The 144179-nt window shown below is 42.4% G+C and overlaps 1 protein-coding gene across 1 annotated transcript; it reads right to left on the bottom strand.

Moving 5' to 3' along the window:
• Positions 1-540: 540 nt before the first annotated feature.
• IQCA1 (IQ motif containing with AAA domain 1) lies at positions 541-98628 on the bottom strand. Its single transcript, XM_065637584.1, has 19 exons — positions 98597-98628; positions 97887-98211; positions 94375-94488; positions 92312-92500; positions 91527-91598; positions 80029-80216; positions 56581-56668; positions 48996-49112; positions 44176-44251; positions 37903-38009; positions 37596-37691; positions 30872-30933; positions 28029-28111; positions 25006-25113; positions 21466-21665; positions 12827-12913; positions 8619-8796; positions 5056-5294; positions 541-648 (listed from the first exon to the last, which is right to left on the bottom strand). Exons 1-19 carry the CDS (start codon positions 98626-98628, stop codon positions 541-543), a joined length of 2469 nt encoding a protein of 822 aa, XP_065493656.1.
• Positions 98629-144179: the final 45551 nt, after the last annotated feature.

Genomic DNA, 144179 nt, shown 5'->3' on the forward strand with positions numbered 1-144179 from the left:
AAATATTCAACTTGTGGTAGATTACATTAAGTGTCTTACAATCCATCCCAATTAAAAAGCAGTCTTTATAGCTGTAATAGTTTTATTGAGAACTGTAACACATTAGACTTACAGATATATAAAGCAGTTAGTTTTATAAAGCATATAGGATATTAAAGTAATGAAAGACATTAATGTGACATCAATTTTTAAGGAGAGTTACTTGCTGAAATAAATGAGTATAGCCTAAAAGTTGATGGCATGTTACAGTCCTGAGTAATGAACCTCTCTGCCCCCTAAAAGCTTGTAGAATAAATAATGCTTGAGCAAGTCAGTGGTCATTAACTCTTCATCCTCTGAGAGCTACATGTCACACTGACGAGTCATCTGTGTGGGGGGTTTTTTAACTTTAAAAAATTTATTCAGAAAGGAATTCTCTTTCATGGAATAGCTATAACTTGGGGGTGCATTATTCTGATGTGTTTCCTTTCCTAATGTCTCCACCTTTTCAGTGGAGTAGAGCTGTGACTGATATTGCCAGATGCAAAATTCTCGAGGAAGTTATTTTTTCTTTTTATTTCCTTCTTTTGATTTTCCCTTTCCTTCTTTCTCCTTGTCTGCCAGTGCTCTGATTCGTGCTCTACCCAGTGGTGTCTTGTCATACCAAGCCTGCAGAATCAAAAAAGCACGTTTTTGTTTTATTAAAATTGAAAACTAAAACAATAAAGAGAGAGAACACTTAAACTTTTTACTAGTACAATGGAGCATTCCTTAAAAAAACCCCAAACCTCTTAAAGTCCTGGCTGGCTTGTGGAGAAGCAGAAATTAAATCCTCAGATCTCCTGAGTACATTATTATACCAAGGAGCATAGCAATTGCTTGCTTGAAGTGTGTCTCATTAACAGGAATACTTAGCTGGGCCATTTGTGTTGCTATAGTTATGGAAATGTTAGAACTTCTATGATCAACCCTATTTCCGAGGTATATAGTTCTTGTCAAAACTCCCTCTGGTCTGAAACTTGGCAACAGACAAAGCATGTATTTCTCATGGCCCTGCAAATCAGTCCAGACAGTTTTTATTTCAATGAGAGAGCTTAAGAAGCAAAACAAACCCTGAACATTAAAAACCTGTTTATTGCTTTCAGATGCCTGTTCACAGTCCTGTGACTTGTAAATGATTTTGGTGTAGTCTCTCTGCAAATTTGCCAAGCTCCTGGACTGTAATGTCAACAAGGCAGTTCTAGGCCATGTGAAAATAATGTAAAATGAAGGAGAAGGTAGTGCTTTAAAGTTAGTAGTGTGTAGGAATTAGTCTTCCCCTTATGTACTTACAGGAACCTTTATCAACAAAGCCCTGCCTACACCAGAGATTAAAATGCTGCCAGGTGCTGACATGACTGATAAAATGCCTTCCCTCTTGACCGTATTCATCCCTGCCCTAGCAGTGAATGTCTTTCCTCTGACCACAGACCACTATTTTATGCCACAACTGCGTCTCCTCTGCCCTTCACTTAGGTAGCCTGTCAACTTTCCTACCGATGTGGCATCCTGTTAAGTCTGCCTTTTCCATATGATTCATCCATAATGCTGCCTCCAGCTTGAGCCTGGTAAGGCTACCCCTGGGAATTTGCCTTGTCCTGTTTCCCCCATATGTGACAGGCAGCAGCAAGAGACTTAGCTGAGAGAAGAGGTATTTTGGAAGTGTATAGGGAAGAAAAACCCCTGATGTTCCTCTCTTGGCCTCAGATGGTCCTTCTTGGTGTCACGCTTCTTAAAGGTTTCCTCTGGGCTGATGACAGGTACCCTATTTGGATCTCTTGTCTTGCAGATTAAATACTGTCAGCAGGTCAATGAAGTCTGACAGCTGTCAAACATCCAGCTGGCTGCTGAGCAGCCCTAACATTGTGATCTCTGCTCTAATTGCCCAAATTAGCTGAGCATTCCTCCTCCAAGAAGCCTGACTCCACTTATTAAAACATCATGCAACCTCTCATGCATCGACATCTAGATGGTGTCATGGGAGGTGTCTGGGAGGAACCTCTGGGCTCTTGGAGAAGTAGCCTGGGCAACTGTATTTTGCTGTCCTGAAAATGGTCTCAGGCCAAGCTACTCCTTTATTGGGGAGAACAGACGTAGCTGGGACAACATGGGGCAGGGAGAAGCCTGGAGATGGCTCTTAATGGTCCTTTCACATGAGTGGAATATAAAAGACAAGATGGTGGTTGTGACTGTGGGAGGAATTTATTCCCCAGCAGTATCTAGTGACGGAGCAATGTCTCTCACCTTCCATGTGTGACAGGCCACGAGGCCATAGAAATCCTATTTTCCCCCATGTCTGCTGTCCTCAGTATGCTGTTCTCCAGACCTTCAGTGGGAAATGGAGAGAATAACTAACTCCTGCCAAAGGCTTGCTGGGAGTTTGGCAGGATGGAAAGTGCTGTTTGGTGGGTGCAGGCTGGGAGGTCATCTCGTTGCTTATTCTGAGTTGCTGGTAGTGGACTCTGCATGCAGCAAGAGGAGCTGATTGACTTACGTTGTCTTCTCTTGTTCCCTTCCCATTTCTTTGTGCACACGTTTCCACGCAGTAAATTACCTGCCTGTTTGCATGGGATGATGTCTACTTTTGACTCTTTAGCTAGCGGAGCTCCTGTATTGGATTAACAAAGCTGACTCCTCAGACATGGTTACAATAAACGTAGATTTACCACTAATGCACTAGCATCTGAACTGGGGATCTAAGTTACTGACGGTAAGTGACTGATCAGAGTTGAAAATCTTTGCTTGCTAGAGGAATTATGTTTGCAGTTCTTCTGAATGGATTTTCTTACGTCTTGTAAATATTTTGTAGCAGCCGCTGCCAGACAGAACCAGTGTGCTAGCTGGACTGCCCTTTGCTCCTCTAGGACTACCATTACTTTTGTGTAAGGATTTCTATCAATTGCACTGGTGAAATAATTTATAATTTCAAAAATGTGGATGTATAATTGGGGCAGAAATTTGAGTAAATTGAATGAAGAAATCATATTATTGCAAATCTTGCATTATTTATATTCATTTTGGAACACTGGCAGAATATAAATGTCAAACAGGGAGATTCATGCTTCTAGTGAATAGAAATCAAAGATTCATCACAGTGCTAATCTTCACTTTGAATACTGCATTTCAGCTGCCCCACTTCAAAAAGGACAAAGCAACAGAAACGGTTCAGTGATGGCAATGATTAGAGGCTCACGAAGAGGGGCTTCTGTGCAAGAAGAGATGAAGATACTGGAGTTAATTAATGCATGAGGCCATTTTGACAATCCTCTTCCCCTGTGCTGTGTTACAGGTGCTGGGGCAAGGTTCCATGACATTTAAGGGGAACAAATTTAAAACAGATAAAAGGAAATACTTTCTTAAGGGCTATAATTAATACAAGGAAATGATTGCCATGGGATGCTGAGGACAGTATCATTTTAGCCATGCTCACAATGAAGTGCTGCCTGCGTACTTTGTGCTGTACCAAACAGGCACATTTATAGTAAGTGGAATAATATTTTCAAGTTACCCTCACACTAAATACTAGCTCTCATGTTTCAGGGTACAAATGGATTACTATTTGGAGCCGGGAATGAGGTTGGTGTTTTTTTTTCCTTGCTGCAACACTGAACTATTAGCCTTTCTCTGAGGAAAGATATTGGTTTAGATAGGAAGCATGAGGAAAAAAAGAGTAATTTGCCAAATATCACAAATGCTGCCTATGCTGAGTAGAGCCAAATGGCTCTAGATGGAAATTGGAAAGTATTCAACAGGGTTGGGAGAAATATGCACTATCATTAGGTTAGCAGTGGAAGAAGACTTGGATAAAGTTTTTAGAAACTGCATCCTGTTTATTATGTGAGGCACTGTGGGGATTCAAAGAGCAGTACGAAAAGGACACCTTTCAGCTGGGAGAACTTGGATGGTTTATAAGTGGGTCTGAGTGGAAGTTGGAGGGGCATGCGACTGAGAAAGCTCTTCTGGGGTCTCTTGACTTCAGTATGGAAGTCCTCTATTCCATTTGGAGCCCCTGGTCTGGTTTGCCTGCAACTCCTTAGTACACGGCAGAGTTTCCCTGTTGGGTGGCCAAGGGTTTTACTAGTGTTTAGTAGACTTGAAGTGCCTTAGCTGAGCGTTGTGACATTTTTCTGGGGTGCTAGTGCTGCTACGTTGTAGTGTTGCACTCAACTAGCTAGTTCGAGGTCCAGTTCAGCTGTCCCTAAGCTACGCTGAAGTCACTACAGTAAATAAATTATAGACCTGTACTTAAGCCTAACTGTTCCCATCAACAGTAAAACCAAAAGCAATATAGTGAAAGCAGAATTAACCACTACATAAAGATAATCCTAGTCTAGGGAAATAAAGAGTAATTATTACTGAGCTACATGTGGAAAAAGTAGTTGCTTGCAGGGAGACGCATGTATATTTGAGGTATATGTAATGCGCCTCAAATGCACTAGGGTTTTGCCTTCACAATTTTATGGTCCCTGGGGTTGGGGTGAGGGATGGAGTTGGAAGCAGAAACTAATGTTTTTAAAACCAGAAATGAAGAAAATTCTTGTTTGAAATAATTTTAAATAAGGACTTAAAACCACATCTCCATGTGGTGCACCCTGCAGACCCCACATGTCCAAGTTTGCTGCCTTCTCAAGCAAATATAGCCAGGCTGGCCAAACACACTGGCTCTGAAAGAAAGAGGACTGATGCACTTTACTAATGACACTTGCATCATTTATCTGTGCATGTGAAGGCCGCTCTGCTCAACATAAGCTGGGTGCAGGCAGTAGGTTCAGCAAAGCAGTGTGCCAGGCGTGTTGCCCGTGTAGGGTTGCTGCCTGTAATAATGACCGTTTGCCTGGCAAATGGCGGGCCTGGGCTGGCAAACATCCCAAAATGGGAGAGATGGGTGTTGGGTGCTGTTGAGCCACACATTACCCTTCAAATAATGATGTGCCAACCCATCAGCAGAGTTAGCGGGTCTCTAGATCAAATGTGCCCAAATAAGGATGTGGCAAGGGATGATGAAAGACAGCCAGTTAACATAGCTCTTAGTGTCACCTTAAATGATTCTTCCTCTTCTTTGTACACTGGGTCCTGTCTGGCCAGAGGAGTCACAAACTCCTCAGTCCTCAGTGGCTTTCTGGTCATCTGCAGGAGACGTAGCTCGGTCAGGACATCTTGCACCACCTGGACGATGTGTCCCTGGGTGAAACCATCAGACAGGTTTGCTAGGCAGCTTATGCTCAACAAATGGGTGATCACTCCACCATTCTGCAGGATGATGTGTTTCCATAACACTGTTCATCAGGAAAAACAAAACAAACAAACAAAAACCAACAAAAAACAGAGAATGCCAAAGACATGCATTAACGACAGCAGGAGAAATATTTTTGCACTTTGAAACTGAAACAGGAAAATATGGGATATCAGTCAGGAAAGCCAAGATTCAAATTTCTCTTGTTTGCTGTTCCTTTCATCTACATATTTGTAGCATAGAGGCCTTTAGGCACATCTGTTCTTAAACTATTAGTTTTAATTTGTTGGCTACCAGTCAGTACTTTTTCAGAAAGTCATTATGGGCACATAATGTGAGGTGGATATGTGTGTAAAAATGGAAAGAGGTACTTAAGTATGCCTGTGTGCATACACAGAAAGAGAATCTGTCCAGAATGTTCCCATTTGGGTGTGCGGAGTTAAGTACCTATATTAACAGCCCGTTTTTATTTCTGCGACCCTGATCACAGGTTGCTCCTGCTGAACTGAGGGCTGCTATGGGGACTCAATGTCTGGTTTGGAAGCCAAAGGCTTCCAGCTATGCAGGCACATGTTGCAAAGGCCAGGTGTAAATTTCTGTGATTGGCATTTTGCTCGCTAGTTAAATGGTGAACCTGTTTCTATCTTTGAGCTGTGAACTTCTGTGACATGAAGGGTTTTTTTTTTTAATGTTTGAAGTGACTGAGGTTTTGCTTCCAAAAAGACAATTTAATAGGACAATAAATGTTTTTGTAAAGTAACAGTCTGTCTCGGAGGAACTTAGTAAAACTTTAATGCCATCTCACCATGCTTTCCTTTAAAGCCTTATGAAAACATCTGGAAAAAATAAGTATTACGCACAGAGATTAAAAAGGCTCTTGAATGAGACAATTTGTGATCTGAGTATTGTGTGTTTGAATGCTTGTATGTAGTACAAAAATGTTGGGTGGACAGTTAATGGTACTGGATGTTGGGGCAGTCATGTAATAGAAAAAACCTGCTTTATTCTCCCTTCGATTGCAATGTCGATACTAGGGACTTGTGCCCATAACTATTGACAGCTTTGTACTACGTTTTTCACTCTGGCAAATTGTGATCTTCCACTTGAATTATATCTGTGCTCAATAATTATTGGCTGAATCACTAATTCATAAAAGAGGAATTGATGCACACAACAGTAGAGCGCTACTTCTACACAGCCATATATTGTGTGCTGCAGCTTCTGTTGCAGGTAGGATCATGCATAATGTGAGGTACTGACTTGCTGGGTGATTAATAGCAAGAAACCAGTATATGACCACGAATTTTCCAGTTTAGTGATTTCCTTTGCATGTTTACTGCTTCCATTGTGCATGGATGGGAATGTTCTAGTTTGTAACAAAAGGGCTGTAGCAGACAGGTAGCTGCGCACTGTGGCTATGAATATTTGTTATGTCATGGCTTTTTTGTCAAAACAAGTTTCTTTAGTTCTCAAATTGGGTGTCAGGCCCTGAAAACTGTCAAGATTGGAAGGTGAGTTCTCTGTACAGTAAAGATCATATTTCCATTGAACTTCAGGGAAGGTCAGAGCTAAAGAACAAGCCAAACACTGTCTTAAATGTGACAATGTCAAAGAAGTAAAGCTGCAAGCCTAATTTGCTTTAAAATGTCAAGAGTTAACCTTTTTGGGCATTTGTAAATTTGCAATTGAAATCCCTTTAGTTGAGCCTGGTGTCTGGTGTGTTGTTTGTCTGTGGTGGTGTTTGTTGTTTTTTTTTTAATTAGTGGTGAGAATCCCAGAATGTGACAACTCAATCCCCAGAAGTGAATGCAGCTAAATTCAGCAGCCATCACCTCCTTTCTCTAGGTCTTATTCATGTCCCTTATCTGTTAGTGATTTATCAGAGCTGTAACATAACGTGAAACACATGTTTGCTTGCTTAGACACCATTCCCCATCCGCACTATGAAAATTATTGAACGTGGGGGAGATTTACAATGTGCTGGGTAGTCAAAACCTGTCTTGAGCTTGCCCAAATGTGCATCATCACAGGACCTTGGCTGCCTCCATGCAAAGCAGTATAAACTGGACTTCACAATACAGTTGTGTGATTTTTGTAATAAAGTGACTATGTGGAACAATATTGTAGTCAGGGTACAATCGTGTAGCAAGATCTCTGAACTGAATGTGGTTTCCTTTACTATTGTATCCTTCTGGGATTTGATCCATCAGAGATTAGTGGTATGATTGGATTCTTCAAATGAAGGATTTTCCTTGATATGGTGATCAATAGGGATATTCATGCTAGGAGCCATTGGTAGAAGAAACACACCCTTTTGAGAGTCCTCTAACTTTGAGTGTTTGGTATCATTCTGAATAGCCCAAACCCTTTTTTCCACATTATCTTTAGACTGAACCTAAACAGTCCTTCTTATGAGGCACTGCATCAAGCTCCTGAGTACCCAGAAAAGTTTACTAAACCATATGATATTTGTGATTAAACCACAGGCAAAAAAAGACCACATCTGGGAACAAAAGCCCTTCTACCAGCCACTTCTGAAGGATGTGGACAAACTACCATTTTTTTCTTGTACTAACAGATTCACATCACTAAGCTTGATCTGGAGCATTTCTTCCTAATCAACACTGAGCTATTGCAGACTTCGAGGCGATTCAAATCTGAAAACAAACTTGTGTGCCCAAAAGTTTGTTGTTTATCCTACCCATGCAAGTTAGTCTAATAAAAGTTAGGTTTTCTGTTACAAGCTTTGATTCCAAGAATATGGGGTCCTTAATGAATTAGCCAGACTTTGGGGGGGGAGCCTATCCATACCACCAGTTGATAGATTAGACATGCAAAATCATGGATGCTTCTACAATTTCTCATGAACTGTATGTACAAAAATGGGATTTGATAGTGACAAAACTCAGTCCTTCAGACATGGTTCTGTTTATGGAGATGTCTGAAGTGTATTGTGTAGAGTATGGAAACCAGATAGGAATAACAAATTCAGAATCCTTGTGTAAAAAGAAAAGCTTAAAATAGAAAGTGTGTATTGAAATAGGATCTTATCCTTCCTACAGTCAAAAACCAGCTTGCAACAAACTCAGTGCATGATAAACAACTCATGAAGAAATGCTAATCACCGCAGAACAGTATTTTTTTTAAACCCTTCTCCCAACTTCCACTTTTATTATCTGATTTTTGGGATAGCCTGTCTCAGTATTACCTAACCTTTCAGGAACTGAAAATTTAGGCCGTGCAGAAATTAACTGAAAATTCAGACCTGGGGTACAAATTTTGAGGTTAAAGTCAGTTCTGAGGATAACCAGACAATATGCATGGATTTTAAACAGCAGTAATCAGGAGGATCACTTGAAATACTTGCCTAATCTTGAACTGTAGTCAGGCCTAGGAATCAGAATAATTTTTTGGTAGACTTGGCAGAAAGGTTTAAGATTAGCATCGAAGGGACGGGTGGTGGTTCCCACTAGCAGCACTCTGTCCTGTGCTTTCACAGCCTGAAGGAATTTGGGGAGCATCTTTTCCAGGCGTTTTGGGTTCATCTTCAGCATATACATGTGAAAACGAGGAAGAAAGAGTTTTTATTGAATGCTGATAGTACAATCAATGAGGTGAAGCTATATGTAGACACACTATAAACAACAGGATTTTGCGCTTTTTAAAGTAGTCTAGTTGTATTTAGAATAAGCAGACTAGATGGTCAAACTAAGTAGAAGCCCTCTTGTCTTCTGAAAGTCAGGTAAATGCTTGATTTCTGCTTATGTATTTGTGGGTTTGTGCTAGTGCCTTTCCTTATTGAATTTGCTGGCCCTGCTATCGAAAAGCAGGGAGGAAACAACTAATTTAAAAAAGGAAATTCTTATTTCTAGTTCAAGGAGAAATATTGCTTGGACCTGTGTACCTGATGAACCTTAACAGATAAGAAAAATTGCCAGGGTATGTCCCCTGGTGTGGAATCCTCCCAGCTCTTGGAAGTTATGATCTACCAACTCCTACCCATGGTTTAAATGTGAAAAATTACACTCCCTAATTGCTGTGATTTCTAGCTTGCTGAGGCTCTAACCTAAGAAAAAAAGCTCTTTGAATTCAGGATCCATTTCTTTGCAGTAAATTTAGTATTTGACTTTAGAACAAATATTTAACCGCTATTTACAAAGCAGATGAGTATTGAGCAAAATCTGTTATTGGATAGTTATATTCAAGTTAATATTGGTTGGAGAAGCTTAATCAAATCACTGTTTATTAACTCTACTGTTAATAAAGCTGTAAGTGAATGACTGGGTTAGGATAGTGTATCGGAGAACTCCAACGACTTGGAAGCCTCTTTTTCAGAAATGATTGAGACTTAACATTCAAGTCACCAGCACTCACTTGAAAACTTGACTCTCTAGATAATTTTTTTTTTTTTTTTTTTTTTTACTATATAGTAAGCAGTTCCCTGAGAAACTTGAGCTTCAATTTCAAATCAGCCTGCCTTAATGTCAATAAGGAAGAAACTATGTCCTGTGAACCTTCTCAGCTGAAAGGCAATAATAAACACCTGTGAATCTACATTGCAAATACAATCTTTGTGATCCAGTTTTTCTGTTGTCTGCAGTAGCAGATAGCTGAAAGAAAGGAGACAAAGCTCTGTTATTTGGAGTGAAAGCTACAGAGGAGGGGAAATTGGGAAATCAATAAGAAATCCCTAAAGTCTTGGGATAGAGTCATACAGTTATTTTCTAGCTTAAACTTGTCTTAATTATAACACATGTGGTTTTTTATTCTCATGGTCATACTATGCATCTTCCTACCTTTGCTAATTGCTTAATCACGATAATGAGCTGAGCATGTCTTGGCAGCAGGGCTCAGGTCTCACTATGGAGCATGGACATATTGCTTGCTGGGCTGATACATGCAGCTCATGTTTCTGCTCTTGGATGAACTACTCCTATCACCATCGCTCAGTGCCAACTGCCGTCTTTTTGTCTCCTCCTTGTTGTGCCTATGCACCCAGTGTTCCCAGGGGAGCAGGATGGCAGCACTCGCTCCCAGAGAACGTGCCTTGTAAGCACAGTAGGTCTGCCTTGGAGCAAAGGAGAAGTCTTGGCTCTTCTCTTGCTCCAAAAGAAAGGCTGTCCCTCTGTCCATGGCCAAACAGCATGTTAGCTGTCTGAGGGCACAACTTCAAATCACAAGCTCTTATCCAAGCTTCGGTGTTCCCTTGTTGGGAAGCTTTTGGTAATGAACTTCTCTGATGATTGAACAAGCTGCTGTTAGATATCTACCTCAGAAATTTTACCCATCTTTGCTCTGCCAGGGAGATCTGGTTATAGCAATGACTAAAATGTGGATCAGCTTTGGTTTTAGCACATCTTATTCCGGCTAAATTACCCTCCATGATTTATATATCTGTTGCTACTCGTAGGTGTCAGGCTTTCCTCCTCTTTGTGTATTGGAAGGCAGCACAAATGTTCTTTAGGATGATTTGGGACATTAATATTGCTAGAAAAGTATTTTAGGTTTGGAGGTGAGGAGGCAGAGGAATCCCATCTCATTGAAATGACCAATAAAGCTAATAGTTGCTTCAACTGAGACTTGGTGTTTTATGGGCTTGCAGTATGTGTCTTCTGCTGGAAAATCTGACCCTAGCAGGAGATGCAGAGAATTTTTAAAACAATTATCTGACTCCTATTTCATCTCTTACTTGTGAAAATAAGTCTGAATTTATCACCAGCATTTAGAACATAATTCTTTTGGGTGACAAATTATATTCAAGGATTCCCACTGATCTAGAATTGGTTACAACAAGTGTTTGTTGCTCAGCTTGTAGGAATCTTAATTTTTAAATTACTGGATTGGTACCAGAGACCAAGCTAAACACCACGCTCTCATGTTAAGCCAGACTGGCATTTATGTGTCAGCAGCTCCTGTTATGCTTGTGAAACTAATGTGTGTTCAGAGCACACACATTTTGGGGATAGGTCCTGAAAGCTAGTAATATCTCCTCCGCTTTGAAAGAAATGTGTCAGTAGCAAGAAGGGCTGTTGAAGAGGCAAGCTGTGATTTCAGCCATCATGTAGACCTGAGCTGGAGAAAAGTGGGAGGTGAATTGCAAAGATGACTCCTATTTCTTTAACTATGAATGCCTGAACTTCTTGCACATCATCCTTGGCGACTGGGGTACCGTAACATTTTTGATATTTGACTGTTTTGCATCTTTTAGTGAGGATTGGAGAGAGACTACTTTTCTAGTGTGTATTTGAAGAATTTAAGGCTTCTTGCACCTGGCTCTCAGTAATGGTGCAAGAAATGTCATGCTGGGATGAGTAAAGTGACTTCCACTCGCTTTGGCTTCTTCTGAGGGCTGAACTTAGCTCACCTTCTCCAAAACCCATCTTTCTTTAAGTGCTCCTAAGGAAGGCTGCCCAGACTGCCAGTTACCACTGCCTGTCCCTCCTGTTTCATGCTCTCTGGCTCCAAATGTTGCTCATGCTGTGAAGTGCAGGACATGAGTGGTTTCAAGCTTGGAGCCAACCACTGCCACTCAGAACGCGAGAGACCTTTTGTTAAATACCTGCAGGTCTATGGATGCAATAGCAGGAGTAGAGGTGATACCCTTGAGATTGTGGGCATGGGGAGAAATTTTCCCTTATTGATGGCTATCAAAGCAGACAAAGATGATTGTTACTCCAGGCAATCTTTGGCTCCTAGTCTTACTTTTAATCCCCATCTGCACTTGCTGTCAAGGTTTAAGCTCAAGAGAAAGGTCACTTTTTGGTGTGGGGACCACTAGATGACATGGATCACTGCACACCCATCAGCTCGTACAGCCCTCATAGAAGTAACAGACTCATCCCAGGTGATGCTTCATTGGTCTTCCAAAATACAGGCTTGTGTCCATCCTACAGTCTAAATGTACAGGACTCACTTTAAGAATAAAGGTTTAATTTTTCACATGGAGCTCTAAAAGTAAAATATTTTGTAAGCAGCGTGAATCTAATCAGGACTTCGGGTGAATTGCTCTCTGCTGTGGTGGTTGAGTTGCTGTGCCTACTGGGCAGTGTTTTAATTTTCTTTCTAGTGGGGAAGCTACACAAGAGAGGAGGGAATAGAAGCAATGGCAATAGGACTCCTGGGAGCCCCAAGAAAATAATCTGTAAACATAACTATTTAACATAGGTTCTTTGTTTTCACAGTGGAAATTTATCCCTGTTAGTTTGTTCATTTTGGCTCCATCCAATTGCTCAAATTAACAGAGCTGAACAATTTAAACTCAACTTTTAGTTTCTTGCCTCATATTTTGAAATTCTCCACTATTCTCTTCTACTTTTCAGTGCACTGAGCAGCGACTGGACTATTTTTAAATAAAGCAAGTATAGGTGTAGGAGAGAAATGTGACCTCTTGGGGGCTCTTAAGGAGTCACAAGACTCTCTTAGGAAAACAAAAAATGTGAGACAAGCTATTATAAAACAAGCTTTGGCAGATATGGTCATACTGGTATGTGCTAAGCTGAGAAATACACTTGTTCCTTTGTGTCGGTTGTAAAGTGACAGGAGACATTATCTGCACTGAAAAAAAGAGCAACTCACCTCGTCGTCAGTCTTCCGCCCTCCTTTAGAAAATATTTTTTCTGTCTCCCCAATCCACACAACTGAAGGCTGCAATTGCTTAGCCACCTAAGAGAAAGTGGGGGAGAGGAGGCAAGAACTTGATTAAAATGGCTACAGTTTCATACCTGGGTACCTATAATTATGCTTTTGGATCCATATTTCAGCAGTTAAAACCAGCCTGGTTTATTTTTTTCCAGAAATGTTCAGCACTTATGGATAGTGTTGGACCTGCTCAGCAGCCTTGGCAAATGAAACAATTTCTAGTTTGGAATCTAACATTAAGAACCCAACCCAAATTGGATAATTTTTGATTGCTGCGCTTATCTTTCATTTCTCAACCCAAATTCGCTTGCAGTTCTGTGAAAAGCAGCCTGGACTTCGAGTTCAATGGCAAAAAAGACCAGCAGCAGCTTTAGGCTGGCTTCCCCAGCCCAGAGCATCCTTCTCTGGCTTTCTGAGGGCAATACCCATGGGGAGACAGGCAACACAAGGCTATCACGTGAGAAGCAAGGGTACTCATCTTAAGCAAAATAGGCTGGTATGCAATCTTCTGGATTACAAACTAGCATTTTATCTGTGGTTAGTCCAAGATTTAAAACAGAACCTGCTAAATTTGAAAAGGGAGGTCAATACAAACGGGCTTTCTGGCTCCAGAGTCAGAGGCACTATACCTCTGGTTCACAGCAGGATGGCAGCAATGCTACAGGCTTTTTCACATCTTGCGCTCTCCCCATTGCTATAGAAACGCCAGTGGTTTAGAGATTCTTCTGCCAAATTTTAATCACTTTCCAGTGGCTCTCGGAGCCGTGCTAGTTTGCTCAGCAACAAAAGTGATGGCTTGAGGAGTCCACGGGTAATAAGAGAGAGAGAACATTCTTCTGTCCTGCTTTCTGCCAACCCCCAGTTGAAACTGCCGTTTCCAGGAAAGAAGCTAACAAAATCGATAGGTTGTATACATCATAAGCTCAGTGTCTGATCGACAGCCAGTGCAGGAAGAATTAAGTCATGAACATCTTTCTTCAAAGCACCACAGTTCATTTTTATGGATGCATTTCAAAAGCACCAAGTGTATGTGTGTGTCTCTACGATAAAAATGGATTGAAGAGAGGGGAAAACAATTGTAGATGAAGGCTGTTAAACTTGTTTGCTGTGCTGCTGATGGGGTGAAGTGGAAACGATGCCATCTCTGGCATGTGACACTTTATTTGCAGTAACTCATCAGTCTTAGAATACGTTGAGTGGTACCTCCAAGTTCTGAACAGTACCACTGAGGAAAACTGAGCTTTTTCCTTTGTTGGAAGGCAAGAACTCAAATGTTCAGCATTAAAAATAAGGATTTTAAAATAAAAATATATCATGAAAGATGATACAAAAGTTCTGCAGAAACTGGCATGTGGACCTAGGCAGTTATGTGAATGTTTATCTGCATGTACAACTTCAGAGGTAACTTCTCAGTCCAGCAGTGTATAGAGCACACAAGCTGGAAAGAAATGACAGATCAAAATTGTACAGCTATAATATCTGCCAGATATTATCTGATTGTATTTTTATCAGATATTAAGGCCAGATTATTTTTTTCTCTCCTATTTATCTATTTTTCAGAGGTATGTTTGGTGTATTTCCAAGCCTGCACAGACCCTGCAAGGTACATCTGAGAGGGCAAGCTTGTGAATGTCATTGAACAGAGCTGTGCAGCAGCCTTAGACTCAGGTATTTTCTGCTGAATATCCTGCTCGTCAAGGGCTCAGACACCTGCAGGAAATGCAAATCAGTCCCAGTGATTTGCACTTTGCAGGCGAACTTGGTTAGCTCCCAGATGTCTGTAAACAGGCTTGGAAACAAGTGGTGAAAGAAGTGTAATGTGGTAGCACGGTCATACAGCAGAGATGGGATAACTGGCATTCTTTGTAAAATTAAGGCTCAGAAAGGAAAATATAGGTTGTAGTTTAAGTCACTAAAAGAAACCTACAGCTTCTTCAAGAACTGCATCTGCACTTCGTGCACCCACTATGAAATCTAATGTGACATGAGGGAGCTCTGACTCCGAGACCCTTCCTGAACTCGGCACCGCTAGTGACTGGATTATCAGCTGGGGCTTTCTGATATTTCTAAAGATGATTTTTACCTTCTGAAACGTAAGATAACTACCTGCTTTGTGCATGGCTAGATAGGACATGAGGTGGGAGATGAGGCAGTGGGAGATTTTTCCCCTCGAAGCCTGCATTTCCCCCAAGTGACGGCTGGGCTGGTGGCACGCTGTCTGCTCAGGTTTACAGACTCTGCGCACACAGGACCACCCCGACGGACTCTGCGGGATCTGCTGTTGTGTTGTGGTGCTTTCTCCCCGCTTTGCTGGTGTTTACGACCCTGTTAACGTCTCAGGCGCTGACCAGGGGTACTTCTCTACTAATGCACACGCTAATGTTAATGCAAGGAGATGCTGTGCCTTTGCTTCCTAAGGAGAACAGTCCCCTTCTGGTATTTTTGCTTTGCAAGGTAACGCAGCTGTATGAAGTCTGGGGAGCCACGGAGCTGTTCTGCAGTATATTCTCCACACTTGTGTGTCTGATGCGGTGTGATGTGATGGGGAATAAGGGATAGGGGGAGGTTATGGAGGCTATACAAGCTGCTGGCAACGACTGAACTCTGCTTGTGTACTTCAAAGGGAACCGTGTTGTCCCTTCAGCGGGGCCACTGCAGCTGGGAATGTGTCAGGTCTTCCCCATTTGGCTCAGAGATGGCTTCTGTGCTTAGCAGCCCTCTAAAACAGAGCCTCAAGTTTTTAATCGGACTATACTTTTCATTTAGACTCTTAAGGAAGAATGCTCCCTGTTGTCACATCTGTTGTCTCTTTTGTCCACTTCATTTCCCTACTGGGTAAGTGGAAATATGGTGAATAACCTCAGTTCTGGCTCTTTTTCAAAGAGATACTTGCCTGTGCTTTCTGTTTTATGGCAATGATCTAAATGTATAAAGTGGCCTGCATGTATTTTTCTGGTTTTGACACACATCAACATGACGAAATTCAACACACTGTATTTGGGGCTGTCTGTTTCTTTTCTTTTTCTTTTCTTTTTTTTTTTTTAAGACAGATCAGACACCCAGAATCCATTGGCATCTAATTTAAATTGTTGGCAGATACGTAGCAGACTGTATATCCCCTGTGAAAGTGCTTCATTTGAATTATCCATGGACAGTTTGAATCCATGGATAATTAAATGCACTGTACATAATTAATTTGTAATTGAAATTTTATTAGCTTTGCATTCAACAATTTGTTGGAGCTGCCAGCAGATGGCTCCTTAACCCTTCTAATACCACATGGAGCCAGCAGCTGCCTGTGCTGGAAATCCCTCTCTCATGGGTCCCAGAGGCTTGATTTGCTCTTCAGGAAAGTCACTATGAAAAAAAGGCTCCTTGTCTTGCTGTCTATCAACGTTTATCAAAGATCAAACAGCATTTTTTGAAAGCTTTGAGTTAAACTTTCCAAACTGGAGACCCAGAGTTTAACAGTTAAATCGCTACACTTGAAAATACAGAAACTTGATTCTTGCAGGGGAGCCGTGCACAAGGCTCCTTCAAACTTTTAGGCTTTGACAGAATTTAAAAGGCTTGAGACTAAGATTTTTCTGGAACCTCAATTCATTGCTGAAAATTACTCAATCCCCCGTAGTTTAGATTCACAGAAACGCTCTAAAGCAGCAAGATGCTGAAACCTGTAATTAGATCTTATCTGTGGGAGCCTCACCAGGGAAATATTCCTGTACTACAGTGACGATGCCACTGTATTCTGGTTTGTTAGAGAGAAAGTAACTATAAATACTGTCCTCCAACAGGATGAGTTTTGGTTTTGGACATTAGAACAACGTAGCATAAGGCTGCTTTGCCACAGAAATAACACTATATTTGAGCACTGGTGATATTTAACACTTCAAGGGTCAAGGCTTCTAGCAGGCTGAACTGTGCTTAGAGAAAATAATTACACTGGGATGCCTGGAAGAAAAGCTGACTCTACTGTTCCCAAATTTCAGCTGTAATGGACAAGTCTGGTATGGCATGGACATGCTAAATACAGAGACTTCTGTCAGTGTACCAGGGTAAATTGTGCCAGCCAGAAAAATGACAATACAGTGGTGGTTATAAATAAAGGGACCTGATTCGGTGGAGAAAAATTAATGACGGACTTCAAAATTATGTTGCCTCTAAATGCTGGGATTATATAATTTAATCTTAAACTCCATAGGATTCCTTTTTTGGTATAACACTTAGATAGTCACCTCTGACTTGCTAAGTAGCATAACCAAACAGTCTGATAAGTCCCTTAACAATGATGGCGTTGAAATGTTCCAGCAGCTTGTTGCTCTGCGAAACTTCTTGCTCAGTAGAGGTGGCTGCACTGCGCACACTGAGCTGTTGTTACGCACACACGACCCCTCTGCTGGCATTTCCTCCTGGCCACCTCTTCCCCAACCTTTTAGCCTGGTCAGTGCTGCACTAATAATATTTTTCGCACGTGTGGCTTTTTGTACAATGTGCTTTCTGTGTGCTGCTGTGGCCCTGGTAAAGGACCCGAGAGGGGCTGTCTTCCTCTGGTAGTGATTAACCTGATGGCTGCCTTATGGCTGCTAATGGAAGGCCAGTGCTTGTCACTTTTATAGCCTCCGAGTTAAGCCTCATCAACTACCTGCATTTTTACACTTCTGTGTCACAAAGCCATGCATTCTACCTCTTCTCCTCAGTCCTTTCTGGATCTGTTTTTGTTTCTATGCATTCTCCACTATCCTTTGCATCTTTTATATGAGCTGTGGCACTGCAGCAGTGTTTTGTGCCCTCATGGGAACATGGGAGAGCCAAGCCCTCGGTCGGTACAAGCTGGCAAAGAGCTCCACTGAGTTCAGGCTGGCTCAATCCATGGAAAATGTGGCTTAACTGAAATATCCTGGCATGTTCTGGTTCACGCTTGAAGGACGAGTTTTGTTTTGGGGACTACTGGGAAGTGCTTCTATATTAGAGACAGATCCTCTCTTTCCACTCCAAAGCAGAGCTGACCTGGCAGGCTTTGCTGTGTCTTTGTGGAGAACACAAAGTGCTCAGGCTTGGTGTTTGCAGCCTCTTTCAATAGTTTTCCCATTCAATATTAATCTTCCTTACATTTCCTTTGGATAGGCAGTTTGAAATGTTGGTGTTTTCCTGTTCTGGTATGAGAAGTCGTTTCCTCTGTATGACATTTAAAGTGCCTGCTTTGAGTAACACACAAGCCTCTCTTTTGGATCAGGGCTGGTATGTCTCTTTCAAGTCTCCTCCCTGAAATAAGGGAGGGGAAAAAAAGAATTTGGCTGTTGCATCTGAAACAAATTAAAGTTTCATTTTTTCCAATGCTATTCGCTTGTTTAGGGTGTCTCCCATGAAACAACTTCCAGCAGACAACACTCAGCTATGGACAGAAAGTTTCCTAACGGTTATTTTATGCTCTCCAGAGTTTCCAATCCTTACAGAAATTCCGTTGTTTGCAGCTGTTGTAAGTAATCAAAAGTGCAAGGTTACCTCACCTTTATCACAGAGCACCATTAATTCTTACTTACTAAATCTTGGTGTTTAACAATGGTTACATGGATCATGAGATAAGAGAAAAAGAACTGTCACGTTTCCTGTCATTCACTTACTACTCCAAGTGGAAGGTCTGTATTCTGCTTGACTAACTCTATGTAAAGGCACTTCTGGAAAGCTGCAGTAAAAACTGTGATTATTAAATACTGCATCTCAGTTGCAGGATACTATTTGCTTTCATGACTTGTCTGTTATTATGTGCCACTGTATGTTGCAGTCTTAGAATAAACCAAGTGTTAAGCCCAGACTCTTTTTTTACCATGGTGAAAAATAAACTTTTTTAGGGGCAAATACCAGTGTTCAGTTCTCTCTTGTCAAGGAATTTGTTTTCAACGTGTGTTGCCCTTGCATTTGCTTCAGCTTGGGTAATGGTAGATTCCTGCAAATCAGGATATAAAAGATTCCTTATCCTTTGATTCCTCGTCAGACTTTCCCCCTAACATATAAACAATTTCCCTTGCTGCAACTTGTGTCTGTTGTCTCTTGTCCTATTGCTGTGCACCTCTGGGAAAAGTCTGTGTCTGCTCTCTGTATTATCCCATGAAGCCCCTGAAAACAGCAGTTAGATCTTCCTCTCACTCCAGCCTTCTCTTAAGCTGAAACAACTGAATTTGTTCACTGGACCTGCTTGCTTGTCAATGCCCATCTTGCAACAGGATAGCCCAATACTAGACACAGTGTCCAGTTGTGGTCTCATTAAGTGCCAAGTAGAGGGGAATAATTAAAAGCTTTAAGTGGCTGGCTATACTTTTTCTGATACAGGCTAGTATGTGGCTGAATCTTCGCACGGACACGCCGTTGACTCATGTTCACCCTGGTCCTTTCCTGCAAAGCTGCTGTCTAGTCAGTGGGCTACAGCCTGGACCTCTCTGTGCTGTTGCATGGAGTTATTCCACCCCAGGCGCAGGACCATGATGCTGGATGGGATCATTGGGTGTTGTAGAGAAGCAGCAACCGATGGCAGGACAAATGGAGTGGGTGGCTGTGGCAGGAACTTCAGAGTTTGTAGAGACAGGGAAAATGAGACGCATTCGGCACTGTCGAGACCAAAGAAAGAGAGATTGTAACGGCAGAGGTGAGAGTCTGTGTGGATGGGGAATTGCTTCCAGCATGGCTCTGAGAACCTACAGAATCTAAGTCAAAATCATCAGCAGATTGGACAAATTGGTGACTTGGCCACGGGGACAAAAGGTGGCAGAGACAGAGGTGAAATAACTGAAGGAATTGAGAAAGGAAATCAAACACAGTTGATCTGAATGATGCTAAGACGAGGCCGGTGATCTGTCAATATGAGTTTGCAGAGAAATGAGCAGGCAGATAAAGTATCCCTTGGAAAGAGACACTGTGTGCTATTCGCTCTGTTATTAGGGGACCAGAGTTTGAAGCAGTACTGCTGTTGCAGTTGGAGCAAGTCACCTTTTGATAAGCAAGTGCCTGGACAGCCCTTATTCCATGTGATGGTGAGCAACTGCCATACTCGTAACTCATGGAGGTTCACCCAAGTGTCATCACTTTTTTTGTAAGAGCTACAATAGAGAAGTAAGCTTGGACTGCTCCCTGTAATTCTGGAGGAGGTGTTGGATAATGTTTCCACTTGTTTTTAAATATAGGTGGAAAAATGTAAAGTTTTTTTATATACCTATATCTAGAGTTACGTACCTATACACATACTGCGTATATATACTCATCTAATGTGTACAGATAGGCACACATTTTATGTCTTTTCCGGTTATTGTATATGTTACGTGCGTATACCAAAAACCTTGATATCTTCAGCTGGAACGTTCTATAGGAGTGCAAAAGCTGCCCTTCTTTCTCCTGCGTTTAAAGGCCTTGTGCTCTAGCAGGCACTGGATGATGGAAAGGCTGGTGTGTGCTGTGCCTGCAGCCAGACACATGCTTTGCTATTGATGAGGGCAGAGAAACTAAGTGGAGAAGGGTGAAATGTGCCGAGCGGAGGGAGTATGAGCTCAGTCTAATGGAGTCTCAGGGAGTGCTAGACCTAGTGTCGGTGTCACAGCATCAAAGGCGCGTGATCACAGCACTGTGGCTTTTCCTTAGGCGCTGGTCTGACCAGCAAGAAATGGGGTCTTTGGGGACGGCTTTGCTTTTAACTGCAAAACCTGTCTTTTCTGGGGATGGAGGCACCTGTCATGGAACCTGCTGTAATACTGGATTTAATAAAATACACCTGATAAATACCAGGGAAGGCCAATTAGAATTCAGTCTTTTAGTAGGCCTCTGGCACTGGAAAAATATTGTATTTGGCTTTTTCTAGTGTATGTGCTGTGTTTTTTCTTTCTAAGTGTATTTCGTCTGGAAATGTTTACCAGCTTCCTTCCTCAGCAGAAATGCTGAGGACTTAAAATGTGGAAGAAATCCTGCCAGGATAGTGTCTTTTTTTTTTCTAAAGAGGATTTGGGATATGTTCTTCACAGTTCATATGCCTTCTTTCATTTCCAGACTTCTCATACATTTCTGCTAATGTAATCCTGAACTAGGATTCCCTCTTTTGAAAAACTTGCTGATAGGTAAACAGAGAGCTGCATAGGGGAGAGCTGTTTTACAGCAACAGTCCCAGAGAGGAAATTTTTGACCACCCCCCGTGTAGTATTTGATTAAACGCTGCGTGGCAAGCATTCCTGACTGATGCACATATAAACAGAACAGAATTTTCTCTCTCTGTGATGCTTTTCATATTCAAAGTAACACAAAGCTTGCACAAATGTTAATGTAAAAAATATGGCTACTATGAGTGATTTCTCAAGGGGCATTATATCCTTTACAGTGGTGCACACACTGGCTGTCAACAAGTGGTTTTGAAAACTCGAAAGCAGGGAGGGAATTCCAAATTGGGTTGGCAGTCCTTTGGACTTTGGGCAGCTTTTCCCTCATATGATTGGTGTGTATGTTCCTTGGTACGGAGGACATACAACTCAATTCTCTATTTGTTCCACAAAAGATGCGATGAACTGAACCAGCCTGGTGGGGAAATGCACAAATCATAGTACCTTGAGAACCATGTGAAGCATCATTAGTAGGCCACTCTTGCCTGGATATTTCCCAGTGATGTTGGAAGCAGATAAGTTGAAGAGGTTGGCTCCTGTTTCTGTGCAGATGGCATGGACCAACATTTTCTTTCCAACACCACTGGGTCCAGCAAGTAACAAGGCTTTCACCAAAGGAGCCTTTTCATGGACTGTTTGAGAACCTGTAAAAAGTCATAAGGCACTATTATTGCTTTCATTTAAGTCTGTCATAAAGGTAATGGAATGATTCTTCTTTTTTTTTCTTCACTGTAAATAATTTATAGCTTGAATTCATGGTTTCCTTAATATGGTACAAGCGTTCTTGAGTTCAATTCTGTATAACCAGAGCTGTGACCGTAGCACATTTAACATCCTTGTTTGTAGCAAAACTCAGTCATCTTTATTTGTACCTTCTGATGGGCAGACTTTGGCTCTAAACCTATGTTAGCTAAAAGAAAGGTAGCTAATTGGTAAATTTGTGAGGATGGACACAGCATAAGAGCACTGAAATGGAACTTCTGCTGGTGCCTAAGTGGACAGACAAGCCTGGTGTTCTGCACAGGGACGCCTGCCTTCTCTCCGCTGTCAGGCAGAGGTAGAGTTAAGGATGTACCCCTGGCTTTAAGCTTTGCATTTGTGGTCAGAGCAGGTCCTCGCTTTCTGCAACAGGACAAGGGCTCATGTTGCATGTAGGGCTAACAGAATTCCTTCTGCTGTCTGAAATGACACTTTCCAGCTTCCCCAGAAAACAAACTAATGGGACTATCTGTTGGAGCCATGTTTGTCAGTGATTTTGAAACCAGATATTACCATGTGTTTTGTTTTATCTCCTTTTAACTTCTGCCTGCACTTCCCTTTTTGGGTAATTTTTCCTCTCAAATGTTGCTGCTGCTCGATGAGCACTGGAGACTCTGACTGTGGTCACTTACGCTAGTTCTGCTCCAAAATCTTTCGCTACTGATATCCCTTCTATGCATGCCTGCCAAGTGTGGTGTTAGCACGTGTAGAGGAGCTCATGTTATTCCTCAGTCTGGAACATGGCAGCTGCACGTTGCAGAGCAGGTATGATCTATCTGTCAGGAGGAGGGGGATCTTTTTCTGTTGCCTTCATTTTATTCAGGTGAGCAAATGCAAGGGTTGCTATGTTTCGCTTGCTCTGCCAGCACCACTGACTGCTCAGTATTTCTAAGTCTGTCTCTATGGCTGCTCCACGTAAATTCGTTCTGGGCTGTAAGAAATATGCTCCATCACCTGGGAAAGCCCAGCACAAACATCTGCATTGTGAAAACAGGACCACAGAGAGAGTTTTAGTTGGTTGATGGTGATAGAACTTGTCTTCCCTGCAGCTCTATTGCTGTATGAATTGAGTACAGGTGAAACTCCAGAGATGGAAGTAGCAGGAAATGTCAAATGCTTTATATGGTAGTCCAGTAACAACACTACCTTGATACCTAAAAATATCCTGTGCCAGTTGTGGTGGTTTTTACAAAGCCAGATTGAAATCTGTGTGAGCATTCACTACATCTGAAGTTCTTTGAGACAAGTGTCTGTCAGACTATGGGACTCACGGAGAGACCAGCCCCAAAAGTGAGGGGCTGTGGAGGGAGCCCATGGCTTAGCCTGGAAAAGTTCTGGGGATCAAAGGGGGCAGCTAGATAAGCATGGTATTTAAAACCAAATCAAATAAGGCTGCCTGTGTCCTAATGGTTTAATGTCCCAAATAAATGACAATGAACAGAGTGTTAAGATGAAAGCCATTATTTCGGCACTGTGCAGGATGTAGTGAAGTTGTCAGCCACCCAGGCTTTATTAATGTTTGGTCGTTCCATACCAATCTATTACTATTACACATGGATTTATTATGAGGGGAGCAGCAGACTCCTCTGCAGTTAAAGATGAAGTATATCTTCTAGTATTATTTTTCCTTTCAGCTGCTTACAATTTCCTCAATGGCATTTAAGCTGGACCTTTCCTCACCATCAGGTGACTATTTTGAGAAAAACTTTCACTTCTACACATACACAATTATATAACGATTAATTAGTTCTGAGATCAATTAGGTAAAATGTCATCCCTAACATATCACCCAAAAGGTGAAACCATCCCTGTGCCTTTTTTTGGCTTATGCAAGAATTTTTTTTAAAACTCTGAGGCATTTTTCAAACTGCTATTGCAAATATGTTCTGTTTGTTTAACTAGTCCACATTCTCTTCTCCTTAGATTTTTAGCTAATTGTATAAATGGCAGAAAATTTATGGGTTCTCTTCTTGCCTTGGGGGTGTCTTGGGGCTTGATTTCACCAGACTAGATGGTGTTAAGACATAACCTTGGAGGAGTTATATGTGAAACACCACACTGTGGTCAGTGCAGACAGAGGTAACTGCTCAGCTGATTGTGGTCAAACTTGCAGCCAGCGCTTGAGTTTACCCCAAACCAGCTGAGGGCGTTTTAGATGGGAAAAGCTATTTAGGCTGAAGGCAGGGGTGCTGCTAGCACCCTGTTTGTTAACCTGACTCTTCAGATGGAGCTGTAGGGTAGAAGGAGCTGTTTTCCTGAAACCCAAATGAGGCAGACTCGTGCACTACTGCACCAAGCTTTCTACAACACATAGAGCCCACTTTTGGGACAGGAGGAGCTGGGAAGTACCTCAGGAGAGCCCAAGGCATGTATGCACAGAATAGCCTGAGCACTGGTCTTTCTGGAGGGTGTGCAAAGAGGATGGAAAAGCAGCTCTGTGTCGTCTCTGCTCCATTTGCCAGCATGGAAGGTAGGGAGACATCAGCTCTTTTGCCTTATAAAGGGGATCAGCAGGCAATGACACAGCCTGAGGGAGGACATGCCTAGTTAAAATCTCCCCGAAATCCAATCGGGAATGGAAAAGGATGCAAGAGAAATATGAGTAGAGGCCCTTGAGACATGCACTTCTTGCAATCACTAGAGTTTGGCTCAGTGCCATTCCCAAGTAAAATATGGGGTAGATTTCATGTTAAAAGCAAACAGCCTGACCCAGGAAAGCCTTGTTAGATATTGGCTAGGTCTGGCATTAAAACTGCAAGGGCATTTAAAAAGCATTCTCTCTTCTCTCTGATGTACAAAATGTATTCAGACTAATTCCTTAAACGATTGTATTGTTTAGTACTGAGTAACATTAGCCAGCTTGTAAAAGGTAAATTGCAACCTTAGCCCTTCCCTTAACTTGATTAATTTTGATCACTGGAGCTTGTTTTAGCTATTATCTTTCCCCAGTGATTTCCTTTTATGTGCTGCCATTCACTAACTGTTAACATGCAAACAGAGATGGTATGGAAATGCGATACCTGACAATTGCATGTGCAAGCTCCTTTATGCACTATTAAAATGATACGGTCTTCACTCAGAAGGCTTAATTGAAAAACAATTATACTGCAAAATGCTTTAGATTACGATTAATCAAGCCCTGTCAAAGCCAGTAAAAATGCATGTTACTGACAGGAAGCAAAGCCATTGTATTCTGCCCTCTAGTAATTTCTGCTGTGCTCTTACCTAATGGCAATATTCCGTACAGCGCTATTAGCTGTCTGACATGTGCAAGAGAGGGCATTGGCTCCACACCTGCCTGAAGAAGTGCGGTCCCCACGTAGTTGTACTCGCCTGTAGGGAGGAAGCGTGGGCTTAATAAATGTGACACTGCATTGTTATAAAATGCATAACTCAAGTAATGAAAAACTACCAATATAATGTGTTGTCAGCAAACCCAGGACTGTCAAGGGACAGGGACTCACGCAGGGCGATACTGTTGTGGAATGTGGCCCTGAGAAATTTGAAAGGTGAACTGCAAAGGCAAACGAAGTTAAACACACTCCGGACTTTCCCTTCTAGACTGTGGAAGGTGTTCAGCGGTAACCACGTGTTCCAGTAACCTTTCAAAGAAACTTCGTGGAGAAGAATCATTAGTAGCACCTTAAATCACACTGCTGGCAAAGGATTTCTAGATTTGGGATTTTGCAGGGCTGCAATACCAGTGAACCACACTCTATCAAAAGGGTTTCAAAAAAGGAGAAAAGAGACTTTAACAAGCATTTCCCCTGGCTGCATCACACCTCAGCTGCTTGCTATGTTAGACATTTAAGCATGTCACCTAATTTGGCGAGGCTCTTTGCTTTGCAGTTCACCTTTTTGCTTCAAAAAAACCCTCCACAAAACAACCTAAGAAAACTACAAATCCCCAACATGAACTCAAATGGTCTAATTATCTAGTCTTGCCTCAGCTCTTGTTACAGAGCCATAATCACACTCCTTGCCCTGTCAAAGTCCATATGGAAGACACATTAGAGAACCAAGACTCAGAAGGATGGGCCACAAGCAGGAAAACTAGTTGTGGCAATGTAGTCAATGATTATTTTTTAGCATAAAATACGTGTCAGAGTGAATATTATTGAAAAACAATTGTATATTATTTTATGGGAGATAAAAAAGGAAAGTGCAAGATCTCCCTGAAGCAGAGGGGTAAATGAGCAATGGTTGAAAGAGACAGTGGAGTTGTGATTTGGGGGCAAAAAGGCAGACAAGCCCTGGTGCAACTGCCCCCCTCCTTTCTAAAGAATAAAATTCATTTCAGGTTTTATCTTTTATTTAAGGAGAAATCAGAAGAACTGGATAGGAATTAATCTTCACAGATTTAATTAGAAGGCATCAAAGGGTTTAATTGCAACTGAACATAAATCACAGAGGATATTCTCTGACTAATTTAGATAAGGTCACCAAGAAAATTAGTTCGGTGATGTCGGTTTGTCATAGAGGGGGGACATCTTGGTGCCTTTGCTCACTGTGTAGCACAATTTCGCTCTTTGTCCTTTCCCCAGGACCTGGGAGGGAGTGACCTTCCTTAGACTTCAGCCCTGTAGAAGCGGAGTAGACGAGGACTTATTGTTCTGCATGCTTTGACTGTGAACCTTAAAGACAGGGGTTTTTTGGTATTTGTTGGGGGGGGAGGGGGAAAGAAGTTAGTTCCAAATCCTAGGCCAATTTTAAATGCCCTCCGTATCTTGTTCTGGCACCTCGAGAGGAATGACTGAGTTTTGAGTGAGAAAATGCTGGATTTGCCAGTCTGAGCCACCTCTTTACTGCCTGGTCTTCATGGACCAGCATCTCTGCTGTGACACGTGGGGGACCTGGCATGGCTGTAGGCAGCCAGGTGAATATCACCAGACTCTGCACTTTTGTCCCCAACATCATCTGCTGCTGGGAAGTCAATGTTCACAGTGTAATTTGGAGCAGCCCTTGTGTTGCTCTATGCTGCAGAGGAGCCAAGGCTTCAAACCTCAGGGTCAAGGCAGGATGGCCCAAAGCAATCTCAGCCTGCTTCCAAGTTGGAAGTTACCAGCTGTTAATTATTATCTACTGGCTAAGATGTGCTTTCAAAACATCTGTGGTAGGGAATGTTTGTTGGACAAAAGTGACCTTGATGGTACTGGTTGGGTGAAGGACGGAATAATGAAAATATTCCATTACTTTACTTTGTGATCTTTAATAAGCATAAAATGGGTGGAATACTTGTTAATTCATCCTTCAACAGGGTAGGTAAAGACTCTGAAGGCAGTAATTGCTGCTTCTAAGAGTTTATATAAACATGGCATTTAGAGATGATTGTATGACAACGCAGATTTTCCTGGTGCAGATACATACTATACTAACAGCCAGTGGCATTGTGACTTCTGCATGTCTGCAAATCCAAATAACGGTGGCCTTTAAAATAACTTCGGTTGCTTTTTGTTGTTGTTTGTTTGTTTGCTTGTTTTTTGTTGTTTGGTGTTTTTTTAAAAAAAAATTAAAAATTTTTTTTTCTTTCCCTTCCTGCCAAGGTTGCTGTGATTTTACTGTACATCACCAAATGCTTTTGGAGATGGTGTCAGATACCAGTGCAGCCTGCAAGTGCATTGTTTGTTTTTATTGTTCTCTGTACAGCATGGGCAAGCATGTCTTGCTACAGGTAACAGAAACTGGGTAAGAGGACTATGAAATGCAGAACTGGGCAGAAACACATCCTACTCAAATCGAGGGCCAGACATGCCTCAAAGCACTGCTCAAAGTTCAGGGCCAGTCAGAGAGGTGGAGGTAAAAGGGTGAGTCTTCTCTCCTGAATGGACAAATGCTGAAGTTATGATTTTTGCTGTTCTCTGGGAAATATTCTGGATGGATTATGACTCCCAGTCTGATAGATTTGCACTGTCTTGCCAATGCCTGGTCAGTGCTCCTTAAAGGATGCTCCACCTCAGAGTGGCTCGTGGCATCCAAAACCATTCAAGGCTTCCAGGTGTTGGTGCTTGGAGCCAAGCACGAGCTCTACAAACAGGCCCTGATTTCAGCAGCAGAAGTGAAAGGAATTAAGCACCCTGCAGAAACAGACTTGATTTGCATACATGGCTTTAGATATTAAAGTTGGAAAGTCCTGAAAGTGCAATTACTCTTGAAGTAATTCTTGGCTGGAAATAGGGGTCACTGAACATTGAACAGTTGGAGGTTTGGTTAGACTAAAAACCATATTGGCTGTAAAATGTGTACTTTACCAACATAATCGGAGAGATTCACGGTCTTGGCTTTTATTAGTAATCCTTCTTCCACTAGCTCTCTGTACAGAGAATCGATGGTCCTATGGGCAAGAGACATCACTCAGAAATTCTAGGGAACTGTAAGTAAAAGTTCAGTCCTTCAATAATTGGACTAGCTTGAGAATTATGCTTCCTCAGCTTTATAAATGTATTATTTAGATCAGAAGGTGACTAGCTCCATAAATATGAAATCAATAAGTACAGTTTCCTGTGTTACGGCAAGGAATCCCTTTTACTACTTCACACACCACATGGCTCCCTCTCACACCAATTCCATTACCCATTTCCAGGTGATGCAAGATCAGTTATGACTTGTGTAATAGACTCATTCATTAATATCAATTACTGGGAAATTATTTTTAAATTATATAATAATAGCAATCCTAACACTACTATGCCTATTCACTTAGCTATCCAATTAGCAGTAATTCATTAATTCTTCCTGGAATTTAGTCTGTTTTGCAATAGACAGCCTCATCTTCTCAGGAACGTACTGGGAATGACTCCATCAGAGCAACCGGTGGTCCTTGTACTGCAGGGTTAGGGTGATGCTGGCCAAAGGAGGATTGGGGGAAAAACATACAGTGGAAACAGTAGCGTAACTTCCCCAGGGGAACCATTTCTTCCTATCTCCGTTAGTGGTTGGAAATAGCTCCCAGTAATTGAGGATTTAATCTGCTTATATTTGTATCCAGTTTTCTACTGGTGTGGGAATGTTTTCCTTAGTCTCTCTTTCAGAAGTCTGTCTAAATACTAATTTCAATGATACTTTTGACACTAGGTTCTACAGATTGATACTGCGTCAAGAATTACATAAAAGGAATATGCCTGTTGGAAATATTTCTTATATTGTTAGTGTAAACAATATTGATTTGAACCTTTCTAGGTATTTTGCTGTTTATGCATTTTTTACATCCTTTCCCTTCAATATCTGAGCTCTTTTTGTCTTTGTCGCCTATCTTAATTGGGACATTCTGGTATTGCTACAATAAAAATATTTAATAGTAAGTCTCAGCTGGCTAATAAAACCATATATGTAATTTGAAGTCTACAGCCCTTTTCCATTTCAGCTGGGGAGTTTTATGTTTATGCAGTGTTAGTGGCACAACTGATATAGGAGTAGTAATAAGGAAATACAAAACTTAACACACCTTCAACAACATTGATTTTTGCCACTCTGACTCTTGCTTTTATTCTCGGTGATTTTATGTTGGAGTATGCATCATAAAACAAGCAGAAGGTAGAACGGGACTAACCTGACAGTTCTGCTGGGAGCATGACTTCTACTTTTCCTGTCTTATTATTTTTACTGTGCAAGCTTAATGATGCATGCCCTGAGTCTCCTCCAAGTAAGTGTGATGTGATCAGTCTCTGACTAAAGCCCCCTGTGCCCCCTCCACCACGTCAGAAATGAGACGAACCTGAGCTTTTCTTGGTTATTTCTGAAACGCTTCCCCATTCCCTGCTCAGCAGGGAAGAGCAAAGCATTAGAGCCAAAAATGCCATATAAACTCTGATTAAAAGCCAGCTACTAAAAAGCTTGTGTTCTTAAATGGTCGTATGTTAAGTTTGTTTATAAGAAGCAGGTACGTGCAAGAGTAATTTTAAAAGCACAGAATATATGCATAATTGTTAGCTTGGCACTCTTCTTGTAAGAGAGGTCATGCTCTGTTATAATCCATGACGCATGTATTTTTAAATATTTGCTTGGAGAGTTTTTCTTATTTTAAAGCAGGTAAAGAGATCATTGATTGTGTAGGGCTAGCACCCAAATGATCTAGTCCAGGTCTTGCTGTGCATGTCTTGTACAAACAGATTTGTGGGGTGAATCCTGTGTGCTTCCCCCTGCAGCGATTGAGTGTGCTTGTCTTCATGCTGTTCTCCAGCCCTGCTCTCCCGAGCCCTGCCCTGCACCGGTCCCAGTGGCAATATCTCCGCGTAGGTGTCTGTGTTATGTGTACGGCTGAAAATGGCCAGATTATCAGTGAATGCATAACGAGCTCACTGAAAATGGAACGTCAAAGGAAGAAATCCTCTCAAATCCTACAAATAAAATAAGGGTGCTTAAAAGAGCAAGGGTACACAAGAAATCGCCAGGTCTGCTGGAACTCTTATTGATAAACAAGGCTGATTTATGACACGTACATTATACCACAGACATGAAGGGTGATTTATGGAGTACAGGGGCTGGTCTGCAGCCTCCCTTATCAGGTTTCAGCTGGGATGGAAAATCTGACAGTCAACAGAACTGCCGGGTGCTTCTGCACCCACAGAGAGGATGGGAAAGAGGCAAATGGGGTCAATATCCTGCCTAAATGTTACATGTGCCAAGCTTTACGTACTGGAATTAACCTGAGTGAACTTAATGGAGACTGGCCCCAGTGGTGTGTGTTGCAGAATGGTGATCTTAATTTGTATGTATTGTTGAAGATGGGGGGGAAAAACAAGGTCTGTGTTGTGTAGCTTTAAAGTAGTTTTGTTGCTCTGCTACTTCTGATGTTGCAAAGCCATCATCTGGGGAGGAGCAGTGGCAAGTTTGTGGTGTTCACTGGGAATGCAAAAAAGGGTTTAGCTAAAATGTACATGCTTCAAGTTTGTAGATTTTTTTTTTTTTTTATCATCTAGGCTTTTTATGGATATTTATAGCTGTTAATAAAGAGATTTTGTTGTAGAGCACCTGATGCTGGTAAGCGTAGCAATGTCGAGATTCTTCTTGTGTGATTAAAAGCTAAAAGGGTTGGCGGCAAAGAGGATGCAGCCTCTCATTGCCTGAATCTTGGGTAAACAGATGCTCTCTTTACCTGTCAGGAGTTAAATCTTGCTCCAGCTCAGGTATCTTTTTCCTCCCAGTTGTTGCTTTTTTCTGAGGACCACAAAAACAGGAAGGAATTACTGACTTTAGTACAGAGATATATATATATATATATTTTTTTTTTTAATGTATAGAAGCAAAGTGAGGGCCAGAACAGCAAATGTTTCAGTGTTTGAATGTGGCTCTTGTTACCGAAGGGAAAAAGCACATCCTTGAATGTGCTGAGGGAAGAAGTCATGTCCCCATTTATTATATAAAAATGTGGTAGATGTTCCCATTCATAAGTGCCTCACCAAGGCACGGGAGAGGTGAAGCAGCCCTGGGCTGAGGAGCTGTGTCCAACCCATGAATCACATGCAGATCCTGTGGCAGGTGCTCTTGAACTTGACTTTGCATGAAGTAACCTGGTGGGTGTTGCTCCCTTCTAGAATATAGCTGTTCATGTTGTTTTTACATTGGGGTAAAATATATAAGCAGCTTCCCTAAGGTCACACCAGGGTGCTTATAGCTGGACCAGGACCTGAAATCAACTCTCCTGAGTATCTGGCTAGCCTCCTAACCATCAGACATCCTTTCTGCCTTCTCTTTCCTCATGCCTCAGGGAAGAAGCTTGAAGAGGTCAGAAAAACACGACCCGCTCTTCTCTTGATATTTTCACCACTTTCACTATGGGAAGATTTTATGTCTTATGAGACCAGTTTCTTTACCTACTGCAAAAAGCCTATGGAAAACATCAATAAGAAAGATGTGAATCAGTATATGTCAAGCTCCTCTGTTAATTATAGCTCAGAAGCCATAAATATGGTTAGGGATAATTAGCAGTGGAGAGGACATCGTTAATCCAGGTTAGTGCCCACCACTGGTGCCTATACGTAAATTCCGCAAAGCACTTCAGAATTACTTCAGTGGAACTATCTACACAGCAGCGTTTAAGTACCCTGGGACTTCAATGGCTTACATTTAGGCATATGCTTAAATGTTTAGTTGATCAAGACAGGTTATTCTTTCCAAAAGTTTACGTTCTCTTTCCTGGGAATACAGTAATTTACTTTATTTTTTTAATAGTGAATACTTCTGCAGAGCTCTAGAGGCTGTGTTGTTGAGATTAAAAAAATCCTATCCAATTAGCTGGAAAATGCTGTTTTTTCCTAGAATTGGATCAGCAGTATTCACAAATACATCAATTTTAAGTTCTCAGGGACAGTTGCAATGTAAATAACCTATAGTTCAATCACTGTTTACAAAGCAAGAAAGATAATCTAGTTGAAAATGCAAACTAAACTCAGAGCTATATGGATAAGCTAACTAGGAAAAGGTGACACATTTAAGTTTTGGGATAGAATAACGCAAATAACTCTGTTTCTGCAGAACTACACCTCAGGTTTCTTTACATAAATAAGCTTGGCAGCAAATGCTCATTAGAATGTGCCAGTGGGGTTTTATTTTAAAGAAAAGGAATGGGAAGAACAAAGCATATGCCATGCTGTTTTAACAACTGAGGAAATATTGAGACTGTCAGTGGTTTATTTCTGGTGTTCCTCCAGCTTTGCCTCTTTAACCTTTCTTCTAACAAGCTAGAAATTGCATATCATGGGGTCTGACTGGGAAGAAAAGCTCATTTCCACCTATGTAAAGACGCTAAGCATATGCTGAATTTATTGGCCAACTGGTATTGTCCTCAAGGCAGCTTCACCAATAAAATAACTCAAGAGCAAAACAAAAATGAACTATGCGGGGGGAAAATGTGTTTTCCTAATTAACATCAGCATTTATGGGAAATTTGGCAAACACTGAGATATGCGATAAGGGGAAATATGAAATGTAGACAATGGCTTTTCTCCAAAATGTCTTACTGGGAACTGCTTTTATTTAGAAAATGATAATGTTTAATGAATGTGAACATGCTCATCATTTATAACGGATATCTCCTTGTTTCTATCTCTGAAATGTCAGTCTAGCTTCTGTGTAGCCATCCATTTACTTGGTTATTTTCTGCTTTGATAAGTCACATGTAGTGAACTGCATTAGTTATTAGTTGGCAGATGACAGTAGACTGTCTTCCATGCTCAGTGTGCTGTCTCGTCTTACTGTGTGGGCTCATAAAATGTTTTGAGTAGCTCAGAGGTTGCTACAAGCAAACGCAGACCTGATTTCAGACCAGGTTCCAGATCAGAGATTCTCTGGCAGCAGAAGGGAGAGGGCAGCCAAAATGTCTCACTGAGGGAACTGTTCCATGTTGGAACTGCAGGATCTGTGTCACCCTCTGGCTGTGATCATACAAGTCCTGCTGCCACTGGCTGTCTGCAGCTACTGCCACCAAGTATGTGGAACAGCAATGAGAGGAAAGTACTCCTGTGGTTTAAGGGGCATGACAGTGTATAAGCAGCAGTCTACGCAGTGTTTGAGTGGATTCCTTGCATCATGTGTGATGCTTGGGTGGGAGATGGAGCAAGTGCAGATTTGTGTGCATCTGCTCTGGACTGAGAAGTCTTTTCTGGGAATGTCAAGATATAGAGAGCAGCTTCCGATACTTGCACTGAAAAAGCCCTTAGACAAAGATGTTCCCACTGATTAATAAGTTCTTGCCTAAATGAGGGGCTCTGATCTATAATCCCTGTTGGATTTAGCTACAGCATCCAAAGAGGTTACAGCCCCCACAGCTGGCTGAGAGCTCTGGGTGTTAATCACCATCAGCTCCAGAAAATCCAACAGGGATTGTCAGTCACTGTCCTCAAGTCCAGCCTTTTCTCAATTCTGACCCAGCCTGTCTTCTGGCCTTATACACTATGGTTTTGCTCTTATCAAGTCTCCCAGCTGAAGTCAATATTCCTGTTATAGCCGTTGCTGTAGTTAACCTCTTGTGGTTTTCTTTGCTTCTGCTCAGCTGCATCAAAAGGGATATTCAAAGCTGCACTGAGATGCTAGCAAGGCCTATCTCAGAAGCAATTTTTACACACTTAGGTTCTCATGTCTCCTTTTTTCTGAATTCTAGCCATGCCTTTGTCTATGTGTGGGTGTGTTGACTTTCAATGGGTTGCTTTACCTGCAGTTAGATCCAAAACTAATCCTTGGGGGAGCAGAGCAGGAAAAGCAGCACAATGGGCTTGATAAAAAGCACCCTGATAAGCACTTAAATGTAACTTTCAGGTCAGTAACTGCAGAGAGCTGATCCGTCAGCTCTTATGTGGGGCGGAAAGGCAGTTTAAAGAAGCTAGGTCTGTTGTGGTTTACTTGGCTTCAGATTCCCAAGAGAAACACCTTTGGTTGCTAAGCTCTCTGGGTACCATGGTTAGGTACGTGACACCCATCTACAAGAAATGCTTGTAAAGCTGGTGGCTTGTGTTGAGCCACCCAAATCAGAAGCTTGGGCTGTCAGCAGAAAGGAGTGGACTCGAAGAAAAACATTTCACTAAACATTTATGCTGGCACAAGGATGCCACAAACTTTCTAGAAAACACTTTGGGAAAAGCTTGCTCTTCCTCTTTTACTTCAGGTGCTTTATAACAGGCTCTGCTAGGCTGCATGAGGACTTGGACTTTCTGATATCTTTTTACCAGCCTTTATAGACAACAATGCCATATCTCTCACTAGGAGGCAATCTTGCTGTCTTTACCTACGTGCTTAACAATCCCAGCTTGCTGATCCACGGCTGGGCAGATGACAAGCTGCCACCGCGCATAGTGAAGAAAAACGCAATTTGCAGCAGAGCCGAACCACATTCTTTTGTTTCTGTTGTGTCCTCATTCCCTCTCTTGTTACAGTCATCAGATCGAGAACAACTGGAGCCCAGCACAGCATCTCTGAACGAGGACACTTGTGCTCTATACCCTGTCAATGCTGGACCATAAGGACAAATAACAGTGGGAGAGTCTGTGGGGTGAGATGCTTCCAACACAGATAGAGGCATGTGACATCTGTGCCTCAAATGATAGTGGCGTGGCTTGTTGCATATTAGGTGCAATCTAATCAGTTTAGCTATTTCCAGACCAGCCTAATGGTCTGGACGCCCATTTGTAATGAGAAAAGCAATTTGTCCTTCCACCCACAAGGATTCTTCCACAAAAGTGGCAAATAGGGTTTTTATCTCGGAGGCAGTAAGAGCAATTTTTGATAGGGTTAAGTGTCAGCTTTTAGTATTAAGTGGTATTTTAAGGTTTGGGAGGAAGTGACAAAGTTCAGCCTAGAAAGCATGGTATATGGAAATAAAGGAGTGCCCTACACATATGCTTGGAGCTCTTAAATTTTGTTTAAGACCTGAGCCATCTGAAACACTGACTGGGAAGGAGCAATTACCTTGCTTATCCTTTCCCTTTGCAGTCCAATTCCCAAATGTCCTCAATGAATTCCCCACGGGAGGGACTTCCAAACAGGACTTGAAATACAAATTATTTCCTATGGGTCAGGCAGACCTTTTTTTTTTTTTTTTTTTTAATATGGACTTAACAGAAGTTTGGTGTGGGTGTTTGTGTGTGGTGTTGTGATTTGTTGGTTTGTTTCTGGATTTTGAGGGGTTTTTTTGTTGATTTGTTTTGGTTTGGGGGTTTCTGTGTGTGTTTTTTGTTTGTTTCTGGGTTTTTTGTTTGTTCGTTTGTTTTTTGGTTTTGAGTTGTAAACTACTTATCCTAAGCTGTGCTTGAAAAGGCAGATGACATCTACCCCTGGGTAGTGACTATTCCTGACAACAAAAAAAGCCCTAGTTCTACTGTGGTATCTTCTTGCAAAGAAAGTAAAAGAAATCCCTTCTTAAAACAGAGGAGGCCAAATGTGGCATTGTGAGTTGTGGCAAGTGCCCCTAGACAGAAAATTCCACTTGTAAGATTTCACTTAAAGTAATTACCCTTGCTGCCCATTCCCCACTGACAGAGTGTGTATTCTCTGAAGAATGTTGAATCCTCCTGAGAATGATTTTCTTTGCAGAATATCACTCTTGGGAGAAAAAAAAAAATATTTACATTGTGCTCCAGATGTGTTCACGGGTACAATGAGAATCCAAACCTACCATTATTTCGCATTTTACAGCTCAGAGGGCGGATGTATGGGACCCAGGATGTGGTAACACAAGCCTTGAAAAACTAGAGGAGTTTCGCTGAATAACAAATCAATAAGCTGCTTCCAAAACTTTCCCAACCACTTTATCCTTCTTGTACAAGATCGGGTTCCTTGTGTGCACAGGCCTGCACACACTGTATTGGTTTACAGTCTGAGATATTATGCAAATACTAATTAGAAAAAGCCTGTGCCAATGCTGATTGCACATTTCAAAAAGCTTTGCACAGGGAAAGATGGTTTTTTACTAAAACTGGATATTTCCTTCTGTTCCCTATTTCTCAAATAGAACTGTGGTTCTATTTTTTTACTTTTTTTTTTTTCCCCACGAGAAAAATCTTTAGGGAACGTGTATTATTTAATTAGTACTTCTTGCCCACTTCTCCCCTCCCTCATTCTCTCAGGCTACTGGCACGACTTGGGAAAACAAAACCTAAATAACCTCCCACACCCAAACCCATTCCAGCACTATATTGAAGGAAAAAAGCCCAACCCTAACATAAAGCTTTACAATTCCAATGTGACATTTGGGATCAGTTTTGACCAGCTGACCTGAATGCATCTGCCCATGACAACTTTGGGAAGATTGTTGCAATATTTGCTGTGTATCCGAAGCCTCCCTATTTTTGAAACAGACTTAGCAATCCAACTGGTATCAGTCTTGCATTAGTAAATCACCCCTGCACCTTTGTCAGGTGAAAGAGCAATTTTTAAAGATAATTTGAGTAGAAGGACTTCAATAGCAAGTATTTGCATGCTAAAGGGATTATAGAAATGAAATATAACATGAGATTAGAGTTGGCTATTTGCCCTCAGGATTTTAAGTGGATTTGCTGATTGAATGGTAGGGTCTGTAAGGTTTGAGTTATTTTGCACTGACATGATCTATAGTTTAAATGCTTGGGTAAGAAATTTGGAGGACCGTGAGCTGTGGAATTCTGCATATGGTAATGGTCTGAAACTAGATATGAACATGTGTGCTGTGTTTCAGTGGGTAACACACATTAAAATAATGTACTTGTTTAACCTACTTTATATGCTTAAATAAACTTTACTGTTGAAGGGTTTGGGAAGTCACAATTAAGTAGTACCACAGTTAAACAACGTGTACCCGACTGTATGTGATCTGTGTTTTTACAGAGAAATGAAAGGTTATAGCAAGACATTCAAAGTGATTTCTTTTTTGGTGTGTGTATGGTTTTCGAAACATGTTAATCAGTCCTCATTTAGAAGGAAAACAGCAAGCAGCTGGAAAACTTACTGGCACAAAGATCCATGCTTTCCTTGGAAAACTGTATTAATCGAACCTGTCACCTTAAAGAGAGGGACTCCCTGGATTTTCCTGTTTGACTGGATCAGAGGATTTCAACAGGGTGTGTATCCCTCTCGAAAATCTCATCTATCTTGTAATGATATATCTCTGGAAAAGTTCTACTTGTCCTAAGCAATATTTGTAAAGGTTAAGGAATAATAATAGCTAAAGGAAGAGCCCTGAAAAAAGTCATAGGTGAATAGATTTTTAAACACCTTCTGACTTGAGATTCAGTAATTGTTTAGGGTGGACATTTTGATATTGGTATCTATGGGACTGGGGTTTGCACTGAATACGAATGTATCTGGGCAGAGAACTGATATTTACTTTGAATTTTCACGCTTGCTGCTCTTACCTTTTCACTTTTTTTCCCTTTTTTCTGTTTGCCACTCCTCTCTCCATCCACAGCCAGTCTGAGATTCTCCAGTTCCTGTTGCATCACTTTGTCAACCTGTCCAGACACACAGTTGAATTTTTCTAAGCATTCTGTTCTGCCACTGCACCTCAGACAAACGTGCAGCTAAACAAGTGTTAAAGCAAAGAACAGATAGTAGGGACTCTGGAAGGAGGTGAGGTCTATGCCAGGGCCAGTTCTTACAGCTGTAGAGAAATATACACAGGCGACGCACATTATTAGTGTCCTCTTACTATTGTCAGCACACCTGCACTCTGATCTCCTCCTCCACATCTTTCCGATTGTCTTCTTTGATCAGCTCCGGGTCATGATCCTGGAGAAAATCCCATTGCTCATCTCTGTTCTGCCAGATGTCTGTTATCCAAAAGAAAGAAGAAAGGGGAAAAAAGTTACAGAAGCCATTGGTTTCTCCAACTGCTTCTGGAGGCAAAAAACCAAGTAGTTGTAGGCAGCTTTTATTAAATTATTAGCTGTATGAAAGTAGCAGGCTCCAGGGACCCTCACCAAGTTTAGAGCCCTGTTGTGCTAGGATCTGTAAATCTTGAGGTTAACTTTTTTTTTTTTTTTGCCTTGAGCTGCAAATGGGTATCAGATTTCAGGAGATTAATGGGAAATGGAGGTTGTAATTTTCTGGTTGTAAAGCTTGAATGCCTGGGGTGTTGTTCACCTTCAAGAGCAGGCAGTACAGTATCAGCCAAGCCACCTCGTGCCCGATGTTGGCATTCTTTTCCTCTCTACTTCACAGCATCATACTTAAATCTTTACCATGAAGAAGTCACAAAGATGACTCCTGTCCTGAGCAGTGTGCTCTCTACGCATGTCTCTTCACTGGTGTAATACAGGCTTGAGGACCAAAAGAAGGCGTTCAATTTAAAGCAGAAAGTTTTCCTTGTTATCTCCTGCTCAGTTATCTAATGCTAAATTGAAGCTGCTGCAGCCTCGTGAATTACTAATTCACGTGAGGCTGAAATATTGGCCAGGAGCACTGGAATATGCACAAAAGCCTGCATGGAGAACATGGAAATGGGAATGGGAGGGGACAGTGGATCTGACAGAGCGCTAACCTGTACCCAACCCACAAGTGACAAATGGCCACACAGAGTTCTAGCTCTGTTTGGGGAGTTTTAAGTTTGATGCAGTAATTGATAGGCAGCTGGAGTATTTTCCAAAAAGAGACAAGGCCCATGTGATACAACACCTTTATTTCTTAGTGCTGTGCAAAGGCTGGGCAATAAGGAGACCCACCTCCAGGAAGAAAATAAGCTTGTGCAAACTGATGATTATCATAAGCAGAGGTTTTTAATGTAAAGTAGCTAATGATCCTGAAGTACAGCTCTTTATTTTTGAGACAAACTGCAATTTGTTCTTTAGAAAGAAAACTAAATGACGTCTGGCAAGCTCGGTGCATATCTGAGTTCTCTGCTATTAGCAAAGGTACAATTTTTTTTTTTTTTTAGTGGAAATGCCTCTCTTCTTTCAACATTTTTGAGCTCATTTGAAGGAGGACAATTAATATCTTTCATTTCCTTGCATTTTAAGCCTCACAGTATCTTTATAAATGACAGCTGATCTCCAGTAGTATGTGCTAATTCAATTTCCAGATGATTTAAAATGACAGCTTTCTACTTTCAGACAGGCTACTTTATGAATCTGTTTTGTACAGGGTGCTCTTTCCTGTACCCATTGCCATTTCTAAGGCACTATAAATTCAGGAAGGTTTTCACAGCACCCATAGGAGATCATTCATGTTTTAGTCCAGTTAATATAATACTGGTTGCTATTTCCATTCCCTGTGAATGTTCACAGTCCAACTACGTGCAAAGTATTTGTGGCTTTCCATATAGGGAACAGTTTTTGCAGGTGAGTAGTCTTAATTTCATAACTGAAAATGGTAGAGAGAGAGAAGGACAGTGGATTTTTTGGTAAGGAGGAAAGAACTCCAAGGCAAAGACATTAATTTATTTAAATTACTTATAAGTCATCAGATGGCATGATGGATGTCACATAATATTTCAAGAGGGAAAGCAGATTTGCCCTAGTTAAAAGGTACCTCCTCCAGGGTTACCAGCCTGGAATTTCAGCCTTGAGGAAAGGGGATATTACATGGGAGTTATGTGAATTTTTAAACACTTTCCTGACTGGGTCAACAGGTTGCAAGTGCTATGTTTTCACAGGAGTACTAGGTTTTAGATATTTATTTTTCATAGAGGGATCCATAGATTTTTATTGCGTGGGGGGTTTTTTTTAATAATTGTTTATTGTCATTTTGTAAATTGATTAGTGGTTAATATCCACTGCAGGCAAACCAGTGACAGTCACTGCAGCTTAGGCAGCTGCCTTTGATATTACCTGGCAATGAGTTATCCAAGTGCTATATTAGCCATCTAGGTTAGAGGTCCCTAATTTTAGAAGAGATCAATAACTGATAGGTGTTAGATGCTATGTTGTTCTTTTATAGATCAACACAATGTTTCAAAGTTATTTTTAAAGGAAGGTCAGGAGGCCAAGGATGTTATGTTTTCGCTGGCTGGTCAAAAGTGTCTGGTATTTTGTTACGGACAGGGTCATCCAGCTACAGGAGCTATTTTTGCGTGTGTGTGTATACAGTGCAATTTATATCACCTCTTTTAAAACAGTGCATGCTTATTTTTGGATTATTTTATATGCATACCTCTCTAGCTCAGGACTCAAGACAGCCCAGTCCACTAACATGACTGCCAACATCACCATCGCAGCAGTGACTAGTAGGTCATTCCGATATCCCTGAATTTCAGAGAACAGCTTGTAACTAATAATTGAAATATAATTATCTGAAGCATGAAGCCTTCCTTAAAATGACCTCCTGGCAAAAGGATTTGAATCTTCTGGTGTCTGGTTAAAGATACCTAACACCACACCTTAAATCTTCGTCTATGGGGTATTTAAGATGAATTCAAATATCATCTGCAACACTAAGCAAGTCAAATATCAATTGGCCATCTGTATCACGGGGAAATAGCACGTTGCTGCCTCGTAGCACAGGGTACTGCAAAAATAAAACCCAGGAAGATGGAAATAATGATTCAGGCTGCTTCCATTTGCTCCACATAAACTCTTGGTACTCTTCAGTAAAAGTAGATGTCAGATGGAAACTGGTTGTTTCCAACAACAGTTTATAAAACAAGTATTTAGATAGAGCTTGGCAAATGTAATTTAGGAACTAGCAAAACTGCCAAATATGGTTTTAAGAGAATAAAAGTCTTCACGACTTCCAGTGAAGTTTAGGTAGTAGGTCTAGCTTGATAGAGGAGGGGGAAAAAATTGAAGTGGAAATATCTGTAACTGAAATACTTGGGTTCTCTGAAAACAGACCTACATCTTTCTGCATACTTAAGTAACCAGTTTCAGGGAAGTGTTGAGGATAGATGTGTGTGAGACAAAACAAAAATATTGTTTGGTCAGCTATCATTTAGGTAAACTTTAGTCACACTCGTAAGGGTCCTTCAATGATTCCATTGTGGGTATCTGATAGAAACCTTTCTTAACCAAGCTCCCTTACTTCACTGATGTTTTCAAGGTTTATGCACTAATAAATCTGAACTTCTGTGCAAATTGTGATAGTAATTGAGCTTTTCTTACATGAGAATAGAAAGCTGTTTCCAGTATCGAAATACCAAACTCAAACCTTTTTTTTTCTAAACAATTCTGCTACTGAAATGAAAGCAGGCTGAAATTAAAAATGCAAGAAACTGCTTACATTGATCTTGTCAGAAGTTGTTTTAGATCTTATTTTAGAGGCCTTGAAAACAGTAACCTTATCTATGGCCAGATTAAAAGTAAAATTATTCTGAACAACCACCAGATAGTATTTTGACGGAGTGTGTCCTGCAATAAAAAGCACTAAGTGCTTGTGAATGAGGCAGGGGATTGTGCTGCATGGAGGAATTAACAGCTGTTTACTAAAAATAAATATGGTGTCGAATAGACTTGGTTCACTGGCTGGGGGGGGGAACCACTGAAGTTTAATAGAGCAGCTATAGACTCTTATTGTGCATAAGACAGAACTGCAGCTATCTGTGAAGCTTGCGAGAACTCTTTCCACTCTGAGGATTTCTGGTTGTGCTCTGTGCAGAAAATGGTTCCTTTTTATGTGCTTTTAGAGCCAGGGGAGTGTCTGTCAGCTCCGGCAGGGGTGAGCTGGAGATGAGCATCTGTGTTTAACTCTGAATGCCAGGCTGGAGTCTTTATCTGCCACAAAAGGATGCGATCTGTGCCTGACCTACCTGAGCACATGGTTGCAGTGTCCCTGCAAGTGCTGCCAGTGCCTAATGGGAAGATGGTGGTGTTCACACTGACTGGCTTCAGGCATCCAGTTCAGGTGCCTGAGTAGGAACATAAGCTCCACAGACAGTTAATAGGCTGCTGAGTTGCCCTTGGGAGGCCTTGTGAGATATAGAGGAACACAACACCCCCAATTAGGTGCTCATCTTCATGTAAAAAGTTAGCATGAGTAACCCCAAAAAGTTAATGTACTCGCAGAGCTCAAAGCAGGTTTCTTGTTAGGAGTTGCAATACTGGTGTCCAGATACAGTTTGGGTCACAAACGTCTCCCTCATCTGCTCTCATAAACCCCCCGACTTGTTATTACATGAGAGCGCTGCAAAGTTTAGGAGTTTCTATTCCTATTACACTACCCTATTGACCTCTGTGCTGTTTTTATCCCTAATGCTGGCATCCACTGCCATGGTGGGAAGCCTTCTTTAAAGCCTCTGCCTGAGGTTTCAACCAAATGTTCTTTTCTACAACCTGGAGGATGGTTAATTTGCACAAATGTTTGTGAATTTGCAGTTCAGCATTGTATTGAAGACTTAAACTGTGAAGCCTCAGCAGGGGATGCAAGCAGCCCTGTGGGAGCACTGGAAAGCAGTTACTGCATCACCTGCTCATTAGCAGAGCACTAGATGAGCACACTGCCAAGCCTGTGTCGCAATGTGAAACCCCCCTGTCCCATTATCGTTGCTTTGCCTCTACACTGCTCCTTTATTTTTCTTGGGACTTGCTAGATGGGAAACATTGGCCTTGCTATTTCTGGTCTCCAGTTGCAAGGTGCCATTTCATCCTGAGTGCATAGAAAAGCACAAGAAGTATTCTTGGCCAGTTGGGGAAAGTAGCATAGATGAATTTGATCCTTATCTAAAGCTCCTGCTGACTTCAATGGGGTTACGGTGTAGTGTTCAAGAGTAGAGTCTGGGACTAAAGAACACCCCTTTAGCCATAAAACTGTTCTATGACTCATAAAGTCTAAGAATATCCTAATTGATACAAATTGGCGGTCGGGCAAAACTGTACTGATGTATATTTAGCACGTAAGTGTATACTTATTTTTCTCTGGCCAACCCAAATCAGGCAGAAAATTTGATGCTAGTAATTAGCAGGAGGGAATAATGGAGATTTTTTCATGTGAGAAATTTTAGTAAGTCACTAACTCTGCAGAGTGGGGAGCAGAAAAGATATTTTTAATAATTGTTTGAGAATAGCATCTGCGTTGAAACACAGCAAAAATAACCCCCGGAAGCATTGATCGGGCACACTTTTGTGACAGAGGACTTCGATTTGGCTTTTCTGACCTCTGGAGTCCTATCGTGCTGTTCACTCACAGGTCATGGGACAGATGCTCCTTTCCATGCCTGACAAGTGCACGGCTTCTGTGCTCACTGCCAGGCCCAGCACAAGCAATTGATAACTCACTCATGTATCTAGGATGCCCACCGAATACAAGTGGTTAGGAGAAAGACAAAGACATAGAGTGCAGAGGAGAGAGAAGAAGAGATCTGGAGAAAAGCAAGATGTCTTTTTGTGGAAAACTTTTTTTTTTTTTAACTGAAAACACTCCATTTCTGGATGCTTTTCTCAAAGTGTGTGTGTGTAGGGAAACAAACACACCATCCACTCCCTCAGCTGGAAGTTCAAGGTATGTTTGCTAAGCTGCATATAGCATGAAGCAAGTATATTGACTGTCCAGCAGCATTTCTCATGTCTCTGCTTGAAAAGATGATCTTTCTATTAATACGTGTAATCAAAAGTAATTTAACTAGCTTTAGGCTGTAGGTGAACGAATCCATGCACACTTCCCATGAATGAGGGGAAGACAGTTACAGGAGCATGAAAACATTGATGTTGAAGCCTGATCTCTACAGTACAGTGCTTTTGAATTATTTGCTATTCAGATGTCACTTTGTCTTGAGAAAATCCAAGAAAGTCCCTGCACGTACATTAAAGCACTATGGTTCTAACTTGGCCGCTTTCATTCATGTAGAAACATACCTTCCTGTATGACAAGCTCAATGACTTTTGAGAGACTCCTAAGACGACATGAGGTATTGAAAGACTCACTTCCTAAATATAATTTTACCTAACGTCCTCATTTCTATAACATTCCATAGTTTGGGCAGCTGCCCAGCTTGACCTTATAGAAATGGCATTCAGATGAAGCTGAATTAGCAGAACATTCCAGCTGTAATTGTTATCTTTTTCTACTGACCTTTGTATCGACTGCTTCCCTCCTCCATTATCGAAAGGAAATTACTGGGACCCATTTTCCAGCCTTCTTCCTCTTCCTAGATTGGGGAGGGGATGTTGTGTGAAAAGGAAAAAAAATATCAGAATATTAATATACAGCAACTTTGCAAGTATGGAAGTGTCATAATTTTAATTGGATTTTTAAAGATTTGTTTTAATTTGAGGAATAAGACTGCATTGTTTGTCAAGTAAAATCTTTCTGGCAGGCTCTAAGGAAGTTTTATCACCTGGAGTTGAAGAGAAGGCGTGTTGGTTCATCATTTGAACTATGGAAGTGGCAAGAATTAAACTTAGGCTTTCTTGAACATGTAATATAGGTAGGAGACTTGCAATCCATACATGACCTTGCTATTTTTTTCAGTTACTCTTATAGTGTGGTTGCTCCCCCACTCTCAAAAGGAATTCCCAACTTGTGGGTAATTCCAAGATATTGAAACCTCATTTTAATCTGTAATCAGGAGAATAATGATCTTGGTGTAACTTGCAAACCAAAATATTTTGTTTCAGCTTTATCAAAACATTTAGACATTTTCTTGTCTAAAGTAAATGACATTGACATGTTCCTGAAATAGTTGAATTTCATTGAACCAGTATTTCTGATGGAAAAAACTTGTCCGAAAATGATGGAAGTTTCTTCATCTTGCATCAGTCAGAAGTCCTCAATCGAAATGCTACTAAGGTAATAGTTATTTGCGGGAAACTAGATCACCCTTTGGGGAGGAGGTGAATGTGGATTTCTGAGACAGTACAAGTTGAATCAGGCTTTGCTGACCGATGTGTTGTCTGTGAGCCACTGGTTATCGGTAAGATATCAAGTGCAGCTCTTGGAATAACTTAAAATGAAACAACCCCCCTAAATATGCCTCCGTAATTAGGTGCCGTTGCACGGCTGCTATCAGCAGATACAGTTTCAGCCAGGTCATGAGAACTATGGAGTATCTGTTTTAAAATGTTATTACAGTAATTAAAGTTTGGGCCCAGAAGGACACGCAAAATGTAAACACATTTATCACTTTTACCCTACGCTCTGTAGATATATTTGAAAGATTCAGGAGTTTCTTCACTAAACATCAAGAACCGTTTTGGTAAAGCATAACCAAGTGTTTGAGGATTTGATACCCAGAGCTCAAATTCCTAGTTTCTCTAATGTCTTCTCAATTTTTGCAGTGTGGCATTTTGAGATTCATCCTTGGTTCTTTTGTAGTAGGCAGAATATATTTCTTTTAACTCTCTCCCAAAACATTTTACAGAAAATGATTAAATTATGTTCTAGAAGGAAAATACTGATAATTGCAAAATATTTAAAAATGGAAAAAGAAAATAGCCCAAACCCACCCCGCGCTAGAACAGCCTAAAATTGGGCTATTCATTTTTACCCTCTTAATAGCATAGGACACATTAATGTTTCTTTTATTGTTACGAATAAGCCAACAAATCATTTTAATTACTAGCTTCAATGATTTTTATACACCAATGTAAATAATATTGTTGTGTCAGTTTCATTGATTTTAATCAAAACCACTGTGTATCTAAAGGACAGCTGCAGAATCCTGTTCTGTATTCCCCCTTGCCGCTAATTAACAGTGTGAGAGTCAATGTAATATAAAGAATTTCTTTTCCTTGGAAGTCAGTTGATGTATTTTTCTGTGTTCAGCTGATTGATTCCATGCTTGTTCCACGTTAAGTGCGCTAAGGTACCTTGAACCAGCAACATACATTTCAACCTAAGCAGAAATATGGAAATAACAGTTTGAATATATTTCTGAAGTTTTCTAAAGCCTATCCCACGCTAGATGATTCTCATTCAACAGCAGGGAAAATTTTGAACTTGCTCACTTGCGTGCTTTTGCTATGGAGCTTTTGCTAATGGGCAATTTGCTAAGGACAAAATGTGTCTCGCTGTTAAATGTTTCTGGATGAAACTTGCGGGTGAGCAGCCTTGCTCCCGTCTGGTGAGACAGGTTGTAGCACATTGCTGGGAGAAGCAGCCCAGACTGGTCTAACGTGTTCTGCTATTAAAATGAGGGATCATACAGTGCTAAAGACTTTTTTTTTTTCCTTAGGAGCCCAATGGGAAATCAAATCAACACCTTACAGAGAAAAGAAAATGAAGTTACTTTGATATCAAATATGCCTTTATAAAAGATTGCTATCCGGCTTCTCAGAAATATTTAAATCTCCTTCTGGGATCAAACTCTTGTTTTCTTTAAGAACTGAAGTTAGGAGCAGGGCTTTTTTCTGCCTGCATCGCTATGACTTATAGCCTATACTTATTTTAATAAGAGTCCTGCTGTTAGAACTTTTCCAAATACTTCTCAGCTGGTCTTAGATACTATTTTTTTTTTCCCCTGTCAGTATTATAACCTTGGAGAGAATATTTCCTTTGTTCTTTCTCAATGAACCATAGAGAACCTGATATAATGGCTCAGAATTTTACTTGACAGGACTTGCGATGGCTGAAGAGATGAGAACGGCTTAAAGTTATAAAGCGCCAGAGCTCTATATTGTTATTTCACCCCATTTCAAAACAACCTTGCTGAGACTCTGAGGGGATTGAGATTGATATTTGGTATTGTTGGTTCTTATCTAGTGACATGCAAAAACAACAAGGAATCAAATTTATCCTGAGAAAGCCAGGTTTTTAAGCAGATGAGTGACTTGCCATCCAGTTTCAAAAGCCTGGGTTGGGTTTGGTGTTTTTAGTGTGCTTGAACATCATCATCTTACTTTGACTTAGACTGGAGTGTCTGCAACAACCTTTTCTGTGCTTGTGTGAGACCAGAGACACCACGGGGCTTTGTTCTGGGCCAGCTGAGCTGGGAAGGAGTGAGGACAAGGGCAAAGCCATTAGAGGACACCCTTGTGAATCCTCCCCAAAAGAACTGGTCTGCCAGAGATGCTACAGGGTCCTATGACTGTGAATGACAATGTTCTTTAAAGACTCTCATTCTAAAAGCTTTTCTAAGCAATTGCCTTTGTACATGTGTTTTCATTTGATCTTTCCCATGGACTTCTTCAGCGCCTGTGCCGATTTAAGGGGTCACGGCATGAAGTGATCCCACAGAGCTGAACTCAGCACTAACACAAGTCACCAGAAGTCTTACGGACAACAAACAACTTGGTATCATTATTATCTGGCTTAGTTCTGCAGGCATTACACTCTCCTTTCTCCTCTGCTCCCCCAGGCTGGGTCTGCTCTGCCACTAAGATACAATGAAGTGGTACCACCTTCCACTGCTTTTGCAATATGATCCCTTCACTAACACTGTGATAAGGTGACAGTGCACCCTGTGACAGTGTCACCCTGATGGCAAATGACCATGTGAAGACACATGTGATCAGAATTTTAAAAAAATTCCCTGTTTTTACAGGAGCAGTTGCCACCTTCCCTAGTTGACAATGCAAGGTCAGGCTTAAAGAGCTTGGAAAACACCTTTATTTCTGCTGCTCCTTCAGCCTGCTGTGCATCTTCATTTACAAAAGGAGAAAAGAGACCCCCAAAGGCCCCAAACTTTGTTTTGTATGACCAAAACAGTGTTTTCATCCGGCAAAGATGCGACCCAAGTTACAAGCACTATCCAAGTTTACACTTGGATATCTACCTCCCAATTAGATAGGCTGATGCTTCCTGAATTCCTGTAGTTTAAGTTCCTGTCTAGGTATTATAAGAGCTTTGGCCAGATTAATGGATGTTGTCCAAGAAAAGCATCTTTTCTGCTATATGGTTATTCTAGGGTTAGGACTTAAAACTAATTTGTGTAAAACTTGCAGCGAAGGGTAAGCTTTGCCCCCAAAAACTCACCCTTCTCCTCCACATTCTTGGAGAGAGATTAATGACCCTTATTAAAAAAAAAATATTGTTTCAGCTTTCTTTCAAAGCATGGTTGGGGTTGTTCATACTATAAAGTAAATGAGAAACAAAAGTCGCTGCTTCAGCAAAAGCCTGCAATTTTTGTTGCATAGCTCTCTTTTGAAGATACCTTCTGGTCACCGCACTGTTTTACAGGTGTTTTCCTCAGTGGAGTTGCTCCTGAAATAATTTGGAAGCATTCCTTCTGTGAAACCAGCCCTTACCATATCAAAGATTTCAAGGAGAATATCTCATTAAGTGGTGCCCTTTGTGACTTGAAGCAAAAAAGCGTTCATATCCTAAGAATGTGACCTGAAAACGCATGACTGCTATTTACTGGCTTATAAAATACTGGCTTGCTGTACGAAAGACGCAACTGGCCAATATGGAACTGTACTTCTAAATGAGTTTGAAACCCTCACAAGCGTTGAGTTGGGTATCTGAGACCGAGGTTCTTGTTTCCCAGCTGTGCAATGGGGTGACAGTAACTAACTTTCCCGTGCTACTCCACATTACAAGTGGCAATGCTTGGTTAGATAGCTGGGTGCTGTTTTGTTACCTCCACAAAAAAAGGCATCCATGCTTTGAAAAGCATATGCACTCTGTCTTAACAACAGTGCCAGAGCCCTCAAGTGTATCTTTCCCCTCATCCGTGTCTGTTAGTCTGTCCACCTTCACCAGCTTTTCCTGCTGAGCTGAGTCCTGGCCGTGCAAACAGCCATTCCCAAATGGTAAAATTCGGTTTCCCAGAACCATCAAGGTGATGGAAAGGCTGAGAAGGACTGGCCTCAGGTAGTTTCCCTGTCTTTGGAGTGCAAACCTGAAACTTTGGTGACCAGTCTACTGTAAACTTATAGCCTCTTGCCCACACATGGCTGAAAAGGCTGGACTTTGTTTCCACAAACTCCTGTTTTTACGCCGGGAAGTCTTACTTTCTTTCCACGTTTCTCTTTTTCTTTCTTTTTTTCTTTCGATTCGTTTTCTTTTTTCCCTTTTTGGTCTTTTTTCTGCAAAGCCATCTCCCTCTGGGCAGCCAGTTCCTCAGCGATCTGGAAGAGACAGAAAGGAAAGTGAAGAGCTCGTCAAAGATTTTCACATACAAGGTGTTAGACATGTGATTGTAAGATTTATGAACCGGTGTGTATTTTGACTCTCTTGCTTTCAGCTTTCTAATACCAGGGCACCCCAATATCCAATACATTGCTTGGTAACCCCCTAGGAACTCCAGAGTGGCTGACCATTACAGAGAAGTCCTTTTAATTTATGCTGAGGGTACTCCCACCTGCAAACTTCAGTGCAGGTGCCAACTATCCCAATATATCATTGGAAAAAAGGTTCTTTCTGCGTCCCAAACTGTCAGGGCTTTCATGGGATAAGACCAATTCCTGAAACCACCCAGAAGCACAATATCCTAATGACATACAACTTAAAGTTCCCTCTGGACTTGGACTCAGATTATGAATTTGTCTTAGCGTTTCTAAGGCAGATTGATTTTTACAGAGAGAGATTTTTGAGAGATTGCCCTGAGGCATGTCTAATTTCAATATGTGGCTAAAGACTGAAATTGTTCTAGTGGGTGAAGGAGATTTAATAGAGATATTGTGACAAACTCTGACAGATACACATGGATAGCTCAGCTTCTTTATCCCTGCAGCTGATAACTGGGTACAGCTACTTCAATTTGCATAACTTTAGTTCCTGGCCATTTATACTTTATTATCTGAAAAAGGCAGAGAGTGAAATTCGCTTTTTCTACCATTCTCTTGTTCCCAGGCACCTTTCATTGTGTTCTCTTGTCCCTGAGAGGAATTCTAAGATCACTTGCCGCTAAGTGTAAATCAGAAAAATCTGTGGCCATTTAAGTTTACTAATGGACCATTAATATTGGTGGTACCATGAAAGTGTAGAAAATGAAACAGTTCCAATTGTAAGACAAGTTTCCTGTCACAGTAAAAATATTTGTTTTCTAAAGAATACCTTTTAATGCATTGAAGACTGGACAGTGGAAGGGGACAATGACAAGGGCTATGCTTTGCAGCCAGTGAAATTTCATTAGTGGATTTCCTCAAGCATTTCAGTATCTTACATTTAATTAAATATGGTAATTGAAACCCCAAGCACCATTCAGTCATATCTTGCGGTGATAAGCAGTGAAGCATTTCATTCCCTAGGATAGATTAACAGACTGACGAGAGTTCAAAATAGGTTTTTAGTGTCCCAGCAGGCCTGTTGTATCCAAAACCAACAGAGCTACTCAAAGAGTACCCTTTAGTGCCAGTGTTCTGCCCGAAATCCAGCCTTGTCACCTCCACCCTCTGCTGTGACTGCCTACCAAAGGGTAACCATAACCATCTTGGGGGTGGGTTTATCCAGCAGGATGCCTGTAAGCACACACACGATTGACAAAAGGTTTTAATTTTAAGCAGTGTTTTTGAGTTGCACTGGTGATATTTTAAGTATATCTAGACTCTGATTGGAATTATTAGCTTTCTTGTTTTTATACAGTTGAAATATACTGAAGGGGTTATTTAGAGTTTCTGTTCTCATGGACCTGCAATAATGAGACTGAATTGTTGAACTGTCCTTATCCTTTTGTCTTGCCTTCATCCATTTCGTAAGGTGGCAAGAATAAAAAGTTTGTGTTTACTGTTTTCAGAACAGCAGTATGAGTTATGGCACTAAGTCTTGAACTAACTGCTCTTACAGGGAACAGAAAAACGGTGCTTGCAGTCAGCACTGACCGAAATGCACAGTATCACAAGAAGCCATGTCTAGAAATGTGCACAGTGGCTGTGGACAGAGGTGGTGTGCATCCACGTAACACCTGCACAGTCTGTCCTGGATGCCTCAGCGACATAGATGTAGTCTGAGATGCCAAGTAGTTTTGGTGAAATGCTCCAAAACCACACAGCTGGCAATGCTGTCAGCATGCGGAGCCTGACTTTTCTGAAGTGGCTCTCTGCTTTCCAAAAGGGAATGTTACAGCAAATATAATTTTTCCTTTTCCATTACAGATACACCCTCTCCTCTATAGTCCTTCGGTCCAACTTCTCCAGCTCTGTTTTCACCTCTGCTCTAAGCAGCTTCATAATTGCAGAGGACTGGGAGCTGGGGTGAAGCTAGCTGTGTATCTAAACTTGAATGGCTTGTACTCTTCTATACAGAACAATTTCCCTTCCAGCTACAAGAAGATGCCTGAAGAATCTGACAAAAGAGGAGGAAAGAAAGGGAAGGGCAACCAAAGGTTAGTTTGAGATATTAAGCAATTCACCCATATTATAATACAGTTTTTTCCCCTGAAGAAAACTTCATAGTGGATATAAAACCAGATGTCATCTTAAATTATTTTAGATTGCCCTTTTCTTTGCTAGGTTGCCTCTTTTTGAAATGATGCTGAAAGCACTTAGAAAACTCTTAATATTGAGGAAGAGAATGTGCACCAGTAAAAGCAGATGAATTTTGGCCTCCTTTTTTTTCCCCTAGTCTCACTGTAGGACTCCTGTTGTGCTAGCGATGACTCTTCTCAATAACATTTTCTTCCAAAGCTGAAAAGACATTTTCCTCTAAACCGATATCCCACAAAAGTAAAACTGACTCTTCTTATTCATACATCAGTTTGAGTGCGTTTCCAAACTCCTGCAGTCCAAATCCTCTTTTTTTTGGGGGGAGAGGGGCACTAAAACAGAGTGCAGTCTGTGAATGGAAAAGCATGATGCTGGTTTATATGAGCCAAGTATATGAAAACCCTCAGCTGCCAGCAGGACTCACTTATGTTCTGGCATCCTCAGCCATACAAAGGTTGGCGTTGGCTCAGGCAAGCTGGTATGTGAGCTAAATATTCTTCCTCGAGAAAAAGCCCTTCCCTCATCCCTTGAAAAAGACCATAGCTTTTAGTGTTGTGGGCAGAAATGAAAAGCAGGGATTGAGTTTGGGAATTCTGGATCTCCAGCAGTGGCAGGTGAAAGCTCTAAAGCCATTTTGAATAGTAACACTCGATATACACATAGTCTACCATTCCTGGAGAGAAAAATTGTTCTCTTTGCATATTAACTCTTCAGGAAGAAGCTATTTTGGAATTTAAGAAATGTTTTGTCTTCAAGAAAACGGGAGTGTTTGAGATGCGAAGAGATGCCATCCCTGTGTCCCAGAGCAGTGTGCCAAACATGGGACTGCCTGTTTTTTATCACTTGTATGTAACACGCGGTATGTTGTAAATGTGCTTCCCCCTGTCCCCCTGGCTTGAGGACACGTTATTACAACTCTTTCTATAGGCTGATTATGCCCATAAGGTGATATTATTTTTTTATCAGTTGGAGATGCTATTTTCATCATGGTGGGCCTGGGACTCTGTCCTTTCTAGCCAGGTGAGGGTCAGCATTCTGGACTCATTTCCTCGCAGGCAAATCCTTTTGTTTAGCTTTTAATAATGTAGCGTTCTCCTGGCAAGGCATTTCTGAGCATCGTTTGCTTTCAGGTGTGCACCTGCAAGCAAAGCTTAAACTGTTAAAAACAACCCCAGTGATCTGTTTCTTGCATGAATTAATTCAAAATGTTGGGTGGGATTTCACAGCTTTATGGTATCTTGCAAAATCTTATGGTTTGGCTTTAAGACGTAGTTACACATTTCAGTCCACGATTGATACACACCCTAAGTTTGTGGGGGTTTTTTATCCACCTGGCAGATGTTGCCCAAATGTAGTTTAGCTCATCAATTAAATTCCCTCACTCTTCTGTTCATTTTCTGGCAAACACTTCAAAATTTCAGCCTCCATTGAATGTGTTTTGAAAAATCTGTTAGCTTTGCTTGATGTGTGTGTGTCGGGGGGGGTGTGGGGCATGTTTTGTGTGGATTGTTTTCTTTCATTTTGGTGGGTTTTTTTGTTTTGTTTTTTTGGGGGAAGGTGGGTGGTAGAGGTGAAAAGGTGTTGTTGATACTGGCTGGCTGTAGGCATACAAGCTAGACTACTGATTTCAGCCAACAGAGATGATGATCATAGGCAATGGAGAGCTGCTGGACCAGGAGTCTGAATGGCTTCATTGCAGTGAATCGCTGTTTGGAGGTGAACGCATCTGCCTGTTGTGTAGCTTAACAGAGACTGAATAACTATTCTGTCCTCCTGCATGGTTAACTTGAAATAATAAAAAAAATTTAAGATTTTTGAGGTGCCCAGCTCCAGCTGATGCCACTGTGTGTTTAGCACTTACGAAAATCCAGCCTTCTAATTTCTAAAAGGAGCATCCAGAATAGTGTGGAACAGTGGAAATAAAGGTGAGCATAACTGTGGGCATCTACTTCTATTACTGAAAAGGACAACCGGTATATTTGAAAAATGCTGGATACAAAAAAGTACAGTCCCACAGAGCCTCTTAAGTCCTTCTCTGACACTTCAAAGCTACTTGTGACACATTCATTTGGTAAAAGTGAGATACTATGTTTGGGGGGGTGTGTGAATATAGCAGTATTTGATTTCCTAATAGCATTTTACTTGTCCCTACCTGAGAAATAGTCAGAGTTACTAATTAAATATTAACTTACTACTGAAGATCTTGTGTACTGCCACTTACAATCAAAATGATTACGGGGATTCATGGGGATCTTTAGCCGTTGGTAATAATGAATACTAATTAGCAGCATAGTATTGCCTGGAGTGCCAAGCGAGGATCAGTATGTGTTTGCACAGCAGCTCACACGTACATTTCCTCATCCCTTCTCTAGATGCTGCTGGGTCAGATACTGTGATTACCGTAATGTGGAAATGACTTTGTCCTCCAGGCAGCAATTGAATTTACAACCAAAATCTTCATAAGTAAGCATCTTTTTTTCTGATAAGTTATTTAATATTGGAAATAAGGGGGAGTTGAGAAAGGGGGGATATGCCTACTAAATGGCAACTCTCTTGGCTTATTTTCATGGTGATGAGACTTAATGAACTACAGGAAAAGATCATAGTTTTGTTGGCAGCAGTATAAGGGCAAAGCTAAAAATTGTCACATCTGATGATTATCTTCGGAGCAAAACATAAAAGCCATTAGGGTTAGACATCTGGAACAGATGCAGGGAGATTACACTGTCTCCGAATCTTAAATTTCTCTTGAAAGTATGTAAAGCAGAGAAAAGCTGCTTTTCAGTCAAGACAGTACACGTTTTTCTGACTAAACCACCGATTACTTTGCATTGGGATCTCTTCGGCATGTCTTTTTGAAAGGTATTTGTAAAACGTCATGAAAGCAGTTTGTGCAGAAGGCCAGCTACATTACAAAGTCAAGTAAGGTCAGAGTTGTCAAAGGATAAAGAAATATAGAATGTATAATAATGCAGCAATGGTTCGTGAAGTGATTAATTTGTATTTTATTTTCCCCAAAGTGTCTTTACCAAGTCTTATAAAATGCTCACTTTTTAAATACAGTTCGGTCTTGATTTTTCATGGAGTTTAACTTGGGAGTAACCAACCCATTCACAGAAGCTAATATATACAAGAGGTGAAATCTTGTCTAATCCGAAGTCAAGGACAAAACTCCCATTAACTTCAATGGGGCCAGGATTTCATTTACTATGTTGCCCAGTAGACCAGCGTGGAACAAAACCAGTTGCCTTAGGGATTTTTAATATGCAGCTGACTCAGTTGAACAAAAAATGTTTTACTTGTCTGACATTCAGGTAAAATCATGACCGTACTGCACTTTCTTTTGCCAACTGCTTTCTGGACATTTGTTAAGGTTATGTGACATTCTGCTCTTGGTTGTGCTGGTGAAAAAGGGACGAATAAATGGGCCTGAAAATCTTTGAAAATGAGAGAGTTGCTAGTGAAAATTTGGAGAAATATATGTAGATATTTTTATTTTATGCAGGGAAAACAGGCAGTAAAACAATCTCTCTAGACTTTCGTCTTCCTTTATCTTATGCAAAGAGAAAGCAGATGCCCAGGAAAGACAGTAAAACAGCTGAAGGCAGGAATTCAAAGCTGGGAGTATGGCAGGAAGAATATATTACTCCAGAATCTAACACCATATCCAGTTTTGGTCAGTATAATTTCTGGTAATATTTTCTTGGTGAATTGTGTTTATCCTTGCTGATAGCAAGTCTAATTATTATACTGTTCCCTAAAGCCTTCTCCAGCAATAATTCACGCTTGCCGGGTGGCTCTGCTGCTGCTTGGAGCAGCCAACAAAGCCTTCTTGACTCTGGCATGTGTTTCTACTTTAGAAGCCGAAAACTTAACCAACAGGTCTCCTTCAGTCTGGCTGGGACTGAACAATAGAGTGGCTTAGACACAAGGGCCAGCAGGGTTGACCTTAGCACACTCTAAACTTGGCTAAAACCAGAAGCATGCCCTGAGCTCAGTTTTAGCGAGGCATGGAGAGCCGTTTGTAGCCGTTTTCTTGCTTATTTTTGTAAGCAAAGTAACTAATGGTTAGAGTACTGTGCTTTACGCTGGACTAGTCTGTCTTTACATCCACTCAAACCATAAAGACTGCCCCAGGCTTTTCCCCATGATTATCAGGAAGGACTGAATCCAAAATATTGTTTTACCACACCTGTTTTATAACAGATGATCCATTGCAGGCAGCTGATGAACACAGCAGTCTGTCTCAACAGGGGAGCTTTAGTTTTGACCATTTAATTTTCCTAGCCCACGAGTAGCCACCACGCCTGGTTCACTCGGGGGCCAAATCCTGCTCCCGTGTGCAGGGTTTCCTGTTTATAACTTCCCTCAGAAGACTCATCATCCTGCTAAGATCATTGTGGTGGGTGGAAATGGCTATGAGTGCCAACCACTGTCTCAACTGGTCTTAATCACTTTCTCTGTGTGACACCCAGATGATCAGAGGAAGAGATGATCAGTCACTTCTATTAGCCAGAGAACTCAGAAGAGGGGTTTTATCTGGCAGAACAACTGAGTTCACTACAGCAATGTCTAACATAAACTAAGATACTTCCTTCACCTGAATGTTCAAGCTTGCTAATGACCCTTGGCAGTAAATCAAGGCTTAGGCCTGACTGCATAAGGAACTCTTCTATGCTTAAAGCATTAACAATTATCGCTAGACGTTGCTGATACTGAATGCAAACATACAGGAACCAATTTCAGCCTCTGGGGTAGTTTTAGAGGCTGTTTTCAAAGCAAGGCTCTTTAAACTGTTTAATATCTATTTCTACTAGTAGCTAGCACCAGTCTAACTAAATGGATTTTGCAACGGGAGAGCAACTGTTTGTAGCTGAGCCCCTTCCTCATAGCTCCCCCAGACATTTATCTGTGTGTAACCTGCAAGCCTGAGCACCTTCTGCCATGAGTAAGTGCCTGCACATCTTGAAACGGAACAAATTTTGGTACGTGAGTTTTGTGGTTTACCCTGGAAGAAAACAATCCTTTCACTTACGGCAAAAAGCTCTTTAACAGTAAGGCTCCTGGAGTGCTAGAGGCCATGTTTATGAAAAATTAATTAAACAAACAGATGTTTTGTGCAAATTCCTTCCCCAGTTCCATTAACCTTTTGCATTGGAGGAGTTGACAGTACCTGCTCTGCAGTTTTTTGAGAATCAAACACAGTTATTGAACCTCCTGCCTCTTCACTAGGATAGTCAGGAAACTTGCCTACGATATGCCTGTGTGAGAAACAGAAGATAGAAAACTAATTAAAATCCATGATTTTTTGAAATCTGGTTGACAAAGATGTTAGATGATGGGGAAGCATATCCTCCTTTACCTCCTATTCAAAAGCAGAAAGCTGGATCACTTCCTTTGACTGTGGCTTTTTGTCCAGGAAATTAATTAAAACGGTTACCAGCCTATGTCTCTTGTCCAATGGCCCATCAAACATTGAAAGTCTTTAAGGAATTTTTTTCTTAAGACTGCACATCACTTCAAGAGATTTTAAGTTGGAGTACATATGTTTATAGATCTGCTCTCTGCTTTCAACATCCAGCCTTTTTTTAACAGGATACTTCTATTTAAATAGATTTTGATTTACAAATTCCAGATTATATTTCTGTTTGAGGTTCTTCACCCTCAAAAATTCCCACTGTAATTGCACAATTTGGTGGCGACAGTAGCTGGGGAGGGGGAATGAAGGGCTTTGTAGTAAGGTTTCTTGGATGGTATGGATAATGCAGGGTACGTTCAGAAAGCGATAAAAAGATGTCAATATCAATGGTCTATGGACTGTAGTTATTACTTATAAGACTCTTTTACTACTTGCACTTTTGTAGCTTTTTGGATTATATCAGTAAGACTTTCTGTTTGGTAATATCGGGAAGGTGTTCTGTTAAAAAAAATCATAGAACTGCAGGAAAATCCTTGTGCTACTTTCAAATAGAATAGTAACATTTCCTTTAACTGAAATGAAATTTTCCTTGAGAAGAGAATAGCTCAGCGAGGTCAACAGGATTAGTAAAAATTGCTTTTGTTTTTAAAAAACAACTGGTACCTTAACGGATTTCCCTAGTCTACTGTTAAGCAGTAGGCTCAATTTTAAAGTGAGGTCCTTGGAACAGAGCATAAGTTATGTTTCTGTAGTACCATGCGCAGAGTTTGGATCCCTAGCTAGTATTAATATAATACAAATTACAAAAGAATAAGCATTCATCTATAATTCTAAGCTCTGACTTGCATGTTCAATAATTACAGGTTCCATATGCAAAGAGATGCAGAACTTTGGTCACTGCATTTCCACAAACCATTCTATGTGAACAAAGGGATGCCATTGTTAGTGTATTTAAAAAAAACCCAACCAACCAACCAACAACCAAAACAAAACAGTAAGAATGGGATTTTGGCCTCAAAACCCTGCATCATCTTGTTTATTTAACGTTAGATCATGTTTCACTTGCTACAAACAGCCAGAAAATAGCCCAATTTTATGTTAAATGCAACCTTGTTTTAAATGCTGCTTCAGGTCTGGCTTACAGCAACAGATCTCTCAAAATCTGATATTAAGGCTGTTGCTGCTTTACTAATGGCAGCTGGGAGGAAGGAAAGGCAATATGCACTGCGGGTGAAGAATCAGTTTGGAGTCCACCGCCCACTGACTGTGATATCAGTGCCAGCTTTCAGCATTTATTAGTGTTACATTTGGTATTTGTACTAGCTTTTCATTTTTAAATCATTTGCAGCTCTTGGAGACAGAAATATTTACCATTTGAACATGTATGATGAGCATAAGTGAGTGCTGCAGAAATTCTGTCAAATTCTCACATTTGGAAGTGGGTTCCAGTTTGTTTACAATTTTTTGGTGCGATTCTGCTCGCAGCTCGTGTGGCTGTTTGGGATGACGTGGCTCAACTCATCTTTTTGTAACCTCTACAGCAAGTGCTTAAGTTGAAAAATAAGGTGAAGAGAAGGTAGAGAAGACAAGCTAGTCTTTTCACACAAGCGGAAGAAAAGTGTCAGCCATTTATTAACCAGTCAGCTATCTGGGGACTGGGTCTTCAGTTGAGGGTAATGCAGAATGTAAGTTCCCATGGTCATCAGTGACCCGAGAGCAGACAGATACCCCACGTTTCAGTTGTGCTAATTCTTCAGGGACATCTGTTTTTTTCTTTCTGGACGTTATCTTGTGTACTGTTGTTTAGCATATCAATTGTTGTCTGATGGCCAAAGAGCAGTATTCTTAAGTCTCATTTTGCAACCCGACCTCCTCTTTCTCTTCTAGGTTTAAATGACTGCAACTTCAATCTTGTAATGCCTGGAAAGCATGCACATGCACGACCCTTATAGACAAATTACTCTCTTTATGAAACCCTCTGAGTTCAGAGGTTAAACCAGGGATTCATTTGGCCTGTAGATCTGCACAGAAAAATGCAGTCATTGATCTTTCTGGTCACAAGTCCATTTAAAATGTAATGAATCTCAGTTTTCATTCCCCATTCACTTCTTGGCAGCATTCTACTCGGAACCATCACAGGGGGTTGTCTCATGCATTCATCCTACAATGCTAATTTGGATTCAACTGAACCCAAACTATTTTGTATAAGCTTGTTTTACAGTTGTTGATAATGACAAAACACAAGGATAAAATGAGCAGACAGCATGCACTCTGTGAACAGCCAAGGATATTCCGAAATCTTCGTTCCATCAGATAAACTACACCTCATCTATGGCTCAAGAGGGTCCCACCAGGCATGTCCCACATTGAACAGCTCTTGAATTAGGAGGGTCTTCCAAACACATTGAATGATTTAGAGCTTGCTTTACAATAATAATTGTTCGAATGATCTTAAACTGCCCTCCCTTTTTGAAACTTCCTAGAAATAACGACGTATTCATGATTAGAGCCAGTTCTAAGGCAATACTGAAAGAAAATTAATCCAGATGACGTAAGAACTTGCTCCAAACTCGAGCCTAGCAGGCTGGTTGGTTTTGCTGGAAGCATAGAGGGGAGTTTTATGGCGAGAATCCTTGGCTCCACCTATGTGACACTAATGGCACAACCATGCTGTAAACCAAGACTTGCAAAAGGTGGAGCTGCAGAGGTTCCCAAAGTCAGCAACTAGGCTGAAAATTGAACTGGGGAGTGGAAGAGCATTACACCTGCATCTCCACTGTTCGTTGACTCCAAAGTTGAATCACAACTACAGTCACTGTAAGACTTTAGGCCATGAGAAATTAGAGAGTGTGAATTTCAGGCTGGTGTTTGATTGCTCTTCTAGTTGAGTGAAAAAACCCATTTGGTCTATATTTCCTCTAATCTGCCCAGCTTTTATTTTCAATATTCATAGTACTTTGACACTTTCTTTGCATGTTAGTCACTATATCTAGGTGACAGATTACTCACCAAGTTCACATACCCTGATGCTTTCTGTGCGTATCACTAAAAAGGCAGCACTACGCAAAAACTAAACTGGTGGTCAGGAAAGTCTGAAAGTCTTGTTGCATGTTGATGGGGAGAGGAGACTGTAAAAAGTCCAAGCTCTTGAAAATAAGAGTATTGGAGTGTGTAATACATTTGAGACATGGTACATGTCGGAAACACCTGGTTTTGAGGCAAGTCAAAACTCAATGAATCTGTTATTCATTATTGTCTCAAAGTTTGCAGGGGGGAAAAAAAAAATCCAGTTGTGCTTTCCTAGCATCTCATAAAAATGTGTAAATGCCAGAACTGGAAGAAGCAACTCTTATTTTCAACACGATTGCTTCAGTGGGAGTGCTGAAAATGTGTTAAAGGACTGCAAGCAAAAGCAGAAGCAATTTGTACTGTAACCATTGGATTTCATACGGAGGATGCAGTTCTAATAAAACTGTTTGCCTAAATGAACAAGTGAAATTCGTAAAGAAGAGTATGGCTGTTTGCTAGGACTGCACTCAGCGGCCACAAAGAAATCAAATAATGCGAAATGGAAGGGCTAGGGCTAGGAAACCTCCACCTTGTGAGAAACTTCAGCAGTGCCCTAGGGAAGCCCTTACAGACTAAAGACCCAAAGCCTGCTGCTTCCCAGCCCGCAGGCAAGGAGCTGAGGATGGTTCTTGGGGGTGACCTGCGCCCCGCTGCGCATTCACAGGCCACTGAACAGAAACCTGCGTTTAGGAGCCTTGCTCGCACCGCTGCAAATCAAACTGAGTGCCAAACAGAGTTCACAGCAGGCAAAGTATCGTTCTTTGGGTCAGAGCCACTGCTTTAACAAAACTACTAAATGCTTCTGTGCTGCGGAGGACATTGCTGAAGGGCTGTGGAGAAGGGATCTTTAGAAACTCTGGTATGTGAGAAATCCATTACTTTTCTGGAAAGCGGTGAAATCCTGTCAACGGGAGCATAACATGGGTTTAGTAAACAGCTTTGCAGAAAAGCCATCTAATTGGAATGAATGGGAGCCCTAAATCTGAATCAAGCCAGCTCAACTGGAAGAGTTGAGGGGATGAACAAAGATGGAGGAGTGAAAAGAAATGATCTTCCACTCCCAGCTAAGAAAAGGATCTGATGAGACTCTTGCACTGTTTCTCAAGTTACATTCTGTTCTCTGCTTCACTGTTACTGCTCTCCCCTTTTCCAAACTTCTTCCTCTCACAATAACTTAGATCTGCCAAGTGTAATTGAAAAATAACCATATTTTGTGGTCTGCAATGTGGACCCTTTTGTCTCTGACTGTGTAGCATAAAGTCCTGGCTCTTCTGGGCTTGACTTTCGTTTTACTGCACAACCCACATAAGTGTCCAGGTTTTAACTAGATTCAAACGCTTCTTTAACGTCTCAAATCGCCACCAGACTTGGTATGAGTTAATGTGATTGGCAGCCGCTGCTCAGGACCAAATGCTGCAGCACCTCAATTCTGATCTATAAAATAAATTCCCTGTCTCTGCAATGACCCTGTGCTGTGCTTGTCTCATAAGCTGCTTCCTCTCCTCCTCATTTCAGTAGCATCACCATTTTTTCTTAAGTGTTTTCTCTCTATTCCACACTTCTCAGGGATGGTTATAGTTAAGGCTAAACATGGCTTTTGATTTATGAGAACACACCATTGATTTAAACATTTTGTCTGGTAATAGACTCAACAAGTTACTACCTACTCTGTTTTCTGGCATGATTTTACATGTGGTGTTCTTTCTTTTTGGCCATGGCTTCTCTAGCTAATTGTATAAAAGGCCTTGTCAGGAAAAATAAAAAATTGTTTTTTGGAGGAAAAAGAGGGTTTAACTCTTTTCAGAGTAAGAAAGGATGTGGGCTGTGTGCAGAAGAAAAGGCATGAATGATGGCTGTATGCTCTAGTCAGAGGGCCAGCAGAGTGTTCTGTGCAGAAAAGGAACAAAAACAAAAGGGGGGGAACCTTTTAAAGAAATAAATCCCTTGTTGTTTTGTAGTTCTTGCCTGTTTCTGTAATACCAGCTGGTATGAGTTCTCTCAAACTGCTTAAATAGCAGTGTTGGCTTATTTTAGGTGTCTCTGCTGTGGCGTTTTCTTTCCTTTTGTGTGTGTGCTTGCTTTAGCTCTTTGATAACCACATCCAGGAAAAATAACCTATGCAAATATAGAATTACTCATAAAGCAAGATTAATTTCCATAGGCTTCTTGTCATCCTTAATGGGTTTGGACACAGGCATGTTACAACTGGTGTTTTATCTAAGGTCCTGATCCTTCAAGCATCTGCTTGTATGTATGATCGTTATGCATGGAAGTAATTCAGTGGAGTGTCTTGCAGGGAGAAGCATTTGGAGGATTAGAAACTTTATTGTTCTGGACAAATATTCGGCTTTAAAAATTTAAGATCAAGTGTTGTGAGGCCAACAGTGTGCGAGAAGAAACATTCCCATGGAGGAATGAGTGCGAAAGGTTTGTGGGGAAAGGTGATATCCTTTATTACTGTAACGACCATAATTAGAAACAATAGACGGTCTTTTGGGTACCCAAAGCCTGAAGATCTGTAACGACAGAAGTGAGCTTCAAAGCCAAGTAAAAGTTGGGAACAGTTGTTGGAGGGGACAGACTTAAATGTGGAATGTGGTAAATCTCTCTGATAGTTTTATTACATGTAGTATTATTGGCCAGGAAAGGTAGACCTTTGGCTGACCCAGTACAGTTGTTCTTAAGCTGCTTGAGTTCTTCCAGTGAAATAAGCCTGTTCTGCTTTGTCATAAAGTTATTCTACCTTTTCAAGGATTGTCCTGGTCTTTTAAGGATAGTAATAGATAATTAGCACACTGGAAAAAAGGGACGTTGTTTCCCTTCAGACAGACTTGGGCACGAGCTTTCTCTGCCAGGACTCCTGGGTTATCCTGCCTCCTGCAGTAAACTACAGAGGAAAAGGATTTTTTTTTGACCTGTTGTTTACTTCAAAAATTACTCCTGGTTTAAAATGGCAAGAAGTTTTCTCTTTGAAAGGAAATGGAGACACGGGAAGGTAGCACTGCAAATTACTGCTAAGTTTTTTGAATAGCAATAAAACGCAATATGGGCATGAATAACACAAAGGAGAAACAAAAAGGTTTAATTTATGGTTCCATGAGTAGCTTAAATTGAAAACAAAAAAAAAAAGAAAATGGAAAAATCGGAATAAAAATCTGGCAATATCAACACTCACAGAATGTTCTGGTACTGCCGCTTTTGCACGCCCCTCTCCTAAGAAAAGATTGCAAAAAATTTTCTTAGTGCTCAAATCTGAACTACCTCAGGACTGGGAGAAGTCATATCCTGACTGAAGTAAGTGCAACAGTTAGTAACATCCAGCCCATACTGAAAGCTTAGACAAACCTAGAGAAGATGAACATTATGTTTAGCCATTGTGGCACAGAAACAGAAATAAGATTAAAGGGACCGGAACACAGTTTTCTATAGGGTTATTTAGGGGTTTTGGCTTGGCTCCTGCAATACAGAATAGTCTTGGGCAGAGCTGCTGCTAAGCCTGGTGTGAGGCTCTCTGCAGTAAGTGGCAACATCGCTTGGTAGACCCAAGGACACTGGGATGTCCCATCCCTGCCCTTGGAGGGAATGGTTTCTGAGCTTGGAGCAGGGCACACCATGGTGTCACACCCGCAACTGCCTTGTCAGCGAGGAATTAATCAAATTGACTGTATGTATTTGTGTTGGGGTTAAATCTCGCTTATCAGAAACAGGCCTGAGAGAACCAGGAACTCCTGCCTTTTTTGCTTCTCCGAAAGCTCCAGAGCAGCTACTGACATCCAACACTTGCATCCATGCTTTGTTTCCTAGGTCCACCCTTCCTTCAGTGCCTGTCCTTTTCTTTTGGGCTTGTTCATCACCCTGTGTCTACCAGAGCTGTGAAGCAGGCTGTTTTCCTTGAGGATCTGTCTCAAAAGGTGAAGAGTTGCTCCCCTTTTTCACAGTCAGACTGTCCTTAGGCTTATTTCCAGTGTCAGCTTCCTGTTGACTGTCTACAGCCTTTAGAGGAATGCGATCCTGTCAACCCATCTGTAGGAGAATTGGGTTGAGCAATCCTTCCTGCGGAGGAAGAGCTCTCCCCAGGGCCCAACACCAGGTCTGGTGGACTTGACTGATGGACTAATGACAATTCTGGAACTTACAACTCTCATTAAACTCTCATCTGGTTTGATTTTCCCCTCTATCTTTCCATTCTCTTTAGAGCAAGGTCAACAATACAGAAGCTGGCTCAGAGAAAGGCCAGGTCAAATTCCCCCTTGCATTTACTGAATTCCTTACCTTTGCTCAGCTTATCCTGCCTCCACAGAATGCCGAATCCTGACTCAAATTGGCAATATTTCCTGTGCTTAGTATTAAACTTAAGAGACTGAAACAATTATGGCCAGTTTTAAGCAAGATTACTTTAACTCAGACTAGAAGCTTTGCGAGAATAGCTTTCCTGCAGAGTCAGCCAGAGGGAATCAACAGTACTTTATTAACACAATATGAATTCTGTAAAGAGGAAAATAAAGCATGCGATTTTTGTAGCAAGGCCAGCCAAAAGAAATAACTTGCCCTCCAACATCACAAGTTTCTTTGGGATTTGGAGTGAAATGCAGTACAGAGAGCATTTTGTCTTATCGGATTTGTTTATGAGAAATTTGAGCAATCACTTTTGCTTCTAGAGGTCAAGGTGTTAGTGAAACAAAATACATCTCTGCAGAAGGGAAAGAAGGCTGCAAACTGGGCATGGCTGCTTTAAATTGTTTTGCCATGGCCCATCACTTTAACCTGAAGATAATGCTTTGGAGAAGTTTGACAAATGGTGCCCTGGACAGGTCGCCCACCTGGAAAAGTGCCACTAGCACCCAAGCTGTGTGTCAGCTCTCTCAGGACTTTGCCGTCCTCCTTGTTCTGAAGTAGTTTTGCATATGCTGTATTTCTTCTGCCACCAGCTGACTGTAAAAGGTACTTGAAGTATTTCAAGGGTATTAGAGGTATTAGCTGACTAAAAACTCCCTGAAACAACTGCTCTCTACCTGAACCTATTGCTCGTATGCTGGATGGATAGTTGTGTGTGTGCATAATCAATTCAATGCACTTGGGGCACGTCAAACACCCGTGCTATGCAGCACATGCACCCTTTATGTCTGTATAGAAAAATGGGGACTAAGAGCCTGAAAATTAGTGGAGAAGCTTTGTGCTTTGATCTACCCTTATTTAAATACTGGATTAAATACAATAACGGCATGTAAGAGTAGCCTTTTGTCTTAGTATTTAAAACAAGCCAGCCTGCCTGATTTAAGTGTGGTAAAACAATGTGATTTTTACCTGGTTTGTAACTGCTTGTGTCACTTCATGTGAAGATGATGAGTAAATCTGAAGCGATGTTGAAGGTGGCATCAGACATGTTTCAGTAGCTTGATCTCTGCATTATGTCTATGGTATCAATGCAGAAACACAGTCCGGTCTGGCACAACGTGCTTCATTTTTTTTCGGCTCCCTGGATTAAAACGATCTGTATGTGCGTGCTGTCCTCTTCAACTGCTATATCATGGCTGTCCCATTCATGGATCACTGTGCCTCTGACCTGCTGCCTGCCCATCTGACTTTAAGCGTTTGTAAAGGACAATGTGTAATCAGGATCTGTCAGGCGCCCCATTACTGCTCAGGAGAGTGCCTTGCTAGTTCATTTAAGACTGATATCACAGTGCTGTGCTAAAGGTGCTACTTGTAGCTAAGACTGTGATTCCTTGAGAAGCCTTTGATGTGGCAGAAAAACTTCAGTGGGCAATGAGAAGACGAAAATGGCACATAGTACGTTCCTAAATTTTAAAGAAGGCAACCAAATATGCTGCTCTCTATTTCACTGGTGCTAACGTTCTCGTCCACTTCAAGAGGTCTGGTTCTCGGTGGTTTGCATGAGTGTTCAAACGAACTATTTAATGATAAATCTGAGGCAATTTCATGCATATGAAAGCAGTCACAGTACCTGAGTTTTCAATGTTCGTCCCAATTGGCTTGTGCAGACTTATTTGAATAAATCACAATCAGGTGTATACAAAGTGTAAAACCAGGAAAAAAACTGAGACTGATATTGAAGAATGTTGCAGAGAATCTGTATATAAAGTTAGAGATTTTTACAGACTCTTGCTCAATGCTAATACCCAAATAGCTCAGTAGCAAGAAAAATAATTTCGAGTCTCTGCTGTGACAATTTTAAAAACTGTGAGAAAAGACAAAGATAAACATCCTGGATGAGCTCAATTAGAAGCCACTGTCAGGCTGGTATTAAGAGCATCCATTTATCAACAGTGTTAACAATTCAGTCATCTCTGCAGTCCAAGAAACACGTTGTAATGCCCTGAGATGCCAAGTTCATTAACTCTCCCAGTTTTGTGAATAAAAACTGGGGTGCTGTATTTCTGTACCTGTTTGGTGTGTCTCTGGTGTATGATCTATAGTCTCCTTAAATTGCCTGAAAACATGGACAATCTTAGAGACGGATAAAGAATCAAATGCCTTTTGTAGGACCCTGATATTGCTTCTCTAAATGACTGAATTCTTCTGCATGTGCTAGTCACGGTGAGATACGCTCAAATTTAATCAATTATAAGCACAAAATGGAAGGCTCTTTATTGTTGTTCATTTATATGATGGCTTAATATGCTTTTTAAGCATCTCCTTGGTAGATGGAGCCAGTGTTGCAGAGAGTTGCTGGCAGTGTGGCACAAGAGGCAGACACCTGGTTGGAGACCCAGGGACAGGTATGTCCTCCAGGAATTTGGAACTGGACCTGCAGCCCGCTCTTGGTGGAAGCAGGGTGCCCAAACATCAGTAATTTTCTTCTAACAAAATGGTATAACAGGTAAGGTGGTGTGGGATGTGCAGTTTGAAGGCTGAGACTTGAAGTGCAGGTTTACTCACTATAATAAATCTTGGGGATCTTTTGTGTTTGGTGGTGTTTCGTGTGTGGTGTGTTGGTTGGTTGGTTTTTTTCAGTACTGGAGACCTAAATGTACTGCTTCACAGGCCTGTATAGAGGATCAGTTGTCTGGAATGGCCTTATTACAGGATAGCGGAGCTCCCCAGGGCAAAGAATGTAAAGATTAGGTTTGGACAGGAATGAAATATAGGCACATACGTGGGAGAGGCTATAATCGGCTGCTCCCACTAGTTCCCAGGCCTCCTGCAATTGCAAACCTTGCAATACATAAAGAATAGAACCATGCATTATACACTATTTCCCATAAGAGGATGAAGGTGAAATAATATTTTGGGCATAGTGTTACCCCCTCTGTAGCAGCTCTGAGAGTGGAGCCAATGATGGGAAGCACATGTACGCAATATGAAAGATGGCAGAGCTCCGGCTCCGGAATTTGCTCTCTTGGAGCAGTTGTATTTTGACTTGGAACGCTTCAAGGATTCCTGCAGCTACGCAGACTGCGGCCTTTAACTTATAGCCATGCTTTAAACCAGTACGTTAAAAATTGGTTGCTGGATGAGATGCTTTCCAGAAAAATCTACAGGAAAGAGCCAGTCTCCAAGTGTGATGGGCAATACAAAACAAGAGAGTAAACTTCCTTTCCAAGCCACCAAAGGATTACTGTGTCAGTAAAATGCTCTAAGAAGAGGGAGGAGAGTATTTGAACAGAGTTTAGTTAAGCCTAATGCAGTTTCCTGGTACTACATAAATATTACAGTAAATATTGTATCAGCTCTTTTACGGCGCTATGCTCTTTGCCCAAGTCAAACAATATTGTATTTGATATGGTATCTTACTGAATGGCACTATGCTGATAAAATTATTTTGTACAAATAGAGCCTAAAGAGAACTAGCAGCTCTCCTTATATGCACTGTTAAATGTATCTTATTCAGCCTAGGGTAGTAACTCTGAATATTGCTCTTGCATAAGACCTAAGGATGCCTAACATAGCAGACAATAATTGGGTAGTTTGTGATGTTAATAGCTGGGTGTATTTAAAATAAATTACTATAAACAATTAGATCTGCTGTTGTATCTGCACAGGACTGAAATGCAGCTTGACTTAAAAGCCCTGGAACCTGACCTGGGTAATAAAAACAACCTGCTTGATGGAGTCTGACTAATCTCCTGTGCACTGAAATTCTCAGTAAAACTGAAGCATATTGACTCTGGAAGGAGTGGTGAGACTCGGGTTTCAGGCAAGTTCTTGTTCCGCCCACAGAAATACTACCTTCAAACCTTTTCAGAGTTAAGTTGAGATTCAATCCAAGTATAGGATTTGGAGGGACCAACTTTAACTTTGCACTGGGAAGAGTTTACCTAGATGCTTACCAAACAAAGCAGCACACTGCCCACCTAACAAAGGGGTAGTCTGGTGCTTTCAAGGGAAATAATCAGCTCAAAGAAAAAAATATGCCTTGCCTCACGTGCCCTTGACGTGCTTGCCATCCCTGGGCTTGCAGTCTGTGTATGGCTGTCACCTGGAGCCTGTAGCTGCTGGTCCACTATGGAGATCTAGAGGCTGATGGCATTAACCTGCTTCTGTGCCCATGTCCTTCCCCCTCCTTCAACTCCCCATCACTTCTGCTTAACCCTTCTGGAATTTGGATATTCCTAAGAACCTACTTTCGCTGAAGTTGTGCTCTCAACCTTAGTGGTACCTTATGGCAGTTGAGTTTGAGTCTAATTGCATATTTGAAATCTGTTTAGAAAAAAAAAAAATTAGAGAGATGGGTTATTTTGTCCAAGGTGAGGAAGGACAAGGAGAAATGGAACTGGAGGGGAAGAGCTCTCAGCAGTGTGGTAAATATTTCACTGATTTCCAGTGGGAGCCTGGATTTGCTATGCCAGACGATGCAAGTCTCCTGGGTGCAGAATTCATTTGAAATTCAGCATTTAAGTAACTTTCCGATAATTTATTAAATGAAAATGGAAGTTGCAATGCCCTGAATCAGCCTTATATTCCACCAGACACTCTGCTGCTACAGTCCCCAGTGTGTAAACTCAAAAAAAAAAAACCCCACTGCCAGTAAAAACAGTGAAACAACTGTCTTTCAAAATTAAATATATCCTTCTTTTCTCCTGTGAGAAAGAGTAACAGGTTGTCATTTACAGCCACATTCCTGGCCATAACTTGCATATCTTCATTCTCTCTATAGTCAAACCTGACTTCCTGACAATCAAGTCTTTTTTTATATATCTACCTCAGCTTGCTTGGTGGCATACAGGTTTGAGGACTGCTCTTTTGTCTTCGCGTTGGACATGCTTAATATTTTCTATCAGTTTTTAGTCTGAACTGTCCCTAATTTTCAAATTGGTAACTTACAGGATTTATTTTTTCCACTTATACGTCTCTCTCATCCCTCTTCTGTTTTTTGCCTCTCCAGCTCCTGGTGACTGTTTCTGCTACCCCTTTGCTCTGCTTGTGCTAGTCCATGCCATGTTTCTTTTTTTCCCCTCACTCGCTCCCTTTCTTATTTGCATTTTACAGAGACAATGCTGAAAATGTCTTTTCTGCCTCTTCTGCTTGCTTCTCCAAAGGGATTGTACTGTTGAGCAAGGGCTGTAGCTTGGGAGCCACTGCTCTATGCTTCATGTTGATTTTTGTTCTCCTTACTTCTAAGCTTTTCCCTAGTCTTTCTCTTCCCAGAATATCTCTCAAACACCTCTCCTCTGCCAGCCACTGACTCTTCAGTGCCTCTCTATTCTTCCACCAGGCACCAGTGGGACTCCCGATTCTTTTTTTCTCTGCCTGTTTCTTGTTCGTGTTTCCCAGCATATCTTCATTCACTTTGCTGTTGGAAAATTGGTTCTTCTACCTGCCCTGTATATTAACTTGCTGGGGAAGATACCTCTCCCTGTCACAGTGGAGTGAAAAAATAGCTGTGCTGGGTCTTTTCCTCTTTCCCTTGGGATTCATGCCCTTCTTTCTTTCTCATTGATTAGGACTGTGCTATGCTAGCCAAACCAAGAAAAAAATCAGATGGCAGAGTGGACCCCACTGGGCCAAGCTAGGTGTCAAGCTGGATTACTAGAACAGAAACCAGCTCTGAGGTGAAAATTGGTTATCAGTGTTAAATACCCAGCAGAAATCCTGTCTGCTGTTAGGACTCTGCTTGAGAAAAGAATAGAGAAAATGCAGTGTGTTAGAACTGCAACCTAGCACACCCATTGAACAGGGCACACTACTGCAGCATTTTCCATAAAAACCCAATCAGTTTTTAAAACATGTAGAGCCGTATTACAACAAGCTGTTGGCAAGTGCAAGTCCCTGAATGTAAGGGACGTTTGTGTTTTTGTGAGTATCTATGACAACAAATAAATCTAATGTTTGGGAAGTGTCCTTGAGAATATCAGTGGGGGGTTTGTTGCATTATGTCAGTAACACTTAGCATTTTCAGACTTTTAATTCCTAAGTATTACTAGAGATGGGTATGAGTACTTTAGGAAAATGAACTAATTAGTTACAAGATTTTTTTCTTGTTTGCAAATGGCACCAGCTCAGACTAATGCTATTTACTTCAGCTTATTCCAGACTTCTAGACATATAAAAGAGTGAATATTTTTAGGAGCTTTCATGCTAAGCAGGAGGCTCAGTCTCAAGGTCAATGGACTCTGGGTTTCTGTGGGTCACTTTCAGCCATTTGAGGAAGGTAGAAAAGGGAATCTAACCTAGATTTGTTGTAATGGTCTGTGTTGCTTCTGTAGTGCTACAAATCAAAAAGCAGAAAGCGAATGAAGCCAGGAATTGATCCTACAGAATAGTGCGCAGGATGGGCGTGTCTGTAAGAACAGGGCTAGAAGTGAAGAGCAGGACAGGACAAAGAGCAACTTGCCCTTGTGCTAAGACTGGTTTTGGTCCTCTAATTTTTCCTTGCTGAACAGCAGCTGTACCACCAAATATGCACACTGAGGCTTATTGCTTTGGCCTTAACTCATTCCATGCATTTTACTCCCATGTCCCATACTGCGTTCTTAGAAGTTGAGCGAGTGAGAGTAGAGATGTCCTGCATGTATGTACAGAATTACACCTACGGCTGTCTCCACACTGCCCTGCCTGACTCCTTGGAACTGGGCCTGTAAGGGGGAGGCCATGGATCCCTGTAAAATATCTGGAAAAAGTTATACACTGAAAATGGGACTTGGAAAGCCCAGTCATTGGCAGCACCGTGTGCTTTCTCTTGTCTGTTGGTGCCTGATCTGGGGCTTCACGGGGGATGTGTCTCCTGTGTGAGCTCAAGTTTCTGACCGCTCTCATCCCTCTCGCGTTCTAACCTCTGATGATTAACGTTATCTCTGTTCTTGTCTTGCGTGAACAGCTGTGCACTCTCTGCAGTGCACTGGCAGCACCAAAACAGCTGTATTAATTTTCCACTTTTGGTTTTAGCATTTTCCCAGTGTCACTGCCTGACGCTCTCTGTTACAAAACTCTGTTTCTCAGCTGATCACAGGTTTGTCAAGCCATTTGTACTGAAAATGTAGAAGTTGAGCATTAAAATTACAATATATAGGTCTGAAAATACTGGCTGAAATGATTCTGTTTTTTCCAAGATGGAGACTAGTTCATAACTTTACTTATGCTAACTAAATGAAAATGTCTAATTGGACCCATCTTTTTGCTCCCAAGATTTAGAACAACGAGTTTCATCTTGCCCTCTGGAACAGAAATGTCTTTGCTGTCCCTATAAAAATCCTACCTCCACAGGCTGAGCTAGCAGGCTCTGGATAATTTTGCCTTTGGTCTACAGTCAGCAGAGCGTTTAGAGCTTTATGGTTGAAAACTGCAGAGGCAGAAACTGGGAATGAGATGGTGTGGGGAAAAGTCTTGCTGGGCAAAGTGATTTAGAAGCGAGCAGGCCGAGGAGAAGAGTGGAGGAGAAGAGACTGGTGTGAAGAACCATGCTCATTATGGCTTTGCTAATGTGTGACTGTTCAGATCTGAATGAGCTTTTAATGTTGCTAATGCATAACTTATATGCAAGTGTGGCAAGAGGTGCGCAATGCAAATCATGCCTGATGAAGAGATGAATATGTGCTTGCGGATGTTTGAAGTTTTGAGCATTCCTGCAAGATGCTGAGGAAAAGTCTCAGCATGGGCAGAAAGCCTATGGTGGAGCTTTTCAGTGGAAAAGCCCAAAGTGCCACAGCACTGAAACAGTTTTCCCTGATCTTGCACTGGTGGTGAACCGCTTTGGGGAGCAAGAGTATGTGCTCCTGCCTGTAACACCCTTGAAAAAGCCCAGATATTGATAAACTTGCTTAGAAACGACAGTGAATCTTCTTAGAAGTTGATGGGAATCTGCTTAGAACGAGGACTTAGCTCTGTGAAATAATATCAGGACCTCACCCTGTTTTCAGTAACTAAGTCAGTAAGCAAACTATCACGGAAAGGAGACTTTATTCAGGGAAGATCGCTAATGACTTTGTGATTTAAGATATCTGAATGTCTATCTGGAGGGAAACTGTAGCGTTTGGAAAGCTGGTGAAGATGTGCTTATGTGCAGTGTTGGTGCACTTGGTGATTACATCGTTGTTCATGAGGATGACTTGTTACGTTGAAAACCCCTCGGGAAGCTTGATTTGTACCTGCAATATTTTAAGAATCTTCTTTTTGTTCCTTAATTATTTCAAACTTTTGATAGCTCAATGAACAAAATTAAGGATCAGCAGCAGAGTCCTTTGCCACCTCTATACAGTGATTAAAAACATATGCAATCATAAGTTGACCTGTAAATTCACACAGCCTTACAAAACTGGAAAAACAACATATTTCTGAGTTTGTGGTGATTTAGAATGCAGAACTAGTGATGTTATCAATGTCTCTCTGGAGGCGTGACACCAGGGTTCAACTGGTCTTACCGTTTCAGATACCCGCCACCAAGATTTATCTGTGTTTCACCAAGTATGAGAAATATATGAATCCAGGGGCTTCCGGCTGATCCCCCCAAAAGCCATCAAGCCGCCTACGTTAATGTCAGCACACTCATAAATTTTTAGCATACACTGAAGTAGGCAACTTCTGCCACTGCACAGAAGCTTCCCAAGGTGTCCCCTGCCTCTTGTAAATCCACAGACACCCAATAAAGTAGATTAACTGCAGATGGACTTAATAACAGTTGTCCCTCCTTTGGAATTAGAGGGGTTCACACTTTTTAAAAGAGGACAATGTGGTGTTCTCATAAGCAAGAAAGAAGGAATGAAGGTTTGTGGTGTGTGGTGGTTTTTTTGCTTGTTTGGTGGTTTGTTTTGTGTGTGTTTTTGTTGTTGCTGTTTTGTTTATTTGTTTTTGTAATGGCTGTCAAAGCTAGGTAGTTGGTTCCAATCAGTGGGAAAACAGGTTGCAGAACCGTGGGCTCCTCTCTCTCCCACCATACACAAACAATCCTCTTGTTTATGATAACTTATTTTCCCTCTGTTCAAAGAAACCCAGTGGGCTATTTGCTCTCGTACTCCTCCAGTAAGCCAGTGATGCATTTGCATTCCATTCCCTTGCCCCCTCCAGCCCTGAAGATATCTGCCAAAATTAGTCAGTAGATAACTACTCAGTGGAAGCTTTACGAATGTGTTAGGCAAGGCTCGAACATTACCCATTAATGTTTACAGCTCCTAATTACGTTAATTAATCAGTCTTAGAGGTTGTCTCACTCGGGAGCCCAAAGGCAGGATTTTAGTTCCCACAGATGTACTTTAACTGGCTCAGACTCTGCGGCATGGCTGCTTGCAGCGAGCAGCTCAGCGTGGTCTGGCTGCCAGGGTATTTATGCCAGGCCTGGACAGGTTTTGCTGTCAGAGCTCTGTGCTGTTCCTGTTGGATTTTGAGGCTAGCTTTGACTGTCTACACGCGGTACAGCCAAACATCTGGGAGCAGGCTGAGCCATGTCCAGGGAGACCGATGTTAATTGTGAGCTGCTTCTGCAGAACGGCCTTTTGGTATGGGAGAAAGGCACTCAGAAAGCACTTTGCACCAGCATTAATTGTTATGACACAGAGACTACTGCCTTTGCAAAATCTGAAGTTGTTAGCTCTGTCAGAAAAGAGATGAAACTGTTGATAGAGAAAAAGCATGTTGTCTCTTCTATTAATGTTTCTGTAGTTTTGCAGGAAGACAAAGTATTCGGGCAGAGGAGGACATCCAAGCCAGTGCCATCATCTTTCAGAGCTTCATTTCCACAATTCAGAGCTCGTCTTCGCTCTCCTGAGGAAAATGAGAAGACTCAGAGAAGCGACACAACCCAGACTGGCTGCAGAGTGATTCAGAAGAAGTTTCTACTGGTTTTCTGCTGTTTCCTAAAGAATTTGGTTTGGGTAGGCTTTCAGTGCTTGAAGTACAAGAATCTTAACAGAAGATATATTCAACTCTAGCAAAACAGGTAAGAACAGAAGAAAACTGTGGTGCAGATACAGATCACTTTCTGATTTAGTTCACCTCATCCTCATATGGTGGAATTAGCAGAAAACCACTTATTTATCCCCATTTGCATAATATCCTGATTTTTACGTTGAACTCATGGTTGCTTCTGGCTGGTGATTTTTGCTCCCAAGTGGAATGTCACATACAAGTGGCTTTTGAGTGTGTGACAATCCTTTAATGATGAGAGGGTAAGCAAGTACTGACAATATGGATTAGGTGAAAGAAAGCAGTTCATCACCCATCTATAAATGGCTCCTGTGGGAAGTAACTCCTGTCTGTGCTGAATATAAAGTACCAGATGCCAAAGAGGCGTTTTTTGGTAGGTTCCTACAGGAGAAATGCCATTGTAGGGTGGTTAGGGAAGAAGGGAATGCGTTTTCCAGAACAACAGGGCATTCTATGGCAAAAGAGGACTGTGATTAAAGGGCTGGTGGTGTTCCAAAGACTTCCAAGACTGGAGCTTGCTCTTTGAGAGAACTGCCTGCCATAGAGGTTCATTGCACTAAAGCTGGTTATTAAGCAATTTTCCTATCAGCTCTTACATGAACTGTTGCCATATTGTGTAGAGAACATACTCCTTGGTTACTTGGAAAGCGCTTCTGGCAGGCCGAGGGCACGTACGATGAGCCAGACAGGACTGAAAAACAACACGGGTCTGGATGGTCTTGGAGCAACAATTCCTCAAACCAGAGGTGAGGCGGCACGGGGAGAGGGTGCCACGGCTCGGCGCTGCCGAGGTGTCATCTGTCTCTGTCCTGTTGGCAAGACTCCAGCTGCTGATGGATTGCCTGGCAGCTTTCACGCACGTTAACGTTAACTTCATAAACAGCAGTGTGTACGGAGTGTGAAATGCGATACGGGCAGCGCCTGACACAAATGAATACTTTCCCTATTCTGCGGAGTTTCAGTGCAAAACCTCTCTCTCCATTCATCTTCCTCCTGCCTCCTCCTTCCCCACCCCCTGCTACCTCGGGAGCCCCAAGAACAGGCATGTTGGCAGTAAACTCAGCTCCACAAAACAGTCCTGTGAAAAAGGGAAATATAACACGATCACTTCCTATTTCTTCCTCTTTTCCTCTGCATCAAAGTCTGGGCTGGCTGTCAGGAATGTTCCAAATGAATAAAGCACAGGCACCCCCTGCTTCAGAAGGAGTCTCATCCACTCACCATGAAGCTTGGCCAATTTTTTTTCTGACAGTACTCAAGTCAGCAGGCAGAGCAAGAAGATCATTCAAAGCTAATCAGTAAAGTGTAAACCTATTAGGAAAGCACATTTACCCCTTGCCGCCTCCTTCCTCCAGAAACCCATCCCCAAATCTGTGGGAATAACACATAATGTACATAAAAGTTGCTATTACTTAGATCCCCTGTTATTAGGTCAGCAATGCTACTGATGAAATGCTCCCCAGAGCACAGAGCAGTGGCATATAAATCCTGTAAGAAATTCACAGAGTAATTTGTTACAGCTAGAGGGCATAAGATACATTACAGCAAAGCCTGTGTATTAGGCTCTCCCCTGTGATTCTTGAGGCTATCTCTGGTAATAAAAACCTCATCTTGATTTCTTATCCTTCATATTGATTTCTGTCAAAGATGACTTTCCTTAGACAAAGATACTACTATATTTCTCTGTATAATAAGAGTATCCTTCTCCCCTATTTTCCGTGTCCCTTTTTAAAATTTATTTTTGCGATGACTATGAGGAAGATTTGTAATTTGCGAACTGTGGTTATGTACACTGGATAAACTGGAGGAGACATTGAGGACAGCTTTTGCATATGCAGTCCAAACCCCTAAATGTGAAATTAGAGAAAAATATTACTGGTCTGGAATAGTACAGGAAATTGAAACTAAAACCCCAGCTATGTAATTGCTATATTTAATAAAAAACTCTGTTGTTAATGTAATGGATGCAATCTGTGGGAGTAAAGTGATTAAAATCCAGACTGGGATGTATATAATCATAGCAACTGTTAATTTTGGAAGATTTGTACTCCTGCTTCCCGAATCTTTTAGCTATCTTGAAAAATATGGAGGCCTGTAGGTATACTGCATGATGCTTTTCAAAAAAGGCTTTAAAAAAATTCCTTTTTTTGGATGGTACGGCTGCAAAATGCATAGTGTTATATCAGAAATATTTTGTCTCCTCTGCAGTGGGTTTGCTATAAGCAACTGGAACACTTTCATTTAATCTCTTCCTTTGGGTTTTGCTTTATTTTGCCTTTTTTTAGCACCTACGTTTATAAGAAGCTGTCTTGAAATGACTGAAGCTATGCCTGTGTTCCCTTGTGCAAAGAAAGTGGTAAATACTTGTAAGAACTGTTATAAATAGAGAAATTTAATATGTGCTTATTGCTTTTGTAATCTAATAGCAGCTGTGCTGAAAGATAATACCTGCTAATTGTATTTGCTATCACATTCTTTTCCAATTGAAGGATAAAATATGGAAGTTTGGGTTTATTTTTTTTTTAGTACGTACAGCAAAATTTATTCAAAAGAATTTCCATTTCCCTTCAGCTATCTGTTTATTTAATAGACTATGGAAAATGGTAAACTCTGTCAAAAAGCCTAGTTAAAGAATAATTTATAAGCTACATTTAGGTGTTGGTCTCATAGACTGGCTTAGCGGAGAGCCAAAATATATCCTGGCAGGTAATAATTAACGTAAACCTTGACACTTTGGATCTGGCTCACTGTTCAGCAGGCCAGGCAGGAGCAGCACACAACTCCTGCTAGTTCTGCCCCGTCTCTGGCATGCACCACACAGAAAGCTTGGCTCTGCATGACACACATGCTCCCCATGTGTAGGAATTTGCTGCCCTTTTTTTTTTTTTTTTTTTTTTTTTTTTTTTTAAAAAACCTATTTTGGATGCAAGTGAATGTGTCTGCAGGAAAAATTATTTTGGTAACTTAACCAGAGGCCTCCTGTGAAGAGCGGGATGGCAGGCAGCTCACTCTGACTCCTCTCAGTCCCATAAATCACTGCATCGCTTGGCCAGATCCAAGTGAACTATAATACTGGGTGATGTCCAGCCTTTGCTGAAGCTGATGGCAGCTCTCCCACTGGCTTCACTGGGGGCAGAATTTTATGTACCACACTGCTAAATCGTCAGAATAGCTTTTATCAATGAGATCTGTCCAGTCTTTCCTGAAATGTACCTTACTGTTTTTTAGAAATGCTGCTGCACAGTTAATTTAAAAGAAAAGAGTAGCAGGGAGTATGATGCTCTGACTGCAACAAGTCCGTCACTGTCCCTCTGCCACCAGAGGTGACCTTGCTCTCAGGCATACCCTATAACTGCACATGTGGCATCTCTTTAACTGTTCTCTATCAAAATGGTCTGATTTAGCTTAAAATTGCTTTTTGGTTAATGTTTTTAATATCCGATCATTTCAGATGGGTGGGTAGAGAAGCAGCTCGCTCTGTGGTTATTCTACAAGGTTGGAGGGGGATCAGTTTTCTCAGGCTATCCCAGCTGCAGCAGAACAAGGTGTCTGACTTAAAGGCTTGTCTCTAAGCAGTGGTGTCATCGATTAACTCCATGTGTGGGTATATCTTAGTCACATTTAATATAATCACTTGCTTGGCAAAAGCATATCTATGAAGCTATACAAGACCAATTAATGTGGTGCCTATATTCAAACTTCTGTTTTAATCTTTGCTAATTTTCAAGTCTAGATGAGATTCAAGACTACCGAACCTGACTAGACCAGACAACTTAAAGGTTAACTAAATAACTCCTTATAGCTTGTTTAATCACACATTTGTATGCTGGGATACTGACTATGTCTGCCCATAGCCTTGAAGTCTCACCTAAAGTGAGGCCCCTGGGCACATCTGGGATATAAATGTAGCAACGAGGTCCCATTTCACTTCTAAGGGCTACTGAATAAGAAAGCTCAGCATTTACACTCCACCTTACATCTTCAGAGTATTTAGTAGATACATGAGACTGAGGTTGCTTATGCATTAGGTAGTGAGGATTCTAATGAACTGCTCATTCAGACATTCCTCTCCACCTTCCTTGATGGAACGATGGCTTCAGCTTCTTCCAAAGGACCCTTTGGATTGGTTAGGCTCTTGCTTAGCTCTGCTGTTAAGTGTCTCCATGGAATGGATTTTACTTTTCATAATGTCTCATAACTGTCTTTCAAGAGGTTTATGGCTCAGCCTTATTCTCTGCGAGACTGACTGTTCTCTGCTAATCTCCTACAGAAACACTGTTATTGGTTTACGCAGTCTTTCAGTTATTTCTCCTCAAGCTCTGAAGTCAAGTTAATTGGACACAATTGACCTATGTTAGAGAATTACTATTAGTTGAGTAATATTAACCTAAGGAAACAATATTTTTTGTACCACGGAACATGCGGGGAGTTGTGGGGAGCGGCAGGAAAGGCAGCTGAAGTGTGCAGAGCAGGCCCTGGGAACGGGGTGGATTTGGGAATGGGGAAGTGCATTGTAATAACTGAGCTTTGCAAAACCAGCAGTTCTTTCTAAAGAAGAGCAAATGGAGTAAAAATAAACTAGAATCTCAAGTGTCTGTAAGAGGCAAAAATACAAAGAAGAGAAACAGATTGTGGCAAACCTGTGAGAGTGCTGTTTTTATTATTGCTTTTTTTTTTTTTTTTTAAACAACCACTACCTGTCGTGTAGCTACCAAAATGTGATTAAAGTAGTCAAGGAATAAATACAACAGGATTTCATCAGAATGCATTTGCTGTTTCCAACTGGAAACTGCATGCTGAAGGCAGGTCCAGTACACTGAAAAAACACTGAATGATTAATGCACAATGACAGAGGTCCACAAGACAAATATGAGCCTTGTAACATCACTAAGCAGCTCAAGGCAAAAACACTGGAAGTGTTTTTGCAGAGCAGTTTTATGCAGAGCAGCTGAAACCTTGCTGCTAAATCCTGGAACTTTTGGGTGCTGCTTCCCAATTTACTTCTACAAGCTAAGCCACTGGCTGGGGTAAATCCTAGGGAAAAAACCAAAAACAAAACGAAAAACACCAGCCCACCCCAACCCCCGTATTTTTATCATAAAACCAGTCTATATTCCTTTCTACAAGGCTTTACAGTATCAATTGCCCTATTGCCAGTCTCAAAACTTCTTCATCTCAAACTTCCTGAGAGAACTGTAGGTGTCAGCACTCATTTTAAAAACGTGTAAGTACGTGCTTAACTCTACTGGGACGTGAAGTTTCACTGAGATCAGCAGCGCTACTTCAGTCAAGCTGCATTTGGAGGAGGGTCCTGAAGGTCAGGCCTCAAGTATGAACGTACTTTAGATTCCTGTGGGCTGCTGGATAATACCAGCAGCAGGCACCTGGACTGCAGTCCCGGTGATGTGATGTGATTTGCTATAGCAAATAATTACACTTCTATCTCATGGAAGACTGCGCTCTCTCTCTTAAAGCTTATGTATTCACACAGGGAAAAAAGTCAGTGTGCCTAAACTTTAACTATGCATCTTGTAATTACAGAGCTGGAGCCCAAGCTAATAAGCAATCTGAACGTGTTCCCAATTTAATCTCTGTGGACCTGATGCTGTAGTCAGCCTTTCAAGGTGCGCCTCTGATTCCTCCTGGACTGTGAAGGAGTGATACACTATTCTGGTTTCCCCAGTTAGGGGTCCTGCTGCTCGGGGATCACCAGCTGAGACTGGGGTCACCACTGTAAGATGGATTTTGCAATTTGTAAGAATCAAGCTCCTTGGGTTAAATGGACTTACTAAGGGGTAGGTGTTTATCTCTGCTCACCGGCACTCGATGAAACACTGGCTGATCTCATCCTGGAAATTTTTCTTGATGTAGAGCCCCTCCATTTCTCTCAGCTGGTCCTTGATGGATACCTCCTCGTGTGTCTCCTGGATCTCATCTTGTGGGGTATTGACTTGCCCAGCATGCATCTGCGAAATGCTCGTTGTCTCTAAGTGAGGAGGTAGGCTCTGAAAATGACAAGAGAAGAAAACAAAAGGTACAAATTAAAAGAAACTTAATATAAACTGGAATGCCAGGTTGACAGTGAATCTGAGCTTAAGCCTTAATTGATTTGCAGGAAGCCAGGAACAAACCCGGTGCTCATAAAAAGTGCCTGGATGCACACAATGGTCTATTGTTAGTGTTTCAGCATTAATTAAGCATACTGCAGTGTACATAAACAACCCTTCCAGCGTGGGATCCTGGGATCTCAATGAGACAGGTGAGAAAGCTGCTGTTCTGCAAATGCCAACTTTATCTGTGTCAGAAGGGTGCCAGAGATTTTTTTTAATTGAATTTTCAAATGTTTGGACTTCCCATTGGTACTTTTTAATTAGCTAGTATTGTTTTTAATTTGTTCACTTAAATTTTTATATGCACCGCTTGGTCAGTGGTTTCCTGGTATTTTGTTGCAGCTGGTCATATTCTGTTAGGAAAGTAACTTCCCTTGAGGAACAACAACAACAAAAAAGAATAAACAAACCTCCAAACGCTTGGAAAAAAAAAAAAATCATAGCTCCCAAAGTTTCCCATGATTTAATAACCTTGGCAAGAAGGACTTTTAAGCCAATTTGAAGTCTTGCGATAATTTCTGCTTTGTGATTGATTTTACATGTGTACTTTGAGAAAAAGGAAAGTCTTTCTGGTATGCAAATACAGAAGCATGAAAATACCATCTGTGTGGGTGGTCTGAAACTTTGCATTTTTTAGTTTGCAATGGTTGAAAAAGTTAAGGTGTTTCCAATGTTTTATGAGCTATTATTGCTTTGTAAGTGTAAAGCATATTCTAAAAATTAACTTGGAAGTTAGCTTTGTTTTGTTTGCAATTTTAGAACAAAATATTTTCCACACACTTGGGAAGTAGTAATCATATTGTCTGATAGTGTATGTCAGATTTAGGAACAGAAAAGAGGAGAAAATACGATAATCCGGTTTTGTAATATGGTTTTACTCCTCAAAGTTAGTGACTATCTGACATATAGGTGGCAGCATATGTGAACAAAAGCCTAGGACTGTTGGTTGTATGAAGAAAAAAAATATATATTCACTATTCTGCTCTGGCTTTCCACCTTCAGAATGTGTAGAAATTGTCCTTAAATCAGCACATCTCAGACTAATACATTCTCCTTGCTCTGGTGATGTATTTTCTAGTGTGCTCCAAGTCCTAATTTCAGAGCTCTCCCGCGAAGACAAAAAAACTTCCATCAAAGGTTTGGCCAGCTTATATTGAAGATCTGTTATTTGGTGTTTTTTCTGTGCTTCGACCAGGTTCCAAAAATCGCTAACAAGTGCCAAGCAAGTTTGGTTTCAGAAAGTACTCGGCGGGATTGTACACTATCCAAAGTAAGCGCAGAGGCCCTGTTCAGGAAAGCAATTTGCTGCCTTCCCTGCATCTGTGATGTGTGACTCGCACTATGCAAAAGGAATTAGTCAAGGCCACCAGTGAGAAAATATTCAGGAGGAAACAAGACCAGCATGCTTTTGAAAAGCAGTTGCAAATGCTCTCTTTCTGAATATATGACCCAACATGTTGCCTTTCATCCTGAGATGTTCACTCGTGCTTCAGTTTCCACAGAAGTCAAGTGTTTCCAATTTTTATCTTCACCAGCACCTATTTTTAAGTATGGGACAGCTAATATTAACACTATTTATTTGTATTTCACCTGAATTTCACCGTTGTCTGCCTTACTAATATTAAATGAACCTCAGAATAGCCAGATGTGATGCTGTTTTCTCAGTGCTCATGTGGAAACCAGAGGAAGACCCACAAGGCTTGCTTCCCAGATTGAGATCTAGAAACAAGATCCAGCTCCCTTGGCCAGTTCCCCACTCAACTGTTTGCTTCGCTACAGTAATGGCTGCTTTTCTGAGAAGTTCCCACCAGAGTTTGACCACTCAGAGATATTGGTAGCAGGGCTACTGCTGAAGAGATGACCCAGCATGATTCTTCCGTGTCTTTGTATACTGCTGTAGCACAGACACAGAGGACAACCTGCGAGATTTCCTACCTAGATGTTCACCAGGTGAACCTGGGGAAGGGCTCTTCCATCTAGAAATATGTTTTCCAGTGTTTCATCTTGAATATATGTGAGAAGGGATAAAGGAAAGAAATCTGGGAGCACAAGAAAGGGACCGAACAAGTATTTCCATGAGCAAAGGTAGTTGTGGTGAGTGGTGAAGATGTCCTGCTGGGTGGGCAAAAGGCCTCCCCTCCCGTCTCCTTTGGGAAGCGACAGAATCCATACTCAAGCCTGGGCAACTTGGCGTGAGGCGCACAAGGATATCTCCAGCTTTAGTGAGGCTGATCTGTGGCCGATGTGGAGAAACAGGCTCCCCTACAGGACACATCTGAGTGTTTAATGGTGAAATGTTGTGAGATGGGTGACCAGATGAATAGCTTATTGGTGTTCTGCATAGGCTCTGCCACTCACCTGACCCCACGATGAACCAGTTCAGCGCTCTGAGAAGTAGAAAATAATCCCTTTTGTCTTTTCCACTTCCTCAGGTTAACTGTCTCCTGGTATAAAGACATGAATAAGCCAGCAAAGGAGGCAGCAAAGGGCTAGACCCATAGCAAGGGAAGTGGTGGGTGAGCATGGGACCAGGACAACGTGGAGAGCGAGATGGCACATGCAGCAGCAAAGATAGGAGGGCTGCTTTTTGCCATCTCTGCACCTTTCCTGTGCTCTGCTCTCCACCAAGTCCTGAGGGAGCCTTTGATGACCAGCTACTTGTCCCTGCGAATTTACTATTGGCATATCTTTCATCAGTACCAAAGCCAAATGAGGTAAGAACTGTTTGAACTGGCAAGAACATTCCCATGTGAGCAAGACCAGAAGCAGAAGATTCTTATCTCTAAGTGAATTAATACAGACCATATCTACACTTGAGTCCAGAGTCAACGAAGCTGGTGTGGACACAGTCCAGGCAGCTCTAAACCAGCTGGCTCAGATGCTGATAGCAACAAGGCTACAGAACACGCTCTGGTTGGCAAAATCCAGCCAAGCCTTGAGTAAATATTTGTGCAGCTACCTGTCTTAGCACCATACAGTTATCAATATATCTGCTGATACTAGTTTGAGCTGCACTCAAACTCCTAAGGCTAAAGTACAGGCATAACCTCATAGAACAGCTTATGAAAATAAGTTGGTTTTTTTTTTTAAAGTCTTTCATACTTTTTAAAAATTTTCTTTTCCAAAGTCTGTTTTACTACAAGAAAACAAAAGGTACAGGAACAAGTTATATGAACAGGAAAGGCTATTCGCCTTTGATAACCCATTATAGAAAGGAATGAAAGAGAACAGGGAAAGTTGGTAAGACCATATTCTTATTTGACTGTCTTTTTTCCAATCCTATGGATTTCTTAACATTTTCTAAATTAAGGCATACAGAAAAGGGTTTGTTTACACAGAGGAAAAGACTACTGCTGATGTGAAATGTGCTGTTGCTTGATTGCTTCCATTGCAGGGAAAATGGAGCTGGCTCAGACCTAGACAGCCAGATAAGCTGGGGAAGGACAGTAGGCGTTGGAGAGAAGCCAACACGAGAGGATGACATGTCAGGTATGATAATTGATTTGAGCAGGAGTCGGCACTGCCAGGCAAGCTATTGAGACGAGTAGCAGAGAGATACGTTAATAATTAATGATGTGCTTTGAAGTTGGCCCAGCGCTGGACAGACAGTTGCCAAACCAGAGGCTCCTCCTGTAGTGCAAAGCCCTGGCAATAGCACGCTCCAGCTCAGATGGGCGAGGGAGAGCGTGAAATGAAGAGCAGGGCTAGTTGTGAGGAGTCCTGAAAGATTTGTGGCCGTCTAATGTGGAACATATGCAGGGTGCCCTCATTACCAGGGAAGACCAGGAGGCCAACATGTCAGGAACTGAGGCCGGCTTCTGGTCTGGGGGAGGAGGAGGATGCAAGGGCTGAACGGCAGTGTGGAAATCATGCCACAGTTATTTGACATTTTTTAAGTAAAACATTACAGCTGACTTGACTTTCTGTTCCGTTACTTTGAAATCAATGTGGCTACATCAACGAAAAAAATGAATTGGACTTGAAAACAAGGAAGCATCAAGAGAACTGTGTAAGTAGTCTAACAAGTAAAATGGAGACCATCTTCAAAACTGCTTCCCTGGTCTAGAAGAAGATCCAAGTGTACTTAAGGGTGTGAACGGTCAAGAAAAGGAATTGGTTGGTAGAGCATAGATAGAAAGCAAGATGAACTATATAAAAGGATGATTGTAGAAGTGAATTTAGCAACATAACCTAAAAATAGACACTTCAGCAGCAGGAGGTGCTGAAGACATAGAGCAAGATGTCCAGATGATGTAATTGTACCATAGTTTTAGCTGTCAGCTCTTTACCATTTGTTGTGCGTGTCACAGTAAATGCTTTTCTTTTGTCAAAAAAAAAAAAAAAAAAGGACTCGAAGTCAGGAAAGAAAACAGTTCTCGGGTGCCCAATGGATGGTATGAAGTGTTTAGGCTATTGCAACACCTTAAAACAAACAAAAACAAACAACAAACTTTGAATAGCCTGGGTAATCTGAATTTGAGAATAGTGCTTCCAGCTTCTTACTTTGTAGTTGAGGAAACCCGCTATGTTAAGTTAAGTTTGCTTTCTTTTCACCACAATGTCCTTGTTCTGACACAAAAGTATGTCTCATCCTAAACCTCATCAGCTTCAGAGTTCAAGCCATTCCTAACCCTGTCTTTGTAGCTGCAAAACCTGGGGCCTTATATTCATCTTCGAGCACTCTTGGGTCTTCAAATGGAGACAGAGGTTATGGGACAGCCCTGGTGCAGTTTCTGTTCTCTTGTCAAGGCGAAGACTTCAGAAGAAAGTAGGTCTGAAAAAGCTTTGGCCATCTTAGGAGGCAAGAGAAAATAAGTAGTGAAGTGACAGAAAAAGCACCAAGGTCAGTGTGAGAAGATGGTTTAAAATGGCTCCAGCAGGAATGTCTCCCTGCTAGCCAGTCTTTGACCTGCGCCTTCCCGTATTGCTGATCAACCTTCTGTGTGTCCACACGCTTGTTCTGGAGATCTGAAAAGCTATACTGAGACAATATGATGAGTGCTGCTTTTATAGCCCTCTATACTTAATGCGCATGTTAAGGAAGACAAAAGCCAATTTGTTTCTAACATTGCTTCTCTCAGCGCCTCTAATGTTTCTGCTTCTGAATCAAAGGGAGGCATTCTACAGTAAGACACTAATAAATAGCTTTTCCTCAGGGGAAGAAGCATTTTCCCATCTTCAAGAAATTTCCTTGGCCATGTGAAATTCAAATTTGTTAACTTGCCCTACAAACAGCAACTCATTTAGAAACAAATTACAAATATTAGATGGAGACAGTGAACTTGATAATGCAATGCTGCCACATCAGTTGTAGAATAATGCATCTTAATGAAGGCTTCCCATGTGAATAAACCATTATATTTACAAGCTTTTCACAGTTAATGACCCAGAACTGGATAACGAAACTCACATTTTTAGTGTGGTCCTCTGTCAGCAAAAGTATACATATTAATAATTGATGTTGCTGTAAAAATAGGACATAATATGAAGATTCCTGAGTTTGTGGGAAAATAGGACTACATGGTCCATTAACTTAAAATGCTTATCTAATGTTTGATGGGCTTTGTCTTTAAAATCCTTGTTTAAATTAATAAGGCAAAATGGACATTTGTCTAAAAGAGAATTTTATTCCAACTCATCAGTCACAAGCACGCTGATGAGAGTGCTGTTTGATTCTTCTGTCCTTTATTCCTCCTTCTCCTCCTCTCCTCCCCAAAGAGAATTTAGGTTTTATGAAAGTGGAAGACCCACCAGCAGAAGGAAGGAAGAAGTTCCTTACACCTCCCAGGTAAGCCAATGTGATGATGGTCTCCGTAAGCTTTTCCTTGTAGACTCGGGGACTCAACGGCACAGATCCCTCTTTCCTAGCTTGAAACGCCTTTCTGCTTAGTCAGCTCGACAGCTCTTTCCAACACAGACCGCTTTATTGTTCATTATAAAACACTTAGAGGTGTGAAGGCTGGCTGAACATGCTTAAGGCTACACTTCTACATCTAGGAGGCCCCACGCTGTGGAACTAACTGCTCTTCAATTGTTCCATTATGACTACACTTACAGGGGAAGATAGCCTTCGTTTCAACGAAATAAATACATTTCATTTTACTTCATGTTCTAAGGCCAACATTCGTATTATGCCTGAAAGGTAGATTTACTGCAGCTTTTATTATGGGGTACTTAATTTAAGGCAGCTTCTTTCGTTAGACCTGAAACAGAACGGCTGAAACACACGCTGAATGGTTTTATGGGACTTCTGGAGTAAATGTTCTGCTATGGACAGTATTGTACTTAATTGTAATGTTTCGACAGATCTACTAGTTGTGTAGTATTCTGCTGTAGATTGCTTATTTTCAGTAGTAGTATAGTTTGCTTCTCTGGAAGACTTTATTTCCTAAGCAAAGTAAGTATTTTTAAAATAAATATTTTTAATGGTCACTTATTTTCACCAGTAGTGAAAGTGAGATTTTTTTTTTTTTTAAAAACATTTGAGCTACACAGGCAAGTAACTCCTTGCTAGTAGACTAAAGGGATTTACTACTTAAGTAACTGAGATCCTGTTCTTTACTCATGACTGTTATCCTAGTGAATTTTAAATGGTGACCCAAATTCTCTTTAAAAGGTTGATATAGGAGTTAGCTATGTCCTTGCATTCTTATTTCCTCCATGTGTTTTGTCTGGCTGCAGGAAGAATGTATTTTAAGAGGTCTCTTGTCTTATGAAGATTGCATTTATATAGGTTACACAAATGGTGATAGCCACATCAATTATATGGCTGAATTCCTAAATTAGGCACAAAAAAGGAACAACTAAGCAAAATATATTGCATTCATTAAAGCTTCCCTACTATATGATACACTTCAATGGCTTTGCCAATTAAAGTAATTGTCATATGCATTTGAAACAAAGCATTTGAAGTAAGACGCCCTGTTAGAAAAATATTGAAAATGGCTGTTTTATAGATTTATATTTATATTTATAAAAGATATTGGCAGGTAGCACTCTTTAATAAGATGAAAGAAAACTTGGAGAAAATATATCCATGACCATGTAAGTTTATATAATGTTGGTTATGTTTATTTCTGATACCATACCTGGGCATGCTGTCAAACTTCTACTAAAAATGGCAAGTATGTTTTGGAAACTGAAAGGCAGTGATTTCATTGTTAGTGTGACTCCAGCCAATGAAAGCCAAATTATTTAGCAGGCCTATTGCTTCCCAGCATCTTTCTATTTCAAGAATAAGTAGGTTTAAAATTTCTATTGAAAACAGGACAGATTAGTTATCGCTGCTTAGATATATATGTATGCATGGTGAAATAACATATAACTTTGTGCTGACATCTAAACGTCATCTAGGTTGCAAGTAAAACAATACTCATATTAATCTTATGCTTGATAAAAACAGGCCTGGTGTATAACACTACTCTGTTTGCCCACTTTCAAAAGCTGAAGAAATGTCTTAAATTTTACTTAAGGAGTTTGCAGTTGGTTAAATACCATATAACGTTTATTTAGCCACAACCTATAATGTTTACACAGAAGGCTATTCTGGGAAATACTTTTTTTTTTCCCCCCTGACTCTGGATAAAGTAAATTATATTTATCAAGAATTGAAAGAACAAGGAATGTTTGGCAGACTGTTTTCTCAGAAATAAAAGCATTATCCAAGATAACACGCCTAAATTAGGGTATATTTACAAGAGGTAAGGAGAACAATGTTTTTATTTAAGACAACGTAGATAGTTTCATGTGAACAGGATACAGAAGAAGGAAGAATGGTGGAAATACTAGGTGAGAAAATGATAGATCGGCATGTATTATGCCACTAACTCTTTGGGTAAGGGCTGAAATTATAGAATAGAGCAGTGTGAGAGCAGCGCAACTGTAAATCAATAGATGCATCTGTGAGACAAGACGGCATTTTATGTGTATGAGTGTTCAAAGCATGCAGGGCTCAGTCCTATAAACTACTGAGGCATGTACAGCATTTGGCTCCAATGGGATTGATAACTTGTGCTCATTAAGTGAAAACATGATCAAGGACTTCAGGGTACTCAAAGTTGCAACAGTAGGCTGAGTCCCTAAATTGGGACGGATTTTGTCGTCTTTGTATTCCTTGTTCCTAGGCTCCTCCTACCCTTTCATAAATTGTTTATCGTAACATTTATGTTAAAACCAGCTTTTCCTCTTTCCAGTAGTCCATGTTCTGAGATTATAACATCCTGTAGGGTCTTCCCTGTTAGGAGAGTCTGTTAGTGAGAGCGCTGAGTGTGGATCCATTATTAAACTTGGGCTGTTTTGCACCACCCTGAGAAAAAGCGGTTGTCAAAACCCAGTTCACAGATCCAGTTACACCAGTTTGAACTGCAGCAAAATGAAACAATCACAGCAACATCTAGCTGGGGTGTTTATGATAGGGAATTTATAAATGCCAGAAACAGACAAGCAGAAGTACGCACCAGTTCAAGAACTGCTAAAATGGTATAATTGTGCTGTAACAGTAAAATACTCAGAGCATGGAAAACACGGGTTTGTTTGGACAGCACACGTGTGTTTTCAAGACAATTCAATGTGTTTTCTTGCAACATCAGTGGGGTTGGTGTGGCTTAAACACAGACCTATGCCTGGAACATTGGGTTTTGTGGTCACACTGGAGCTGTCAGTGAACAGCACCGTGGCAGCAATGTGAGGAAGGTCAGGATACAGTTATCAAGACATATGTGCTCTTAGTAAGGATCGCTTCTCTTTACAAATTAAACCAGTATTGCAAATTGTGATTTATCGAAGATTTAGAAAAACACGTGTTGAGGGAATCATGCTGTTCCCGCAATTAAGCTTTAATAAATAATAGTAACAATGAGGCTTTACTTTTGAGCCAAGAAAAATCTCTGGAACATAGGCTTCTACTCTGTCATCAAGCAAAAGATGAAATAGAATCAAATTCCAGAAAAGATACATTAATTTTTCTGAAGCAAGTAGACAGTAAAGAAAATAATACTGAATTAAGTAAAACTAACCAATTCTTAGTCTTCACAAGTATTTCTGCATTTTTTAGGCCAACACAATTTAATTTTTCCAAAAATCATTATTTAGAACTTCAAATGGACTAGCCCTTTTTGCAAAGCCATCTTTATGTGAGAGTAACATAGACATTTTTAAAACAGCTATAATTGTAAGAGAAATTATATTTATTGCAGTAAAAGCCAAGTCTCCTTTGGGATGGACTTGGGAGTAATGGATGGCTAGGTCTTCTTATTTATCTAAGTCGTGCAGCATTAGAAAAGCAAATTCAACATATTTACACATGAAGATCTGTGGTCATTTTTTAGAGGGCTGACGTGATCATACATCAAAGGGACTTGACCTTTGGAGCTTGCTGCCTTTCTATCAGTGTGATCCAATGTCTGCTTACCACTCGCTTCCTTTGGAGACCATGGAAGGGAATGCAGCATGAAAGTAAGAGGGAAACGCAAATGGGGAATACAAAACCACTAGAAAGACGAACAGATTTTTTTTATTTAGAGGTATCAATTTTTTCCTTACATCCTCCGATGATATACTTGATAAAGAGTAATGAGTCTGAGTGCAGAGTTGCAAACATCAATTCTCTTGCTCCTAAATGGAGGTTGGGAAATGAATATACTATATGTGTTTGGTTTGAATTCCCTTCATCCCTATGATCATATAGATTTCCTCCCCATAAACTATGCTATTTATATTCTAGTTATCAGTTACTCCCACCATGGGCCACCATGTAAAGAACACTTGGCTGTGAACCCTCCAGTAACTGATACCAGACTTAGATTTCTTTCCTAAGACTCTAGTTTTAAGAATGGACAGAAACTGTCGGGGATTTGATAGGAAACAATCCCTTGTTTTGCAAAAGGTAAAATTTCTAATTCATCTTCAGTACATCCCAAATATTCACCATTTTAGGTTCGCACTAGTTAAAATCTCTGGGAATTTTCTGTCTTAAACAGAGGCAGGATTGGCACCCAAAGCTCTGTTTAGCTATGCTGGCCGCATTTACTGTTAATGACCAGCGGATATTAAAAATAACCCAGAAGGTGTTATCTGTATTTAACATGGCAAAACGTCGGTAAACGTACATGTTACTTCCTAAAGATAAGATTTTAAGGTCATTCTTAACTGATGATACATGTTTGTCAGATGTATGCTATAGGCACAATTAGTTTTCATAAACCTGTGATGTTGCTGAGGGCAATTCCATTGCTGGGGTAAGAAAGTAATCTAAATTGTCTGGGAGAAGCAGAAAAAATTTTGAATTCAAAATGAAAAGATTAGTTTATAAATCAATCAGTTAAGAACTGCAGAACATGGAGGTATAAATAAACCTACCCAGCACAAAGCAGTGGTCAATGTTTCTGTAATGTGGTGCTGTGAAGCAGCTTTACTAGAACTCCGTACGAGGGCTGTGCTGCTGTAGCTGGAGTGGAAGAGCCGTGAGACTTAAGACCCGTTAGCGCCTAATGAAGGCACTCAAAGAATTGGTGGTGTCAACTGTAAAGAGTTGATCCTTTTTCTCAGGTACTTGCTAGGAAGGAAGATGGTGGTGGGAGATGCATCTTCTCTAGTTGTTGGAGGAAGAGGTTCCTTTTGAAAAGGGTGTTTTCATTCATTTTTTTCACCCCATGCAATCTGACCACAGCTGTTCACTTCCCTGTACTTTTGCACTATGATGCGAGGAACATTTTGATTATTTCTGTGTATACTTATGGAAATATTAAAGTATTAATGTGGCAGTTCTAATGTCCTTATCCCTACTCTTGACATATGTATACAGTAGCTTGCAAAGGGTGGGAGAAGAAGACTTTGCTGCTTTAATTCTACTCCAGGAATAAGGCAGCTCAAGTGTCTTGGAATTACGAACTAAAAATTGATTAATAAAATTTCCTTGTTCTGTCATACCTGGGTCAAATTCCCTGGAACCTGGGGCAAATTCTACACTGCCTGTTTCCACATCTGCCATATACATAGGACTATGTATATATAGCATGAAAGCATGCAGGAGAAGACAAATTGTGCTACTTCTGTGCCATCTATCATTTCAGTTTAGTTCTGTATTCCTTAGAGACTCCTTTTAAAATAGGAAGAATATTAGAAAATAATTTCTCATCTTCTAAATTACTAAAGTCTGAAGAACAAACAGACTGTGGCATTTTATATTCTCTTGGCAGCACTACTTACCACCCCCAGAAATATCATTTCCTCTTCTCTCATTTTCTCTGTTTTCTTGCGCTGGATATATCCACGCCAAACCTGAATTGTAAACAAAACTCTAATGAGATAAATGGGCCTTGTTACAGTTTCCTTTACTGTGGCAGACACAGGAAAAAACAAATAGAGGAAGGAAAGGCACAATATGCAATTGAAACTATTACTCTTTAACAGGTTGCCATCTGCTATTTTTTTTAAAAAACAAATTCTGAGGTTTGTTATCCCTTCACACTGGTACATCTAGCTTCCAAACACAACAGAATCAGAATTTCAAAATGTGTTTAGACTGAAGATTTAGACTGAGCTCCTGTTCTCACCAGGCTAAACTGCCTGAATTATTCATGTGTAAGGACTTTTTCTGGAATTTAGCAGTGATCTCCCTTTATCTTTTCAAGATATGGAATGAACTCTTTTCCTGGAGATCACAGGAGAAGGAGCGAATTCTCCAAGATGCATTGGATTCCAAGGGGATGCCAGAAAGAGCAACTGAGGTCACAAAAATCAGAATGGAAAAACACGTAGGTTATAAAGTCACCTTGTATTACAAGTGTAGGACTGTTTCTGTTGATCTCCCATCTAGGGTCCTGTCTCATTTTGTGGTTTAAATGATGTATTTCACCTTGCTAGACACTGTGAAAGCCATCACTTCAGAATGCTTCCCATCCTATGAGCTGTGTTTCTGTCTACTGCTGTTCTTCTGAACAAAACATTGTCATTTGGTTTTGCCAGAACTGTTGTTAAATCAGATATTTCACCTTTTGAATGCAAGTGGCAGCATCGTCTGGATTTGGACCCATCTGGACCTGAAGTTTAGGTTGTTTTTGTTTATTCTCTTTAAGGTAAATTCGCTTCATGAATGCTGCTCGACAACGGCCTTGGCGAGCACGTTCTGCAACCTGGATGATCCTAACGCCTTCTTCGGGTGTCATGGCTTCGACAGGTTCCTTCAACAGCACAGCCAAAAAGGAATGGACAAAGCAAAGTTATTAGGGTTATGTGTTTTGTTAATTGCCCACCTCAGCAAATGAAACAATGAATTAACTTCTTGCAGAAACTTTTTAAGACAAAAAAAAAATCCCTGTCACAAACTGCAGAGGCTCCTGTCTCAGCACCATCTTGCAATATCTTGGAAGTTTGCTGTCTTGAGAGATGTGTTTTTTCTGAGGACCTTTGGGAGAAAGTGAACCTGATGTGTTGATGTATGACAAGGAAAGCCTGATGCTATAGATGGGAAGCAAGAATGGCTCTATATGGCTTATGTATCCTGCTGAACTTTATTATTCATTTGTGAAGAGAGACATGAAGAAGCATAAGGCTTTGTCCTATTATAAGGAAAATTTCTTAGGCTATGGTAAATCTTCCTTTTAGTTTTCTGAAGGGATGGGTCTCTGGATGAGCTGCTAGGATCCCAGCTCTCTTGCTGAATGGGAAGACAAGCTGTTCTGAGCTAGTCCAGGCCTAGTCAGTCCAGCCCAAACAGAAGAGGCTTGGGGAAAAATGTATGGGAACAGCACAGCTGGAGAGAGGGACTCCCCTTTCTCCCTCCTGAGGACTCTTGTTATCTGCTCATGGAAAAGCTGAATTATTGTCGATATTAATCCTGCAGTTGGAGACAGTTCACAATTTAATGCTTCTATATATACTGCGTGGAGCTCCCTGTACTACACTTTCAGCAGGGCTTTCTCTAACAGAATGACATAGAAGGACAAATGATCTACAGAGCAGACTCCTCTGATGAATCCACTGGTTTTGGTCTATGTTAGACAGCTTATAACAGCACTGCTATGGACACTGAAGAATACAGCAGTTAGGATTTCCTGAGCATACACGGCTTGCTGAGATGCATGCAGAAGTGCTGATAACCATCCAGCAATCCCAGCAGAGATCAAACTGGAAGCGCAGCACTCAACTCAGACTATGTGAGATTATTTTATTCATGTTTATTGCATCCTGTGGCTCCTTTGTGGCATCCTGGCAAAGAGAGACCTGGACCCTACCAGAGCCCCAAGTGCAAGAGCCTGGTGCTCCCAGGTGAGCTGGCTGCACACCAGCTGGCCTCATCTGTAGTGGATACCATACTGAAAAGAACAGAGCTGTGGGAAACAAAAAGGCTTAGAGACGTAATATGCGTAATCTAGTGCTCTGACGACTACAGCATCAGTGAATCCACGTCACCCAGACGTGTAGGTACAGTTGAATATTTTAGGAGGTTAGCAAAGACTGCTTGTAGGCAATGTGCCATTTCCAGAAGGTCAAAAGTATATCAAATCCAGAACACTGGAGTGTTCATGTGCTTCTCTGTAATGACTTTTGCTCTGCCAAAACTCAATTTTCTATTCCTCCTAGCAGCTGCAGCTCTATAGCTGTACAGAAGAGACTGCAGTCATTGTTCAGAGGTTATAAACTGAATACTAAGAGTTGTGCTGACCTGAACTCTGAGTTTTGTCTGTTTCAGTTAAGAATCCTGGTTCAGTAAAACTTAAGCCCAACTTGATTTCAGTAGGACTAATTACATGATGAGAGTTTGCTAGACAAACAAAACAGCTACTAAACTTGGCCAAAGTGCTGCCCTTTCTCTGGCACTCTCACACACATAAAACAGAGTCAATTCATTTCAGTCTTAAACAGGCTCAAGATGTGACTGGATACTGTTAGGAAAATTTAATGTTCCTTTCTATTTGTGCCTTATCTGTAAACAGACTTTTATGTTCTAAGTGCTATATAAGTACTTTTCATTTCAATGGCTTGTGTTCAGACACGTGGGGCTATAACCTAAAAAAGTTAAGCATGTTATTATGCAGGTATGTGGTATGCTTACTTCTACTTGCAATCCAGCATCAAGCAAAATCTGATCAAGGGTCTTCTCCCTCTCCTGCAGGACTTCCATCTTTTCTTTAATGAAATACCTCGGGATAGGTACTTCTGTGTCTTCCTAGAGGAAGAAATAGTCATGAGATACTTTTTAGAACTGCATTAAAATTGCATTACTTATTAATTGAACACCTTTACAAAGCAATTACATTGGAAGGAGACTGTTGAATATTTTTGAGTGTTGGGGAATTTGACCTCTGTAACAACTGCTGAGCTTTTACTTTGCAATTACTTAAGGCCTAATTCAACAAAAACAAATAAATCAACCCAGTTTCTGAACCATGACAGCCCAGAAATCTTTCTTTTTATAATGGCTCAATTATATTATCAAACTGTTAAAATATTTGGCAGGGTTGCCAGAAATTCAAATACTGTTTCCACTGAAGTGAACACCACTGGTCGTATGACCATCCCACTTATTTATTTTAATCAACATGAAAAACTGACTTGTCGTCTTGCATTTTTTTTTTTTTTTAAACCATTGTAAGGAACCAGGAACACTCTGCTGCAGAGTGACATAACCTGTTCTTGGTACTGTACTGAAGACTGGAGGCGGTTCTTCAGGAATAACTACTGGTAAGTATATTTCTTTGGGGAGAGAGAATGTGTTTTCATAGCTCTGGTGCTGCATTCCCTTTATACTGCTTCAGAAACGTCTAGAATATGTCCTCAAGCAAATGATTTACCCAGAAGGATAGAAGGAGGGATGGGGAAGACAAGCAGTAGTTACTGTCGTGCTACTCATGAGGAGTTGCACAGTCAAGTTATGCAATAATTTGTCCCCAGGTATATGTGGACACTTGGTCCTTTTGCCCAAGGAGCCCAATAGAGGTACAAGACTTGATGCTGTGCTATTAGCACCCTGTTCTGTCTGCTATGGAAACTGAGGGGCTTCGAGCTGCTCAGGGAAACCTTTGACTTGATCCTTTGCAGCATCAGTGCCAGCTTTGGTCTGGACGGATACAGAGGAGAAAAGTGCTGGGTGTAAAGAACAGGTACCGCTCCTGTCTCGACAGAGGCACATGGCAAATGTGCTGCTTATGAACTCGAAGATCTTCCAATTTCTAGAGCGAGAATTTGCAGGGAAGGCTGCGGCCAACGAAAACAGCCCCTCTGATCTGCCAACTTAAAGATTTAATTACTAGTTCCTTCAGTTGCACACTGTGCAGACTGAGACTTCCCTATTATGGCAGCATAAGAAAGTTTCCGAGTAGGACTGTGTTTATCCATTTTGGTTTTAGTGACGCAGAGGTCTGGTCTGCTAAAGTTTCTAAATATTTGTCTTGTTAAGCTCCCTGTTTGCACCTTCCAACATCCTTGATTGCTGATGGAAATGATTATACATTGTACTTTAAGACTGCAAATCACTCTAGAATGGATTACAAATATGTCTGTATTTAGGTATAAGAAATCAAGCAGTTTGTCTGGACACCCTCGCGTAGGATGACAGGGCTTTTACGCTGTCACATAAGAGTGTGAGTCAGTCACTGTAGCCTAACCTGAGCTTTAATTACAAGTGATTCTGGAATGTGATGCTTACTGGCTATAAAGATGAGATCAAAGCCGTAATACTGGGTCTGGAAGGGATGGGGAGCAGGGAGCCTGTTTCTCCTCATCATCTCTTTTCGGGGCCTAGCACTGAAAAGTTAGGCTTGTGATGTTTATCCTCAAGTCAAATTTGCGGCTTTTCAGCCGCTCCTGGCTCCACATGGGATTTGTGTATCCAAATACCTTTATAATTACCCCAGGAAATGAAGTGACTGAGTATTGGAAGGCAACTGTACAAAAATATGAGGCACAAAACTAAGGAAAAATGAAGTCTGGCCTTACAGTGACATAGCAAAAAGTATGTAATATCTTGGCATAAGATATAAAATGAGACTACTTTGTTGTGTTCTCTGCCCACAATTGTGCTGGATTTTAGCCCATGATAATCCTGTGAAAGGAAGGACTAGAGAGATCTTTTCTGGGCAGATTCTTTAAGAAACAGAAGTAATTTGTCAAGTACTGGCTAGTAATTTTGTTTTGGAACCAATTACATGTGATTATTTTATTAAAAGAAACCATAAATCTGTATTCCTATCTGCTAGAGACAAATAATGTTTTCTTTGAAAAAGCTTGAAATATCTTCAGTGCCTTTTTTTTTCTTTTGGTAGTAGGTATGTCATGCCGCCTTAAAATTAAGGCGTGGTGCAGGAATTTGAATTTGTTTGGTTTTTTTAACAGATGTCAAGCATGACTTTTCAGACTTGCAAACTTTTTGCTGCTTGTGGATTTACTGATAAGTCATGAATACAGCACAGAATCACAGAATGGTTGGGGTTGGAAGGGACCTCTGGAGATACCTAGTCCAACACAAAGTGCTTAATGATTTCAAAATATGATTTGAAAGATCAGTTTCCCTGGAGATGTGTTTATGCTCTCCAGTAAGCCTTCTCATAGTTTAAAATGGTTCTCTGCTATGACTAACATAGAAGGTAAAGAGCTGGAGAAAATTCACAGCAATTACTATCCTAAATTTGCAGAGCGAAATACACATGCAATTGCAAACAGTAACACGTTTGTAAATCTCAGAATAATGCCATAATGATTTTAGGCAATTTATCTCATGTTATAACTGGGATCGTGAAAACAGCAGTAATTGACGCTCCAACTATTTTTCTTTAGAAAAGCAGCCGTACCTGAATTTGACAATAGGTGGAGCTGTCTGCGAGAGAAGTAACCACTTTTCTGCAGCTATTTTTTCACTGCTTTAAGAGCACAGCTTCAAGACTTTGCCTTATTGTCACATTCACCTGGTTCAGCGAGCTGTCTGTCAGAGGGCTGCTTTTGCATCAGAAACTCCTGAACCCTGGATGCTGAATATGCTCCAGATCCTGCCTCTTTTACAATATGAGACACATCGCAGATTTCTCACTTTTGTAGTTCATTGTAGTATGAACTAGCAAACCAGAATACGCAACTTTTAGCACTACCTGTAATCTTTGGAAGAGGCCTGAGGCCAGGCTGATTCACAGTGATGTAAAGGGCAGACAGAAGTGGAGTGTACCTTCGTTATCAGTTGCCCATCTTCTGTCTAATCCCACACTAAAATCAGGCAGAGTCAAGTTGCTGCCATTAACAGTGAAGCTGTTTAAGCTAACACAACTTCACGTTAAGACACGCACAAGTGAAAGATCTACAGAACCTGTGTGGCTACAGAGAAGTGGAAAAGCAACATATTGATCAGGCAGATCAGCTTTTAAAATCTTGCTCCAATATATAATGTTTATCATAGATCAAATATACTCTGATCTTTAACAAAAAAGCCATAATTACTGATCACCCAGTACATTAGTGAACCTGTAGGAAGCCAAATCACTTGGTGGAACTCCACAGACTGCAAATAAATGTGACTGTCCTTCAAATACAGGATAGGTAAAGTTCCTACGAATTTGCTCATAAGCGAGGCAGACGTACCGGGAGAAGCTTTAGATCTTCCAGGATATCATCAATGTAATGAAACTCCGAGTTCTCCAGCTTCACCATCTCTTTTTTCACCTCCAGGATCCGGCCAATCACCCCATCTAGCACTTGCCGAATCACTGCCTGCTTCTGCTGGTGAACAAGTTGGTCATGGGCTGTCTCCAAGTGACGGAAGATTTGCATGTATTTGATGTAGGAAGTGGCTAACAACTTGAATACTTTCACGTGGTCCTTCTCTGGCTGGAGGAATTCTCCTCTTTCTTTGCAGAGCTGGATGTCAAGGTCTTTCTGGGCATCTGCCCACATCTTATTGTAAGTGCTAATTGAAAAGAGGAGACTATGTTAACCTGACATGAAAGCAAGAGTTAGTACACAATGATACCAGGACTCTATGCGTGTGGATTTCTCAAAAAAGCAAGCCTTGAAACATGAGCCATTATATTTATAAAGAGATTTTAACTACAGTGTATTTTAAAAACCATGTGCAAAAGTTTCTCTTTTTGCATGTCTTAAAAATAGGAATCTTAAAATGGTGTTTTATTAATGAAAGCTTAAAAGTTAAACACTTTTCAACTTCCTCTTTAACATGCCTGAAGCATCCTTCACATGCCTGAAACTACAACCCCCAGTAGTGCCACAAGTTTCATTTAATTGTGCTGAGAAGATGGTTTAATAGAAAAGGTGCTTCCCCGCAAACCCCTTACGATGGGTGAAGGTCTCTTTTAGGTCTCTCCATGTTTGGCATGAGGACCAATTGATGTTTCTAAAGTGTGTGTTGCTCTTCTGCCTTTCTAAAGTGGTTGCTCAGAACTAATTGCAGGGAAGAGGTGGTATTGGTGCCAATGCTAGAGTGTAGCTGTGGGCACTGTTTCAAATGTGAAGTGAGGAAAATAATTTATTTCTATGGCAGCAACTGTTGCACTCCAAGCAATTGTTAAATGTCTGGTCTAGTAGTTAGAGGACTATGTGACAATGGAAGATGTCACCTAAGGCCAGCTTCATTTCCAGAAGTGATAATGCTGTTTACTTGGGTAGTTTTGGTAGAAATAGGTGGAGCTCTGATATGAGGGTGGACTTGCTGACAATGGGTTTTCATGGTAAAAGCAGATCAGTGCAGAATTTCATGGGAAATCATGCTAAAGGAGCAAGAAATGGCGTCTGGACAGTGGGCTAAGGTAAAAGAGAAAGCTGACTTTTGTTTCTTAGTCCTAGAAATAAAGGCCACTGGCCTCAATGGTGCGATCTAGACTCATCCAGGTGCTTAACCCTAGGTATTGTTTGCTGTTCCTGGAGCTTCTCAAAGAAGGATGAAGACAGTAAAAGGCCCTGCCACCATTAGATGAGCTTTCAGAGCAGACCTCTTGCTGGTCTGAGCAGCATTGAGGGAGTACTTGTGTATTAATTCTGACAAGAAAGCTTGCACAGCTGTTAACGTTGCTTGTGCTTGATAATAAATGCCTAAATTGGAGCTCTGTCAGCTGATCTTATAATTCCCAGTCCTGGTGTACAGAATGGCTTGAGGCTTGTGCTACAAGAGGGACCAGTGGGGTGGACAGACAAACTCAAGTGCCCCGAGCATGGGGTGGGTGCTGCATGTCCAGGATGCTGACAGGGCTGCTGGGACTCCCCGCAGCTGTCAGCAAAAACACCAAAAATCTGAACCCTGCTATTGAATTTGCACCATTAACTTTTTAAAGTGCATATTATACTTTTCAGCTGACCTGGGTTTCTGCAGGATGCAGCTGGCCTGGCTTTTCCTAATGCCTCTGCAGCCCACCCAGGTCTTTCCCCTTCCTTTTTCCCTACTTCATTTACATCCCATTGCACCACCCCAATCACTCAATTGCACCAATTAACCCAGGTGCAGGAGATAAACAAAATAAAACCAGCAGAGTGGAGAGAAGATAGGCACAAATGAGACCAGCATTAGCTTTGACCGAACAGCTCTGCTGGTTGATCAATGCGAATTTTGTACACTTCCTCTGAAGTCAGGACACAGAACACATACTGGTGTGAGGTTCACGAGGTTTTCCAGCACAGAAGGAAACAACACGATATTGTACTTACTTAGCCGTGCCTACTCACAGACCATTTGGTAGTGGGGAGGTTATAAATCTTGGAGGAAGCCTGGCCCTGGAGGTTGTCCCCCCAACCACACCAGTGATTTATGAGCAGTGGGTATCCTCGGGCTAGAGCGTTTCAAATGCAGGTTATTGCATGGAGACAACAGATTGCACTGCCAACGAGAACCGACTCTGCGATTGTCCACTTTAATTTACAATAATCTCCCTTTCTGCCTCCTCTGACTGAGGAATGTCAAGTGGTTCCTCCTGCTGAGCCAGCTAATATCTAGTTTCTTTTTACATTTTGAATGACTTTTTGAGGGAGGAGGGGGACGGAGTGCTCTAGCCCTTCAGAGTATGTTAACATAACACAATATAGATGGAACATAATTGCTTCCATAAAGAATTAGTTTATCAGATAAGCATTACGATGATTGCAAGCACGTTGCTGTGGGTCAGATGTTAAGATTATGATTATTACAGTATATTTCTAGCTTGTCGTAGTGATGTTCTATGTAAGTGAAGGCAAGAGAAGGGAGAGGTCCACTGGAAAATAAAGTATTGAAGGAAAAGATTGATGCGGGGCTGCTAAATTTTCAGCTGTGATAAGCTGATAGTACCTGTTGTGGTCAGGGTGACTGACAGCTTGGGGGACCTGGCCCTAGTGCTGTCATCAGGCATGTGACGGAGAACAGCAGATACTTAATAATTGTACAGTGCAAGCAGAAATGTGATTTGAGTGTTTCTTTGGTTCACTCTGGTTAAAAACTAAGGACACATGCAGAGCCATTTGTTTCCCCTCCCCAAAAAGGATAAAAATAATTATTTTTGGTTTTACTAGTGTCCAAATAGGAGCCCTTCCGGACTAGTTTGAAGGATCAGATGTGCTGGGTTTTTATAGCTGTTTCTGGGGGACTTGGCAGAGTTGCTGTATTCCTGAGGAGCCCCTCAGCTTTGGCTGACAAACGTGTTCGGGGTAGTCAAGAGTAATGAATGTCCTCAAGGTTACACCTTAAAAGCAAAGGATAGGACTGACTGTCTTCGCCTGGTAATCAGACAGTATGAAACCCCTAGACCCCTATTTTAATTTTTGCCTATTTGCTCAGTCTTTCTCTGCATTAAGTTGTGAACTCCCTCAAAATTGCTTCTAAGCACTGACAGCGGACTACAACGCAGCCTTGAACGTGCTGGCGCTTTATTTAGTTACTGGTCCATCTCGTAGGTTTGTTCCTGTTCTGTAACAGGTAGGTTATGGGCTGTATCCATGCCTGAGGATGATATTGCATCAGAATTAGAGGGGATTAGAGCATCTAACTAGCCTACTAGTGCAGGTAACCAGCAGGACTAAGCATAATTTTCCTACTCAAGACATTAGATTATTAAATCCCGGAAAAGAAATAAGTCTGCCTCTTGATCTCTGCATGTGTGTAGCAGTGTAAGTAACGCTGCAAATTGTCATAGCAACTACAAAACACGAGTGTTACGGGGAAAATAAGGAATGCTGTAATGGGATGAGGAAAAAACACATAAAGTGACTTAAAACCAGAGCCCCCAGAGTGTCTTCTGGCAGCTTACAGCTTGGAGGGAAGGTCAAAGCTTTACCTCCTAACTGATGTCCCTTCTCTTCACTCCCACAAAGTAGAAACGGCGTCTAAAACAAGGGCTTAAGATGACTGTTCTGCTATAGTAAGACTTATTTAGAGCAAAGCTTAGAAATATGTTTTTCTGCTCAAGTTATAAAGAGATGTTTTAAATCCTGCCAAATTATGCATCGCCTCATTTTAATATTTCAGGGCCCTCTAACTCCACATGTTTTCTTGACCCATCTCTTCTTACGCTTAGAAAAAACGTGTCGGTTTTGAGTACAGCTGAGGTTAGGCTGCTTACTTGTGTTGAACTGGTTTTGAGACTTAAGCGTGTCCTTCTTGGAAGGATTTGTGCTGCGCACGCAAACTGACCCCCAGACCGCTCTTGAGCCAGCACTGGAATCTGGCATCACTGGGGTTACCTTTGTGTGTGTGATTTTTCTTTTTTCCCCTTAAGTGTCTTGGTGATTTTAGTTAGCTGCCAAAGGGAACACTATTTCTTTTATTCCACGACGAGGCACAGTTTGCACTCCAAGCTGTGTCCGTCTCTGGATTTGTATATGGGCTGAACCTATGCTGCTTCGATGCCCGTTTTTTCTGAGTTGTCTGTCCTCTAAGGACAGAAATATCTCACGTGCTAATCACGTGAATGCAGAGTGTAGCGTTGCACGGGCCCAACTCTCTTCACCTAATAGAGAAACTCCCGCTTCATTAAATGAGTAGTAAATCGTATGTGTTTTAAAATAGATCGAGTCACGGAGCAGACGAGAGGTGACCGAGACGTGGGCCTAGCGACAAGGAAGTGTGTGAGGGGCCAGTGTTCAAGGGTCTCCTTTGGACACTCGGGGCCTGGCAGGTCAGCCATTGTGCTGAGCCCTGCGCAGGCACAGGGGAGGGAAACCCTGCCCTGCAGCCTCTGTCGAATAAAGAAACAAGAGACAAAGGTTGGGAGGGGAAAGTGAGGCCCCAAGAGGAAAAGGGGCTTACACAAATGCTGCTGCTTTTCTTTTTTTTCCCTCTCTCTTTCTAAAAACCACCAGGCTTAAAACGACTGCTGGCTTGTTCAGGTCAGCAGTTACCTGTTCCTTCACCACAACCTGCTCAGGTATTGCGTGGAGATCGCTGGGCTAAATATATAAGCAGTCCTCTCTTTTTTTTTTTTTTTTTGGTCTTATTTGACAGAAAACTTTTTTGAGGGTGGAGCGGTGCAGGCAGAGACAGAGATCAGTGTGGCCTTATGACACAACCAAGGTTGTCTGAATCAATTCCTGTTTCAAACACCTTTAGCCTGCAGTTTGGAGCAGCGCTGACTTGTAGGTCTGACCGTGGTCAGGTCTGCATTGCTCCTAAAATAAGATTAGCCTTACAATTATGACAAACTTCTTAGCTGGTGTGAATTTAACGCTGCCAGATGATTTCTTTTAAGCGTGCTCGCTCTAGCCATGATGTTTTACAGGGTTTGAAGCATTTGGGGAAAATAAAGATAAACCTCAAAGGGCTTTGGTTGTGACGGGGGAAGAAAACATACAGCCTGCTGGCATTGTTAACATGAACAGCTCTATGCCTCTGTCATCTCCAGTTGCAGTCTTTGGTACTGTGACAGAAAGTGAATGGAAGATACAAGATTTTTGTGGCAGAAATGTAATGGGAAACCGCAGGGAAGGCGAGGAAGCCTGCTTTGCGAAGCAGTGGTTGCAGCATTGCACCTCAGCAGGTCTTGAGCACCTGTTCCAGCCAGACTCACAAGGCTGAAGGAAAAATGGCTGTTTTCTTACAGGAGGATGTTGTGATGCAATGAAGGCTGAGGATGTCTCTCTTATTCTTGGCTGAACTTTGCTGTAGCATGCTCCAAGGGCCATCCTTCTGTCTGTCTGTCTGTAGCTCCTGCCTGGGCTGGAGGCTGCCCTTTGTTTGAGGTGAGGAGAGCAGCCTCCTCTCCTTTGCTAGCAGTATTCCTCCTGGCCAGGGAAGCATCAAAGGATGGGGAAGGAGAGCTTTGGTAACTTATATCCAACTACTATGTGTGGCATTGCTGCAGCAGATACTGCAGTGAACTCTTAGTTGAGAGATGGATGGCCAGAAATAGGCCAGACCTGAGAAGACCTTACCTACTCAAGCTCCAAGCAGCATTTGCCTATACCACACATGGTGTGGTAATGAAGTTTATTTCAGCATTAACTACTGCATGTGTGTGTTTGTTTTGGTTGGTTTGCTTGGTTTTGCTTCATCTTTAGAAAAGGCAAGAGCAACTGCCTGTCCAGCTGCCCACAGCTGCATTTATAAAGGGCAAATGCTGTGTCTGGGTGCTGCTCCACTTCTGCTGCAATCAGGAGGCTTTAAGCTCCAATTTAACGTTGTCTACTCAGTTTCTTGAAAAATGTAGCCTCTGTTGTTACTGCTTTCTAGTAGAAATGCTGCTGGGATGTTTCCACTGACAATTCTTTTTCCCAAAGGAGACAAGGTACAAGTAGTACACAACATCTTTCCCCACCTGCTCATTAAGGAGGCATGGAAGGGAGTTGCAGCTTTGAGTCTGAGTTGTGATCATTTTGATTCTGTCTCTGTTTTCCTGCTTTAACATAAGCAGGACAACATGCTAATGCTCGCCAGGGGTGGAAAGAGGGGCAAAGACGAATCTGCGAATGCTTGGGAGATGTATGAGAGAGAACATGCTAGGAATGCCCAGGAGGAAGCTAATAATCATGGCGTTTGGATGGAATTTGAAGAATATGGCCTGGGGCCGCATGCTGAATGAGGGGATAAAAAGAAATGTTCAACAACAGCCCAATCACTGAATGAGGCTGGGGCCCCATGGGAAGAAAATAGGATGTGATCAAAACATAAGAAACTGCATCGTAATGCAGCCACAAATTGGAGGAGGGAAGAGGGGATTAAAAGTTGCACTGACATCTTCTTATGTTTTGGTTTTGCAACCCTCATTTTTTTTAACTGAACGTTGGGGGATATAATATAAAATACGTAGCTCTCCTTTGGTTGTTTCTGTCAGAAGCGGAAGGGGAGATGTTAAAGGTCTGGTCTTAGATTAATATTTAACCACTGATTAAATATCAGTTCTATTTGTGACATGAGATTAAATTTTAAAGCTTTTTGATTGTTTAAAGCTCCTTGGTGGCAGTGACAAATGTCTTGTAGCTGATTAAAACCTGCTACAAATGGCAGCACTGCCAAGACTGAGCTTTGAATGTGTCTGTACGAGGGCTGTTAGCGCAAGTTAAGAAATTATTGGTCAAGATCCTACAGGTCAAGTAAATGGTTAATAAATTCATAAGAGGAGGAAACGCAGCAGGAAAACATAAATGCAAAAACATCTATGTAAATCTCCTGTTCAATGTCTGGAACAAAATGTACATCTGTATGCAAATGCTGGGGTTTGAGTACTTTAGGAAGTGTGGTAAGTCCAGCACTTCTTAATCAACCCTACAGTAAATGCAATGGGTATGCTTTCTCGTGAGCACTATCGCTGTCCTTAGAAAATGTCAAGCATGTTTGGACATGCTGACTTTTCTTGTGCTTGGCTACTGGAGCTTATTGACCCTAAGACAACATAGCTGAGCGCTTCCTGAGTGTCCTGCCTCTATCCTGATAGCAAAGCAATGGAATAGCGTGTTTCCAAGAGCTTTAGACAGCACCTGTTAAAATCACAGGGCCTTGAGGATGGTGAGCATGGCTCATAAACTGACTGGAAATACTGAAATCCCTGCCACGTAAATCGTTGTGTGCTGTATGACCACTTTGACTCGGGGTGCACACAAGACAAGTGCCCTGCGCGCACACTTAGTACGTCTAGCACGTCCAACCAGCTGCACCAGGCGCAGGCAATTTCTCTGTGTGTGTAGCAGCTGTTCTTCCAGATGTCTAAAAAGCAGCTGTTTACCTCAAGCTCAAAAAAAAAAAAAAAGCTATGTGCATTTCTATATAGGACACAGGATGTGACTGTATGGTGTTGAAAAATTGGTATTATAGACTTGGCTGTGACCGATGTGCCTGCCTCTTTGTAGGATGGGGTCTGTCTTCCATGTGACTTGGCAAGACAGGCAGCCACCCCATTCCCAGCCAAATAACATGGTGTCCTCTAAAATATTTTTGCCTGAAGTACCGAAGTTCTTTCTCATAAGCCCCATGTACTATTAGCTCTTTGCTCCACTGCCTTCAAGTAACAGTCTGTCATAAGAAATTTTTGTCACGTGGCTTTTAAAATACATTTAATTTAGTATGATTTATGCTACATAGACAGGATAACATCACTACACACAATCATGTAACAGTAGCCTCAGTAACATACTTGAGAACCAGCTGAGCTGTACCTTGCAAAACAAGATAGCCTAGGACAAAAGGAAAGCAGGCTCCTATTTAACTGCCAGCATTGGCTGGAAATCAGCTCTGTGCTGGGGAGGAGGCACAAGGCTGTGAATAGTAAACATTAAGATAAAAAAATTTATAGATTAGTAAACATTAAAAGTTTTTATTGATTTGCTAGCGCTGTCAGCCACAACCATTTAAAAATAATGAAATTAAAATTCTGAGGCCATGTATTTTCAGATAAGAATTTAGTACTTTTTATTTTCCTGATGGTCTGAGAGTGTTTTTGAGTCACACTTTTTCTGTGTGTTGATGGTGTGCTGTTTGGTGTGTTGGTTTTTTTTTTGGGGGGGGGTGGTTGTTTTTTATATTATTTATTTTTTAAAAGGAATGCTGAGATGCTTGGGCAAAAACCTGAATCCAGTCGCTGGGGCAATAAAGAAAAGCACAAACTGTCCAGAAAACTTGGTGTACACTGACTGAGGTGTAGCATACAGTTAACAAAGCTACCCAGCCCGTTGCTTAACTCAAGCTCTACAGATGCAGCAGGTGATGAACTGATGTGTATTCAGACTTGTGTCTATAAGGAGTGGATCAGCCTAGCTATAAATGCCGTGCTGTGCGCACCTATAGAGTGATTCTAGTTAAGTGAGTCAAGTAGCATCACTGTCAAATTGGAGTCCCTTACTAGCATCGCTACCTCATTTGGAAACAGGACTGTACGTATTTTTGTCATGTGGTGTGGAGATGTATACCGTGTTTATATGGATTTGCTGTTCAGTGCTGGCAATGCTATAGGACATGTTGAAGAGCCCTGTCTCTATTAAAATTAAACTGTGTTAGTGAGATGCTCAGTAGAAATGACAGATTCTGAGATAACTTTCTCTGGAAGAGGTCAAATGCTACTTTTGTGGGTTTGTTTTTTGTTTAGCCCTTTTTTTTTTTTTTTTCTTTTAAACAATGCAATTGACATAACTATCCATTACTTTGTGAATTTCCCTTAACTGGGTCACCGTGCCCAGTGCAAGGCACGACTGGTGCTGCTACAAGCCCAGCCCCACATTAGGCAGGGATCTAACCAAGCCTTTCTCACACTTAGGGCTTCTGGAGGCTGTGCTGGGTCTGTGTCCTTGGTCAGAGCTCCCAGACGGCCTCTGCTGTGCCCTTGGTGATGTTTTTCTTTATTCCTCTTGGCTCACCCTTCTCTGCTGAGCCAAGGAGCAAGGAAAAGGAAGCTGCCTGGCTGGAAAGCTGCAGAGTTGGTGGTGGTGCCTGGCTGGGACTGCAAAGGCAATCTGGCTGGAGGCTGGGCTAGGACAGCCCTAACAGGGAGGTGACGAGAAGAGCTGCTCTTGTTCTGAGGCTGGAAGGGTGTTTTAGAGCTTTGAGGGGTTTTACGTGGCAAAGAGCTGGAGTTTGGAAACAGGAGGCTTTGAGAGGTTTGACCAGGTCAGAGCAGGAAAGGAGCAGTAGCAGGTAGCACATACTGCCTGAATTGTGGTTTGTGTGTGGTGGTGGTGGTGGTTAGTGTGTTGTGGGTTTTTTTTTTCCTTAACATACTATTATTTTAATGAACTTGAACAAGCCATGTCCAGCTCAGACCTGGGCACAAGAGCTGCCCCGAAACTGGGCTGTGCCCAGGGTCTCATACTGGGGGACCTGGAGGCAGCAAACAGCAAAATACTGAGGGATAACCTCAAGAACGGTGCTTACAGTTTGGTTCCCGACTAACAGTGCAGCAATAATAATGCTTTCTTAATATGAGGGCTTGGTATCTTAGTGGTATTTCTAGAGAAATGAGCATGGCTCCTTGCAGGCACTTTGATCCAATGCCATTGTCAGTGTCTGGTTATTGCAAATAAACTTTTAAAGCTTTGTGTTTTGTTGAAAGCGGGAGGAATTCATTACAGGAAAAAGGAAAAAAAAAAAAAAAAAAAAACCACGAAAACGACAACCCCAAACAAACAGAACACACCACCACTCACGAAACCAAACACACACACACACACACACGCAGAAAAAATACCAAACAAACAGAAAATCCACCCCAAAACAAAAAAACCCAAGCAAACAAACCCCAAACCAAACACAACCACTATGTGCAAATTTTGCTCTGTAAGAGGAAAAAGCATTTTTTGCAAGCAGAAAAAGGGCCTAGTGCCTGGTTAGGAACAATATTAATACTGGCCTAAAGCTTGAAGTGCTCTGGTTACTTTGGGGGCTGAATCCCGCCCCACTTTGGCTGCCCGGCCTCCCGCTGCAGCACCGGGGAGCAACGCCCGGTGCAACCGGTTACACCGCGTTTGCACCGGCAGGTGTTTTCCTCTGGAGGTACAGGGAGAGGGTCGGTGTCTTTTATTTTATTTATATATCGAGATATATAGGTTTGTGTGTTTTTGTTTTGGTGGTTTGTTTTTTTTTTTTTTTTACCCCCCCTTAACCGAGGTTCTCGCCCGGGCACCCGCGGCCGCTCCCCCCGCCTGGCCCCCTCGCTACTCACGCCTGGGACATGGCGAGGCGCCGCGTCGCGTCCCGTCCCGTCTGCCGGCGCTGCCCCGCCGGACACGGGCCCCGAGCCCCCGCAAGGAGCCGCCCCGGCCCGGCCCGGCGGGCGGCGAATCGGCCGTGCCCCGGGCAACCGGTCGCCCTGCGCGGCCCCGCCGTTACCGCAGAGACGGGGCGGGGGGGCGATCCCCTCACTGCTGCTGCTTCGGGACCTCTCCCGGGAAGACAGTGAATGTTATTTTCTCCCCCGCCCCTTTATTTTTTCTTTATTTTTTTTTTTCTTTAAATTCTTCATTTTTCTTCCCAAGGGGTTGTCCTAGTTACATTCACGTTTTTCTTCTCTATTCTCAGCCCCCCCCCCCTTTTTTTTGTCTCCCTGAGTACCTATTGAGCTGAGTTTCTAGTGGTTTTCTATTCCCCTTACCGCTCAAAGCCCAGTTTTATTATTGTTTTTATCCTTCGCAACAGCTGGAAACCTGCACCATGTGTTGCATTTCTTCCATCAGTTGGATCCCCAAACTGAGCACATCTGTACACCAAGGGCAGCTGGGAAACGACTGCTGAGGCTGGGGACATCTGCCTCCCTCTCGCCTATTGGCACTCCATCACTCCTAGCAGGGTTTACTCTTTCTTTCTTCCTTCCTTTCCCCCCCCTCTTTTTTTTTTTTTTTTCCCCCTCCTCTTAAAAAGAAAAAAAAATCAGCAGTGGGGTAAATAGAAGCACGTTGTGATGCAGCCTGTAAAATCACACCTGTAATTTCTGAGCCCCGCTTTGGTAGGAGGCTGGCTTTGAGGGTGATACAGCTGTTTTGTCTCCTTGTAAATGGCGTTTAGCTGGTACTGGAGCTGGAGTTTTTAAAAAATAATTTATTGGCTGTGTGCAGAGTGAGAAGCGTTCATTGCAGGACATTAAAAGGTTATTTTAAAAGCAGAAAAATCAATGCTGGTGAGACAGGATTACAGCACATCATGTATTTTGGGGGAAAAAAATGCACTCCTCTGCGGGGCGGGTGGGGAAGGGAAAAAGGAAGAAGTTTGGGACAATGAGTGTTTTGCCAGCAATTGCATTTTTTTGCCGTATATCTCTGGGTATCTATGTTCCTTTGCCCTTTTTTTTTTTTTTTTTTTCTCCCTTAAAGCCTCAGCTCATATAATTAGGTGAGACTCTTGGCTATTGAGTTTTTGAAATAAAGTTCCTAGCCCCCATGGTTTTGGAGAAGAAGACTGAAAATGTGAACCTTTGAGGGTCAAGACTGTAATAAAAAGCATTGAAGGCATCTTATTTCTTAAGCCATATGATGGCTGTGCCCATTGCATGATTTCTTTTGGGTGTATTGTGTTGATGGGTTTGAGCTATATGAGTAAGCGAGCTGAGTACCTGTTGCTTTTTGTTTCGGGGTGGGGGGAGGGTGTCGGAAAATGGTGTAAAATCAGCTTGTAATTAACTGTGTCAGTCTGAAAGTGGTTCCTCATGCTGATGCATTTTACATGGGAAATTTGTCTGTTTCCTTTCAGTGCCTGATTTTTGCCCATCTGCAGGTCAGGGAAGTCTCAGAAGCAGTAAGTGACTTACGTTTTATTCTTTAATGCCTTAACCAAGTCTTTCCAGCCTGAATGGGAACCTCATATTTTTATTTCCATTAATGCAGGCATCTGTATATCACTTTTTTTGTTGAACTATTTTTTTTAGCCAAGAGTTTTACCCACAGAGTCCCAGCAGTGTTGTCTCCATCAGTTCATGTGGTTTTAAGGACTGATTTGGCCTTAACCCCTAAGCAATATACCTTTTCCCATATGCCTCAAGATACCATTCTTAAATCTCAAATCTCTAAGAGAAAGGCAGTAAGGCTTGCTATTTAATAAGTAAATTCAGGAATTGGAGTCAGAATAAAGAACTGCTTCAGTTCTTTTTCTTTTTTTTCTGTAGTGCGTTGCTCAAAAAATAGCTTCTAAAATTAATAGCTCAGCAACCCATTGCATGTGTTTGCAATGAAAAAGTCAAAAGCTTTTTGAAGCAATTGAAATGAGAGCAACAAGATTGCTTCGTATGATAAGGATGTTAATTATTAATGTGAATTTGTTGTTGTGTATTATCACCTTAGTGCTACAGTGTAAAGGATGGTCTTTATTGTGCTGGGAACTGTATTAAAGATGAAGTAATGCTAATTGCTTACTTCCCTATCTCCTTATCCACCCCCGGCCCTCCCTCCCCCCAAAAGTTGGAGGAAAGCAAACATCTTCCTTTTAAAAATGAGAAACTAAGCCACAAAAAAAATTATGTGCGTGAGAGCATGCAGGGAGACCGTGCATGGGCTGAGGGGCTTTTTATTTTCATCAATTTGTAGGGAACTTAAATAATGAATTGCGTTGCTGGGAAAAGTTGCACAGTAAAATTAATTATGAAATAAGCAGAATTGATGATTTTTTTTTTTTTTTTCCGTGGGAAAGGAGTCTGCTTTGTAGCTGGGATGGGAGTAGCTTATGACCGAGAGTAAGTAATTGGTTTAGGCTAAGAAAATTGACGTTTATAAACAGAAAGCAGGGAGTGTGAGATGTTCTGGTTTGCTATAGGTTTCCAGTTGAATCCTTGAGTTTTCCAGTAATTCAAAGTGAGATGAGACAGGTCTGCCTGGGCTGCTGGGACAGCGCTATCCTCAGAGGAATGCCCTGTGATATATTTGCTGCTGTGGCCGTGCCTCTGCTTCAGGTTCATTGTGGCCGCTCTCCATCCTCATCTCTAGCTTCCTTCTCAAATCCTTTCCTTTATCTCCGTTCTTGTCCCTTCCCCTGGAGCACTGAGCCTGAACTGCAGCTGAGATCCATTGATGGTCAGTCTACACCACCTTGGTCTTTCTGGTTTGCGTTCACACATGACTAGTAATCCCTATAGGTACCAAACCATCTGAGATCTCTAGGTACCACTAGAGATTAAAGGGATTTGTAGTTGTTATTCTACACTTTTTTTTTTTTTTTTTTGGTATAGCATTGATAGTGATTTCCTTGTTCAGGTCACATTACATTAAAGAATAAAACCACGTTATTTAATCTATCCAGCAGGAATAGGTGATGGGTTTTATACAGTGTGTTCCTTTTGGCATCGGTAATTCCTTAGGCTCTTGCAAATACAAGCTTAAAAATTCTGCTGCCTTGGAAACTAGGTGCCATCATTTTTCAAAAAAGTCTTTTATTATGAGCTTAAGAGGTGACTAGTGAGCTTACAAGGGGATAACATATAAAACTGGAGGGCCTTGTTCCTCTAAACACAGGTCCCTGGCGAAGAGCTTAGTGCACCTGTCTCTTATTGAGTAGGAGCTTAAGTCAAGCAAGGAACATAATAGGAAAAATGTTCTGCCTTTGCAACTCATATTTCAAAGCACTTACAAAGATCTGGATTGTCCCTCAAGGCACAGGACGGAAGGAGGAATGGGGTTGTTTTTGTATGTTGCTGGCCCAAAGAGCATGCAAAGGGCGAGGCTGTTGGTCAGGGCTTTCTCCATCACACAGGATGGATGAGCTGAGGCTTTGGGCCATGCTTGGGAGTCAAGGGTCCTGTTGCTGGTTTGGCCGTGGGGACACCTCTCTGGGGTGTAGGATGCAGTGTGCTCTATGAGGTATCTCTTTCTGACAGGAGGGGTCATTGGAGGGGGCCATTTGTGTGCTACTAATGAGCTGGACGAAGCTTGGGTTGTGAAGAAGTGCCAGGAGGGTGCATTTTATTTGATCTCACTCTGAAAAACCACCTTGCACTATAGCCCTACCCTGGAGCACTGGTGTCCCTCCCAACAGAGGAGCACTACTGCTGGGGACAGGGTCTGTGACAGCCCTTACAGCAAAGCAATTGTCCCTAAATGAGGATCTGGTTGTAATTAAGTTGCACAGCAGACCTGTGAGTCTGAGAAGGTGAGAAGTAGGACCTCTGATGGACAAACTTGGGGAGATGTTGCTCAGGGCTTCCTTGCAGGTGAGCGTTTCGTTTTCCTTTAGGCTTGGATTAAAGTGTGTAAAGGAACTCTGGGTGGCTCTTTGATGCAAGTTTGGGCAGTTAGGTCTGCCTTGGGGCTTAGTGCTGGCTCCCAGTTCACACTAACACCCAGGAGGGTGGCTCTTGCCAGAAGGGGCTGCACTGACCAGTTCATTTAGCTTTGCGATCGGTTGCCGAGCTATTTTTCCTGTAAATGTTAACTACCTGATCTACAGGAGGTTTGCTGCTGGCTTCAAGGCTAAGTGAAGGGGATTTGTCAGTAGTCAGGTCTATTAGACTTTGATATAGCACCAGCGTGTTCATCAGGCCTGAGCATGGCACATGGAGGAGGAGGATTGGAGCAGAATTAGAAGGTATAAAGTTCAAATCTAATTTAAAGAATTTTCACTCTATCGCTTAAAATGTGGTAAAATGTTCCTGTGGTTTCAGGTATAAAATGTCATACTTCATAAGGAGTGTGCGTTTTAAATCTCAGCCAGGTATTAAATGCCATGCCACACTCCACTTCTCTCTTTGTTAAAAAGTAAAACCCCAAACCATGTCTCCTGAAATAATGTTGTTCGATAAAATTAAAGCTTTCAAAAGAAGCCAGTTCAAATAGCGTTAGCTCTCTATCGTTAGGAAACATCAGGGAGCGTATTGATTTTATTCTGTATTGAGAGGTGTTTGTTGGTGTTCAGCTACTTAATTATCTAGGATGCTGTTCTTAAAGGTGCCTACCAACATAAATCTTGCAGTCAATACAGATTGACAATTAACATGCACTGGCTTTTTTTTTTTTGGTGAGAAGGAAATAGAAAAAGAAATCAGGCTCAGGCTTCTGGCAATAATCCAAGAAATCTGTTAGCAGAGGTTTTTGTGAGCTGTTTCGCTTGAACATATGGCTTCAGCCAGCAAATTTTTAATAAATTAACACAAACGTTGTGTCAAGCTTTAGTCACTTAGGAGGGCAAAGGTTGTTTCTCTAGTATTCAGCAAAACAAATATTGTGAACGAGCAGCATTTCTTTTGGTTGTGTGATACGAAGATGTAAATATCGCATGTGAAATGGCACTTTAGGACAGACTTATTTTAGTTCTTGTGAGATATACAGATCCTCTAACTATTTACTTACAGGCTCACCAGTCAGCAATTTAAACGTTATATATGTTTCTCTCTTATGATTTTAATGGAAAAATGACAACATTTTGACTGTTAATACTGGCTACGTGTGCACATCAGTCATCAAAAACTTAAAAAATTCTGATGTTTTTGAGCAAATTAGGAGAAAATGCTACACAAGATAAACCACTACCTGCTGCTTTTGATTGCAGTGGGATTTTAGCTGACCTGAGCCCCCATGTCTCCTGCTGTGGTAAAAGGGCAGGAGGTTTGGTGAGAGCAGCCTGGGCTGGTGAGAACTCAGAACAATGAAGTGCCACTTGCTTGGCAGGAGGGGGGATGAAGATCCCAGTTTCTGATGTGACCAGTATATATGTGTGCTGTTTGATAGGCTTTCTGTTGATAGATAAAAATAGCTATGAGGCATTATTGTAAAGTTACGGGGCAGCAGTCTTGGCTCCGGCTGCCTGACTCAGTGCATTAAATAGAGAGACTGTTGAAATCTTTTGCTCTCCGGCTGGGGAGCTGGTGTTTCAGAGGATGACCAGGGTAGAGAAGACCATGAGTAAGGGGCAGAGAAGGCAGCTCAACCCTTCAGGGGTTAAGTCTGGATCAGGAAGATCTTCTTCCAGACCCACTGTCTGATTGATGGGAAGCGTTTGAGCTCCAGGACTTGATGTCTTGAAAGCCAGCAACTGAGAGTGACTTGGGTCTGAAGGAGAAGGGGACATTATCTATCTGCTTTAGCAGTTTATTGCCAAGAAGAGAAGGAATTCATCTGTTATTTGTGCACATAGGCTGTTGTTTCATTGCGTTTTGTTTTGTTTTCCCTCCCGCTCTCCAGTAAAGCACCTGTTGACTTAATCCTCTTTGATTCAACTCAAAAACAAGGAAGTCAAACTCCTTGAGAGTCTAAGCAGCTCAGCTCTCATTTCCCTAGGGTTATGGGGGGGTTGGTTCTCTCTAATGTGTTTTGAAGGCTTCCAGAAGTGAAACTACTAAAGCAGGCAGGGAAGGGTACGAAGGGAGAATATACTTAATTTTGCTGGACATAAGGATGACCTGAGTCACGAAATGTTAATCTGGAAGGGGGAGATACCTTGGAGTTTCCCAAGTCATTCTTGAGGATAGTGGGAAACGTTCTACAGGTTCTAGTTTGGTGCATCTTCAGTGAAACTAATTTGATCTAAAAACAAACAAACAAAACCCAAGCCACCAAAAGCAAACATCATCCCCCCGCCCCCCGCAACAAACAAATAGAAACCCAGCTTCTTACTAAATTGGATGCATCCTGCTTTGTTTTTTGCTGAAAAGTAGGAAGAAAGCACAAAATGTCAGTAGAAAGTAACCCAAAAATACAGTGATTTTGTAGGGAGCCGCAAGCCGTCAGCAGCTGAAATTTGATGGCAACCTTTGGTTCTGCAGATGAGCTTGATGCATTGTGCAGGGAAAGATGTTCCTCCAGAGCATGTCTTGGGAGGGGACCCTCTATGTTGTCTCTGAGCTCTGGAAGAGCCCCTCTTAATCTTCTGGCCATCGGGATCTATCCTGAAGTGCTGAAGGCTAAGATGGATGAGTAATTTACCTGATCCCTCCTCCATAATTGCCTATCTCTTTGTGTTTAGGCTCTAGGGACATCATATCCAGTATGTGGTGACTCAGTTTCCATCTGGAGCGTCCCAGAGTGAGTTAAGTTTAACTGACATGGTTGCATCAATGAAGCAAAACCAAGAACTTATGCTGAGCTAATTCATTAGTTACAGCAAGAGCTTAAGGGTTAATAATGTCCTACCTAGAGGTGGAGGAACAATATAAGCCAGGCGTCTGACTGTCCATCCCTTCCACGTTGCACATGCGTCACTTCTGCGTGGAAATGAGTGTGAAACCTATTTTTTTTTTTTCTCCTCCCGGTTCAACTTTTTGTGCTATAAATAAACAGTGCAGTGTGAGAGAAAAATGAATAACAAGGGGCTGTAGTTTTTTAGGTGCCTGTGGCAGGATGTTTTCTTGATTATCCTGTTTCTTGTAAACACAGCTATGGCTTTTGTAGCCCAGATGTAGAGGCAGCCTGGGTTCATTGTTCAAACACCTGCTGTCCTTTCAAATGGACCCAGTGCAGCCCATTGATAAAATTCAGACTGTGAAACCTGCAGCACCAGGCTGAGCTCCTGTAGATAGCTCAAAAAAAAAAAAATCTTTGAGTATCTGACATCCGTCCTCTATTTTTTTTTCCCCATTATATTTGATTGAGAGGAAAAGGGAAGCTCAAGATTATTTTTTTCCCCTGCTCTTGTTCTCACAATAGCAATAAAAACAATACTCTCTGGCTTTGAGGTGGTAAACGGTGAGAAATAACAACAATAGTTCACTTTGCAAGGATGCAGCCCAATTTATGAATGAAACTGGTGGCTGCAGTTTAGTTTCCAGGCCTGTCTCTGCTTTTGGTATGAAATACATGAAATAAAAAGGCAAAAGAAACAGCTCGTAACTGTTGCAGGGTTGTAGCTGGGAATGAGCACAGGGGAAGATTTTGTCTAAGTTGGGGAAGGGTCGCATGGGGTTTTTCTGCTTCCTGCATCAAGATTGAAGCATGAAACAGGTGAATTTGCTCAGTTAAACAGAGGCTTTGCAGCATTTTTTTAATCTGAGACTAGCATATGGTGGTGTAACACTTTGAGACTGCAGTTACAGCTCTTCCCTGGTTGGTTATGTGGGGTAAATGAAGTCAGGTAGACATTTTGCTGGGACAGGACTCCTTTACAAGGTGTACAATAATGTCACCGGCCCTTGGAAGAAAGGGGTAAAATTTAGACCAAAGGCACCATGTACACTTGTTTCTGCAGACACAGGTCAGTTAAACACCTTCTAGGCACCTGAATGTGTCTTTGGTTGGGACTCGAGAATTAAAATCTGCTTTTTGGGGGAGAGGAGACCCTCCCTGGCTCTGGAGCGAGAGGTCAGAGAATTGAGGTGGTCAGTCAGGGCAGTGTGTGGTTTAACAGCCTCTTCTCGGATAGGAGATGTGTTTTCCACAGTGTTGTTCAGAGCAAGAGAGATTTTTCTTGTGTTGAGGTCTCTTTCGTGCTTCCCTGCTCCTCATGTGTCCCCCACCTGTGCCTTTGGCTGCAGGAGCAGAGGAGATGAGCTACGATTTATTTACTGCTGCTTTGAGCAGGGGAATTGCACCAGATGGCCTCCAAAGGTCCCTTCCAACCTAAATGACTGTATATTTATCTTGCCAAGAGAGTTGAATGCCAGCAGTGAGTCCTTTATAAAGGCACTTAATGGATCAAAGGTTTCCCCCCCCCACGCCTGAATATGAGATCTGGGACTGTAAAGGAAGCAGTCCAGCCCCAAAATAATAATTTTACCTGAGACAGGTGAAATCAGGTGCCCAGACCTGTGTGTGCCATGGCTTCATCCTGCCTGAACAGATGTGGCCAGCTCCTTGGCAGCCCCAGATGTCATACAGGGCAGAGGACAAGTTTTGAAGGGCTCCTTGCTTGGAGCATCCCACATGTCCTTCAGCACTCCCTGAGCTGTTAGGAGTGTCCTAGAAGAGAGGACACTGCTCCGCATGTAGCATGACGCCATGGACAGTCCCGTGGGGCGTTGAGGAAGGGGATCCATCCTCCCGATCTCACTCCTTGGCTGCAGGGAGGGAAACACCTAAGGATAAATGTTCGTGCAAAGCACCCTTTGCATCTGGCTTTAATTAAGCCACATGTGCAAAAAAAACCCCTGCAGAGCAGCGTGTTGGTGTGTGTTGATGTCCGTGTGCGAGAGGAGCACACGTTGTCTCTGGACCACAGAGCAAGCAGCACGTAGCGTGCGTGTTGTTATCTGGCTGCAGGAAGGTGCCACCCTATGGGCACCGCGGGCAGGAGAGCAGACACCAGCCAACCTTTGCTGGAGCACGGGATGCAGGGGAGCCCTCCTGGGCTGGAGGTGGGACGTGATAACCTCTCAGCAGCCAGCAACCTGGGAGGAATTTGGCTCTTAAATCCATTGTGTATTTGCAGACTGAACTCTTTTGTACTTCTTTCAGGATGTGGCTCGATCAACACGAAGTCCTGCATGTGCAGCCTTTCCTTTTTACCCCGCATTTTGGTTGGTTTGTACTTTCTTTTTAACGGCAGTGTTTAAGAGCAAGATAGCAAGGAGTTGAAAGGTGCTTAAATGTCCTCAGCTTTCCTATGCATGTGTTTTCTGAGGAAAACACCTCTTTGCTGATATCATCTTGTACGGCTCAATGTCAGAGCTTTGCTACATTTGCTAAAAAAGCTGCACTAACCACATGAAATGCTTACATGATTTTTTTAGCTTGCATGGAGAGGTGTCCCTGATGACCTTTTATGGTAATTACAGCAATTAGGAGATGTTTGCCCCAGGCAAACCTCTCTCTAGGTCTTCAGAATTGTGCACTTAGTTTTTTTGGATTTCCCCTTCCATGTTATTCTGCAAAATAGCATTGTGGCCACTAATGTCTTTTCCCCTAAAATCTGTCAGTTGCTGTCGGGAGGCAGTGAAAGCTGCTGGGGTATTTTCACAAACAAACCAAATATGGGTTTAAGGAAGTGTTTATATTTCTTATTTATGTTTTGCTTTTACACCCTACCTTCCAGAAACCCTTTTTTGCCCAAGAGAAACGATCAGTGTTTCTTTTGAAATGGGTGAAAGATGAAGGCTGAACATCCGTGAGCACCAAGTTTCCTTTCAACCGATTCTGAGCAAAACCAAAGCCTTTCTGAAGTGGTTTGCTGCAATTTTAATTTGCCTTGCTTCCTGCTCACGCTTTCAGCAGTTCATTTCTTGGGCACACCTCCTGGCGTGGTGTGTGTGGTTACAGGCAGTGAGGGGAAGTTGGAAGGCCAACAAAAGGCAAGGGGGCTTTAAAACCTTATTTATTATTTCTTTTTCTATTTAGAATGCTGCTAAAGAGACACTGCATTTTATTCCTTCCTACCATCAAGGCGCAATATCTCCCCCAGCACCAGCATGGTGGGAGGAAGGGGAGTGGTATGAAAGAAATGGGAATAGGCGATTTCATGCTGGATGAGTCTCCAATTTGGGGTCCAGACTGCAGGCAGTGTTAAAAAAAGCACAAAAACAACAAAAAAAGGCAAGCCTTGTTTAGTCTGCAGTCGGTAGCTGGTGGCTGCTCTTAATGTGAGTCCTGGGCTCTGAGCTGGTGTGATTTACAGCATTGGGATATAGCTCTAGCACAGCTGCGGGATGGATGAAGCCAAAGCAGAGGGAAACGTGTGCCAGAGAGCTTGTCTCAGTGCCAGAGGGCGAGATGCGAGGGCAGAGCTGCTCCTTCCTCACACTCACACTTGCGGGGATGTTCTTCTTGGTGGCCAGGTCCATCCTTTCTGCTGCGCTCTACAATATCTGGACCATTTGCCGCCCCGTGGCTGTGCCAGCAGAGCTGTCTACAGGACCTTGGGATGCAGTGGGTGAGGATGAAGGAAGATCAGGGTGGCTTTGAAGCCACAGCCCAGGGTGCTGCTGGATGGTTGGGATGTAGTGACTGATGAAGACTGAAGACATTACTGCCCCACCAGCTGTCTGGCCACATCCATGAGAGTGGGAAGCACCTATGGAGCCCCTCCTGGCCTAATTTCTTTAATAAATAAGATGTGATGTCAGAGTGGGACTCCACCAGTTTGGTGAAAAGCTGTGACTTGCAGCAAAGCTGTGGCTTTGTATCACCATGGTCATGCCAGCTCCTCCAGTGGTGCGAACTAACTCGTTGCCTTTGGTGCCTGCTGTGCTCCATCAGTTTACTCCAGGGGAGGAGATGGATGCCTGAACTTTGCTTGGTTTGCTTGGTGATGAAGCAGCATGTGGGGGATCTGGGGACATCCAAGCCACACGAAAAGCACTTGATGGTGAAGATCTATCAGCTTGCTGATGTCCTCATGCGAGTGTGCAGTCACGTCAGTGGTGATGGTCTCACACTGGCCTCACGTCGCTTTATATGGCTGCAAGAGGGAAACGTACCATCTGGCGAGGCTCCTTGTCCAGGTCTTCACCCTCCCACTGTAGAATACCTTGGCCTTGGGCATGTGTAGTGTGTAGACAGGCTGTGGACCATCTCATGGTCCTCACTTCTGGGGAGGAGGTCCCATAACAAGAGAGGGGACCACAAGAAATGGCAAATGAGTAAATTATGGGTGCTGCATCGCAGAGAAGGGAGACTAGGCTCAGGTGGTCAGGTCTTCCTCTTGATGTGTGAAACATGGCAGGTTCGTACTGGTAGCATGGGTTTCTGGCTCTTTAGAACTATATCTTGATTAGGTGTGGTTCCTTCACCAAATCACCTGTCTCATGAGCAAGGTCCCAGGTCTAATTAGAGCCTTAGTTTACTTTTGGACCATTTAAAATGCATTGATCAAGAGCAGCCCTGGTGCTAGTTTTCCCACTGGCTTGTGGTGTTGTGCGCCATTTCCACGCAGATGGTCCCTCTGGGCTGCAGTGCTGGTGTGAGGTTCTCCCCATCCCAGCACAAAAGGGCTGCTGAACGGCTCACGCCTTAAGCAAACGGACTTTGGCTCCAAAACCAGAGGTTAGCAAAGAGCGTATGGTCCCTAAGAGGTGCAGCCTGTATTGCTCAAAATGCCTGGAAAACTAGATAGCAGCCTTTCCCTTTTGCTAGCATCTGGCCTGAGGAGGAGCAGGATTGAAGCATGTACTTAAATTTCAGCACGTGCTTAAATTAAGTGTTGTCCTGAATGGAGACCCTCTCGAGGTTTTGCTGAAGTATTTTTCTGAACTGAGGCCAGCAGGCTGTGAAAGTCGTCTCTTGTTGTTTCTACCCTGCTGTGTCTACGCTCATTGCAGCTTGCTGGCTATTTAATGCAAGGAGAAAATCATTTTATGTAGTTGCAGTTAGCTAAGTAACTGAGAGCAGGCAGGTTGGGAGAGTCGCACATGAGCTGGGAGCGAGACATCTGACCTTGTCTCTTGTCTGTCTTGTTTCTATGATCCTAATTCTGCTCTAAATTAATTCTTTTGTTTAGCTGCTGGTTTTTGTTTTGTTTTGGTTTTTTTCCTTTTTGTTTTCACATGAATGCTTGTCTCTATATTTAGATCTGCCAGGGTGGGATGTTATGAATAATTGTTGCTTGATATTATTAAACACTAACACGCTTGGCTGTGTTGCACTAATGACGGGGCTTTGGGGATATGCAAATCAATTAATTGCAGTAATTGCTGTAATAGCTATTTTGGAGGGTGCTGTTGAAGAACCCTTCAGAGGGAGGACAAAAGAGGGAGATGTTTGGAAGCGTGGAGGAGAAGGGGTGCTTGAGAGTCACTGGAGATGGTTCGTTCAAGCTGCTGATTTGTAAAGTAGGGTTTGTTTTGCTCTCCAAAACCCACTCACACCAAATCTTCTCTTGCTTTGTTTCAGAGTCATCTCAGTGTGGCTACTCCTGGACTTTTCCCAGGGCCCTTTCTGCTGGGGTGGAGCTGAAGAAGCTCGCAGGTAAGACAGAGCCTTTTCCAGGTAACCTCTTGGCTTGGAAATATGGGAGACCTCCTTGGAAAACGCTTGAGGAAAATAAATGTTTCCAATATTAGACCTCTTAATCGCCTCGCACTGAATGGTTTTGGTTGGCCAGCTGATTCTCATTCACGACGAGGCTTTTTTCCCTTCTGTGGCAGCATCATGGGGCCTCACAGTGGGCACAGAAGGGACGTGAGATGCCTCAGGAACCATTGTGGGGAGGCTAGGGGGGGTAATGGGATTCGGGTATTGTGAGGATGGGGAGGAAAACATCTCTTCTGGCTGCTTCCCCCATTCTATATGTGCTCCCCCCACCTTTGTGTATTATTGTATATTCTTTTGTCTGGCTTTCTATGTGCAACGTGCTTTAGTCTCCGTGCTCTGGGGCAAGTGTTCAATGTGGTGCACAGATGGTCCTCCCAGAAATCCCGTTATTTGCTAATGGGATTTTGTGCAAAGCGTTTCCACTGTTCTTTTCAACAACCTGCATGTTTGTGTAAATATGTCCAGACCCTCATGTTGCTGAAACATCCTCTTCCGTGCAGCTGAGAACACGGCTTTATTGTTTATTTATCTGTTTTTAATCCCCGAGAAGGATGGCAGACCAGCTTCTGTGGGAGGCAGCCGTTGCAGAATCCAGGCAGTGCCGAGGTCTGTAGCTTCACTTTGCACAGTGAAGGAGGGTCGGTCCCTGCCAGCTCTGCCAGATGTCACAACCCTGGTAGGTGGCCTGGCCAGGTGTGTTGGAGCACTCCACTCTCATGCCCCTGTTACCTTGCTGGTGGTCCCGTCCTCGTGTTTTGCACTGAGGTATGGCTGAGATAGGCTTATCTATTCAGCAGCTTCCTGCCCAGTCCTGCAAAATTTCTGTAATGCCTTGTTCAGCTATTGTGCAGCTATTGTCCTCTGTGCTCTTCATTCTTCAAGTAGTGCTCAAAATCACGATATAAATAGCAAAAGCCTAGAATATCACAGAATCACAGAATGTTAGGGATTGGAAGGGACCTCAAAAGATCATCTAGTCCAAGCCCCCTGCTGGAGCAGGAACACCCAGATGAGGTTACACAGGAAAGTGTCCAGGTGGGTTTTGAATGTCTCCAGAGAAGGAGACCCCACAACCTCCCTGGGCAGAATATGTTGCTTTTATTACCCTAGGCCTTTCAGAATAGGTTAGATGTGTGCTTGATGGGGATGATACAGCGCCGACTCTTCCACAGGGCACAGAACTGGACTGGGTGACCTCCCAAGGTCTGTTCCAACCCTTATTTTTCCATCACTGTGATATTCGCTGCCAGTGTTGAAATCGGTAGGCGAAGCTTTGTTTTGCGTCATGCTCACTGGAGGGAGGTCAGGGCTGTCGTGACTAACAGACAGTTACGGGGCGGGTGTCAGGAAGTTCCCTGTCTGTCTGCGTGCTCGTATGCTCCTCATCCTGCAAAGCACTCTTCCCCTAAACGCCTCTCAGGCTCTTCTGCAATGGGAAGGTGAGTCATAACGAGGGCAGAGGTTCTCCTTTAGCTGGCCAAGGACTCCAGGTGGTTCCTCTGGAGCTGACCTTAACCAGAAAAATTGCATTGCAACCCTGGTTTGGAAAGTACAAGCAGCTCTAGGCAGGAAACCAGCCAAGGACTGTTCCCACTACGGTGCGGTGCCATGGAGCTGGTGATGGCTTGCTGGCCAGGCAAGGGAGAACCAGCTGTGGGATACTGCTCCATGCCCCACTGTGCTTCTCAGAACATCCGGGACTGCATTGTCCTCTAAAGTGGGGTCTCGGTTTCAGAGAACCCTCATCTCCAGCTGTGTGCATGTGCCAGGGTCCAGCTCTAGGCTAGGGAGGTGTGCGAGCAAAATAAGTCTTGTGGTCACCTCTGCAGCACCTGGATTGGTCTCTGTGTTTTGTTTGGACATCGTTGCACCTATTAAGCATCTGGCCAGTGTGGTGGTTTTACGTAGTGGTTTTATGACTGTTTTGTCCAAAATCTGGGAGCCATGGGGGATTCTGGAACACAGCTCTCTGTGTCTCATATCCCTCTTCCAGCAGCAGAATTTGGGAAATAACATTTTTTAGGTCTGCAAAAGATGGCAGAGAACCTGTACAGACACTGTTCTTCAGCAAAGCCCTACTGTGATCTGATGTCCTCTGTGGGGTGGGATCTTTATGGGAAGACAGCTCTTCAGAGGTGTTGGCTTTCTGTGCCCATCACCAAATACTACCTTCCCTCCCCATGTTTTCATAGCCTCTCAATTGTGCTGATTTTATCACCCTTCTGATAAGGGTGATTAGATCTGATTTGTTTGAATTATAACCTGACGGCTCTCGGCTCTCACAGACACAACACCGTGCTGCGCTGGGTTCACACCGGCTTGCGTACAGAGGGGAACAGAGGAGGGGAGAGCCTTTTTCCTCCTCTGATAATAGCTAACAGATGTGATATTATTACCAGGTCAAGGATCTGAAAGCATCAAGCAGCAGGAAAAAAGCTGTGCTCGGATGGCACTTTAAAGCCGTAAAGGGGAGGATGTGGCAGAGGCTGAATCATCCCGTGCTCAGCGGCAGGTCTGAGTGCTGCTCTGTGAGCTTTCACAAGCCGTGGTATATTTAAGTAGTACTGGTTTGGTGGTTTGGCCCCAGGAGCTATTTCTTTAGGTCTGCAGTAAACCATTACCGATTTCTTCATTAAAAACAAGTCTGTCCCAGGCTCATTTATGTCTTGGGAGCTGCGTGCAGTCAGCTTGTTAGTGGGTCTTGTTTTTCTGGAGGTGTGATGCTTCCCTTTTCAGAGGCTCCTAGGCACTCCTGTCTAACCAGGTTTTGTCCAGGGTTGGTGACCTGCTGTGAGCTAGACCATGATGCACGCAATATTGAAACCTGGCTCTTCCGTGTAATTGGGATTTTTTTTTTTTTTCCTGAAGCCCTCACAGTAGCTTTCCAGGGTAGTTCAAAAAATCTGGGGCAGCTCAGACTGCAAATCATTACTGTGCCCTTGTGCCTTTGTCCTGTGATCTAGCGGCTGAAGATCTGAAATAAGACACGATTCAGCTGTGGGTTTGGTGCCATTTCAGGCTCTGGGAGGAGGCTGAGTTCTGCCTGTACGTGCGTCTTTTCTGCAGAGCTTGGCCACGTGCATCCCTGCGTCTTGCCCTTCTCATCCCCACAGTGTCCTCTACCAGGTGATTCAAATTGTAGTAGCAAATCCTTGTAGGATTGTTGTTTAGAAAACAGGCTTTACCTTTTGCTCGTGGTCCCAGTGAAAACAATATGCTTTAAAAGCCATGTTGCAGTCTGGGGCTCTATACAGCCCTTGGAAAAAGAGTTTCCCAGGTTCTGGCCAAATGTGGTCATCAAAGAATAAGTGGTTGCTCCTAGCATGGGGCTGGAGAGCTGCAGGAGCTCCAAGGAGAGAACTGAGTGTGCCTGCAGTTTGCCAATGAAGAACAAAATACCTAAAAGTATGGGAAAAAGTCTTGAGGAGCTGTAAGAGAGGAGGACTGAGCTTTGCTTGAAGGTGGGTGAGTCGCATCTTTGAGGGCTTCCGTGGGGAGGAGGAGGTGTGAAGTGGGCTAGAAGGGAGGATGTGGCGTCTTCATCTTAACATGGAGATGTGTGTTTAGGAGGAACAGCTCAACCTAGGCCTTCTTTTCACTGCTGCAGTGGGTGACTGTTACATGCTCTAGTGGTGTCCTCATGGCAGAAACCATGTCCCTTTGGCATTCCTCTGTTTTCTTCACCACTGCTCCCCTCACCTCCAGCAAAGTGTCCTCTGAGTTAACTTCAGGATAAGAAAAGGAAAGTCTATGTGTTTAACTTAATAGCTGTTTTCAGGACCTGCTGTGTGAATGCAAAGCAGGGGTTGTAAGTGCAGCCAAGAAGATACTGTGGGGACACAAGCGTGTGTATGTGTGTGGGGAGAGGCTATAAATAGTATATAGATATGCATTATATTGCATTATAGTTTGCTTTTTTCTTACACTGTGGGCATGTTTTCTGGCAGCATAGGTGGCAAGCCCTTCTATGTGATATTTGACAATATTGAGAGCGCTTGTGAACTCTTATGCCGCGGCTACTTGCTGTCCAATGGACATGGGAAGAAAACTGCAATGCTTCCAGTGCGCTTGCTCTCTCCCACCTTCCCCCTACATCATCTTCCCCAGCTGATTTGACCAGGTCACTCCCCATCTTTGATTCTTCCCTCTTATTTAAAGACCTCCTGCGGCTGCATTGTCTGGAAAAGCTCTGGTAGAGGCTTCAGAGCCGTACTTCCACCTAACTAGAGAACACGCTCTCATTAACTGCCCTCGAGGAGGGTGAATATCGTTGCTAACTTCAAAGGACAGACAGGTGCAGAGCAAACTGCTGGCCCTCAGTTGGATGAAGCTCTGCTGAAGACATCAGCAAGATCAAAACGTCAGCTGGTGAGAAGTGATGCAGGTATTCCTCTACGATGCAGAAGCTGCGGTGGCTTTGTGGTTCCTGGAGACAGGAGATGAACTGGTTTTAAGTAGCTTTGGTACTAATAAAAGTGCAGCAGCCACTTGGGCGAACGGCCCAACTACTTGCGTAGCCTCTCGGGAGGGTTTCAGTGCACACGCTGAACTCTGCTGCCACTGTCAGCAGTGGCTGCTAGTTTAGGACTACCTGTGCCACCTGCAGCTGCACCATCTGCAGGAGAGATGGACCCTCAGTTGCTGTCAAGTGGAACTGTGCTGAAGCTCAGGAGCCAAACCCCTCTTCCCAGCTGCTCTCTGAACACCTTTGCCAGGCACTCGTCTCCTTCCTCAAAGTTGCACCTCGGTGGATGAGCTCCAGATGGTTGAGCGGGAACCTTGCCAAGCATGGAGGGCTATCAGGAGTGTTATGGATGGCTGTAGGCTTCCTGCTGGTAAGTATGTAAAGATATGTTGGCTTCTTGTTGTAGTCCCCTAAAAGAGTACTTTCATAACTACTTTTGGCTTTTCTTTTAGACTCCCTTATCCAAAAAGTCTGAGGTGAGTCTGTCCCAAACTATCCGCAGCATCTATTTGTCTGATTTCCCCCTTCTCTGGAAGCATATCAGATGAGTGCGGTGGGGTGGAGGGAGGTTGGACTTGAGCCATCCTTTGGCTCCTGCCATGAGTACATAGACTTTTATCTTTTCAATGTGACCATTAAGGAGGAGAAAAAAAAAAGGGGGAAATCAAACCATGAACAACTACATTAAAATAATAATCAAAACCTCATGAAAGCACACAAAACCCCAGTAAACTTTGTTCTTTGAAACTTGAGTCTTATCTCCCCCTGTCAAGGTTAATTGTTGCTGGGTTCAAACCATGGACAAGCTTTCATTATGACTGGAGATGTGAGCCAGGGCTGGGCCAGGTTCAGCTGCTGGGTGGTTTGTAGCAGGGTTGAATTTGGCCCAGTTAGTTAAGAAGGGAGTTTCATCTGTAGCTGCACATTTCATTGCACTTCTGGATTTAAATCTGACCTTTATTGTTTCTTGAGTGTCTTCTCCCAGGGTTATAATCTGTGGAGCTAATTTTAAAGGTGGTCATTTCACTTTGTCTCTTTCCATATCATGTTGAAGACTACAGCGTGACAGCATGGTCAGATCTGGAGAGCTGAGGAAGGACTGATGGAAAGGTCCCCTAACATAAGAGACTCTTCTAGTTTATGCGGCAGTGAGAAAATAGTATGTCCGGGGGATAAAGTCTTCCTTATTTCTCAGTTAATTAATCTACCAAGAGCCAAAGACTGATGCAGCCCAACCTTGCGTATTCAGGATCCCAGCTCTCCCAGTTGTGGTTTTCACTCGGGCAGCTCATGTTTTGCTGAAGGGGTGCTTGGAGGAGATGGGTTATTAAGAGCATTAACAGTGAAAAAAAATACCAAACTACATCACAGTATTAAAAATACATTCATGGAGGGAGCATACTGAGTATTGGAAATAGTTTTACACCCCCTTGAGCTAGAAAATATAAATATACATATACTAAATGACAGTTCCCCCTACCCCCCACAGAGTCATATTTTCAAGTGCCTGGGTTAATTCAGGAGACAGTATTTCATATGCAAATAAGTTGGAATTATGGCTCTGCTTGGGTAAATCACAGAAACTGTTCAATGCCACAATTTAATCCACCTTAAAAGGGAGTTATCAGTGTTCTCCTCACCTCTGTGCTGTCTCCTGAGATCCTCAAGTACAAAAGGGAGCTGAGGAGATACTAGAAGAAAACAAAATTATTTTCTCACTTTGAGGCGTTTTTATGGGGTGGGTAAGACAGTTGTTTGTACTGGTGCTGGAATCTTTCCTGGTGTTTGTCTTAGAAGTAGCAATGGGGAAAACAAACTCGTTTTGGAAACAGGTTGGAAGTGTCAGGAATTTTCATTAGTTTTATCAGAACTTTCCAATTTTTTATTACCAAACAAAATTCATTAGTTCCTATCCAATCTCCTTTCCCAGAATTGCATAGTAGCTTCGTAAAGCATCTTCGAAAGCATTAATTTTACAGGACTGAGGCTTCAGTGATTTCCAGGTTCTCCCGGTGCAAATCAGTGGAGCTATGGGATGTGTAGCTGCCGATACGTGGAAGGAGCCTGTGTCAAACAAAAGAGCCCAAAGTGCTGCAGGGCTGGGCGTGCAGGATTCTTCCGTTGCTACAGAGGTGCTATTTTGACATGAGGAACTCTCAAACACGGCTGACAAGATGTGGCCGGCGGGGACTTGATGTGGTTGCTTAGCAATATATCTCCATCTTTTCCCCCAGCCCGCTTCTTTCCTGTGGCCTGTTTACATTTCCTTGCTAATTCAAGCATGTCTAATGTTAGCATGAGGAATTTTCGTACGGTGCAGGCAGGTCAGGGAGATCTGACTGAGATTGTATTTTACAGGTGACATTCATGTATACAGGTGGAGGAGAAAGACAACAGAAAGGTCATGGCGATGGGACCTGTGAGAAATGCTATTATAGACGGTGGGGAAGTCTGGGAAGGTGAAATGTGCAAGAATAACTTGCAGCAGCGCGTGAAATGAGGTTAAAACACTTGCAGGTGGGTGCACTCTGTGGGGATTTGTATTACTTTCTGCTGTCAGAGAAACACGAGCGCCCGCTCCCTGTCTGCAGGCACCAGCCTCTGTCACCCGGTGCCATCACGCGCTGTCCTTGGCCAGCACAGAAGTGCTGCCGATAAGCAAGTGTCCCTCGCTGGTGTGTGGAAAGAAGAGTCCGCTTGCCTTGCAAATGCTTTCCCCAAAGAAAAAGCTTCAGTCGTTGCATCTGTGGGGCTTAGTCTGTTCCCTCTTGCTGTGAATTATGGAAACCAGACCTCTTGTTTTCGTACGGACTATATCCACTAGCAACCACCTGCTGCTGGTATTTGATATCAGCTGGGAACTCAGTCAGGAAGCTCTGATTTTATTTTATTTATTTTTTTAATTTTCCACCACCTTCTCAGGCTTGCTCCCCACACCCTGCTTGGTCTGTCTTGTTCCTCCACTCACACCTGCCCCAGCAGGACACCCTGGGTAGGTGTGAGCCTGCTTGGCACAGGGGCCAGTGCCAGCCTGTAGGAACTCCCCTGATGTGCCTTGGTTTGGGCAATCTGAACTCAGCATCATTTCAATGAAGCTGCAGAGAATGATTGCATAGCTCTGGAACAGTCATTATTTTGCAGTCTGATGCATTTCCATGCCTGAAAACATGCAGATGTACTATTTTTTAGAAACTGTGCTTAGAAAGCTTAAGGGCTGTAGCTTTTAAATGTCTTGTGTGTTTATTTTTACAAAAAACCACCCAACATGTTTCTTCCATTAACAGATAGTATTTACTTTAGGTACAGCAGAAATCCGATGGTGAGTTTCAAATTAGGTAAATCTCAATTTATGAAAACCCTAAGTGCCTCTCTTTCCACATCTCTTCACGGTACATTTAGGCTCCATGTCTGTGTTGGAGACTTAAAGCTCAGCAGCCTGAGCTCGGATCTAGCAGGAAGGGATCTAAACATTGGACTGACTTTTAGGCTGTATTAAAGGCTGGTGCCATAGAGGGGTGTGAAAAGCCTTTCATGTGGCCAGAGAAGGACCCTCCAGAGACAGTCAGAGGCCAGCCTTGGTGGAAGAAAGTCTAGGAGCAAAGTGAAGACAGGAATCCAGCCCGTTTAGAGGCACAAGATAAGGTTTCACTGCTGGGGGTTGGTTCCTTTGCTAAAGCAAACAAAAGCTTGGTTTTGATTTTGCTCATTTCATTTTTCTGGAAATGTGTTGTTTTATCAAGCATGGCAGGAAGCCTCCAGAAACTTGGTTTGCAATAGGACACTTGAGCAGTTTCTATTTTCTAAAAAGATTTCTATGTGTCAGATCCAGCCAGCTGGGGACAGATCACTGGACCCTCTTACAGATTCAGCATTTGGGGGACTTAGTGTCACCAACAGTGTCATCCTGCAATACTTCATGCCTGGTGGCCATCATTTTACCCAGCACCAGTGGTAGGAGAAAGCTGTTTCACGTATCTGTTTGCTGGATCAGAACCACAGTACTTGGCGTTTTGCAGCATGGGGTATGAGAGCGCTGCTCTCCCTGGTCTCCAGTTTATTAGCAGTCTCTGACTAACGAAGTTTAAAGGAGAGGTGACACCTTTCTCCAGCACCAGCGCTGTTGTGCTTTCTAAGCTTTGTACCCAGCTCAGTGTGACTGTGTGCCTTGCAGCAAGAGTCATTAGCAGATAATTGTCCCCTTCTGAAATCAGGTGAAGCCTTTGGACTTGCCTTTGATTTGTCCAGTGTCAAATGAGTCCTGTAAGGCTCTCCCTCCTGTCCAGAGAGGATTAGTTCCCAAGGATCTCAAGATGAGATAGGTCAATAGCAACTGTGAAAATCTGTCCTTTCCTTTTTTCTAGCCCTTGATGTTTTATTAGGTTGGACGCACCATTTTTAGAAGAGAGGAAAGCAATTCACCTCTACTTGCACTAGCAAATTTCCTGGCTCTGTGATACCCCATTCTAGTGCTGCTTGTATTATTCTCAGTCATAATTACCTGTTCTAGTTAATATTAAAACCAAATAATCAGCCAAAAGTCAGCCCCAGAAACAAAATCAACCAAAAGCTCCAGAGGATGTTGACGCCTTCCCACCCACCCACCCCAGTGCTGAAAATGTCAAAAAACTTCTGTGTACTGTGGGTTTTGGAAAAATACATTAGCAGATGAGCACTGTTGCTGTTAGAGTATGCAGGGACTTGCACCCAGATGCCACGGATGACGGTCGTGAGGAGCTCTGACCCGCTGCAGCCATCTTCCTATCCTGCAATAATGAGGCACGTTCCTGCCTAAACAAATCACATTCAATACTACACCTTCTCCTCATCTTCTCTGCCGGGCAAAACCCGCCCCGAAGTGATAGGCATTAGCATAAGCAAATCTAATTCACTGACTTACCTCCAGTGTACCATGTAATTGATTTCATCAAATAAAATCTGTATAATAAAGCTCTGGAAGTTAAGGGAAAGCTACAACTTAATTGTAGTTTAGTCAAGAATCAATTTCTCATTTTCTTTCTTGTTTTCTAACAATTTCTGCTTCCTGGTGAGGGTCAGAAAGGATGGAGATTTTAGATTCCGATATCCTCTCTATCACTGGCATTTGATATCCAGACTGAAAATGAAAGCGAAATTTTGCAGGTATTTTTTGGATCAGCCACAGTAAGGAAACATCTAGGCCAAAACAGTTGTCCAGCAATGAAGAGCTTCATCCCTGTGTAAAGCTAAATACAGGTTCTTATCTGTAAATTTTTGCTTTAGTTGTTTCTGTAGTTTTCCCTGAACACAGGGAAGAAACACAGTAAGGTTATTTTTGTTTGTTTGTTTTTTGTTTTTTACAGTGTCTCTATTTCAGAGATGCAATAAAAATTTAAAGCACAATAAAAAGTTAAAACCTCAGCCCTATTTTGCTGACTGAAGATGTTTAAGAAATGTTTTGACTCAAACCTTTGCAGTGAAACACTGCAGTCGTTCAAGCTGATAGATATTTAGCTTTTCTTTGTTTTCAGTTCAGAATAAATGTCATATCCAAGTGGAAAAAGGAGGGATTGGACCACATTTTCTGGGATGCCTGGGTAGCTGGAGAAGTCATGGATGCTCCAGTTTGAAGGGCTGTTGCATAGGCATAAATTGCCTGTGAAATATATCCAGCCCATCCAAAATGCAACGTGTAATTTTTATTTTTTTTTATTTTTTTTTTTCCCCTAGAGGGAACTGTTTGCCTTCTGGATGCATTTTCAGTAATGGCATGGATCTATCCAGTGGGTATGTCAGCTGCAATTTTTGAGAGTTTTATGCGCCTGATTCTTTTAGAAAACCTCCACCCTACTCCATCTCTCAATTTGTTGCTGCTTTCCATAATCAGAATGAATGCAAGATATATTTTTGCCCGGTTACAAGCCTTAGGCTTTTCTGAGGAAGATGCCAAGGGGAGTGGTGAAGTGAGAACTGGTGTCTCTTCTTCCAAATCTTGTCAGCCCTGGGATTTCAATATGGGCCGAGGAAGAGGTGGCTGCTTAAATGGAAACATCATCTAGATTCAGATGGGCACTAGTTCCTGTCCAGGTAGGTCAAACGTGCCAGAATGGAGCAACCTGGACTCAGTGTTTGTGGTGTTGTTTTTTTTTTTTTTCTTTTCTAAAAAATTTTTTGTGTTAAGCAGTTGTGTCATTGCAGCCTTTTTATTTTGTTTGTTCTGCAAGAAGCTAAGCTGAGAGATTGCATGCATCAGAGAGGGTCAGGAAAAATGAGCACATGATCCAGAGCCTTAAATTTCTCTCATCCACCATCCACCTCGTTCTTGAGCTGCCCTCAAGCCCACGTGCCGCAGAGCTGGGCTCAACCACAGATACTTCTCCTTACTGACTTTGCTTACACAGCTGGCTTTTAAGTACGCTCTTGAAAAACATACATTCAGTACAAATATTATCCCTGTACATCCTCCTCCTGTTATTTCTTGTGTGCAGGATCAGCACTTGGCAGCATGTACCTTGAATCCCGTAAGATGCTAGAGCTACCCTGAGAGACATCACCTTAAAAAAAAAAAAATCCTTCACCTGGCCAGCTAAGAGGAAAACGAGGATGGAGACTGAAAGGTGCAGCACCCCTGGGCAGTGTTCAGCCAGGTTGTAGAAAGGCGGTGGATCCTGAGAGAGGTTTCGGTCCACGGGGAGAAATGGCAAGGTGTGAGATGGCTGCCTTTGTGCAGTTCATTACGCTCCCGTTGCCGATTTCTAAATGGTGCCCTGTCGCTGAGAGAGACCAGGTTTGCTTTTACTAAAACCATAGGGGTGGGTTTTTTATTTTTCTTGTACCGAGGTATGTAACTTTAGATGGCCATCTCTGTGCCTGGTCACCTCTGAGATTTTTTTTTTTTTCACTGAAATTCGCCTTGACAAGCTACAAAGAGGCAAAAACTACAGTGGCTTGCCGCGTCTTGACTAGTGTCTTGCTTTGATATAAATCCTGAGGGTAAAAAAAAAAAACCACCTTGTGCAGTGAAAGTAGCTTTCATGAGGCAGGCTTAGTTCCCCTGGAGGACTGATATCCCCATTTTTGAGGCCTAATTGCACGAAGTCTCCTGTGATAATTTCTTAGACGGTGAGGAAAGGCAGCTGAAGCCACACTGCAGCATCGAGTGGCTTGAGCCCAGCAGGTCGGTGCAGTGTCTTGATAGGGTGACAAAGAGACGGAAAGACTTGAACAACAGTGATCCATCAGATGTGGTTAAAGCTTTTTTTCATCTGTTGCTAACGCAGATGCCTTGTGTTGATCAGTATTAAAATGGTTCACTAAAGGTGCTTTTCCTTTGTAACCATACTCTCATGATATAAGAATGCTCTTGTATTAAGTTACTGTGTTTTTTGAGTGGAGGCAGTGTTTGTAGGAGTCATCGGTCTGACGCCGGGCTGATGTTGTCAGCTTGGCCACGCAGGGCTATTGCAAATACCCATCAGCAGCATCTGCCTGTGTGCCTGCCTGGAGGGACCGCGGTCCACGCTCCCTGATGCTACCCAGATCTGCAACAGTGACCTGGAGGGGCTGTGTTAGGAGCCCCCTCCTTTGCTCCGAATTGCAGGATCAACCAACACCGTGCTTCCTACCTGCACGTTACCCCGCGCCGAGGGGAAACCAACTGCACCCGGTGCTGCCGACACATCCCTTTGCTCTTCACTTTGTGGGTGATATAATGTCGTGACCCCCTGGCTCAGCTCGTAGCAGCGCATGGGGTATCGATTTCTGTTTCACAAGACGATAGCTTTCAAAGGATGGCTGGGCATAATGAGTTGGGCAGCTGCCAATAGCTCTGTGTCACCAAAAGCCTGTAACTCTCCATGTGTTAAAGCTTTCCTGCTCCTCAGTAGTTCAGATGGCTTTGTGTCTGTAAGAGCAGGCACAATTTCCCAGGTTCTTGGGGTGTGCCTCCATCTTCTGAACCCTTTTTGAAGCTATTTCTGCATTCGATTTGACAGCCTAAAGCCCACAGAAGGGAAGAATATAGCTGTTTTCTAGGCATGCAACCCCCACGTTTAACTTGGACATCATAGCCTACTCAAACCCTAAGAAACCGCACTTTTGAAAGCCCTTTGCGGTATTGATTTATACTTTTCTGCAGCATCAGCATCATTTTAAAGGACAAGGGATTTTAGAACGCAGTTGTAAATTATTCCTGTAAGTATCCTAAGTGCCTCATGGGAGTGCATGATCACTTGGGATGCTTTGTGATTTATTTCTTCTTATGTTTTTCAGCTGTGCAATAAAACATTTGTAAATACCCAGGAATGAAGGTCCTTACAGATGGCACTGACATGCACCAGGTTCGTATGAAAACCCTTTTATCATCTGCTGGAAGGAGAAAAGAAAGATACAAATAAGTGTAAAAGTTTCCTGAGCCTATGTGGCAAGTGTGTACCACTGAAGCTCATGAGAAGGTTATAAACATGGTAATTTTGCTTCTTCAATCCTCTTCCTGGGGTCCCCACTGAAATCTCTCCTTGTTGTGTTGTGGCTCGTGCACTGAACTTAGCTGCTCTCCTGACCTGATGAAAATCTAGGCAGGTGCAAGCCAAAATGCTAAGACCAATTAGCATCAGTGCTTGCATCCCCCAATTTGTGCTAATATGTGTCTTGGTGATGAGGCAAAGGTGAAAGATTTAATGGCTCTGCCGCTCCTTTGAGAAGCAGAGGCCTTTGTGGAGAGTCTCCGCCAAGTACAACTGCTGCTGGTGGGACTCTCAGCCACAGAAGCAAAGAGCAGCTCAGTTTTTTTCCCTGGAAGGCTTGGTGAGCCATTCCTTTATTTCTCTGTGGACGAGATCATTTGTATTTTAAAACTATACAGCGTTACAGTCGGTGGTGAGAGTGTTTGTCAAGGTCTAACCTTGGATGGCTCGGACAATAACTTGTATTATCTTTAGCATGTTTTGACTCTCAGTAGTATTGTTTTATCTTCTTTCTGATTTAGTACTTGATGGGATGTTTCACGTTGAACTGGTAGCATCAGGTCCTAAAGGATGTCAAAAGTGACTGTCCCAAAGCACGAAGTTTCAGGTCAGAGAAGACCTCAGTGACCCAATGTATGCAAGGGATGAAAAGCTGCAGTTGCTTCTTGCTGGTGAGGGAGGTTTGTGATTATTTTTGAGAGTAAATAAATGGCTTTGTTTTGCATTATTTGAGAGAAGCCCAGCATGAAATTTGCTGGAAAAGTGCTCTTGGCCTCTAAAATGATAGGCACCAGAAAGGGGCTTTGCTGTGTGAGGGTCTCAAAGCTCAGCAACCCTGTGTAAGAGATCCCCAAGTTATTGACCATCTGAGGCTTTGAATGAGAGCATCAGATCTGCTGTTTTGTCTTCAGTCGTTTCTCTAAACTGCCACTTTGCTATTCTCAGTGCTCCTTATCATCTGTATTATGTAGTATTTAACTATAATGAGCTCAAAAACGCTCGTAGCTACTTAATCTGGCTGCGTTCCCATGTTAAAGTTCTGTGTTATCTGTGTGGATTTGTTACGGGGATGTAAATGCTGGTGGAAATCTTACAAGGACATGTTTTTTCTTGAGTGGGGAGGCCAAGAGATTGCTGTTCAGTAAATATAGAAAAATAGTCTCTATTTCTGGCTTAATGTTGCAATTTTTGGCTAACTGCTGCTGTAGGCGTACTTACTGAATGCCGGCAAATTCTTGTAGGTAAGGCAGGGCATGGTGGTCCTTTGGCAAAACAAATGTCGAGAGGTCGAGATATCATCAGCACCCCCCCGCCCCTGTCTGCTTTTATAAGCTGATGCAAGAACTGGCAGTGGTCGTATCGCTTGCAGCATAAAGTAAATACCAGTCACAGCGGAACGCTGATCTCTGGGCAATCACAAAGCGTTATTGATAGTTACAGCACACACACAGTAACCAGTACCTTTTGCTCTGTGCGAACATACTATGCATGCTTATGAGACCAATTATGAGTCCCACTGACTGCCCTGAATTCATTCTCGCTTTGCTTATGACCTCCCAGTGTGTCCTCACTCACACAAGAAGTAGTTCTGAAGCGACTGGTCATGGGCTCCAGATGTTTGCTCCATGGTGGCTGGCTGTCCCCGCAGACCAAACACCTGTCTGTGCTAATAAATACTTCATGCCCAAATCTTGAAGAATAATAATAAAAAAAAGCCTGCCTTGAAAAAACAAGAAAGCCCCGAAAGGGTGTGTAATGTCTGTTTTGCAAGACCAATTGTCCTTGATGTGTGGGCCTTGTGCCTTGAACAATTAACTGCTTGGTGAAGATCTTGCAGACCTATTGCAAATGCCTTTTGAACCCTGCTTGTATCTGTCCGGACATTAATAGCTTGTTCAGTGATCCAGAGGATTTAGACTGACCAGCAGAAATTGCAGCTGGCCTGGTGGCAATCCTGCTGCTCCCAGCTCGGTCTCCTGGCTTCAAGTAATAATTCACAAATAACCCTCCCTTGCTTCTGGAGCCAGTTGTGGGTGTGTGCTAATTACACTGCTCTGGTTGACATCAGCATCTTCATTCTCATCATTGCAGCCTGGCTTAAAAAAACAAATGTATCTTTTTCTTTTTCGTGTCAAGAACATGATTAACTCCTCCTGTTTCTGTGCAAGAAACACGATGGACCCATGCAAGAGAAAAGTAATCCACTTGGAGCAGCTGCCTCCGTTCTGCTCTGGCCGGACTGTGTTTCTCAAGATGCAGGAGGGATGCCAAGGAAGCAACGTCTCTCCTGGGAAAGGGCTGGATGACTCATGTTAACGGAGCTCCAGCAGAAAGCTTCACCCGTAAAGGGTGGGGAGTAGCAGTTGATCTGGACCAAATGATGACTTAACCTTGCCTGAAAATTAAGATGTCATTCCTTCAATTTTTTCCTGCTGGAAAATCAAAATATTTCCTTGAAACTCAACATGAAAACTTCTGGGTGTGTTTTGTTTTTTGTTTTTAAATCCAAAGCCTGCCTGTTGGAAAGCTCCCCACCAGCTCTTTTGATGGGTCAGGGAATTTTCCAGGGCTAGCCTGAAGTTTCCATTAGGCAACACAGGGCATTATTGGGGTTTTTGTTTGTTTGCTTGCTTTTTTGAGATGGCCAAGCAAAACAACTGCTGGCAGGAACTTTTTAGTACCTGATTTCTCTGCAGAGTGAGAAGGCATTTTCTAGAGCCGTCTGCAACTTGCTTTTAAAGCTGAATTTCCTCTGATACCACAAGCAGGAGTTTTAAATGGCTTAGGTGTTTGTTTCATTTTGGGTGCCTAATTGGTTCTCAATTTGTTTCAAATGAGATGTTAAATTTATCCCATAACCCTGTAAATACAATCTTTCTTTCCATCCCTTAAATAGCCACCTTCTCCTTTCAAACATTATTTTTTGTTCACCTTCCTGGCATCCAGTTTTAAGTAAATATTTTAAACTTGGAATGTGGTTCTCTGCTTTCCGCTCTCCTCCCCTCCTTGAGGGTGTCAAGGGCTTCACCAGTTTACACCAATAGACTTGAGACTGTCTCCAAATTTCTTTCTGGCATTTCACTTGAAAGCTATTCTAGTGGAGAACAATTTTTGGCTATTTTAAGAGTGGAAAGGGGCCACGGGAAATCTGCTTTTTCTCTTTGACAAACGTCAGTAATATCACCCTTGGAAAACAACTACTATTTTTTTCTTTTCTGCCTCACAAATTCAGTGCAGCTGAAAGGCGATGGAGCAGACCCTGGAAACAGAAGGTCCTACAGAAGGAGGAGAGGATGGACAATCCTGTCCGCAAAGGGGCGGCCCCTTTGGCTCCCCAGTAAATCACATGCCCTCCTTCCCAATGGCATAACAACCTTCCATCAGGTTCTGTGGGTGACTTCAGCCTGGCATGGGGATGAAACACCACCAAGGGATGGTACTTTACTTGCATTTTTAAAGCTCTAGGCAGAATCCCTGGTTCAAGTCTGGTTGGTCGCCTGTCAGCATGCACTGGGAAGGCTTGTAGCTGAGCTCATAACTTTTTAATTTTTTAAGAGGGAATGCTTGGCTTTTGCTGTCTCACTAGGGGTTTCTTCGTGTGCTTTGAAATCTGAGGTAGTACCAGGGTTTTTCATACCCCCTTCTTCTCCTCAGTGACTTCCCTTCTTTGCATTTCTTATCCTGCTTCCTCTGCTTCAGAATTAATTACATCGTCCAGGAGAGATGAAATGGCTGCAGCTTTAAATTGAAGACTGCTGCATTAAAAGCAACACTTAACTCCTGCTCCATCAAACTCGGGATATTAAAATCAATAATTCTCTCCCTCTTCCAGTTAGTTTGAATGGTGCTAGCTGTCATACCATGCAGAAAGGGCTCAGATACTTTGACTGCGATGCACTTGAGCAGAGAAGGGGCAGGTAACAGATGAAAGACCGTGCAGGTCTCCTCCTTACTGTGACCTCTGCCGATGGCTGGAAAATCTCCAGGACTGGTTTTCCTCGTGTTTTTGCTGTTCTAGGTGGAACAGACTTTTCAAAAGGAGAATTAAGCTGGTCCTGCAAATGCGTGTCTCAGGGAAGCTGGGCTGTGAAGCTGCTCTCATTCCTTATCTGGAGGAGAGACGTGTGCTGGGAGTGGATTTACTCGAAAGCTACTGTTGGATGGCATCGGGTGGCTGGGAATATTCATGTGCAACTTGTTTCTGGAGCAAAAGCGTGAGCAGGGCTGTGGTACTGCTAATTGCAATTGAAAGTGTTAATTTTCACACGCTGCTAAAAGAATCCTAATTTGCAAAGATTTCACTTGAATCAGGGGTGAAATTTCTGACAGTTTTAAAGGGTGCCTATGTGAAATGCTGAGTTTGAGTGTTGAGTCCCTCTTAAAATACTTTATTTCATCTGAAAGATTACCAGGCTCTCTCAGCATGTTACTTTCAAACCCACCTTTTTTTTTTTTTTTTTTTTTTTTTTTCCCCTGGAGAGGTTGGAGTCTCGACTTATTATTCAGCTTTCTATTGCAGTTTTGTTTACTGGAGTTTATACATTCTTAGATCAAACATTATACAATCTGACCAGGAATCATGCAATCACAGTGGGAGATGGGAAGAAAGAGCATAATTTATTCTATAAACAAAGGCATCATCTACATTAGAGCCCAAGTTAGTTAATAAAATGAGTTTTATTGAAATAAAAAAAAAATAAATATGCAGCTTTCACTGGGCTGTGTTTAGAAATAGTTGCACTCAGATGGGGAATGTGGCACCCGTGTCTTACTACAGAGATTGGCTTCATCTCCTGTGAGCAGCTACCCTGGCCAGATTTGTCTGGATTGAGGTCAGTTTTCTCTCATTTGGGTAGATGTACCCTCAGTGCAGCTTCTGCCCCGTGTGTCTTGCCAGGGCTCCTGGGCACAGCCCTGCACATCTCAGTGCTGCGGTGAGCTGAGCCGCTCTGCTGCTGCCCTGGCGAAGGGCAGAAGAAGGTGTCTTGTCCCTTTGCATGCTTGAGAGAAGGGCATGATGGAAAGGGACTGGAAAGACTAGAGGGATTTAACCAGATCCTTATTGCAAAGTGGGGTGGGTAATGAATGTGGGGAAAAAGGACTAAACTGCATTTAATATTTATGCTGGGTTGAACCAGCTGTTCTAGGTTGGAAACACATGCAAGCTCGAGCTGGGGATAGGAACCCATCAGGAAGAATAAAAGATCACGTTCAAGGACTAGTACATGTTTTTACTATCCCCAATTTGTTCTGGGGTTGTATGTGTTGGACCCTTATAGGACAACTTTGCACTCTCAAAGTGTTCACTTTGGTAAAGTTAACAAAATGACTGTGGTTTGACTGCTGGGTGGGTAGAGCATCCTCCTGAGCGTTTGCTGGAAAACCAGCAGCTCCAACCACGTTGAGAGGCTGGAAAATTTATTGGGTGGGGTATGTGTTATGGGTCTGGGCAAAGGGCTGGTGAGTCAAACTGCTGCTTCTGGATCTGCGGTCTGGGAAGGAGGAGAGTCGGGAGTGGTGGGATCTGCAGCTTTTTTCTGAGGATTTATTGCAGCGTGGGTAGGGAGCATCTCTTGGGCTCCCTGCAGTACAGACCTGGGAACTATCAGCTGGTTGAAAAATTGCTTTATCCAACAAACATAAAAAAGCTCCTGGAAGAAGAAAAAGGCTATCTTCAGTGAAGTTAATGGTACAACTTCCCTTAGCATGAGCCAGGAGCAGGATTTCATCTTTGAGCTACAGTGAGTGCAACCAGCGTTTCTCCTGGGCTGTAAACTGAAAGTTGCTGAGAGTTATTGCACACACGTGCACACAATAGCGCTCAGAGCCTGTCCGCTGAGATCTTTCCTTGGGGATCCATATAAAATACCTCTCACAAAAGCTGCCCTGTGTACGAGCAGAGGAACTCCATCTAGTGACGTTAAAGAAGAAAAAAAACCAACCCCACAAAACCTTTTTCACACACATACACAGTTGCGTATAGCTCTTATCTTACTGTCAGTCTGTTGAAGATATCAACACAACTAAGCAGCACACGCCATATGGGACACTAAAAATGCTGCCTGGGAAGTGCTTTCAGTCCCTGCTCTGAATTCTGCCGATGCAAAAAAATGTCCCCTTTGTCATGCTGGTGAATGAATTTTCTTGTTCCCCTTTCTCCTTGGATTTATGTTAACCCTGGGTTTCAGCCGAGTTTGATCTCCTCACTTTATTGTATTGCAAACAGTAGTCAATAGCTCTTCAGCTTGAAATTGCCTGGATTTATTTTCAGGTCAAGTCAACTCTCCTTGACCCAAGTCAGAACCAAAATACATTCCCAGAAGATTCCCCCACAGGAGATTGGATCCAAAGACAGAGTGACATTGTAATGAGTTCAAGGTTTCAGCTCAGTACAACGGGGTCCCTGTTGGCGTGGGGAAGGCAACCGAGCCATCCTTCTTATTTCAGAGCCGGGTCCTATCATGGGGCAACTCACAGCAGATTTTTTCGTCCACCAGTCACTTCTCTTCATTGAACAATGTCATCGATTGCATTCCTGGTGTTTGTGGTCTGAAGGGAAGCCAGTCCTTGCTTCTTACGTATGTGTTTGCTTGGCTTTAATGCGCGTGCGTGGAATTTGGTGTGCAGGCTTCAAGCAACTGCTGAGATGATCTGCATTCATGCTCTCCCTTTTGTTTTATTTAAGGAAAACTGGGACCTCTTTTGGGGACTGTTTGGCTCAGAGACAGAATGAACTGATATTGCATCATGAAGTAAAAACACCACTTTGAAGACTTGGGACAAAAATGGAATGAACTAATGAATTTATCCTGGATGATAAATCTTTCTTCAAAAGAAGGCAGCCTTATGTTTAGTACAAAAGACTGTTTATTTCTTCTGTAGGAAAAAAAAAAAAAAAGTAGTGTAATCGGATAGGATTAACTTTCCAGGGGCCCTAGACAGAAGCTAAAGCACAGGCTGCCTCCTCCTTGTGCTCACATTGGATAATTGAGTGTTCTAAGACCCCTCTGGCTTGCTAGGCATTGGGCTGTGACCTGCCGCCAGTGTACCCTGCACCTAAAACCAATATTAAGGACCCCAGCAAGAAAGGTTTCTACAGAAACTAAAATTGTCCCAAGAGTTTGGCTAGTATAAACTGCTTGTCTCCACTGGGAACCTGGCCCAGGTATGGAGAAAAATACAGCCTCATTAGTGTGTTTCATCTTGAGCAGGTAGTTTAATACACTTACAGCAAATACATAATACAACTGACTTAATGTTGCATTAAGAGTCTTTGCGGTTTGTGTGCGCTGACTTTGTTGTTTTGACTATTCACGGTCAATATTTCATCAGGCCTTTTTAATTTTATCTAGTTATTTAATTACCTAGAAACAGTCCTGTGTGCAGTTTTGTCTGTGGGAGCAATGATGCTTGAAATTTCGCACCACATTGGGAAAGGTTTTATCAAGATAGCTGGGTTGGCAAAAGGAAGGACAAAGGTGACAAGTCCACCAGGAGTTTGCATGTATGTGTTCTTGTGCAGAGTGTCCTGTGCCATTCAGATGATAAGCAAATCCCTTATTTTCTGATGGGCCAAGTGAGTTATCGTGCTTGAGCTGGTTAAGGGGGCAACATGGTCAACCTGGCATGAATGGTATTATGGTGAAGAGCTGCTCAGCGGTCACTGTTATCTTGTATGGTAAGCTTAAGCTGTCTTCTCCCCTTGTTCCTCAGGACTATGCTACTTTGGATGGTGAGTTATCACAGGGGAAGGACTTGGCCATGAACTGTTACTGTGCAGTAACTTGCATGTTTGCTGAAGACTTACCCGTAGCTAGTACGAGAGCAGCCATGTGGCAGAACAACACTGCTTGGGATGATTGAGTTGTGCTTATGGTGCTGTGTGAAGTTGATCTCAGCTCAGGTCTGCATGTGTTTTTGTCGATGATCTGCAGCCTTCTTATGAGGGGAGATACACTCCAGGAGACAGTGGGGCTCGTCGAGGACGTGTGCATGGAATGAGTGTCTGGAGAATGTGCACAGACCTATCCCAGTGTCCTCCACGCCTAGAGCCAAGCTGAAGGAGATTTGAACCTACATCAGCCATGGGCCTGCACTGACCACCGTGCTAAAGGTGTGGATAGAGAAAGGGAGGAGGGATGCCCCCATTTCAAATAAGCAAAAGATTTGTGGGGTCAGAAGAGAGATGGGAAGCCAAAGGTGGAGTGTCCCTGTGGCTGTGAAAGGGGTCCATGAGACCAGTCCCACCCCAGCATTGTGTGGAAGCTGCCTGTTGTGAGACCTCGTCCGTATGCTGTGGCTGGCTCTCTGCAGGGTGCCCCTCAAATGTCTATCAGATACGGTCCCTCAGGGGAGGCAGGTGTTTATTGGCCTGGATCTCATTGCAATTTAGGCAGGAGATAGGTGTGAGTCTGCTGCAGGCACTTCTGGGCATGTGCCACTGTAGGACTGGAGCATCCTGGAGAACGAAGACCAGATCCGCAGGGAATCTAGATTGGGCAGCACCCAAAGAAGGGCTTTGGTGAGCCCATGTTTTGCAGCCGGCTGTCCAGTTCTACCCAAATCCTGAGTGTCTGGCTGGACTGAGAGCCAGGAGAACTTGGTAATTTCCAGTGCTGATCTAGAAGAAATCCAGAAGGAGATGGTCAGGTAGTTCCCAACCAGTGAACATCAAACTAAATGCAGCAGAAATGTCTTCATCTTCTCACCTGCCATCAGTGTTTGCTAGCAGGCAGTGACTGTTCACAACGGGCCTAGTAAAAAATTACCCTCTGTGTTCATTTACTTAACATTTTCAAGGAGTTGCAGCTAAATGGAGGTGACCTTCATTCTCAGCTTCCATACATGGGCTTAGCTCCAACGACTCCAGTCAAGCTATGCTGACTTTCGGCAGCTGGGACTTGGGCTGTACTTTTAATGTCCCTTACTCACTGCTCATGCAGTCAGTTTTCCTTGCCAAGATTATATTTGCTTTCCTTCCTAAAGGACGGCTCTAAATATCATACTTTAAAACGATATGTCTTTTTTCCCCCACAGAGAACAATATGATATGCCACTGTTGAATTAATATGTCAATGAAAAGTGAATATAATCTCCCCAGTAGATCCCCTTTCCAAAAGATTTATGATTTAATGAATTTTTTATTTCTTACCGGCATGTAGTATAGTATTTAGTCGTTTTACACCTAGCAGGACTCTTTCCCATGGAAGCAGGCGAAGGCAGGGGAGATTCCATCATCCTCATTCAAACCCCTTTCCTCCCTCTCTATCCCCGGTGTGCCACTTGTAACCCTTGCTGCCTGTGCAAAGTTAGAGTCCAGCTTTCCGTAGCGTGGCTTCTGTCAAAACCTCCCCCTCACATGTACACGTCACCTTGCTAATTTGAGACAGCCCTGTGTGGAGAGGAGAAGTTTGTGAATAGCATTTGTGTAAAAGTCAATGCCTCTGAAAAATATTCACTGCTGGCTGCTTAGCAGGCAGGATTTCTGGCTCAGGGTCTTATTTTGTCTTCCTCGTGGTCATGCTCCTGCACTCTCTCAAGTAAATGGCAATGATGCCCACGACAGTAGATTATGAAGCTGCAAATAACATCCATAGGTAACACCTTTATTTAGTGGAAGGGTAAGATGGAAATGAACTGTGAAGGAGAGAGCCATCTTCAATAATTATTAGCTACATGGGTAATATTCCTAATTACACCACCAATTGATTTCTCCTAAAAGGACTCATTGCGTCGAAAATGGTAAATTGATTTCTCTGCCAGCCCTTTGCTCAGCGGATGCCGCTGGGATGTGTGCCATACCGGTGCTTGGCTTTTGGGAAGCTTGCTGGGATTGATGGAAAATGCCATGCTGGGTGGCTGGACAGGAGCATTAACCTCTCTCCTGCCGCATCTTTAGGGGAAAAAGACAAAGAATGGTTAAAATCCTGGGTGGCCCAGTTGATGGAGACGCACGTGAAGTGCTGTGTGCTTTGCCTTGTCTCTCTGAATCAGTGCTGTTCACCGTCACTCGTCAAGAGGTGAATGCTGACGGCAGCGTCCCTGGGCTGGACAGTCTGCCTGGAAAACACAGATCTGTACCGGCAGGTTTTCACACGGCTTTCAGCGTGCGCGGCTTCAAAGAGCAGATGCTGGAGGCCTGTGACATCCCAAGGAGCTCAGCTTTTGTGCTCTAAAAATCTTACTTTTAAATTTGGTCTGTATTGTTTTGGTGGTGAAGTTGAAAATACAGCTTTGGAGCTACAACATAGATGGAAACCAGCCCAC

This window comes from Caloenas nicobarica, chromosome 6 (genome assembly GCF_036013445.1).
Source record: "Caloenas nicobarica isolate bCalNic1 chromosome 6, bCalNic1.hap1, whole genome shotgun sequence".
NCBI classification, from domain to species: Eukaryota; Metazoa; Chordata; class Aves; order Columbiformes; family Columbidae; genus Caloenas; species Caloenas nicobarica.

Coding starts and splice junctions, on each gene's coding strand:
- IQCA1 (XM_065637584.1), bottom strand. CDS start 98,628: ATGGAGAGACCTAAAAGAGACCTTCACCCATC. Junction 98,212..98,596: donor AAAAGAGACCTTCACCCATC/GTAAGGGGTTTG, acceptor CTTTTCAATTAG/CACTTACAATAAGATGTGGG. Junction 92,501..94,374: donor ATGCTGGATTGCAAGTAGAA/GTAAGCATACCA, acceptor GTGCTGTTGAAG/GAACCTGTCGAAGCCATGAC.